This window comes from Medicago sativa, chromosome 1 (genome assembly GCF_051527215.1).
Source record: "Medicago sativa cultivar Bolivia chromosome 1, Bolivia_mono, whole genome shotgun sequence".
Lineage (NCBI taxonomy): Eukaryota > Viridiplantae > Streptophyta > Magnoliopsida > Fabales > Fabaceae > Medicago > Medicago sativa.
The window spans coordinates 11,857,159-12,000,954 of NC_140749.1; the positions used below are offsets into that span (position 1 = coordinate 11,857,159).

General features: G+C 33.0%; 12 protein-coding genes, 2 long non-coding RNA genes, 6 other non-coding genes and 8 pseudogenes across 24 annotated transcripts; 17 read left to right on the top strand and 11 right to left on the bottom strand.

The window, feature by feature from the left end:
* Positions 1–787: 787 nt before the first annotated feature.
* LOC146952683 (uncharacterized) lies at positions 788–3,581 on the bottom strand. Its single transcript, XM_085704682.1, has 5 exons — positions 3,422–3,581; positions 3,242–3,331; positions 1,491–1,561; positions 1,346–1,408; positions 788–1,221 (listed from the first exon to the last, which is right to left on the bottom strand). The coding sequence occupies exons 1-5, from the start codon at positions 3,483–3,485 to the stop codon at positions 910–912; spliced, it is 600 nt and encodes a 199-aa protein (XP_085560808.1). The 5' UTR covers positions 3,486–3,581; the 3' UTR covers positions 788–909.
* A 2,077-nt stretch (positions 3,582–5,658) lies between these two features.
* On the bottom strand, positions 5,659–8,844 carry LOC146952684 (Zinc finger protein 622). Its single transcript, XM_085704669.1, has 5 exons — positions 8,627–8,844; positions 6,778–7,359; positions 6,532–6,701; positions 6,195–6,410; positions 5,659–6,075 (listed from the first exon to the last, which is right to left on the bottom strand). The coding sequence occupies exons 1-5, from the start codon at positions 8,729–8,731 to the stop codon at positions 5,916–5,918; spliced, it is 1,233 nt and encodes a 410-aa protein (XP_085560795.1). The 5' UTR covers positions 8,732–8,844; the 3' UTR covers positions 5,659–5,915.
* Positions 8,845–14,070: 5,226 nt separating this feature from the next.
* On the top strand, positions 14,071–22,871 carry LOC146952685 (plasma membrane ATPase 4-like). Its single transcript, XM_085704589.1, has 14 exons — positions 14,071–14,231; positions 18,278–18,634; positions 18,778–19,539; positions 19,719–19,841; positions 19,917–20,021; positions 20,121–20,265; positions 20,359–20,523; positions 20,647–20,885; positions 20,976–21,008; positions 21,116–21,197; positions 21,283–21,443; positions 21,531–21,704; positions 21,820–22,002; positions 22,270–22,871. The coding sequence occupies exons 1-14, from the start codon at positions 14,184–14,186 to the stop codon at positions 22,546–22,548; spliced, it is 2,856 nt and encodes a 951-aa protein (XP_085560715.1). The 5' UTR covers positions 14,071–14,183; the 3' UTR covers positions 22,549–22,871.
* On the bottom strand, positions 21,530–24,848 carry LOC146952686 (peroxidase 45-like). The gene is made up of 4 exons (XM_085704599.1): positions 24,398–24,848; positions 24,081–24,278; positions 23,486–23,651; positions 21,530–23,352 (listed from the first exon to the last, which is right to left on the bottom strand). The coding sequence occupies exons 1-4, from the start codon at positions 24,611–24,613 to the stop codon at positions 22,946–22,948; spliced, it is 987 nt and encodes a 328-aa protein (XP_085560725.1). The 5' UTR covers positions 24,614–24,848; the 3' UTR covers positions 21,530–22,945.
* Positions 24,849–28,867: 4,019 nt separating this feature from the next.
* Positions 28,868–29,914, bottom strand: LOC146952687 (U4/U6 small nuclear ribonucleoprotein Prp31 homolog pseudogene; annotated as a pseudogene). The gene has a single exon (XR_015024697.1). The product of XR_015024697.1 is annotated as a U4/U6 small nuclear ribonucleoprotein Prp31 homolog pseudogene (transcript).
* Positions 29,915–44,938: 15,024 nt separating this feature from the next.
* LOC146952688 (uncharacterized) lies at positions 44,939–53,660 on the top strand. Its single transcript, XR_015007283.1, has 2 exons — positions 44,939–45,293; positions 53,249–53,660. It is a non-coding gene; the product is annotated as an uncharacterized LOC146952688 (long non-coding RNA).
* On the top strand, positions 45,898–45,979 carry LOC146952689 (small nucleolar RNA R160; annotated as a pseudogene).
* Positions 47,525–47,604, top strand: LOC146952690 (small nucleolar RNA R160). Its single transcript, XR_015025280.1, has one exon. It is a non-coding gene; the product is annotated as a small nucleolar RNA R160 (small nucleolar RNA).
* On the top strand, positions 47,808–47,884 carry LOC146952691 (small nucleolar RNA R160). Its single transcript, XR_015025278.1, has one exon. It is a non-coding gene; the product is annotated as a small nucleolar RNA R160 (small nucleolar RNA).
* Positions 48,356–48,437, top strand: LOC146952692 (small nucleolar RNA R160; annotated as a pseudogene).
* LOC146952693 (small nucleolar RNA R160) lies at positions 49,689–49,774 on the top strand (annotated as a pseudogene).
* LOC146952694 (small nucleolar RNA R160) lies at positions 49,945–50,022 on the top strand. Its single transcript, XR_015025276.1, has one exon. It is a non-coding gene; the product is annotated as a small nucleolar RNA R160 (small nucleolar RNA).
* LOC146952695 (small nucleolar RNA R160) lies at positions 50,665–50,746 on the top strand (annotated as a pseudogene).
* LOC146952696 (small nucleolar RNA R160) lies at positions 51,080–51,163 on the top strand (annotated as a pseudogene).
* On the top strand, positions 51,472–51,553 carry LOC146952697 (small nucleolar RNA R160; annotated as a pseudogene).
* On the top strand, positions 52,020–52,103 carry LOC146952698 (small nucleolar RNA R160; annotated as a pseudogene).
* On the top strand, positions 52,277–52,354 carry LOC146952699 (small nucleolar RNA R160). Its single transcript, XR_015025277.1, has one exon. It is a non-coding gene; the product is annotated as a small nucleolar RNA R160 (small nucleolar RNA).
* LOC146952700 (small nucleolar RNA R160) lies at positions 52,524–52,601 on the top strand. Its single transcript, XR_015025275.1, has one exon. It is a non-coding gene; the product is annotated as a small nucleolar RNA R160 (small nucleolar RNA).
* A 518-nt stretch (positions 53,661–54,178) lies between the features above and the next one.
* LOC146952701 (U1 spliceosomal RNA) lies at positions 54,179–54,339 on the bottom strand. Its single transcript, XR_015025110.1, has one exon. It is a non-coding gene; the product is annotated as a U1 spliceosomal RNA (small nuclear RNA).
* Positions 54,340–55,442: 1,103 nt separating this feature from the next.
* LOC146952702 (plasma membrane ATPase 4-like) lies at positions 55,443–62,715 on the bottom strand. 2 transcript variants are annotated; one of them, XM_085704615.1, is made up of 15 exons: positions 62,571–62,715; positions 61,272–61,628; positions 59,510–60,271; positions 59,100–59,222; positions 58,818–58,922; positions 58,581–58,725; positions 58,188–58,352; positions 57,704–57,942; positions 57,585–57,617; positions 57,388–57,469; positions 57,123–57,283; positions 56,854–57,027; positions 56,474–56,656; positions 56,064–56,242; positions 55,443–55,872 (listed from the first exon to the last, which is right to left on the bottom strand). In XM_085704615.1, exons 1-15 carry the CDS (start codon positions 62,616–62,618, stop codon positions 55,776–55,778), a joined length of 2,853 nt encoding a protein of 950 aa, XP_085560741.1. In that variant the 5' UTR covers positions 62,619–62,715; the 3' UTR covers positions 55,443–55,775. The 2 variants fall into 2 exon arrangements, with proteins under 2 accessions (XP_085560741.1, XP_085560750.1); XM_085704624.1 differs by having other exon boundaries at positions 55,685–55,872; positions 58,089–58,352; positions 62,571–62,618.
* An 11,516-nt stretch (positions 62,716–74,231) lies between these two features.
* Positions 74,232–77,111, bottom strand: LOC146952703 (uncharacterized). Of its 2 annotated transcripts, XR_015007298.1 has the most exons (3): positions 76,917–77,111; positions 74,877–76,756; positions 74,232–74,843 (listed from the first exon to the last, which is right to left on the bottom strand). XR_015007298.1 is itself a non-coding variant. In XM_085704691.1 (2 exons), the coding sequence occupies exon 2, from the start codon at positions 76,231–76,233 to the stop codon at positions 74,971–74,973; it is 1,263 nt and encodes a 420-aa protein (XP_085560817.1). In that variant the 5' UTR covers positions 76,234–76,756; positions 76,917–77,111; the 3' UTR covers positions 74,232–74,970. The 2 variants fall into 2 exon arrangements, 1 of the variants encoding a protein (XP_085560817.1); XM_085704691.1 differs by having other exon boundaries at positions 74,232–76,756.
* An 8,141-nt stretch (positions 77,112–85,252) lies between these two features.
* Positions 85,253–87,459, top strand: LOC146952704 (uncharacterized). The gene is made up of 2 exons (XR_015025378.1): positions 85,253–86,208; positions 87,160–87,459. It is a non-coding gene; the product is annotated as an uncharacterized LOC146952704 (long non-coding RNA).
* Positions 87,460–92,578: 5,119 nt separating this feature from the next.
* LOC146952705 (uncharacterized) lies at positions 92,579–95,284 on the top strand. The gene is made up of 2 exons (XM_085704716.1): positions 92,579–92,772; positions 92,908–95,284. Exon 2 carries the CDS (start codon positions 93,340–93,342, stop codon positions 94,600–94,602), a length of 1,263 nt encoding a protein of 420 aa, XP_085560842.1. The 5' UTR covers positions 92,579–92,772; positions 92,908–93,339; the 3' UTR covers positions 94,603–95,284.
* A 2,189-nt stretch (positions 95,285–97,473) lies between these two features.
* On the bottom strand, positions 97,474–102,245 carry LOC146952706 (uncharacterized). The gene is made up of 6 exons (XM_085704707.1): positions 102,039–102,245; positions 98,993–99,995; positions 98,849–98,899; positions 98,666–98,764; positions 98,215–98,379; positions 97,474–98,066 (listed from the first exon to the last, which is right to left on the bottom strand). Exons 2-6 carry the CDS (start codon positions 99,971–99,973, stop codon positions 97,917–97,919), a joined length of 1,446 nt encoding a protein of 481 aa, XP_085560833.1. The 5' UTR covers positions 99,974–99,995; positions 102,039–102,245; the 3' UTR covers positions 97,474–97,916.
* Positions 102,246–107,147: 4,902 nt separating this feature from the next.
* LOC146952707 (uncharacterized) lies at positions 107,148–110,818 on the top strand. 2 transcript variants are annotated; one of them, XM_085704737.1, is made up of 2 exons: positions 107,148–107,480; positions 108,935–110,818. In XM_085704737.1, the coding sequence occupies exon 2, from the start codon at positions 108,982–108,984 to the stop codon at positions 110,419–110,421; it is 1,440 nt and encodes a 479-aa protein (XP_085560863.1). In that variant the 5' UTR covers positions 107,148–107,480; positions 108,935–108,981; the 3' UTR covers positions 110,422–110,818. The 2 variants fall into 2 exon arrangements, with proteins under 2 accessions (XP_085560863.1, XP_085560870.1); XM_085704744.1 differs by having other exon boundaries at positions 107,215–107,480; positions 108,942–110,818.
* A 192-nt stretch (positions 110,819–111,010) lies between these two features.
* Positions 111,011–117,165, bottom strand: LOC146952708 (pentatricopeptide (PPR) repeat-containing protein / CBS domain-containing protein). Its single transcript, XM_085704727.1, has 11 exons — positions 116,700–117,165; positions 115,895–116,027; positions 115,436–115,533; positions 115,150–115,311; positions 114,995–115,063; positions 114,538–114,673; positions 113,648–113,880; positions 113,481–113,558; positions 113,006–113,074; positions 112,544–112,720; positions 111,011–112,232 (listed from the first exon to the last, which is right to left on the bottom strand). Exons 1-11 carry the CDS (start codon positions 117,051–117,053, stop codon positions 111,981–111,983), a joined length of 1,761 nt encoding a protein of 586 aa, XP_085560853.1. The 5' UTR covers positions 117,054–117,165; the 3' UTR covers positions 111,011–111,980.
* A 5,489-nt stretch (positions 117,166–122,654) lies between these two features.
* Positions 122,655–124,091, bottom strand: LOC146952709 (KID-containing protein 1-like). Its single transcript, XM_085704750.1, has 2 exons — positions 123,672–124,091; positions 122,655–123,342 (listed from the first exon to the last, which is right to left on the bottom strand). The coding sequence occupies exons 1-2, from the start codon at positions 123,941–123,943 to the stop codon at positions 122,862–122,864; spliced, it is 753 nt and encodes a 250-aa protein (XP_085560876.1). The 5' UTR covers positions 123,944–124,091; the 3' UTR covers positions 122,655–122,861.
* A 15,777-nt stretch (positions 124,092–139,868) lies between these two features.
* On the bottom strand, positions 139,869–142,934 carry EXO70G1 (exocyst subunit exo70 family protein G1). The gene has a single exon (XM_085704762.1). It carries the CDS (start codon positions 142,348–142,350, stop codon positions 140,281–140,283), a length of 2,070 nt encoding a protein of 689 aa, XP_085560888.1. The 5' UTR covers positions 142,351–142,934; the 3' UTR covers positions 139,869–140,280.
* Between the last annotated feature and the right edge of the window lie 862 nt (positions 142,935–143,796).

A 143,796-nucleotide genomic window follows, 5' to 3' on the forward strand; every position in this document is an offset into this window, starting at 1 on the left:
CTACTCTAATTACTACTATCCAAGGAAAAAAATGAAGTACTGAAATTCATCATTGATTCTTATGAGTTCATACAATGCTCTTATATAAGTAAACTTATATTCACAATAAGACAAATGCACCTTAACATACTCAACACTACTCTAGGAGCAATATGTATATTAGGTCCTTTTAGATTAAGGGGAATCATACTTGATTCAATAACTAGCTGAATCACCACATGTCTGCTCCTTATTTTAAGTATCCTCTCAGGATTTTGATATAGAGAATTGGATCATCATATAGAGAATTGTATCATCAAATAAGCATTTTAGAACGCTAAGAGAGAGATAATTTAGCACAAAATAATCCACAGGAAATAGTACAAGAGAAGAACTGATACTGGTATTTTCTATTATGAACTATTGCATGCTTGGAATAAACTGGAGAAAAATAGTTTCGATCTGCTCCAGTTCTAGTTTCCTCCAGTTTTGGTACAAGAAAAGGGGACAACTTTGTTTTGGTACAAGAAAAGGGGACAACTTTTAATGTTATAGAACCCACTTTGAATTATGCTTTAAGAAATGAAATGGACATTATGTGTGAGCTAATCCCAGACATTGATACAAAATGGACAGAATGAGAATTTTACAAGCAGAAGGATTCATAATGAACTCCACCACAGACCAAGTAGGGAGGCTTGTTGCTTCACCAAGTGCTTCCAACATAGATGTCATACATACATTAGCAGATTCGAAAATTTCCGGTGTATTATCTTAATTTATATTCACAACATAGTTAAAGTCATAGTAAATTCGAACTCCAAATGTATAAATGTTGTGATTCTGGTTGCATACATCTCAGTATATTGATTGCCACAATGATTTCATACAAAACAGGAATCTAATCTAACTCTCATTACCATATTGGCTTCATGGTAGCTCAACTATCGCTGGACGTTTTTTGGAACGACGATTTCCCTTCTGTTTTTCAGGGATATTATCTTTACCAGAAGTAGGTTTTTGATCAATGGACATAGGTTTTTTACCATCGTTTCCATTATCACAGTCATCAAGATTGCTGTCGATTTCACCACCATCATCGTCAGTGCTACTTTCTTCTTCTGAATCTGTTTCACTATCATCAGCAGCCAATGAAATCACAGGCTGAGAATTGGAAATAGCTGACTCTGCAGCAGCTACAGCCTCAGGTGTATTAAGATCGGCAACACCAAGCATCAAATCCTGCCAGAAAACGTAATCGAAAAAATATAATTTAATATTCCACTATTTGCAAGCAAGTAATATGACATAAACACACAAGTAGAAGGATTATTGATATGCAAAGAAAGATAAATCATCGACTGACCATTTCAATAACTTCAGATTCATTTCCAGTTAGCCCTTCAATGTCATATTTCTCTGGATGTTCCTACATTTTTTTTTAATTGGAGATATAAAAAAATAGGGAATACAGTAAAAATTATATCTTCAATGAGAAATCAAGTTTTAACCTTTGCATCATGTTCCAGCTGCTTATTTGCTTCTGACATCACTCCTAAGAAGTCTTTAACCTTCCCTAATACTGCATCAATAAACAAAGTATTGTCAGGTCAGGGTAAAAAAAATTGTTATTCATATTTTTAACTGTCTTTACAGAATTTGCTATATTCAAATGATGATTACTTCATTTCATGTCACTAAAATATAATCTGATAGTTATACACCCAGTACAGTGAAATCTTGGGGAAAAAGGTAACATTATCGCATTTTTATTGATTACATTTGAACTGTTGTTTCTCTTTAACCATAATTTACGAAGTTCAACAGTCATATATATCTATAATTATAAAACAAAGACAAAAATGCATGAGAGAGGGTAGAGAAAACACAACAAAACTCATCATACACAAGTCAAGGGTTTGAGTATATAATGGATTACCAATATGATACACAATCTCGAACTTCGATTTCACCTAATTTGCTTGTACGAATAGTCTCTAACATGCAGCCAACTGGGGCAGCATGTAAGACAAGATGCAGAATGCACCACAGAACTACGTGAACCAGGAATAAGTTGAAGACCACATAAAACTCAGAACCTTTTTGAGGACTCCATGGCAAGGTAGAAATGGTTCCGATCATGATCAAAATTCAAGGCGGCAGTGGTTAACTTAATGATAAATCAACAATAAAGCACTATGGTCGGTCTCATACAGTAGCAGGGGGCCTAATTTGATGGTAAGTTGCATGGGTTTGAGTATGAGTAGCTTAAACTATATAGCTTACATGAATAGCCTAACATACAACTTGGGCAGCACGTGAAACAAGGTGCGGAAAGCACTATGACATTACATGATACAAACCACAAATAAATTGAAGAGCACATAAAGTTCAAAGAACATTTTCGAGGATTCCATGGCAGGAAATAAATGGTTCAGATTGAGATCCAAATCCAAGGCTGCAGAGGTTTAACTTAATTACTATAAAGCACTATCGTTTCATATTGGTCTCTTACACTAGCAGAGGACATAATTTGATGGGTAAGTTTCATAGATCCGAGTATGAGTATCAGTACAGTGCATGTATGGGGTATTACTCAAAACTAGAGTACAGATACAACATATTACGGTATAGTTATATAAAAACATCAAAAGTACAATGATTAAAATATAAGATAAATACGATTTTTATAATGTTTTAACTCAAGCAAGCAAAAGTTGCAATTTGAGTGATGTATATATCCTAAGCATTATTAAGAACATTTGTAAAAAACATCATAGGCCATTGATCAGCAATGACATTGGATTCTTAAAGGTCAGAAAATTAACCTAAGCAAACCAGAGCAGTAGTCATTTCAATCGCATATCACTGAAAATAATAGTTGGTTCAAATTCCACTACGCTACAGAGCTAAAGTGCTGCTATTTGACAACACTTTATACTAAAGTATCACAGAATAATAGCAATTTGTTTAAATTCTGCTACGCTATAGTGATAGTGCTATGACACTGCTATTTGACAACCCTGGTCAATTCCCTCACATAGGTAAGTTTGGTTCTACGGTGACAAGAATTGACTTTGAGGGAATTGATTGTGACCTAAAAGTGAGCTTGAACTATAAATTTGTGTGTAAAAATCAAAAGCTACAAATCCTAGCTTCATGTAGAATCAATTCAACACCTCCATAATCAAATCAAGTTTGGCCACACACAATAAATAAATATATAAATGAAAAATAAAGAATGAATTTGTAGAAGTAGTACATTGGCTAGGAGGAAGTGGGGCAGTGGGGAATCTCTTTGTAAGATTGTTTGATTCTTTTTTGTTATTATCACAAACAAGAAGAGCTGTTTCTGCAAACATGAAAGAAAATTCATCAAATAACTAGAAACCCCAAAAAAACAAAACAAAAATGGATTGGAGAAAGAAGATAGAAGAGATACCTAATGAAGAAAAAGGTGTTCCTTTGTGCTCTAATTGAAGTAGCTCTTTGCTTCTCTCAGCCATGTCTGCTTCCGATAGCTTTTAGATATTCACGCACGGAGCTGGTTGTTGTGAGTTTCAGTTGTTCTTCTAAGGAGGGTTTTATGCGTTTAGTTTTAACTTATGTAAAAACTCACTCTTAACTTATGTAAACTCAGTTTACGTAGTGTATGTAAACTCAGTTTACTTAACTCATGTAAACTGAATTTACATAAACTACGTAAACTGAATTTACATACACTACGTAAACTGAGTTTACATACACTACGTAAACTGAGTTTACATACACTATGTAAACTGAATTTACGTATACATAATTAATGTGCAGTAAACATGAATAAAAGGTATATTAGTAACTTTGGGGTGTAACTTGGATTATTTGGGGTGTGGGTAGTATCTGTCAATATGTTTTTGATCCTTATACATATACCAACTTGTCGTTTTAATTCCTCTATAATTTTTTATCGACTTTTAGTTCTTATAAAATTTTTAATTACCACTTTTGATCCTTATTTTGAAGTTAACTCATGTGTAGTTTTTGTATTTTTTAATGAAATTGTGCAGAAATGTATATAATATTGTAAAAACCTCTTATAAAAAAAATATAATTTTTTAACGAAACATGAACTTTAACCGTAAAAAATATAAAAATTCATGTTTAATTCATGTTTTGTTAGAAAATTCTATTTTTTTTTTGGGAGAGATTGTTATGATATTATAAATTATTCTGAAAATTTTTGTTCAAAAATATAAATTTTACATAAGGGTTTACTTAAAAGAAGGACCAAAAGTGAAGATGAAAAACTCTTAGGGACTAAAAGTAGAAGAAAATTTTTTAGAGACTAAAATGAAAAGTTGGTGTATTTATAAAGATAAAAAAAATATATTTAACCATTTAAATACTAAAATAAATATTTCCCTCAACAAAAATAAATAACAATAATAATAAACTTGTATAAAACATATTTACTTTTCTGGATATGTTGTTTCCTGCATTGTTTTAGGTTCATTGGTGGGAAAAGTGAGTCTCTTGGAAACATACTATGTTTTTCTCTTATGTAATTTTATTTTTTGAATGACATTTATGTATATTTTTTTCGGTGAATACATTTATGTATAATTTTAAACAAAATATTATGAATGAATTTTTAACTTATTATAGGGTCCTTGTCAAAAAAAAAAACTTATTATAGGGCCTCTTAGAAATAATTTGCACATATATTTGGGTGTTTGGATGAATGAGAAGAAAGAGCTAATGTGATATTATTCCACAAACAGAACCTTGATTTTGTGGAGAAGATTAATAATTATTGTTGTGAGAGGATTCGTAGTGAATTTAGTGATAGTTACATCCAGTAATGAACAATTTCGACTGTTTTTTTGTTGGACATTCCGTTAATGAAATTGCAAATTAATTTTAATTCTTTTTTGTCATATTATGGTTTAGTAACTACGGATTTGGTTTCAAAGTTGAGTTCACAAGAGAATTACAATATGAGTGTCGAGCACATATGTTTCAAAAACCATTGACCTGTCAATCATAAAAAGCACATTTATTTTGTATATACTTGCCTTATCAATTGTTTCCTTAATGCATTCTCTTTGACAGTAAGCATTTGTAATTCAGCTCCCTTCATTCAATACAAGATAGTACTTCATACACCAAGTTGAAAATGGACTCTAGTAAAATGTTTATTTTCTGCTATGACTTTTCATCACTTGTATCTAAATCTTTCATGCCACCTTCAAGTTAATAATAAAAAAGAGAAAAAGGCTAAATTAACTGAAACAATTAACTGAGCTTGCAAAGATTTCTCATCATCGTGCTCTATTCCCCATTCATTTCAGAGCACGCAAATAACAATGATTCGGTAATACAATCTCAAAAACTTCAAATTCAACACCATGTTTAAGGCTAAGATATTCAAAAGCAAATTCATAACAATAAAATGTAAAATATTAAAGTATAACACTATAACATATAAAGTTAAGATATATCGGACAAAACGACTAAATACTTTCCACTTGATGCCATCATTATCACGGTATCATCAATAACTTGAATATGTTTACCAGTGAAATTTCATGGTAATTATATCTACCCACAGTTGCATCAACCAAAAACATAGTATCATAAGATAACTTGTATATGTTTTCCAGTGTAATTATAGTATATGATAAACATATCACCGCAAAATTGCATCAACCAAACACGTTATATCATCCATCCCGATGCTGTTGATACCACAATCAAAAACAAAGAAACAAGTAACCAATCCAAATACCTCAATGGGAATATACCATGTCATTCCATTGAACACAAACGGTACCTTTGGATGCTTATGACAGAAAAGTAAAACAACTTAAGAAAATAAAGCTTGTAGCTTAAAAACGTTACATAGCACCCCTTGAAATGTAAACAGCGAGCAAGACACGATAAAGAGAGAATGAGGACTAATATGTGACATTGTTTGGCAGGTTCCGGATCACATTACTCTTCATCCCCATCTTGCTACGCATATGCTCCACACCTGATCTGTTCATCTGCTTCAACACTTTCAATCTCACAATTTGCTGCCTTGATTGGACAGTGGCCAGACCCATGCTCCTGTACCTGAAAAATTAAGATATTCATCCATATTACCAGGTGACAATGATTTGCTGAAGTGGTACTTTACATGTTTCCCCACAGCATTAAACAGAAAATAGAGTGCGGGTTTTAAAATGACAAACCTTGCAGCCAATTCCGCAGTAACGGCAATGTTATTTGCTGCTGATGGGCGTGGTTTCTGACGATAATATCGCAAGTATTCACGGGAACCTAGAGTTCTAGTTGATTTTTTGTCACCAGACATCTTAGTGATTACGAGCTCAGACCCATCACTAAGTTCTATATTATTATCAGCATCACCTGATACAACTAGCTGCTTCCCTTGCTCATCAACATAACTGATAAAAAGAATATTAGGAATACGAATATTTTATATCCAATGTATCAATAGGCCTTACAGATTCTATAGGGGTAATTTTAAAAGGAAAATTTGAATGATATAAAATGAATCGAACAAACCTGCTGGTATAATCATAGAATTCTTCCAACTCAACTTCCTCCTCATCGTCATCATCACCATAATGCACCTTGCAGTGATTTTTCGCTACCATGTGTTTCCTGACTGCTTCCAAGCTGCTGAAAGGATGACACCGATCGTTGCAGTACAGACACAAGTAGTCTCTTTTGACCTACAAATTGGGAAGATATTAGTATTTTTTCAGACCAAATCAAACATATTCTTTTTTTGGGAGAGGGTCGTTATACCTTCAGCCCAAGATAAGTGAGGAGTCCTTTCGGATCTTTCAAATACTCAACATCTGGAATGAAGAATCCATGATGCTTGTGCATATGAACCATGCAGTTTTCTATTGTTTTGTGCTTATGATCACACATAAAACAACACGATGGATCTAAGTCCACACCATCATCATCATCCTCATCCATGTCATCATTTTCAGCATTCTCGTCCATGTTCATATCTGTCAAGGACTTTGCAGCATCATCAACCAGATCATCATCAGAATCAACCTCCACCCATTCATCTTCGCTGTCATCATCTTCAGCAGAGTTATCAACCACTCTTTTAGGAGGAGGCTTGTTCACAACGCGTTGTGGAAGTGGCTTAATTATAGCCTTCCCATCTGACTGGCTATCTCCTTCAGAGGCCCGCATCATATGAGTTCTGGACTTAAGATGCTCGGCATGAGCCTTTTCACTTTTGTATCCCTTGCCACATAGGCCACAGCTATAGAGCATAGGGCTTTCATTAGATTTATCCCTCTCTTGAGCAAGTGCAGCTTGTCGAGCTAGAAACAATGCTTCTGTCACTCCAGGAACCCCAGCCACCTATTTATTTTTCAAAAGTGAAGCAAAAATTAACACTGCCTCTATATTTTCAGAATATAAAACAAGTTCAAGCAAGATATTCATTAGTTACCAAATCCTCCTTCACAACTACAAAACTAAGGGCCTGTTTGGATAAACAGCTTATTTGTAGCTTATAGCACAAGCACTTATCAAGATAAGCACTTATATATAAGCTTGCATAAGCTATTTTTAAAACAAGAGATAAATAACGTACAATTGTTTTTGTATAGGTTATAAGTTGTCTACTGGAGAACTTACGAAAATAAGTTGAATAAAAACTGATGAAAATTGCCATAAGCTACTTCCAACAGTTCTACCAAACATTATCACAAAACTTATGCTGATAGATAAACTCGAATAAGCCAATCCAAACGGGCCCTAATCCTACAAAAATTCTCCCTCTACTAGCAACACCTCCCACCATACCGGCATAGAACCTGGTAACCTCCCACCACACTATGGCCATTTTGGATAAACAACTTAATTTGTAGCTTACAACGAAAGCTATTTCAATTACAAAAGGCGCAATAAAGTTAAATTGTTTTTGCATAAGCTATAAACTGTTTTCATAACCTATTTTGGAGAACTTATGAAAATAAGCTGAAAACAGCTAATGAACATGTCATAAGTTTTTTGAAACAGTCACAAGTGCTTATGTCAGTAAATAAACCAATCCAAACAGGCCCTATGAGCCCTTTTAGATTGGCTTATTGAGCTTTTCTATCTATCAGCATGAGTTTATGATGCTGTTTGGTAGAACTTTTGGAAACAGCTTATGGCAATTTTCATAAGCTTTTTTCAGCTTATTTTCATCAGTTCTCCAATAGACCTTATAAAAACAACTTATAACCTATACAATAACAATACAACGTTACTTATCTTTTGCTATAAAAATAGCTTATGCAAGCTTACATATAAGCACTTATCATGACATGTAAGTGCTTGTGCAATAAGCTAAAATTAAGCTGTTTATCCAAACATGCCCTATACATAATCATACCCGAATCAATATTATGATACATCCTACCCATAACAAATTTACCCTCCCCATCAACAAAGGTATATAACAAAAGACTATTTCACAGATATCAACAAAAATGGCACTTTAATTCACACTTTAACCTAATTTCAAAGACTTGTACGCAAAACAACAAAAACAACTTATTCATTTTGCGATTAAAAGCCAAATCCAACTTATAAATAAATTATCAAAAAATTCGGTGAAAAAAAAAAAGAAGAAACGAACCTTGCGTTTGAGATTGTAGCGATGCCATTCAGATTTGTAATGAAGCTTTTGATCAGCGTCATGTGTGAATTCTGTGTTGCAAGAATTGCATGTTAATCCTGACATTGTTTTTTTGATTGCTTGGTTTAGAGAAGAGAAAATGAAAATGAAGAGAATTAGGGATTATATATAGTTGGCTATAGGCAAAAGAAATGAATTATTTTTGTTTGTTTGTCGGCGAAACGGTGAAGATTGAACGAACGAAGGTTTTGCAATCAGCGCTTGCGTAAGGTCGCATGTGTTGTGGACCGGTTCGTTTCTTTGACCCGACTCATGTTCTTCTTGGGCCTACATTTTTTTCCAACTTTTTCTGAGAATTGCTCTTTATACACCTTAGATTGCTCACAAGTACCTGAAACTTTAAAAAAATAACCCCACTTGGACTTGCGAATTAGGAGAAGTTTCAAACTAAGAGTACACATACCATAGATGAAGGGAAAAATATATCGACATTGTTAAGTTGGACACCATGAACAAGGTTTGAAATCTAGCTCCTTTACTCGTGTGTGTGTGTGTGTGTGTGAGTTCTCAAATGTTTATTGTCATTTCGTCTGTCTAAAAAAAGTTTCTAACTAGGAGTAAAAACATCAAATAAAATACACTAAAAATCTCAACAAGAGTTCTCGAGATTTGATAGTAGGCCAACCACTAATTAGTCGCACGATACACATGACAGTCTGAGATGTTGTGGGGGGGCAGAGGTATCACCTCTTGAGGAAAAAGTTAGATGGATGTATTTGAAGAAGATTTGAAATTGACCATATTAACCACGGCTAAAGAATCCATCTCCAAAATAATGTATCGTTAAACTGATTTGTCGTTTATATTTCAATGTGAAGAGTTTAGAGTTATGCCGACACAGTAGAGTAGGAATTGATCCTACGGTAGAAACCACAAATGAACTTGTCATGAGTCTCAAATCAAACATCCACAAGTAGAAACCCTGAGGACACCCATCAACATTAACCTATAATCATCGTGTGGTGGAGGAATCCAAGAAATCTATATGTTGTGTCTCAACGGTTAAGACTAAGAACCCACATGGATGTGATGAAATTGGTTTGGTTTGTTACCATGGTTCATTACTAGACGAATAAGTTGATCGCCAATTAAAGACTTCCTATTAAACATGTGACTATTTCTATTTTTTTCGAAGTTCATAAACAACAAATCCAAAGAAGATTTATCAATTGTTATGTGTTGAACCAACATTAGGAGTTGTGATGTCCCACTTCCAACCAAGCACCATTGATATAACCTAAAAAATTACTCCAAACATCTAGGATATAGGATTAATCGAGGACATTTTTACCTCTTCAGAGTCTCTTAAAACATGCATAACCATCTTAAAGATAGTCGTCACGACTAGGAGATAATTTAGAATACTTTATTAATTATGGTCCACTTTCATTTTTCCTTTATAAATAAAAAATATGAGAGGGTTTTTTTTTGGTATTTCTCTATGATTTTTAAAAAACGGCGTCCTTCTAAAATTAATCAAGTGTACTTTTAGACATAAGAAAAATGATTAGAAAAATACGAGAAAATAATGTGAAAGACCTAGACCATTTAAATACAAAGAGGATGAAGTTTTGTAGTTTGTAAAAAAGAAAGGGAGAGATATTCACATTTTGTTATGGGATCCATTTACAGAAAATCTATGAGAAAGGTAAAATATGAAAATGTTCAAATATCATTGAAAGGGATATTCATATTTTGTGTCTATCAGGTCTCAAATATGATCTAACTTTAGTGGAGAAAATCTACATGGAATAAAAAAAAACATAAATGAATTATAAAAGTTTTTCTACAAGGGTCGTATCTACTTGGAGTATTATTCTATTTGGCAAAGTTGTGACATATGATTCAAATATATGATTCATTGAAGCACTAACTATGCTTTATAGTTTATTAGTATCTTTTAACTAATAACAGACAACCATAATTGTAGATTTGCTTAAATCTCTACAAGTGTACCTATGTTTACAAATCCCGTTTCACTTATTGCGATCACATTGTTATTTTTATTTTGCATGATGTTGAGATCATTTAGATGGCAATGATAGAGGCCTTTAAGAAGATGTACCGTACTATATATTTCTTCACCATCATATCCCACTAAGTGAAATAGTACATGCCAAATCATCACCTTATTATTTTTAATATCTTGAGTGGCATTTCTAGGCCGTAGTGGGTTTTTGTGGATTGTCACAAAATTATGAATCTCTCAAACATCAATACCACTAAACCAACATGCCTAAGATGTAGATTCTTGTAACGTATAAAAGGAAACATTTTCATATGCAAAAATGGTCCACATTTTAATGGTGCAGGACCTGTTTTATGTAACTCTAAATAGTACTAACTGTGATACCCCCGATCACATGGGTCTTAATTAACTCATGTCCACGAGACTTTATCCTTTCATTTTCGAAATATCTATAATCTATGAATATAGATCATGGTTCATGGAAGGTTAAATTTTTATCATACAATACAACACCATCAAATGTTTTTTTTTCTTTCACTTTGTCACAAGTGTTATTTGTCTCGTGTCTTCTTGTGACTACTCACGAACTTCACCACATCTAAATTTCTTTTTGGGCTTTTATGATATATAAAAGAAAGTCTTAATCACTTTTTGTGATAAATCTAACTTTACTTTCAAGAACTTGAGTGCTAATCACGGGTAAGCTGCTCACTAGGTGAAAAAAAGAATTCTAAAAGTAATAATTATAAGAAGATTTATATATCTTTAAGAATTGAATCATTTTAATTACTTACTATATAGTTATTTGACTATGGTGGTAGTTAGCTTTCATCACATACTAACTATGGTGGAGTAGCAATACTAAAGCACTAAGATCAAAGCTAACTTCTTCGATAACTTGTTACATAAGTTATATCTATGGAAACTACACAGAGTAGTAACTTTGTCCTCACGGTGCAGTAAAAAAATTAAAAAGCTCTTTGAATCAATGTGTATGATTTCAGATGCAGTCAACATCAACCAACATTAACCAACATTGAAAATCATTTTACGGTGTTAATTTTTTAGAACGGTCAATAGAATTCAAACCTCCATTTTTTATTTTATTTTTGTATTTTCTAGTACATCCATTTTCAACCATACTTTTCCAAACTTCTATATTATTCATTTCTACTATAAAATTTAGTCTCGAACCTTCAAAAATATAAAATTTCATCTGATAAAATAGACTCAAATTCTACTATTTTTTAAACTAAAATTAATATTTAGCTAATATTGTTTCAATCCTTTCAACAACAAAAACCCTTCAATCAAAATCCTCTAGAAAGAAAAACTAATTAAATCAATTGATTTTACAATATTAACCAAAATCAAATAAACTAATTTATTAAATGATTCTTACCATTAACCTAAAAATAAGGTAACATACCAGAAAGCTACCTGTTGACGGATATATAAATTGGAAAATGCTAGTATTAGCGAAGCGGTGTTCGGGAATGAATTCACGAGTGACTTGGCAACTTTACATCCTTTGGATTTTACAATTATTTGAGACACCGCTTTATCAAAAAAAAAAAAAAATCAAAGCAGGACCCCGTGATTTGTGGAAAGGAACAAGTTTAATTGGTTGAATGTTGTGTCGGGACAGTTTCGTGAGTTTTTTCCTCGAGAGATATAGCAAAACTCATATAAATTTCATGACATTAATCATTGATCATCACATGTTGTACCTATAGCATGCAATTCAAACGCTAGAACATGGAAAATACCCAAACATATATCCTAGTAGGCTTTCCTTTCAAAAAAAAAATATATATATCCTAGTAGGCAAGAAGCCAAATTTGTGTCATCAGTAACAACAGAAAAGAATAGATGTTTCGCACTGAATCTAGATATTTGATGACATGTTGGATTTTTTTTAAGCTAACAAAAAGAAAATTTATTGATAAAAAGAGAACAACAAAAACAAAAAAGACCACAAAAAACAAAAATAAGAGGATAAAACTAACACTCATTCTAAACAAATTCAAGACTAATTTGGAAATTGTTCTCCTTGTATTGAATCTTTTTTAATTAATGATATCATTTAAGTTTGCTTTGGTAAAAAAAAAAAAGACTAATTTGGACGTTCCATTTTTATGATTTTAGATAGAGACAGATTCAGAAACCAATCGAACGGAGGGTTAGAATTTTTTTTACATAAAATATAATAAGTGTAGTTATATTTTGAATTTTTTTTTTTACATAATACTCTCCATGAGATATATTATGGAAAATGCTAACAAGTGCCCTAAGGGCATTGTTTAAGCATCTAAAAGTAGCAACTTTTGCATTGGAAATTGTACGGTTATGACTGTAACATGTGTTTGACTTGTATTTTCAAGACATAATTTCTTTTTATGGGTTCCTTAAACAATGCCCTTAGGGCACTTGTTAGCAAGACTCATATATTATATGGAACGTACATTGCCTCAAGATTTCCCACGAAGCAAAAAAACATGTGTGATGGAAATAAAGGTATGTATGATATGGCTCTGGCCCTAAACCAAGAGTTGTGACTCTTGCAGGATTGTAGGAGTGGGTAAGAAAAGGGAAATAGCATTAGTTTTCCCATACTTTAGAAAAGAGAAATTATACGGTCTCCCTTAAAAAGAGAAATTATACGGTCTAATGTACGGAACGGTGCAGTTTTGTTAAACAACAATATATAAATTTGTATTTTCTTAAAAGTAAAGCAAAGATAGATTAATGTTTCCAAAAATAGTGTTATAACCATTTAACCTTATAAACCAAGCAATTGAGCTGGTCATTAAATGACAAATTGTTTAGGAGAATTTTGTTCAAAAGGATCTGAGTTCGATTCGTGAAATGAATATACAAATTAAGTCCACACTATTTTTGCTAAAAAATATATTATACTTTTTGATACGACATTGATAGTTTATGAACTAAATTAAATCGAGATGATTCAGCTCAATTCCGAAATCGTTTATATACATTCATCTCATTTCAATTTTTTTGTTGCAATTCGTTAAGTGGTTCGGTTGGTTTTTATGATTTTTTTTAACAACCCTACACATAAGTGTAGATGGTTCTCTACGTACAACTCATATTATAAAAGACTAGACATGTGATAAGTTATGGATAGACATGTTCAAACCGACTTTATATCTTCTCTTTATGTTTAATGTGTGTAAGTTTTATCGCCGTATTCTTTCAAAAGACAATATAAATGTAAACACTAGACAAGACACCTAAACTAAAAAAGTTAGACACGTAGAGTAGTTCACGGTTTCACTTCAAAAAATCATATACATCACACAACACAACTCAAGAGCCTAACCTCAAACCTTACTCTTTTTTCCATCTTCTTCCTCTTTATATATTATCTCTACCTAGCTGCATTTATTTTCTTGTGTACTTTTTCACTAACCCCATGACTCAACACTTTTCTATTTAATCCAACCCTCTTTTCTCATTCATTTCTCTCGTATAATTCATTTATCTTTCACGTTTCCTTCTTCAAACATGGGAGGTATCAGCCTCGAAGAGATTAAAAATGAAAGCGTCGATCTTGTATGTATTCTATGCTACTTTCCCCTTATCTTTTCTTTTCTTTTTCATACCTTTTTTTTCCCTACTCACCATTTTTCTTCATGAGTAGGATTACTTAACAGCAACAATTTTATTTTCTTTTGGTGTTTCTCTTAACATTATATATATATAGATAGATAGATAGATAAATAGATAGATAGATAGATAGTTGTAACCTATGAAGTTTTTATGTTTTATTACGGTAGACTGATTGATTATTTGTTTGAGAAGAGGCCATTTTGCCGTTGTTGTCGTGGCAACTTTGTATGAAAAATATTAGTAGTCACTCCCTCCCTCGGGTCTGAAAAATAAGAGAGGATTGTTTTTTCATTTTCATTGAATTAATGATATATTTTTTTAATATAGATTAGATACATCATTTATTCATTTGAAAAAAAGAAGTTTCTCTTATTTTCTTTTTTTTTTGTGGTGGTCGGGATTTGAACCCCGGACCTTGCATATTTTATGCATTGTCCATACCAACTGAGTTAAGCTCACGAGGACATTTCTCTTATTTTCTAAACCGGCGAGAGTAATTGTTACCTTATTACTATTTTCTCACCCAAATATGTTGTTATTAGAATACATAGGTTTGACACTAACACAGTGACATTGTATTGTTCTAACCATGAACAATAATATTTTCTTTTTGGTCCCTTTTATTATTATTTTTTATATACAGGAGGATTTTTATACGGTGAACAAAAAAAATATTAACCATATTTTTCAACATTAACCACAAACATGTAATTCATTAACAACTTATTTTAAACAGTTTCAAAAAAATATCTTGAAAATTAAAATTGTTCTTTTAAAGTCAAACTTTTTATGAATATTAAAATTGTTTTCTTAAAGATTTACAAGAATATAAATATCTTGAAAATTGTTCAAAGGCGTGAACTCAGCGATAAGAGCTAGACTTTATCCTTCTTTAAAAAAGTTTGACTTTGTCTCCTAAATACATAGTAGAGTTCAAATGTCACCCAAATCCACTTGTAAATTAGTCATTAGTGTTATTTTTAATTAATAATTTTTTTCCCTAAAATCAATCTTGCAAGTTTCAGCAATGCATTAATTACTGATTTTTTCAATTAATGAATAATTTTATTTTGACAAAAAATAACCAATTTTATTGATTATCCAGTTAAAATATTTAGCTATAACTAATAATTTGTTTTGACAAAAGCTATAACTAATAGATAGTTATTTGACTAATTAAATTAAATATCGGAAAAATGTGACTAAGATGTTTTGTCAAAAACAAATACTGACTAAAATTATTTTTCTATGATTATGATTTACGACTTTACTCACTATATAATTGGGTCAAAATACTCTCTATTTCTAAAAAAAATGAAATATTTCATTTAAGAGAAAGATAAATACAAATGAGATATTGTTGCGATCTACTTAAAAATATAATAAAAAAAATTAATCCTACAGACAGTTATTTATGTTTTAATTTTTTGAGAGGACATATATTTTTTTTTTGAAGAAGGATATATCATTTATGTTATCTTTCATAAATGGAATCTATGGAGTAATTTTTATTTATTTTTTGATAGAATCTATCATTTTTTTTTTAGAAATAAAGAAAATCTAAACTCCATAAAGTCAGAGTGTGGTAGCTAAGAACAAGTGACAATTTAATTATATTTTTTATGTTTTACTAAATAAAAGTAACTATAGAAATTCTCACAAGTGTTTTTGTTAAGAAGTGCATTTTTATTTTATCTAGAAATGATGCATTCAAAATTTTAAAACTTTAGTTATATTTTTACATTTTTTTTAGGGACGTTATATTTTTACATAAAACTCGTCACTCATTTTCTTTTTCGACATCTTAATAAATTCTAGTACTCTTAAAACATTAGTTAGCGTGATCCAAATTTACATCAAGACAGACCCGGATACTAGCATCTATTTAAAGTAGGGTAGAATCATTGATATAATTTGTTCACCATAAAATTTATGGGTGTATATAAATTTGATGGTGTGATATTTTTTTTGAACTCCATCCAACTCAAAAAGATAAGCTAAGTATAGTGGGAAAACCTTGTTTGGCCAAAGGAAAATATGTTTAAGTACTGCGAGAAATCCGTAACTTACTTCAGTTGATGTAAGCAAAGTCTAAAAATAGCTTAATTTCCAAACACGGCACGCTTTTTAATTTGTTTATTCTGGTATCTTCATGCATGTGCCTTTATGGTAGCTGAAATGTCATGTATCCTCTTAGATCCTCTTAGATATTGATGAATTGTTCATCCATAATTTAGATCCTCTTAGAAAAGGAAAATATGTTTAAGTACTGCGAGAAATCCGTAACTTACTTCAGTTGATGTAAGCAAAGTCTAAAAATAGCTTAATTTCCAAACACGGCACGCTTTTTAATTTGTTTATTCTGGTATCTTCATGCATGTGCCTTTATGGTAGCTGAAATGTCATGTATCCTCTTAGATCCTCTTAGATATTGATTTGTTCATCCATAATTTAGATCCTCTTAGATATTGATGAATTGTTCATCCATAATTTTATTTTATTTTTATATTTCTTAGAAATGGTGGTTGGGCCTAACACAACCCCACAAAACCGGCTTGTGAGGTGAGGATTGCCCCCACTTATAAACAAATTGTCAGGCCAACTCCTAACCGATGTGGGACTCTTAACACACCCCCTCACGCTCAGGATTGCACATCGCGTGAACATTTGTTTATTCTGGTATCTTCATGCATGTGCCTTTATGGTAGCTGAAATGTCTGAAATGTCATGTATCCTCTTAGATCCTATCCTCTTAGATCCTCTTAGATATTGATGAATTGTTCATCCATAATTTTATTTTATTTTTATATTTCTTAGAAATGGTGGTTGGGCCTAACACAACCCCACAAAACCGGCTTGTGAGGTGAGGATTGCCCCCACTTATAAACAAATTGTCAGGCCAACTCCTAACCGATGTGGGACTCTTAACACACCCCCTCACGCTCAGGATTGCACATCGCGTGAACATTTGTTTATTCTGGTATCTTCATGCATGTGCCTTTATGGTAGCTGAAATGTCTGAAATGTCATGTATCCTCTTAGATCCTATCCTCTTAGATCCTCTTAGATATTGATGAATTGTTCATCCATAATTTTATTTTATTTTTTATTTTATTTTTATATTTCTTAGAAATGGTGGTTGGGCCTAACACAACCCCACAAAACCGGCTTGTGAGGTGAGGATTGCCCCCACTTATAAACAAATTGTCAGGCCAACTCCTAACCGATGTGGGACTCTTAACACACCCCCTCACGCTCAGGATTGCACATCGCGTGAACATAAATGACGGGTGGCCCAATAACGGAAACCTGACAACAGGTGGCCCATAATCGTGAAGAGGCTCTGATACCATCTTAGAAATGGTGGTTGGGCCTAACACAACCCCACAAAACCGGCTTGTGAGGTGAGGATTGCCCCCACTTATAAACAAATTGTCAGGCCAACTCCTAACCGATGTGGGACTCTTAACAATATTAGTTTTGAAATCTTACTAGTTTTATTAAATTATACTAACTCCGTTTAAAAAAAAAAAATTTAATGTTTAGTTTATCCATGTTAAATAGTTAAGTTTTTCTTCTTTCTTTTTTTGACATGGGATTTTTCTTTCATTAAATATGACGGACATAGCCAAAATGAGTTGATTTCAATATGTACCAATGTCTGAATGGAACTTGAGATTATTAGAGCCCTTTCTCATGCAAACAAGCTGAGACTAAAGATAGAAAAATCCTATGGAAACAAAACCTTAATATTTTTATTGAAATGTTCATTACTTAAAATCAAGTCATGTTGGTCTTTCCTTCACGAAGTTACATTGATTTCATCATAAAAAGTTTATAGCATATTAGTCCTTTAAATTAATGCAGTATTCTTAAAAACCTTTGAACAACATGCAACATATAAGATACAGTTTCTGCATTATGTTATCCAACATTTGGAAAATTGTAACAAGCATTGAAATGAAACATTGTTAATGTTGTTTCTGTAGGAACGGATTCCAATAGACGAGGTGTTTGAGCAGTTAAAATGCTCAAGACAAGGTCTGACATCAGAGGAAGGAGCCAACAGGCTTCAAGTCTTTGGACCAAACAAATTGGAAGAGAAAAAAGAGAGCAAGTTTTTGAAGTTTTTGGGTTTTATGTGGAATCCTTTATCATGGGTTATGGAAGCTGCTGCTATCATGGCCATTGCTTTGGCTAATGGTGATGGAAGGCCCCCTGATTGGCAAGACTTTGTTGGAATCATTGCTTTATTAGTCATCAACTCCACTATCAGTTTCATTGAAGAAAACAATGCTGGCAATGCCGCCGCTGCTCTCATGGCTGGTTTAGCTCCCAAGACCAAGGTTTTGTTTTACATCTATTCACTAACTGGTCATCATATACTAGTTTGCTTATGCATGTTGCACCATGTAACAGTGCCTCCATTTATATACTAGTTCGATTATTTATACGTTTGTTTAACTTTTAGGGTGACAAAATATTTTAGGTACTAAGAGATGCTAGATGGAGTGAACAAGATGCTGCAATTTTAGTACCAGGAGACATAATCAGCATCAAGTTAGGAGATATTGTTCCAGCTGATGCGCGTCTTCTCGAGGGAGATCCTTTGAGCATTGATCAGTCTGCTTTAACAGGAGAATCACTTCCTGTAACAAAGAGTTCCTCGGACGAAGTGTTTTCAGGTTCGACTGTTAAGAAGGGTGAGATTGAAGCAGTTGTTATTGCTACTGGTGTGCACACCTTTTTCGGTAAAGCGGCTCATTTAGTTGATAGTACAAACCAAGTTGGACACTTTCAGAAAGTGCTTACAGCAATTGGAAACTTCTGCATTTGTTCAATCGCTATTGGAATATTGGTTGAGCTTATAGTGATGTATCCGATACAACACCGCAAGTATAGAGATGGAATCGACAATCTTTTGGTGCTCTTGATTGGTGGAATTCCCATTGCCATGCCAACTGTTTTGTCTGTCACTATGGCTATTGGTTCTCATAGGCTTGCACAGCAAGGTGCAATTACAAAGAGAATGACCGCTATTGAGGAAATGGCTGGAATGGATGTTCTTTGCAGTGATAAAACTGGAACTCTCACTCTGAATAAGCTTAGTGTTGATAGAAACTTGATCGAAGTGTTTGCCAAGGGTATTGAGAAGGAATATGTGATGCTTTTAGCAGCAAGAGCTTCTAGGACTGAAAATCAAGATGCCATAGATGCTGCAATAGTTGGAATGCTTGCTGATCCTAAAGAGGTAAATATGTCAAAACTTGCGTCTTTTTTAAACAAGTACAATGAAAGGAAAAAAATAAGTTGAATTTTGGATATGGATAAAATTTTGTTTGAACAGTAACCCTGGTTCAAAAGAAAACATATACGAAAAATATGAATTGAGTATGAATAACATTTAATTTTTATGTTCTTAATGACTAGGCAAGAGCTGGTATCAGGGAGGTGCATTTTCTTCCATTCAATCCTGTAGACAAGAGGACTGCTCTTACATATATTGATTCCGATGGAAAATGGCATCGAGCGAGCAAAGGAGCTCCTGAGCAGGTCAATATCGGTTTCATTATCATGATTTTCTGATGTTATAGAAGATAACTTGGCCATGTTTTTCTCATGTTTTAGATTATAAACCTGTGCAACTGCAAAGAAGATGTCAGGAAAAAGGTTCATGCAGTGATTGATAAGTTTGCGGAGCGTGGACTTCGGTCTTTAGGTGTTGCACGACAGGTCTGTAAAAAACGATATCAATTATCAATATTTCTAATTTTGTACTTAATTTAATTAAATTGTTTTATAATTGCTTGTATTATACGATTTCTGTAACAGGAGGTACCTGAGAGAACGAAAGATAGTCCTGGTGGACCATGGCAATTTGTCGGTCTGCTACCGTTGTTTGATCCTCCAAGGCATGATAGTGCTGAAACAATTAGAAGAGCACTTAACCTTGGTGTGAATGTTAAGATGATTACTGGTAAGGGTTTAGGCCACATTTTGTTATAGCATACACCACAACTCAAAGTTTTCTGTAGCTTTGAAATCGCTTGCGGTGTCTGTTGTTCACTAGGGGATCAGCTTGCCATTGGAAAGGAAACTGGCAGACGGCTTGGAATGGGAACAAACATGTATCCATCGTCTGCTTTGCTTGGTCAAGACAAAGATTCTTCTATTTCGGCTCTTCCAGTTGACGAGTTGATCGAGAAGGCTGATGGATTTGCAGGAGTATTTCCAGGTATGCCACTTTTGAAGAACACACGCTTCTCCAAAGTGCCATGTCAGACACGTTTTGTTCAAATTGTCCAACACTTTGAAGTTTTTACATTTTAGTCCCTTTTATCTTTGTTTGATATGGTAGAGCACAAATACGAAATCGTCAAGAGGCTGCAAGAGAAGAAGCATATATGTGGAATGACAGGAGATGGTGTAAACGATGCTCCTGCATTAAAGAAAGCCGATATCGGAATAGCTGTTGCCGATGCTACAGATGCTGCTAGAAGTGCTTCTGATATTGTCCTCACTGAACCTGGTCTTAGTGTCATTATTAGCGCCGTGCTCACCAGCCGAGCAATTTTTCAAAGGATGAAGAATTATACTGTTAGTTTCCTTGCATATCTAATTCAATAGTTTGAATTTACTCAAAAAAAATTTAGTTGAGTAATCGCAAAAAGTTTGATTGTCGAACAGATTTATGCTGTATCGATCACCATCCGTATTGTGGTAAGTGTTGAAATTTGTTTGATGCAAAAAACATGTCAACTTTTTTTTCTTTTCTATATACTTCATTCAAACTATATACTTATTTGATTTACTTTTCATTTTGTTAGTTCGGTTTTATGTTTATTGCGTTGATCTGGAAGTTTGATTTTGCACCCTTCATGGTTTTGATTATTGCCATACTAAATGATGGTAAGTGAACATTTGCTTGACCTTCAAGTCATTCTCTTGGCAATTTTCTTAAACTCATTTCCTTACACTGTCTCCATACATGTAGGTACCATTATGACAATATCAAAGGATAGAGTGAAACCGTCTCCACTACCTGATAGTTGGAAACTGAGGGAGATATTTGCAACTGGTGTTGTGCTAGGAAGTTACATGGCACTAATGACAGTAGTATTTTTCTGGGCAATGAAAGATTCCAACTTTTTTTCGGTAAATTAATTTATATTTCCTTTTTAACTCACTATTATCACCAACTAGCTGAAATAGTAAGCACTGATAGCTTTAAATATGTTACAGAACAAGTTTGGCGTGAGGCCTATAAGGCATAACCCTGATGAGATGATGGCGGCTTTATATCTACAAGTTAGTATAATAAGCCAAGCACTAATTTTTGTAACTAGATCACGCAGTTGGTCTTTCGCCGAAAGACCTGGTCTTCTCCTACTTGGTGCTTTTCTAATTGCTCAACTGGTAAGCTTGAATCTCTTATTCTTCAATCAACAATGCTATATATAAGTAGCATGTGTTAGTTTCCTAACATATCAGAAGTATTGAGACCATTTTATTTTGTTCTGTTATTTGACAGATTGCAACATTTATAGCAGTGTATGCTAATTGGGGATTTGCAAGAATAAAGGGAATGGGATGGGGTTGGGCTGGTGTGATTTGGTTGTATAGCTTGGTAACTTATATCCCTCTTGATTTACTCAAATTCGCAATCCGCTATTTTCTTAGTGGCAAGGCTTGGGATAATCTTCTGGAAAATAAGGCAAGCTCTTTTTTTATTGTTTGTTTATCATTGTGTTGAGTTGTTGACGTGGAAGAGCTTTGGCACAACGGGTAGGTTGTTGCCTTGTTTTGTGACTTGAATGAAGGTCACATGTTTTCAAATATCGGAAGCCTATCTGCTTTGTAGGGATAGGCCGCGTACATCTTATTTCTCCAAACTCTACTTGGTGGGAGCCTTGTGCACTGAGCCGTTCTATTCGTTGCATTGCATTGTTGATCTAACTGTGTTCATGCTTTCTTATCACAGACTGCCTTCACTACAAAGAAAGACTATGGAAAAGAAGAGAGGGAAGCACAATGGGCGGCTGCGCAGAGAACACTTCACGGTCTTCAGCCTCCGGAAGCCTCCAACGTTTTCAATGAAAAGAATAGCTATAGAGAACTTTCGGAGATTGCGGAGCAAGCCAAGAGACGTGCTGAAGTTGCAAGGCTTAGGGAGGTTCATACCCTCAAGGGACATGTAGAATCGGTGGTGAAGCTGAAGGGACTAGACATTGATACAATTCAGCAGCACTATACAGTTTAAGAAGCTTCAACAATTTTCAAGAAGTATTGGTTCAGTGTTTTTCTCTGCGAACAGCATTGCATCTAATGACGAAGAAATACTCGAAGATATTAGTCAATCTATCTTTTAAGTTACAAAAAAAGGAGTCTTGAAAAAATTTGGATGGTTAATCCTTTTACTATCTATGCTAGGAGGAGATACTATTCTCAAGTATCAAATAACATCACTGATAGTTTTTTTTTTTTTTAACATTAGCATTGTTAATGCCACACTTAAAGCTCAATACATTGGTATTGATACTGTTGCTTTTATCTCAATATATTGATATTGGTACCTTTTCTCAACACATTCATAACAACAGAAAGAAAAAACTAGAAGAAATATTTGATAATAATGATCTCAAAACAAGGTGAATGGCTCAGTTAATCATCGAGCAATCGCGTCTGATTTCGCCCTGTCTTCCTGTTTTGACACCGATTCGACCAAGCTTTGTTATAGCAATGACAAAGGATCTTTCAAAGGCTGTGTTATCTGATGCAAACAAGTTCACTAGGTTTCTTGAACTTTTATGAGTAAACAAAGATTGATCTGAAGAGAGTAGTCCAATTCCTTGCTGAAGATTCTTGTAGTACTGGTTATCAAATGTCCTAGGTGTAATAGGATCCATGTCAATGGCAAGTCTAGGGTCAACATCTTTTGGACACACATTTTGGAGCTGTTTTGCATATCCACGATTAAGTGATGGATCAATTACCTTCCCACTTTTGAAGTTGTAAATTCGTTTCGAAAATTGGCTGCAGTGAGAGAATCCAATAGTATGCGCTCCTGCAACCATTCATTTCAGTTTAAATTATTGAATATCAAAATCATTTTTTTTAATCTGCAATAAACGAGTCCTAAATAACGAGTCTCATATTCTCGAGCGAACAAGTTTTGCTCATAATTATGAATAAACTACCTGATAGAGCAATTAGATCAGTAAGAGTGAGGCCATGCGAAGCAAACATTTTGGTTAGCTTTGCTAGTTTAAATTCTGGATGAGGTAAATGGTTTGTCACACTTGCTTTTGTAGATGTTCTCCCATCGAGCCGTCCCAACTCTACTGCATAAGATGGCCCTCCTGTCTGAAAAAGCAATTATTTTTTGTATTCAGCTAATAACAATGTTACAATTATCTACATGGCCAAAGTTATTCAATAATGTTATAAATATCAGCCATAAGAAGAATGATATTTTATAAATTTGCTTATAAATGGGAGTAGCCTCCCGATCAAGGTTTTAATCGGTTCAGGAAGGAAAACTGGAACCGAACCGTTATAATAGTTTAGTAAAACTGAACAGAATTTTTAATGGTTTGTCGTGAATCAAACCAAACTGGTATAAGGTTCGGTACACCAGTTTCATGTTTCCAGTCCAATCGAACACACTAGAACTATCTTTACAGAAAACTGAACTATACCTTTTCGAACCGAACTTTACTAAATTGCAATGATTAACTTATATTAGGATTGTTAAAAAAACAAAATTTTATATTATGATTGTTGCTTATTTACCAATGCTATGACATCCCTAGTTGCCAATGCCAAAATGTCAGCACATGAAACCTTGTTTTGGCAGCCAGGTACACTATCAACTGCAGCCTTTGCTTTGATTACTGTGTCAAATCCATCACCAGCTAGTGAAAGATTAATAGGATTATCTTTTTCTGAAGTGCTGTTTCTTGTAGCTAACATCACAGAAGCATCACATCCCTGTACATACATACACAAATACATCATTATAAAGTTTAACAGCAACTAATGTAAAACACAGACTCCGACACAGACACTAGACACGACACAAATACATGCCAAAAACATAGAACACTGACCTGAACAAAACAATCATGGAAAAAGAGCCTAAGTGTAGCAGGTGCTGTAACAAATGTTTGCTGAAGTTTCATCTCAACTGCATTTTTGACTATTGATTCAACATTTGGACATGTGTTTCTGTAATAGTCAACTCTAAGTTTTGTTGCATTACAAGTAGTCATGAGCTGCAAAAGAAACAGGTTAACAAGGAAGGTGAGGAAGCTGAGAGAACCCATTTCTTGGTTTTTTTTTTTTTTTTTTGTTCTATAGTGTTGAAATATTAGGCTTAGTTTGGTGATTGCATGCTTAGTATTTAAATATACACAGGAAACAATAGAAGGAAAATAACTACTCTCCACTACAAGCCAAAATGCTGATTGAAAAAGTGTTGTGAACTTTGAGAATATCTGACATAGCACTCACTGTGATGGTCACATTAATTAATTTGTGTGATGAGTTTGAAGTGGAAGCTCTTGAAGTGTGGTGATACTACTTCTTTATTAAAAGTGCATATTAAATTTATGTTATACATAGAAACCTAGTATGGTCCCACACATAGTGTAAGGTCCTTTTTCTATATATATAACTTGGTATAGTGAGATAGTAGCTGTATACACAAACTTCAATTGCCACTTCAATTCTTATCATATGATAGCCACTTTGTATACTACTTTATGGTTCGTATTTACTGTTCTGGTAATTCCTATTAAAAATAAGTGAATGGAAGAATGACACATTGCACTAAGCCATGTGTGCTCCTCTTTTCTTTTCTTTTTGTTCTCTTTCCCTTTTGCCCCTCTTTTATCATGCGAATTTTTTTTTTTATCGATTTGTCTATTTATAAATATGAAATTGGTGGTGTTTTACTAAACTTTATGAACATTCATACGAGAGTTAGACAAAATTTGTCATGAGAAACTTGCATTATGATCTAAGAATCATGTGAAATCCAGACCATGAAAAGATAAAAGGATGGGAGAGTTCTATAATTTATTTTACCACCCATGCCATCATAAGATACCGTAAGAAATGAAGATGGAGGAAACGTTTCCTTTCTTTTCTTTACTAACGTTAACTTAACAATGTTTAGTAAGATCAGTAGCCATTAAGGGATTGTGTCCATTAGTTTTTCTTGTGGATCTAACCCATCTATTGAAAATTCATTTGTAGAGTTCATTTAGTATCAATTAAGTGATTGAACTCAAGTGGTTAATGAGTTTCAGTTAGTGAGAAATCGTTCAGGATGACCTGAGTTTGAATCTTGACTAAAACAATTTTTTGTCACACTTACTTAACTTCTGACTGAATTTTGGATAAATAGGACACCTTCCTCTAGAAATCAAGAGTTAAGTCAAAAAGCTATGAGTTGATTTAATATCCCGGTTTGAATGAATGAAATGGATCTTCAAAATCATGAGTGGTAGCAAAGATGAGCTAATTATAACGTTGATTTTTGGTTTTGATAGGGAATCTATTAAGAGGATGGAGCAATTCGACAATCAAAACTCCTGTTAAAATCCATCAGCCTTCTCAATCAACTCATCATTGTGGACCAAGCATCCTTCTCTTGACCAAAAAAATTGCTAGGGGATCCGCTTGCCATTGGAAAAGAAACAAAAAGAGGGCTTGGAGTGGGAACAAACATGTATCTATCATTTGCATTGCTTCTACTGATGATGTTCCTATTGATGAGTTGATTGAGAAAGCAGATGAATTCATAGGAGTATTTCCAGGCATATACTTAATTTATCAAGTAAATATTTGTCACTGCTGTTGTCCATAGATCTCCACTTCTGGACAGTTGGAAACTGAGGGAGGCACAGATCTCCACTTTGCCACAGTTGAGTTGAGCCTAGCTCCACTTTGCCACAGTTGTAAATATTTGCCACAGTCCGAATCAATGGGTATAGACATAAAGTTCTCATATAAAAAGTTTCAAACTGCAACTTCCTCACCTTTAATTTTTTTTTAAGTTCTAGTAATCAATGAAAACTACAATCTTAGGAAAATAGTACAAATCAAATATGAATTATTAACAGAAAATATACAGAACCTAAATCAGAGATATTATGTTTAGAGTTAGTGAGTGTTGGTTAGACTTATAACAAAATTTGATATAGATAGGCTATAAAGAGATATGAATAGGAGATAAGGGGTATCATGTGTAGCTTAAGATCGATTTTTGGAGGGAAACCTTATGCCCTTAACATCAAGGAGCTCCTATCCGTTCTTTTTCTTATCAACTTGGGTTCATCACTAATTTGGGCTAAAGAGATCTAAATTGGTTCAGATGTCAGACCAAGAAATACCATGATCAGAAGTCGAAGTTTTTACGTGGACGATTCTTGTATAATAGATAGAAGTCTAATCTTTTACAACTTTAGGAGAGATTACAGAATATTGTCCAAAAGCTAACCTAGTATTTCATTTTCCTATCAGTTGTAGGCTAAAATCTTGTCTGACGTTAACTATGACAGCACCTGAAAGTGGCAGCCACAATGTCACATTTAAATTATTTACAAATCCATCCCTTCATCATCCCAGTTTGATCTTTCCATCAATTGCATTTAATAATCTGTAACAAAACAGTTGATGTGGTTCATTCACCACATGTGTAACATTAAGCCATTGAAGTTGCCTTCATCACTGTCACATTAAGCAATAACTTTGGTTATAAGTAACTCACTAACTCATAAGAAATATGTTAAGACTTGGGAAATGGACACCCGCCAAAATATTCATAACAATTAATGCTAGTATTTTGAAAAGATAAAATGACACTTATCTTTACAAACATGATGACCCTCGGTTCTTAGCCACTTTTGCAGCAAGTTTGCATTGACCTACTGAAACACGAAGCCTGCCACTGCCAGCCTGACCAAGCATTCCATAACCCGATTGGCTTTGGTTAACTTCCTCTTGTCTGCCATTGTATACTTCTCCTTCATCATCCTTGTTGGAGTAGGCCCTAATAGCCAATCTATATTGAGGGTTTGGCTTTGTATCATGATATTGATATAAATATATATATATATATATATATATATATATATATATATATATATATATATATATATATATATAGTGAAAATATAAATTATAAGGCATTTCTTTATTGATTTTGTTTTGTTTCAAAATAATAAAGTCCCTAGAATAGTTAGTCCGTTTAATGGAACATTAAGTATAACTTAATTGTGAGACCCCGTTAAACATAAGGAAACTATTCTAAAAGTATCCGTAGTCAAGCTTTATTGAGAAGTGGGATATCATTAAAGCATAAAGACTATTATGTGGGTAGACTGATGATCACATCTCACAGATCATGGATAAAGAGTTATCAAGTCTTCACATAGATATAAATATTAGGAGTAATATTTATATTGGATTGACCCGCCGTGAGAATACTACATAGTAAGTTATGCAATTGTCATAAGATATTCTCACAATGATAATAGTGTATATCGCTCTTAGACCTAAAACCACTGTGATCCCTAGATGTGGACTCAAGTGCTTTGTTGCCATTCTAACGTTGTCTGTAAAAGGATAACCATAACGTTGGTTGATGGGTACTTGATGAAGCATGCTGAGGGACATGAGTGTCCTAGATGGGATTTGTCCCTCCTCATAAACAGGAGATATATCTTTAGGCCTCTTGATGAAATATGACTGTAAAACTGCATGGCCATGCCGAACTAAGTCAATATAAGATATTGGACTTATTCGTTATTCAGTATATTTTGGAATCAAGGAATATAAACATTGATCTATACAAGGGTGACAATATCTATGCCTTGGGATCAATAAAGATATCGAGACAAAGGAGTAATTGTACACATAAGTATTATCATGGAAAGGTTTCGTCAGATCACTTGACATTCTTGTCACTTGGGTAGCAATGATGTGTTGCTAGATACCGCTCATTGTTTATAATATTAAATATTAGATTTAATATTATTGCCAACGTGACTAGAACCTATAGGGTCACACACAAAGAACAGTCAAAAGAGAAATATATAAGTATGACTTATATAAGGGGTGCGTTTAGTAAATAACGCTAATTAGTTAGCAAAATTACTAAACTCGTTGTTGGGCTCACTGAAGCCCAATAGTGACTTATGACTTGCAGAGCACACTAGAAGTTCTATAAATAGAACTCTGGTGCTGAAGTTTTTGGTTACACGTTTTGAAGCAACCCCTTTCTTCTCTGCACTTCCAATTCATTGGCTAGCACCGAGTTTTGGAGGAGCATTGTTCGTGTGGACTTGCTAGAGGCTTTGCTACCTGCTGCTTGCTTGGCTGTGATCGAGATTCCAGTTTCCAGTTCCAGCTTTCAGATTCCACAGTTCAAGGTAACAATCGAATCACTGATTCATGTTTGAATTTCGTAATGATCCAAGGAATGAAAATCGAAAATTTTCCGCTGCTTCTACTCCATTCTTCTATTCGATTTTCCTTCAATCCTAAGTCTACGACCACCTCTTTTCTTCTTTTTAGGGTCGGAAATCAGGCACTGGTTTGGGTCGCTTAGCAGGAGGGGGTTCTTGCCACTTGTCAATTTTAGTGAGGATCTCATCTTTAAGAGTTGTTCCAATTTTCCCGGACGGGTCCCCATGTATTAAGTCTACTCGTGAAGCAAGGGTAGATTTTGCGGCTAAGAGTCTGTAAGCTTGCATCCTTAGAGGTGGAGGTGTAGTCTGAATAAGTTGAGTTTGCTCTAGGTAACCAACATGGAATTGCGATGATGCAGAAGAGAAGCCAGCAGGATTTATTTGTTTGGATCCGAGAAGTTGAACATTGCAGGCAGGCATGTTTACAAGAGAAGATAAGCCACCAGCTGTTACAATGAGTTTAGCTGCTACTATAGAGCCAACAACAGCAAAAAGATTAGGGGCAACGTAACTAATTCTACTTTCTACCAAATCAACAATTTTGTTCTTCAGTGAATCAAGAGCAATGGCTAGATCGCAAGCATCGATTATGTTGTTAAGTACTTCGTTTGGAAGTGGCTTCCCCGATGTAGTTGAAGATGTAACTGACACGACCATTATAATGGATGAGGGCAAGAGCCCTTGTAAATCAAAGAGAGTTGGATCGATTTGATTTCCTATCTTCTTAACGACACGAGCATAATCAACAGGATGATGTACTATCGACTCAAGTTCTGGAAATTTCAAGCAATATTTGTTGCGAATAAAATTGTGCACGATAACAATTTCATTCTCAATTTCAGTTGACAAAAGATTACACTCCATAATTAATTTGTATCCTTCGACTCCGACATCTGAATCAGCTTCCTCAGCTTTCTGTAGTTTTAGTAGGATATCAGTATATCGCTGGCGGCTTCTGAACAAATCAGCAACGTTAGAGTTTAGGTCACCAACAAAATCAAAATCCACATCATCATCATCAAGTTCAAGTGAGTTGAGGTCGGTAAAGAATGTGTAATCGGGTGTAGCCATATGAGTAGAGTAGAACGGATGGGATCAAACGGAAGAAAACGAGTGAAAAGGATGTGTAGCAATCGATAAATAACAGAAATTTGCTTTGTTTCTTTTTGAAAGACTTGTTTGATTTATTTGTCCTTTTTATACCACTATTGGGCTTCTTTTTTTTATTAGTTTATTGCGTTTTTTCTTTGAACCAATCACTTACAATTCCAATTTTGTCCTTTTTATTATTTAACTTTTTCACCCATACTTATTCTATTTTCTTTTGATATTTCCAACAATCTGAAAGCAAATTTGGTCCCTCCATGCCCTCATTAAATTGGATGGTTGTATGAGAGTTCAAAATTTGCCTTGAATATTTGGGGAACAAAATTTGACCCATGGTTGGACACTTGGACGCACACTTGGGAAAAAATTGTGATTTTACGTGTTTCGATCGAAAAATCAAAAATAAATCGAGGTTTAGCTAGAATGCTACGAAACTTTGCAAATCCTCTATATATGTATTTTTATAGAGGTGTCTGCAAAAAAACAGCTCAAAATTCAATTTCTAGGTAGATGTTTTGGTTTTTAGAATTTTTTCCTCGTTAAAAATTCATATTTAATCCATCACTTTTTGTAAAATTCTAATTTGTTGTAATAGATGTTTTTTTGTCCTAAACATGCCTATAAAAAATCGTGAAAAAATTCAACCTCTTGCTCACTTTTCCTAACTACAATTGGGGGTAAAACCGTATTTTCCATGTTTTTTTAACAACTTTTATGGGAAAAGCAATTTTCTTTTATCAAATGTCGGCCTTTTTATAAACATTTACTTGAGGTTATTAGGGTTTGATTTATAGATGAATTGTCCAAGTCTTTTACTTCGCGAGAATGCCTATTATTTTGTCAATGTCATTATTTAGTCGATGAATTATGATTATGAATGATGACGAGAAAGAGTTGGAGCAACACATTTTGGAAGGAAAAAAATATTTAACCTCAATTGTGAAGGTTTGGACATATATATCGATGCAAGACAAGTTTCGTAAAACGATAGTAAATCAGATCAAGCTATTTCAAACTGTAGTTTATTATGACGAAACATTACGGTTTTGTTCGATGCATCTAGCTTATCCCAACTAGTGGGATAAGACTAATCGTCGCTCTTTTATTTCCATGCAAACAAAGTACTATAACAATAGTTTCTCCAATTAAGAAATCGGCATCATTGTTTTGACTAGAGTTTATGGGTATGTTCAAAATCCACCATAATTTGGTTATACCTCTTCCATGTTGGTTAGGGAAAATGGACCATTCTTGCAATGGAGAGACAGAAAACATCAATAAAACTTGAGAAAAATTGTTTAGTTTTCTCCTACTAAAGTAAAACTTAAAAGAGCATAACATGAACTTCTCTAAGTATTGTAATAACAATCGTCAGGTATCTTTTTTAACCATGAAACATCATTCACTTCTGACATATATGTATTCTTCCAAATTGCCTTTGAAACTAGGGTATGTTCCGCCTGATGCTGCATTGTGGGCACTTGTATTGCTTTATGCTCTCAGCCTTTGCAGGGTGATCTTCACACATTTCCCATGGTACCACCTCTCACATATATCACATATATTCAAACTTAAAATTACAACTTACAATGTTTTTAAATACAATAGTCCGCTTGACAAGGTTGAGCTCAAACGACGTGTCTACTTATCAATAAACTACCAAGCTTAACTCAATTGAACTCTATAAAACTGGTGTGTGACAATTGTCGGCTACTAATTTGTGTGTCGCTTGTCTTGTGAAGAATTTGAAAATATTTGACCAAAAGCACTTAAATTTGTGTGATAGGTTGAAGTGGAAGCCCATGGAGTGGTGATACTAGCTACTTCTATATTAAATGTTGTTGAAGCGACTCAAAATTGATATTGGAAGTTCTAGACAATCGTGGCACAATTGGAGGCAACGTGACACAATTTGGTGATGCTGGGAGCATGTTTTGGTTAGTCAAAAATTGCGAAACGATTTGTTAAAATCGTGGCACGATTGGGACATGATTGGTTGAAATTTTGGTGAGATTGAGTTGATGATAGCATCAATATTGTGTATGAAACTGAAAATCGCAACACGATCCAGGCAAACCGTGGCAAGATTTACTCGGGATTCAGATACTATATAAGCATTACTTAACCCACTTGCATGTTGGGTAATTTCATGAAACTAAAGGAGGGGACTTTTAGGGAACTTAGAGGTTAAGAGTTGAGTGTCTATGTGTGAGATTCTTGTGTTTGGGAAACACTTGGAAACACATTGGGTGAGTGAAAATCATTGAGTATCTTGGTCACGGAAAGAAATTCGGGTAAAAATGTATAAATTAGGATTTCTCTTGGAGTGTTTGTTGAAGATAATTTCTTGCAACCCTTTTGTATCTCTTTGTAAAGAAACTATTTGATAGTGAAGTGGAGAAACCTCTCTCCTCCAGACGTAGACCATTGTTGGGCTGAACTGGGTGAACAAATCTTTGTTTGTTTGTTTCTCTTCTCTCTTTATCTTTATGTTTTAGTTTTGCTTGTGGTATGTGCTTCAAACTTGGTTACTAGATAAGATATAGGTTTTTTGTTGTTGTTGTTGTTGCTGCTTAAAGTTTTGGTTACTTTGATTATTGGTTACTACTTCCTCTAACGTCACACATCTAAGTTTTTTTTTTTTATATATGTGAGATTTGAGTCTGAATTCACAACGAACGTACGTCTTAAATTTATATTTTATATTGCTCTTTTATTACAGCTCTAAATATTCTTATTTCCCTTGTGTCCCCACTTTTTCTTATTAAAAAAATGACACATTTCACTTGCCATGTGTGCCCTTCTTAACCTTCTTCTCCCCTGTCATGTGAAAAATTCTGTCAATTTATTTATCTCAATAAAAAGAAATAGGTGGAGTTTTATTAAACTTTATGAACTGAACATTCATAAAGTAAATTAGTCAAAATTCGACACGAAAACATGCATTACGATCTAGGAATTATGTGAAATCTAAACCATTAAAAGATAAAAGGATGGGAGAGTTTTATGATTATATTTTTTTACTATCCACGCCAAAATATTTTAAAAAAAAATGTTAAAGAAGTTTTATCCAATATACTTATACAATATTTATACTTTAACTATACGTTAGGCAAATTGTATCTATGGTTCCTTAACTTAATGATTTTATATTTTATCTTTTATCTTTTTTTGCATGCCATTTTTTTTTATGTCATTTTGGACCTTTTGGTTCGGATGTATATGAATTTTCAAGTTTCAAATCCAAAATTTGTATACAAATACGGGTGAAGGACCATAAATTTAAAAGTTGGGCATTCACTTGAAAATAAAATCATTTATTTGAAACTTGAAAATTCATATGTAAATGGACAAAAAGGAGTAAGATGGCGTGGAAAAAGTCAAAGGACTAAATTGTTACCTGAAATTATGTTAAGGGACCACAAGAATAATTTTTCCTATACTTTATTCGTATTAAAAAAACTAAAAACATACTTTTGATATTTGAAAAGTATGTTTCTTTGCAATTTCTGAAACTGTAACTTTTAATTATTTCTTAATTAATGGATTTTAAAAAAAATGATGTGGCAACGTGTGATAGGATATGATTACGTGAAATTCATAAAATGAAAAGTTCTTAATGGATTTACAAAAAAATTGACGTGAATTTTTTTTGATGATGTGGCAACGTGTAATAGGATACGATTACGTGGAATTCATAAAATGAAAACTATAAAAATGGTCAAAATTAGGGTAATTCACCACAACTTTATGTCTCTTTTCGAGAACTCGTTCTATTCATTTCTTCTTTTCTGATCTTCTATACCTTTAAAAATATCAACAAGTATAGTTTGATCTTTGAGTGGGACATCGAGGAAAAACAAGTTTCCTTTGTGTGGATGTAGAGTATGTATGAGGATGTACCACCATTGAAATATGAAACGCAAATTCTCGAGATGTATTATCTGGAGGGTGGGTATCATGTGTCTTTTCTTATACTATTATTTATGTATTTGGTTGTTCATATTATGTTAATTATGTTTTTCTTTTTGTAGAAGATAGTGAAATGTAAGTTGTTCATACCAGATGATGAATTTGACGCATAAACAACACCCACAATGGATGTTTCATACACAATGGAATATTCAACAGTAAAATAACAAGAAGTTTAGATGGTATCCCAGTCAACCTTAAATTGCAATTTTGCTGGTACATCAATTACACCCGCATCTTAAAGCATCTACAGTGGAGCACCGACTATGCCTTAAAGTGAAACTCAGGTAGACACATAATTATTTTACATTCTCTTAATATGAATATATAAAAAAAACTTGGGATGGTAGGAGAATCTGTACCGACAGATAAAATCCATCACGATTGTGAGGCATATAGTTTAATGGATATCCACAAGTAAAATAAACAGATATTTCAACTATCTGTTAGTTGGTGGATTCATATTTGAATTTAATGGTACACGTGTCTGCGGGTATCTAAAACCATTAATAAATTAATAAAATTACTTAAATAATCCATATTTAATATAAAGAGGTTTGCCTAAATAAAACTTTTGTAACGGTTGATGAAAAACTATTTATATTTATTTTGATTTTCATGGGAACTATCATTATTATTTTTTATTCGATGAAAACTATTATCCGGTAAAAAAGGGAAGGAAATGAATGTAATGCATTTTGCTTTGATTATAAATTTTATGTTAAATTAAGAGTGAAAAGCATGGATATTTTTGTGTTAATCTTTTTTTTTCGGCCTTCAAAAGAGGGTAAAGAAATTCTAGGTAATTAAAAAAAAACTATTTTTTAAAAATATATTATCCAAGGATATCTACAAATGTCCATGGAGATATCAGAATTTGGAAATTATCCATTTAACAGATACCCACACATATATCATATTTATCCAACAAAACAGGCTTGTGTATCTACTATCTATACCCACATATACCAATTGTCATCCATATAACCATTGTTCAAGTGATTTATGATTTGATTTTTAATTTTTTAATAAAATTTTTGTGGTTGGTAGAGTGTTGCAAGTTCATCCTTGTAATATATTTTTGTTAATTTCGATTTGAGCCACCGATAGTCATATATTTTAATCTCATAGTTTGTCCGTACTAAACTATCAAGCAAAAAACCCAAAATTAGGAGGGGTGAAATTAAAATTGTTTCTCGAAAATTTCTTTTTAATCTTTTTTAATTTTCCATTAACTTTTTTAATTGTTATTTATTGCAAGTTGTCTTACTTTAGAGGTCTCAACATGTAGTGTTAGCGTTGTGTCTATGATTGCGCTTATTGAAAGGGCATTCCACATTTCCAACAAATAAAGGTATATGTTAATTCATCTCCTCATTATGAAACTTACAAAGGCTTGACTCATTTATATGTTTATCATTGTTGATATTGACTTATGTGAAAAATGTGAAGATGGAGGAAAGTTGGAGAATACATTTGCCACTCCTGTTGCGCTAGGAAGTTAAGTGGCAATGACGACACTGGTACTTTTATGGGCAATGAATGATATAAACTTTTTTTTTGGTAAATCAATTTATATTTTTTTCCATCATCATCACCAACTAAGAGAAATCATAAGCATTGTTAGTTTTAAATATGTTGCGGAACAAATTTGGTGTGAGGTTTTTGAGACACATTATTTGACTAGGGAAAACCAATAACTAGTTCTTCAAACAATCTACAAGGTTGTTTGAAGGACAAAGTGAAATTTGACAAAAACGATCCATGCAATTATAAAATATGAAGAAGAAAGAGTAATTTCAACAATGAATGTCATGCTGAATGGTGAACCAATAACACCTTACTCATTGAATTAATTACCCGAGACAACATTAGGTTGACTTTTTTCATCATAAATACAACATTATGATCATCCACAAAGAAGATATCCTGTAGAAATAGGCATTCATCCACCATGGTGGCCATCAGAAAAAGAATCATGTTGGAATGAAATGAAATTTACCAAAGATCTCCGCCCACCACCATACATGAAACAACATGATTTGAAGAAAGGTTTGGATGTTTGTGTTTTAACTGATGTTATTAAACATGTGTCTCTTAATATTCAGAAAATTAGGAATATTGTTAGACATTTAGGAAATTTGCAAGATAAAGTCAATGCTAAACAAACAACTATTTGGGTTTTTTTGTTATTAATTATGAGTTAAGAATTGATAGAAGAATGCATCATGAATTGTTCTTAAATAAGAAAAATTTAAGAACAATTCAGGATACATTCTTCTATCAATTCTTTCCTCTTAATTAATAACACCAACCCAAATAGTTGTTTCTTAAGTGAGTATCTTGCAAACTCGTTAAATGTCTAACCATATTCCTAATTTTTTGAATTTAGGAGACATATGTCTGATAACAACCGTCAAAACATAAACTTTCCAGACCTTTCTTCAAATCATGTGACTTTCTGTAAGGTGGTGGGACAAAATCTTCACTATATTCTATTTCATTCCACCATGATTCTTTTTCTGATGGCCACCATGGTGGAGGAATGTCTCTTTCTAAAGGATCTCTCATTTGTGGTGGATCACAATGTTGCATTCATGATGATAAAAGTGAACCTAAGGTTGTGTCAGGAAGTTCATTCAATGAGTAAGGTGTTACTGGTTCACCATTCAACATGTCATTCATTGTCGAAATTCGTCTTTAATCTTCATGATTTGCAATTGCAACTGCACTGTTTGTTTTTGCCAAATTTTACTTTTTCTTTCGACCAACCTCCGTAGTTTGTCTAAAGAACCAGTCATTGGTTTGCCTTGTCAGGTACTATGTCTCAAAGACCTCCTACCAAACTTGTCCTTCAACATATTTAAAGGTAACGGTGCTTAGGATATCTCCTAGTTGAAGATGACATTGAAAAAAATATATAAATTGATTTACTAAAGTCGGTATCGTTCATCACCCATAAAAATAACATTGTTTTCAATGTCATTTAACAGCCAAACATAATACTGGTTGCAAATATCTCCTTCATTTTCCAACTATCACTTAGTGGAGATTAGATGGTTTAATTATATCCTTTGATATTGTCGTAATGGTATATACATGTATATAGTAGTTTTTGGACATTTAAAGATATTACTAGTCGAAATTTTTTAAAAATAACATGAAAGTGTTATCTTACCATCATTCAGTATTGCAATGATCAAAACCATGAAGGGTGCAAAATCAAATTTCAAGAACAAAGCAATAAAATAATGCAAAAAGTTTGATTGTTGAACAAATTTATATTGTGTCAATCACCATTTGTATCGTTGTAAGTTCTGAAATTAGTTTTTAGCGAAAATGCGTCAATATTTAAAGTTTAAACGCTCGAATTATATACTTTATTTGATTGGCTTTTCATTTTCGTAGTTTGATTTTTTATTTATTACGTTGATCTGCAAGTTCGATTTTTGCATTGTTCATCATGAACTTGGTTATTTTCATATTAAACGATGGTAAGTTAATGTTTACTTGATCTATAAATTATTTTCTTTCTAATATGTTAAAACTCTTTTCCTTATGCTATCATACACATTTAGGTATCATTACGACTATATCAAAGGATAGAGTTAAACCATCTCCAATACCAGACAGTTGGAAATTAACTGAGATACTTGCAACTGGTGTTGTGCCAGGAAGTTACATGGCACACGACAATAATATTTTTCTGGGCAATGAAAGATAAATACCTTTTTTATGGTAAATTAATTTACATTCCTTATTTTACTCAATATCATCACCATATAGCAAAAATTCTAAGTGTGAATCGCTTTCAATATGTTGGAGACCAAGTTTGGTTTAAGGTCTTTGACATATAACCCTGATGAAACGATGGTGGTTTTATACCTACTGGTCAGTATAAAAATCGAAACACGAATTTCTGTAACTAGGTCTCATAGTAGGCCTTTTTCCGAAAAACTCGGCCTTTTCCTACTAGGGGCTTTATAACTATCATAATATTTTTTTTTGAAAGAAATAGAAAGTTTAGACAAAATCGCGGGTATTAAGAGAAGTTTATACAAAATTTGTCATTAAATATGATTTTTCCGTAAGTAAAAGTTTGGAATATACGATGTAACAGTCAATTATGCATTGTTTATAGCTAGATATCTATTTGTTTGTATGATAAAGTTATGTTTGAAACATTGCTCGTACATTTATCTATAACTTAGATGTCTGTCACTATAAGTATTGTTGAATTTTATTTCAATACGTACTTTTTAAATAGATTAAAAAAAGTAATAAATATATCTAAAGAGGTATGAGATCTAAGATTCAAAGAGGATAAAGATATTAAATTAGTTAATATGAATTCCCCAAATTGACCCTATGATATTGGTAGGTACCAACAAATATGTAAATAAACTGAAATTGTTATAAATATATTATAGTGGATGTCCACCCACTATACTTACCATGCTCTTCTATTTTCCCTATAAATAGGGTACTTTGTAATAGAAACAGAAAAGAGAAAATAATACAACTTCTCTCACTTCTCTCTCTTTCTCTTCATTAATCTATATTTTATAACACGTTATCAGCACGATTGTTTCTAACCGGGAGTTTACACTACTGCTACGTATGTTACCTATACTCATCACTTTAATATCACTACTTAATATTGCTATGTATATCATTTATCTTTATCATCTTAATATTATTATTATCTGCCCCGGTTATAGAAAACCGGCAATTCGTCAAGTGATTTATAACTAGAGTGGCTATTATTGTTATTATTACTTTACTTCTTATTATAGAAAACTGGCAACTCGTCAAGTGATCTATAATAAGTATGGATATTATTATTTAAAGTGGTGGTCTAAAACCCCATATATACTATATTATCACGAAAGATAATTTCGAGTAGTGATACTAACTTTTATATTTAATGGAGGTCTAAAACCCCATATATACTATATTATCACGAAAGATAATTTCGAGTAGTGATACTAACCAAAGTTATGCGATCCTTTCATACCAAAGTCATGTCCTTAATGTGTGAAAACTATATTTTATGTCATGTTTTCAAACTGCTCCACCGCAAGCTATGTGTGTTCTCTGCAACAATCTATACATAGCTGAACTATTTCAAAGGAAAAACTAAGCCATGCATTTAATGCACTATATAGAAAACTTGACAATTGTTTGTTGCAATTTTCTTTTTGACTGGAGCATGCACCATGTGATGTTGCAATTTTCCTTATTGAAAAACTCATGTGTTACTTCTTTTCTTTTGTCCGCGTGAAGTTTTTTTTTTAGCATTTGACTGGACTAAAAAAATGGTATTGCAGACCATTTGAAAAATCATGTCCTAACTTAGATGATATTTAACGCTTAAAATATTTTTCTCATTATTCAACGGTTATGAACAGTGATTTCAACAGTCATGAACAGTAATTTCAACGGTCATGAACGGTGATTTAACGGCTATGAACAGTGAATTTAACGGTAACAATAACGGTCATTTTTTATAAAATTCACTCTATAAATACCTCACCTTCATTCATATTTTTTTACATCTCAAAATATTTACCCATACTTACAAAATGGCTAAAATCCTTTTTCTATGCATCACTCTATTTGTGGTTATTGTGTTCTTCTTCTTTTTCACTCATATTGAAGAATTAGGAGAAGATTTTGTACTATTAGCAATAATTTTCGTTTTACCATTATTAGTCTTTGCTTGTATTATTACTTTTTATTTTCGTGGAGGATTAGATTAAAATATTATATTATCATGTTTTGTAATCATTGCTATTAAATAAAATGGTATTTTTTTTTTCGTCATAATATATATATATATATATATATATATATATATATATGTATATTTAATGATGATTATGCTCTTCTGTATTATAGATTGAATCATGTCGAACCTTGCAAAACTTGATTTTGAGGCTCTTAATATTTCTGGAAATAATTATCTGGCTTGGGCTCTAGATGCCAAAATTCATTTAAATGCCGAAGGGCATGGAGATACAATTAAAGAAGGAAACAAAACAACTGAACAACAAAAGGCTAAGGCCATGATATTCCTTCGTCACCACCTTCATAAGGATCTAAAAAATGAATACCTTACTATAGAAGATCCAAAAGATCTTTGGGACAATTTAAAAGAAAGGTTTGACCATCAGAAAACTGTCATCCTTCCTAATGCTCGTAATGAATGGTTATATTTGCGTTTACAGGACTTTAAGTCTGTAATCGAATATAACTCGGCTGTATTTAAGATTACTTCTCTATTAACACTGTGTGGAGAAAAGGTGACTGATGCGCAGATGTTAGAAAAAACATTCTCCACTTTTCATGCATCTAATGTAATCCTGCAGCAACAATACCGTGAAAAGGGTTTTAAAAGGTATTGTGACTTAATATCATGCCTGCTTGTGGCAGAACAAAATAACGAGCTTTTGATGAAAAATCACTCGGCTCGTCCCACTGGTAGTGCTCCATTCCCAGAAGTGAATGTAGCAACACATGATCACTATGGACAAAATCGTGGTCGTGGCCGTGGTCATGGTCGTGGACGTGGACGTGGACGTGGTCGTGGTTATGGAAGGGGACGTGGTTTTGGTTTTAATCGTAATCACGATGGAGATTACAAGAACACATACTCTCACCAAAACAAAAACACATTTTCTCACCAGAAGATGAAAAATGTTGTAAAGAATGATATTGGTCAAAGCAGCAAAAGTAATGAGAGTATTTGCTATCGTTGTGGAGGAAAAGGTCATTGGAGTCGTACCTGTCGTACGCCAAAACATCTTGTTGATCTTTACCAACAATCACTTCAAAATAAGGATAAAAGGGCTGAAACGCACTTTGCATGCGAAAATGATGAAGATGATTATGGTAATATGGAAAGTATCCACTTAGATGCTGCTGATTTCTTTGTTGATCCTGATGAAAAGATTGACCATCTCATTAGAGATGAAAATATCCAGGAATATAACCCCACCTATAAAATGTTTAAGAGTACCTTTTATTTTCTTATAATAAAAGTGTTGTATGATATGTTTTTATCTAATGATAATAAAAGTTTTACAGTCTTATGTTGTATCTATTTGTTTTATGTTATGTTTTATCTGATAATAATAAATGTTTTTATAGTAATTCTTATATTCATACTTATCTCTTATTTGTTCATTTTTAGATAGAATGAGTATTAACATTAACCCCAATAATGGAGATATGTGTCTCGCTGATAGTGGAACAACTCATACAATTTTCAAGGATAAAAAATATTTCTCTTCTTTTCTAAAGCAACAAACCGGTGTTAGTACCATATCTGGAAGTTCAAAAATAATTGAAGGCTCCGGAAGAGCTAATGTAATATTGTGTGGAGGAACAAATTTAAACATTGAGAATGCATTATATTCTCCCAAGTCTCATAGGAATTTATTAAGTTTCAAGGATATTCGTCTAAATGGATATCATATTGAAACAAGAAATGAAGGAAATATTGAATATCTTTATATAACGAGACATCATTTGGATAAAATAAGTGTAGTGGAAAAGTTACCTTCCTTTTCCTCTGGTTTGTACTACACTTATATAAGTGCAATTGAAGCACATGTGATTGTAAACCAGAAGATTACAAATCATAATAAATTTGTTGCTTGGCATGACCGGTTGGGACATCCCGGGTATATAATGATGCGAAAAATAATTGATAATTCTTGTGGTCATCAATTGAAGAACCAGGAGATTCTTCAATCTAATAAATTCTCATGTACCTCTTGTTCACAAGGGAAATTGATAATCAGGCCATCACCAACAAAAGTTGGAAGTGAATCTCTAAATTTTTTAGAGCGAATACATGGTGATATTTGTGGGCCAATACACCCACCATGTGGACCATTTAGATACTTTATGGTTTTAATTGATGCATCAACTAGATGGTCACATGTTTGTTTATTATCAACTCGCAACCAGGCGTTTGCGAGATTGCTAGCTCAACTAATTCGAATAAGAGCTCATTTCCCTGATTATCCTGTCAAGAAAATACGACTTGATAATGCCGCTGAGTTCTCATCTCAATCATTTAATGAATATTGTATGTCCATTGGAATTGACATTGAACATCCCGTAGCACATGTTCATACACAAAATGGACTTGCGGAATCATTTATCAAGCGTATACAGTTAATTGCAAGACCACTTCTCATGAGATGCAAATTACCCATTTCCACTTGGGGACATGCAATTTTGCATGCTGCATCATTGATTCGCATCAGGCCAACAAGTTATCATAACTCCTCCCCTTTAGAAATGGTTCTTGGTCGAGAACCTAATATTTCCCATCTAAGAATTTTTGGATGTGCGGTGTATGTTCCAATTCCTTCACCACAACGCACTAAGATGGGTCCTCAACGAAGGTTGGGAATATATGTTGGATATGAATCTTCATCCATTATAAAGTATCTCGAACCAACAACAGGAGATTTATTTACAGCTCGATTTGCTGATTGTCATTTTGATGAATCAAATTTCCCAATATTAGGGGGGGAGAAAATGCAGCTAAAAAGGGAGATCAGTTGGAATGAATCTTCATTATCTCATCTTGATTCTCGAACTAAACAATGTGAACTCGAAGTTCAAAAGATAATTCATTTGCAAAGTTTATCAAATCAATTACCAAATGCATTCACTGATCCAAAAAGTGTGACTAAATCACATATACCAGCTGCTAATGCTCCAATAAAAATGGATGTCCCTGTTGGACAATCTAAAATTGCAAATGAGTCTGAACCACGCTTGAAGCGTGGTAGACCAATCGGTTCCAAAGATAAAAATCCTCGAGCAAGAAAAGGAGCAAAAAGGGAAGATGACCCAAAAGAGGATATAGAAACTCTAAAAGAGTCTTCTGACATAATCAATATTTCAGTTCCAGAAGAACCTAATCAGATATCTGAAATACCTGAAAATCAAGAGATCTCAATAAATTATGTCACCAATGGAATACAATGGAACCGAGATGAAGTCAACCTTGATGATGCTTTTGCATATCATATAGCGTTAAATGTGATAAATGATAATGATGATCAAGAACCAAGGTCTATTAAGGAATGTAGACAAGGCAAAAATTGGCCAAAATGGAAAGATGCAATTGAAGCAGAATTAAATTCTCTTAATAAGAGAAAAGTTTTTGGACCTGTTGTCCGAACACCTAAAGATGCGAAGCCAGTTGGATATAAATGGGTGTTTGTCCGAAAACGCAATGAGAATGGTGAAATTGCAAGATACAAAGCAAGACTTGTTGCTCAAGGGTTTTCCCAAAGACCCGGAATTGATTTTGATGAGACATACTCACCTGTAGTTGATGCAACTACTTTTAGATACTTAATGAGCCTTATAGCTCATGAAGGGCTCAATTTGCACATGTTGGATGTTATTACAGCCTACTTGTATGGCTCACTTGACAGTGACATTTACATGAAACTCCCTGAAGGATTTAATTTGCCTGAAACAAATAATTCAGGATCTAGGGATGACTACTCCATAAAATTATATAAGTCTCTCTATGGGCTAAAACAATCAGGACGCATGTGGTACAATCGCCTCAGTGAATATTTGCTGAAGGAAGGATATAAAAATGATTCCATTTGTCCATGTATTTTTATGAAAAGATCTGGAAAAGAATTTGCTATAATTGCTGTCTATGTTGATGACATAAACATTATCGGAACTCCTGAAGAGCTTCCAAAAGCCATAGATTGCTTAAAGAAAGAATTCGAGATGAAAGACTTAGGAAAGACAAAGTTTTGTCTTGGATTACAAATTGAGTACCTAAATGGCGGGATTCTTGTGCATCAAGAAGCTTACACAACAAGAGTGTTAAAGCGATTTTACATGGAAAAATCTCATCCATTATCTACTCCAATGATTGTTAGATCACTGGATGTAAAGAAAGATCCTTTCAGACCTCAAGAAGAAGATGAAGAAATACTTGGTCCTGAAGTACCATATCTCAGTGCAATAGGTGCATTGATGTATCTTGCTAATAATACACGTCCCGATATATCATTTTCTGTCAATCTATTAGCAAGATATAGTTCTTCACCTACACAAAGACATTGGAATGGGATTAAGCATGTACTTCGTTACCTTCGAGGTACAATGGATATGGGATTGTTTTATCCTAAAGTACCCAAACTAGAATTAATTGGTTATGCAGATGTAGGTTATTTGTCAGATCCTCACCATGGTAGATCACAAACAGGTTATTTGTTTACAAGTGGAGATACAGCAATTTCATGGAGATCTGTGAAACAGACAATAACAGCAACATCATCAAATCATGCGGAACTTTTAGCATTACATGAGGCAAGTAGAGAATGTGTTTGGTTAAGATCCATGATTAAGCACATCCAAAAGAATTGTGGTTTATCCTCTGGAAGAATGGATGCAACAATAATTTACGAAGATAATACAGCATGCATCGCTCAGTTGAAAGAAGGATACATTAAAGGAGACCGAACAAAACATATTTCTCCAAAATTCTTTTTCACTCATGATCTTCAAAAGAATGGTGAGGTCAACATTCAACAAATTCGTTCGTGTGATAATCTTGCAGATGTTTTTACAAAGTCACTCCCAAGTAAAGTTTTTGAGAAACTTGTACTAAAAGTTGGTCTTCGTCGTCTAAGAGATATTTGTCTTCATGAGGGGGAGAAATAAATGTATTCTGCACTCTTTTTTCCTTCACCTAGGTTTTATCCCATTGGGTTTTCCTGGTAAGGTTTTTAATGAGGCAGTTCACACTTAAAAGGATATTGTACTCTTTTTCTTTCACTAGAATTTTTTTCCACTAGGTTTTTATTTTAGTAAGGTTTTAATGAGACATATCTTCGGTGGACATCCAAGGGGGAGTGTTATAAATATATTATAGTGGATGTCCACCCACTATACTTACCATGCTCTTCTATTTTCCCTATAAATAGGGTACTTTGTAATAGAAACAGAAAAGAGAAAATAATACAACTTCTCTCACTTCTCTCTCTTTCTCTTCATTAATCTATATTTTATATCAGAAATGAAAATCTCCTCCTTAAATTAACCACCGCTCCCTCATCCTCCTTAGCCACCGTGAGTCATCTTCACACCGCCGCAATCGATGCCTGTTGGTTTTGAAATCAACACCATTAGATGTCTCTCATCTTCATCTTCAAAAACCACCCATTTCTTTTCCAGATGGGTGAGATTTGAAAAACCCTAATCACCACATTCCATCTTAAATTTTTGCCAATATGAACCTCATTTTGAGAAACGAAATTGATAATCCTTTTCCTCATTATGTCCGCAACAAAACCCCTAACTCTATTTCCTGATTTGAGCACTTTCACAAATAATCACCGCGCCGGAAATCATCTCTGCTGCGTTAGAAAACGTGAACAGAAAGAGATATGTGAGTAGCTTATTTACTTAATGACAATTTTATTTAAATAATTTTTTTTTGCTAAATGATGAAGTAATTTTTATTGGGTCTGAAATTGATGTAGATCTCTTGTTTCATACGCACCTTCAAAGGTTCATCTTTGTTGATTTGAATTTGATGTATCAATATGCAATGGTTTGGGTTGTGATATGTAAGATAAATACAGGATCGAGTTTTTTTAAAAATAATTGTAGGCACCAAATTTCTTGCATTAATCTGTCAGATTATACGAGCATGGTGCAACATAAAATTTGCTCTAGTTTTATCATATGCTTTATTTGTGTTTATAAAGTGAAAAGTGAAATAAAGCTGGGCATGACATTTGGGATTATAATCCTACTTTTCTAGAGAGGGATATTCTTTAAAGGCTTTGTCTAACACGCACAATTAAGTCGGTCTTGCACCATGTACAAGTTAAAACCGATCAATTTGGTCATAACTTATGTAAGTTAACACAACTTAGTCACTTAATTTATTAATATATACTATTATACTTGTTTCTTAAGTACTAAGCTGAGCGATCAAATTGCATTAACACACACTATTACGTACTTGAAAAGTTTTCAATCAGCAAAGCGAAATGGTGAAGCGAATTGTTGTCTGAAACTGATGTAGATCTCTTGTTTCATACATGCCTTCAAAGTTCTCTGATTGCTTTGCTTTTATATTTACATATATTGTTCAATTCGACATTCCCAGGTTTTCCTCTCTTTCGTTAATATAGGTTTTCAAGTTTTGTTTTCTTAATTAAATCGTTAGTTCTTTTCACCCTTTACTACAATCTGTTGGTTCAGTAAGCACAGGCATGAAGCTTTAGAAACTTGTTTTATGTCAAGACCTTTATTTCCTTTTATTTCCTCCTAGTAGTTATTTGATAGTTTGCTTTGTGATCCTATATCTGAATGTCATGTGGATTCTGAATTTAATGTTCTTCAAAGTTCTCTGATTGCTTTGCCGGTTTTGTTATTAGCAATTGTAATTTACCCTTTTTTTTCAACTTCTTTTAGGCTCTTGAGCCTGAAAATTTAAAATTATATTACCGGTTCAATTCAATTAGACACTTTACATCAAGTTAATTTGATGCAACTCGAGACCTTATGGTTTTCCTAGTTAATTTGATGCAACCGGAGACCGAATGGTCTTCCATATTGAAAAAGTTAAAAGAATGTTATCAAGTGTTAAAAATAGAACCCACATAAGTTGTCCTGGTGTTATTGGCTTGGGACCTGGGAGTGTGCTCCTCCTCGAGGTCTTAGGTTCGATTCTCTCCAGTGTCAATTTAAGTGGGCTAATTTAGCTTCTTAAAAAAAAAAAAAAGGTGTTAAAAATAGATTCGATTGAGGGGTAACCTTGGCGCAACTGGTAAAGTTGTTGTCATGTGACTGTAAGGTCACGGGTTCAAGTCCGGAAACAACCTCTTGTGTAAAAACAGGGTAAGGCTGCGTACAATACACCAAATGGTGGGACCCCTTCCCGGACCCTGCGTATGCGGGAGCTTCAGTGCACCGGGTTGCCCTTTTTTTTTACCACATGGTTCATGGATTTCTAGGATGGTTGCACTAAAATATACTTGATTTATTGAGGACTGTCAGACTAATTTTTCTTCTTTTTGACAATCGATCATATATTATTTTTTGCTGTGGAAGAGATGTAGAATTCTTGTAGAAATTGAGTTTTTCTTTCTCTGCCATCACTTAAACTTGTGTGTCTGACCTAATTGATGTGTTTCACATCGAGTCCCTTTTGAGTGGTTAATTGGTTCCTACTAATGTGGATGCTAATCTTTTTTTTTTGAATCAGATGTGGATGCTAATCTAAACTCTAATTTTAAGATTCAGGTTTGATTTTTTTTTTTTTTTTTTTTTTTTTTGTATAGACCTGTGAAACCATTCCCGTAGGTTTTTTTTTGGTCCTTTGCAACCTCTGGTAGAATTTTCATTCATTGTTTTCAATCATGATGCACCACGTAGCCCCTTGCATTTTAAAGTTTTGTTGCAAGGAAATTACGAGAAGGTTTTATAGGTGCTATATTTAGTAATGGCAATTTAATTTCATGCTTTTGGGTGTAGATCTGAGTTTTTTTTATGACCCATTATGCATATATATATATTTTTTTTTTAAATTGCCAAATTATCTCGGTGAATTTGTTATATGGTACAATGGTTTTTGCAGGTAAATGATTATTACATTTCAACTAGAAAAGTTAAATGAAGTAATTTTTTGGTCTGAAATTGTTGTAGATCTCTTGTTTCATACATACCTTCAAAGTTCTATGATTGTTTTGCTTGGTTTTATATATTTTGATTGTTTAATTCAACCTTTTATTTGTGTCCCCCCTTCAAAGATCTCTTGTTTCAGCTCGTTTTGTTTTTTTAGTTATATTGGTTTGTGACATTGTCTTGTTCAAATATGTATATCTGTTATTTTAGTTGATGTTAAGTATTCATAAAATGTGTCGTGTCTTTTGTTTTTTGTTGAAAGCAGAGCAAAATGATGAGTTTTAAGATCTGAATATCATGTGGATTCCTTATTGAAATGGTCTTCAAAGTTCTCTGATTGCTTTGCTGGTTTTCTATTAGCAACTGTTTGGGTTCTGATATGTAAGATAAAGCAAAGGATCGAGTTGTTTTAAAAATGAATGTAGGCACCAAATTTCTTAGTCTGATGTGCATTAATCTGTCAGATTATACGAGCATGGTGCATCAAAAAATTTGCTCTAGTTTTATCATGCTTTATTTGTATTTATAAAGTGACAAGTGAAGTAAAACTGGGCATGATATATGGGATTATAATCCTACTTTTCTAGTGAGGGTTATTCTTTACAGGCTTTGTCTAACACGCACAGTTAAGTCGGTCTTGCACCATGTACAAGTTAAAACCGATCAATTTGGTCATAACTTATGTAAGTTAACATAACTTGGTCACTTAATTTATTAATATATACTATTATACTTGTTTCTTAAGGACTAAGCTGAGCGATCAAATTGCATCAACACACACTATTACGTACTTGAAAAGTTTTCAATCAGCAAAGCGAAATGATGAAGCGAATTGTTGTCTGAAACTGATGTAGATCTCTTGTTTCATACATGCCTTCAAAGTTCTCTGATTGCTTTGCTTTTATATTTACATATATTGTTTAATTCAACATTCCCAGGTTTTCCCCTCTTTTGTTAATATAGGTTTTCAAGTTTTGCTTTCTTAATTAAATCGTTAGTTCTTTTCACCCTTTACTACAATTTGTTGGTTCAGTAAGCACAGGCATGAAGCTTTAGAAACTTGTTTTATGTTAAGACTTTTATTACCTCTTATTTCCTCCTAGTAGTTATTTGATAGTTTGCTTTGTGATCTTATATCTAAATGTCACATGGATTCTAAATTTAATGTTCTTCAAAGTTCTCTGATTGCTTTGCCGGTTTTGTTATTAGCAATTGTAATTTACCCTCTTTTTTCAACTTCTTTTAGGCTCTTGAGTCTGAAAATTTAAAATTATGTTACATGTTCAATTCAACTTAGACACTTTACATCAAGTTAATTTCATGCAACTCGAGACCTTATGGTTTTTCAAGTTAATTTGATGCAACTGGAGACCTATTGGTCATCCATATTGAAAAAGTTAAAGAATGCTATTAAGTGTTAAAAATAGATGCCATTACACCACATGGATCGTGGATGTCTAGGATAGTTGCACATAAATATACTTGATCTATTGAGTACTGTCAGACTATTTTTTTCTTCTTTTTGACAATCATTTATTATTTTTGTTGTGGAAGAGATGTAGAATTATTGTAGAAATTGAGTTTTTCTTCCTCTGCCATAACTTTAAATTCCGTGTCTGACCTAATTGATGTGTTTCACACTGAGTCCCTTTTGAGTGGTTAATTGGTTCCTACTAATATGGATGCTAATCTAAATTCTAATTTTAAGATTTAGGTTTGATTTTTTTTTTTTTTTTTTTTTTTGCGTAGACCTGGTAAACCATGATGCACCATAGGTTTAAATTCCCATAGGTTTTTTATGGTCCTTTGCAACCTCTGGTAGAATTTTAATTCATTGTTTTCAATCATGATGCACCATGTAGCCCCTTGCATCTTAAAGTTTAGTTGCAAGGAAATTACGAGAAGGTTTTATAGGTGCAATATTTAGTCATGGCAATTTAATTTCATGCTTATGGGTGTAGATCTGAGTTTTTTTTTATAACCCATTACGCATTTTTTTTTCCTTTCAAAAATTGCCAAGTTATCTGTGTGAATTTGTTATATAGTATAATGGTTTTTGCAGATAAATGGTTATTTTGTCTCGGTGAATTTGTTATATAGTACAATGGTTTTTGCAGATAAATGATTATTACATTTCAACTAGCAAAGCTAAATGATGAAGTAATTTTTTTTTTGTCTGAACTTGATGTAGATCTCTTGTTTCATACATACCTTCAAAGTTCTCTGATTGCTTTGCTCAGTTTTATATATTTTGATTGTTTAATTCAACCTTTTATTTGTGTCTATAGTTATATTGGTTTGTGACATTGTCTTGTTCAAATATGTATACCTGTTATTTTAGTTGATGTTAAGTTTTCATCAAATGTGTCGTGTCGTGTATTTTGTTTTTTTGTTGAAAGCAGAGTAAAATGATGAGGTTTTAAGATCTGAATATCATGTGGATTCCTTATTGAAATGGTCTTCAAAGTTCTCTGATTGCTTTGCTGGTTTTCTATTAGCAGCTGTAATTTACCACTTTTTGAGTTCTTTTACGAACTGTTTGAGCTTTTTGGGAAAATTTAATTATGTTTACATGTTAAACTAATCAAAGGTTTCATCCTTGTTATTATTTGTTAGAATTTAGTTATTGTCACATAACATTTACCAAGTTGATTTGAATTTGATGTATTATGCAAGGGTTTGGGTTATGATATTTAAGATAAAGTAAAGGATCGAGTTGTTTTAAAAATGAATGAAGGCACCAAATTTCTTAGTCTGATGTGCATTAATCTGTCAGATTATACGAGCATGATGCAACAAAAAATTTGCTCTAGTTTTATCATGCTTTATTTGTATTTATAAAGTGACAAGTGAAGTAAAACTGGGCATGACATTTGGGATTATAATCCTACTTTTCTAGTGAGGGATATTCTTTACAGGCTTTGTCTAACACACACAATTAAGTTGGTCTTGCACCATGTATTAAAACCGATCAATTTTTATCATAACTTGTGTAAGTTGACACAACTTAGTCTCTTAATTTATGAATAAATAGACTATTATCCATTTCTTAAGGACTAAGTTGAGCGATCAAGTTGCCTTAACGCACACTATTAGGTGCCTGAAAAGTTTTAAATTAGCAAAGCGAAATGATGAAGCAAATTTTTGTCTGAAACTGATGTAGATCTCTTGTTTCAAGCATGCCTTCAAAGTTCTCTGATTGCTCTGCTTTTGTGTATAGACCTGTGAAACCATTCCCATCGTTGTTTTGATACTTTGCAACCTCTGGTAGTATTTTCATTCATTGTTTTCAATCATGATGGACCACTTAGCCCCTTGCATCTTAAAGTTTAGTGTCAAGGAAATTACAAGAAGGATTTATAGGTGCAATATTTACTCATGGCAATTTAATTTCATGCTTTTGGGTGTAGATCTGAGTTTTTTTTATAACCCATTATGCATATTTTTTCGAAAAAATGCCAAATTATCTCGGTGTATTTGTTATATAGGTACAATGGTTTTTGCAGATAAATGATTATATTTCATTCCAACTGGCAAAGCTAAATGATGGAGTAAATTTTTTTGTCTGAAATTGATGTGGATCTCTTGTTTCATACAAACCTTCAAAGTTCTCTGATTGCTTTGCTTAGTTTTATATATTTTGATTGTTTAATTCAACCTTTTATTTGCGTCTATAGTTATATTGGTAATCCTACTTTTCTAGCCAGGGATATTCTTTACAGGCTTTGTCTAACACACACTATTAAGTTGGTCTTCCACCATGTACAAGTTAATACCGATTAATTTGATCATAATGTGTGTAAGTTGACACAACTTAGTCTCTTAATTTATGAATAAATATACTATTATCCATTTCTTAAGGACTAAGTTGAGCGATCAAGTTGCCTTAACGCACACTATTGGGTGCCTGAAAAGTTTTAAATTAGCAAAGCAAAATGATGAAGCAAATTTTTGTCTGAAACTGATGTAGATCTCTTGTTTCAAACATGCCTTCAAAGTTCTCTGATTGCTTTGCTTATATATATATATATATATATATATATATATATATATATATATATATATTGTTTAATTCAACATTCCCAAGTTTTCCTACTAATGTGGATGCTACTCTAAACTCTAATTTTAAGATTTAGGTTTGAAATTTTTTTGTATAGACCTGTGAAACCATTCCCATAGTTGTTTTTGATCCTTGGCAACCTCTGGTAGTATTTTCATTCATTGTTTTCAATCAGGATGCACCACGAAGCCCCTTGCATCTTAAAGTTTAGTGTCAAGGAAATTACGAGAAGGATTTATAGGTGCAATATTTAGTCATGGCAATTTAATTTCATGCTTTAGGGTGTAGATCTGAGTTTTTTTTTTATAACCCATTATGCATATTTTTTCAAACAAATGCCAAATTATCTCGGTGAATTTGTTATATAGGTACAATGGTTTTTGCAGATAAATGATTATATTACATTTCAACTGGCAAAGCTAAATGATGGAGTAATTTTTTTTGTCTGTAATTGATGTGGATCTCTTGTTTCATACATACCTTCAAAGTTCTGTGATTGCTTTGCTTAGTTTTATATATTTTTATTGATTCATTGATTCAACCTTTTATTTGTGTCTATAGTTATATTGGTTTGTGACATTGTCTGGTTCAAATATGTATACCTGGTATTTTAGTTGATGTTAAGTTTTCATAAAATGTGTCGTGTTGTGTCTTGTGTTTTTTGTTGAAAGCAGAGTAAAATGATGAGGTTTTAAGATCTGAATATCATGTGGATTCCTTATTGAAATGGTCTTCAAAGTTCTCTGATTGCTTTGCTGGTTTTCTATTAGCAACTGTAATTTACCACGTTTTGAGTTCTTTTATGAACTGCTTGAGCTTTTTGGGAAAGTTTAATAATGTTTACATGTTTAACCAATCGAAGGTTTCATCCTTGTTATTATTTGTTAGAATTTACAACGTTTTGTTTTTTGTTAAAAGCAGAGCAAAATGACGAGGTTTTAGGATCTGAATATCATGTGGATTCCTTATTGAAATGGTCTTCAAAGTTCTCTGATTGCTTTGCTGGTTTTCTATTGGCAACTGTAATTTACCATGTTTTGAGTTCTTTTATGAACTGCTTGAGCTTTTTGGGAAAGTTTAATTATGTTTACATGTTTAACTAACTAATCAAAGGTTTCATCCTTGTTATTTGTTAGAATTTAGCTATTTTCACATAACATTTACCAAGTTGATTTGAATTTGATTAGAATTTAGCTATATATGTTGTATGTATCAAATGTGAGGACATTTAAAATGAGATGATTTCATTTTAGTGACTCACCCTGCTGAAAACCACCATCACTAATTCAACGACGCTGTTGACCCCTTTATGAATCTTTTCTTGTATGCGATTTTGTAACAATTTTTTAAGATTAGCTCATCAATTCATTCTGTATGATGATCCTTGTTCTGGTTCTTGGGGAGAGGATGCCATCGGTTTGAAGATGCCACATCTAGTTTCTGATGATAGTGAATCGGCAGCCATAGTGAACAATGCAGGATGGGTTTTGAATGTTCTGAATGATTTTGAACTCTATTCTTTTTCTTTCCGTTTTCTGGAGAGTTGGGATATTGGATCTGATTTTGATTCAATTTATTTTATTTTATTAATAACCAAGTCTCGATTTTAACTAATGATCTAATCTTTATGAAGAATTTTTTTGCAGTGGTTGTATTGTACATACAAATTTTGCAAATTCTGCAGCTGATGTGTTTGTAATATGAACTTGCTATTGATAGTACACTAAAGAAGCAAAGTGGAGAAGAAGCACAATGGGATAGGATATTTTGAGTTTGATTACTATTACCAATTTTAAAGTAGCAAACAAAGTGAAGAAGAAATGCATTTCAACTAGAATAGTTATACTTCGTAGAATTTATGATTTGATTCACAACATTATATTGTAATCAAGTTCATTGGGATTGTATTCTGTGTTGTGACAGTTTGTATTGTGATATTGGTTATACCTACTATTGACTAAGATCATCAGCCAACTCTGAAAACCATGAGTTTCGATGACTTTTATATACCTATTATTGGTTATATGTAATTGAGAGCAAACTCTTCCTTTATGTTAAGCCATTGGAGTGTAATTTTCTTCATTGTTATTATACATGACCGCAGAAGTACATTGCTCAAACTCTTGATAAATACCAAGAAAGATTCTGCAATAACAAAAATTCTGCAGAATGGTATTTGGAACACAAAATTTCGCATTAACAAAATTCTGCAGTGTTATTTGACACATAAAATTCTGCTATATAAAAAATAGTCAAATAACTTAACTCATACATTAAATCAATCATTAGTACGTATAATGACTAATGGCTTCTTCAAAAGTTTCAAATACTGGTGCCTCCTTAACAAATTATTGCCAAAGTTTGACAAAAAAGGAAATTGCTATGTAAAGCGAAATATTATCCCAAAATCATCCCGATCTGTGTATAACTACATATCACCATTCCGCCTTTATTTTGTCTGAAATTGAAAATTAAACCACAGAAATTTCAATCAATGGCAATGACAATTTTAATCTCGCCTGCCTGCATCGACAGGGTGCCACAATACTAACTGCAAAAAATTTAAACTAAAATTGAAGGGGGCCGCGCGAACGCAGGCCCCCACAGCAACAAATTATGATGTAGGCTCCACCACTTGGGTAGACCTTAGAAAGGCACCCCTCCTAAGTGCAATGGAGGTCACCTTTCTAGGCCATGGGCCTTCTTGATCACCCATTGACCCCATCCAGGTAAGTATGTAATCCATTGCCATACCCTTTCTTTATATATCCCACTTTCCTCACCGCTCTGTTTGATATTGTCGATGTGGGACTTATTGTTTCACATACATTTGCACACGCTACTATTGTTTCTGCTTTCAATATTCTTTCTAAACAATTGGATATCCATTTGTAATGGCTGCAACATCATTTTGAAAATCTAAACTAGGACAAATTTGTCTCCAAGATTTAATGCACGAGTTGTATGTCTCAACCAAGACTTTCAATCACAGAATATAATATAATATACTTGAAACACATATTTGTCACTTCCATTGGGATACAAATTTTACCATAGCAGCCGTGGAAACTGGTATTTTTAGTTGAACTGGTGATTTCTTTGCATCCAAAAGCTAAGAGAAAATAGCTAAGATATGAATTTTTGTAAAGTTTGTTTGTAGTTTGGGATAAAATAAACCTAGCGAGTTTGTATTATTTTAAAACTTAAAACAACAGGCAGAGGAAAAATGTCACAATTTCGCATCTCTCCGGTCAAAGAAAATATTAGTGGAATAGGATTTCATATTAATTAAGAAAACTGATTTAATCACATAAGATATACATAATTTTTATCCCGTATTCAATCAATAACACTCAGTTGTATTCATATATTTGGGTTGTGAGTCATGCGAAGAGACCACAAACAAACTTAAAATTTCTCTTTTAAAAATGACCGGAATGAGTATTTTACTAATATTTTTTCAATAATATTTTATAAAAATTTCTCTTATAAAAATGACCGGAATGAGTATTTTACTAATATTACATGCATTTCTGTCCAAACAAAATTTGCATGTGGAGTATCGTGGTTTTACACATTCAGGATAATCGTGATTGTTAGGTCAAGATCGAGCAGTTTTTATTTCATGTTAAGTATTTTTTTTATTGTTTTTAAGGAAAAAAATGTTTTGAAATATAGACCATCCGACTGTTCAACAACGTTATCCTAGATGCGTGAATTCGTTAACAACGTTATCCCATTTTGTATTGTTGTGACAAAAAAATAGTAAAGATGCTAGAAGAAAATAAAGAAATATGTTGAGTAATTATCTAAGAGAGAAAGAAAAGGGATGGAAAGACATGAAAAAACAAGGTTTGATATAGAAAATCTAAAATGTAAAGATCTTATGTTAACAACTTAATCTTATTAATTTTCAATATAAAAACGAAAAGCTAATCTAAAAAAGGAAATAACTAACACCTATTAGAAAAAGTAACAAAAAATAACAAACTATGTATTCAAAATAAAAAAAGAATCAAAATCCTTGTTAGATACTAATATCTTATCTAAGCTTAGATGAGAAAGAGAAAAAACCAATAAAATAGCTTAGGTCTTTGAGTCTTTCTTCGTCATTATTAATATTTTTCCTTAGAAAAATATTGAACCAATTCTTCAAGATTGTTCAGGCTTTTCCTAAATTGAATAATTAGTATTAAGTGTGTCAATGTCGAGGCCCTTCAGCTTCACTACCGACTCAACACGACCCTTAAGAGTATTCCGCTCCATAAGCCTGAAACACGTCCATTCATTAACAATGAATCAGTCGGAAATAAACATTACATACGACATTAACACGTAGACTCTGATAATCATTTAAAAAAAAAAAAAGTGATTGATTGTAATTATGTGTCGGTGTAGGATACAGACACACTTTCACTCTTGGTGTTTATGCCACATAATTCATTACTCTTCGAGGCTTACCTTGCAATTTCAGCACGTTTCCTGGCTTGCTCTGCAATCTCTGAAAGCTCCTCATAGCTACTATACTCATTGAAAGTGTTGGAGGTAGGAGGCTGAAGACCATGGCGTGATCTTTGTGCCGATGCCCATTGTGCTTCCCTATTTTCTCTACCATAGTCTTTCTTTGATGTGAAGGCAGTCTGTAACGAGAAAATATGAAACAATTAGATAAAAGAAAAAAAAATGCAAGTACACGAGGCTATCAGCAAGCGGAATTTGGACAAGGTAGATATGTACGCGGCCTTATCCCTGCAAACAGATAGGTTATTTCCAATATTTGAACATAAGGCGAGACAACCTTACAGTTGCGCAAAGGCTCGTCCTTATCAACAATGTGACGAAATGATAAAGCGAAAATAAAAATAACCTACCTTGTTTTCCAAAATATTGTTCCATGCCTTTCCACTCAGAATATAGCGGATTGCAATTTTCAGTAAATCAAGAGGGATGTAGGTCACCAAACTGTACAACCAGATGACGCCGGCCCAACCCCATCCCATTCCCTTAATTCTTGCAAATTCCCAATCTGCATACACTGCTATGACTGTTGCAACCTGTCACAAAACAAACTATTGTTACCATAACAGAAAGAATAGGAGTGCTCAGGATTATATCCTTGCAGAAATAATAGCAAGAGTATTAGCGGAAAGAATGGCACGTCAGTGTGTGTTCGTCCGCTTCTATCAATAAAAATAATAGAAGTGGTAAAATTTTATGCAATTATTATTTTTAATAAGAGGTTCAGGCTTACCAGCTGAGCGAGGACAAAAGCGCCTAGTAGGAGAAGACCAGGTCTATCGGTGAAAGACCAATTGCGAGACCTAGTTACAAAAATTAGCGCTTGGCTTATTATACTGACTTGCAGGTATAGAGCTGCCATCATCTCAGCAGGATTATTTCTCAAAGACCTCACACCAAACTTGTCCTGCAACATGTTTAAAGCTAATAGTGCTTAGGACTTCTCCTAGTTGGTGATGATATTGAAAGGAAAAACTATAGGCATATATAAATTTAATTTACCGAGAAAAAGTTGGTATCGTGCACGGCCCAGAAAAATATGACCGTCATTAGGGCCATGTAACTGCCAAGCACAATACCAGTAGCAAATATTTCCTTTAGTTTCCAGCTATCAGGTAGTGGAGATGGTTTAACTCTATCCTTTGATATTGTCATAATGGTACCTACATGTATATGGCAGTGTTAGGACATTAAGTTAAATATTTTACATTAGTTAGAAAATATTAAAATAAAATGAAAGTCGTGAATCGTGATAATGTTATCTTACCATCATTCAGTATTGCAATGATCAAAACCATGAATGGTGCAAAATCAAATTTCCAAATCAAAGCAATTAACATGAAACCAAACTGCCAAAATAATAAATTAAAAAATCAGTGATCGTTAAGTATATTTATGATTTGAATGTTCAAGTACGTAAAGAAAAAAGTAACAATATTTTGTAAAGCCGACTTCAACACATACCACAATACGGATGGTGATTGACACAGCATAAATCTGTTCACAACCAAACATTTTGTGATTAGAAAACTAAAAATTTAAGTAAAGTCAAAAGATTGAATTAGATACGCATGGAAACTTACGGTATAATTCTTCATTCTCTGGAAAATGGACCTGCTGGTGAGCACAGCACTGATAATGACACTGAGACCAGGTTCAGTGAGGACAATATCAGAAGCACTTCTAGCAGCATCCGTAGCATCAGCAACAGCAATTCCAATATCTGCTTTCTTTAGCGCCGGGGCGTCATTTACACCATCTCCAGTCATTCCACAAATATGCTTCCTCTCTTGAAGCCTCTTGACAATTTCATATTTGTGTTCTATAATATCATACAAAGAGAAAAGAGGTTAAATATTTTTTTATTGGACTTCATTAAGAGGTGTCTGACATGTGTCCAAAGTGTGTCTAAGAAGTGTCGGTGTCCAAAACAACTTAAATATGTTAAATATATAAATGATTGTCGACGTTGATTTTTGGTTTTGACAGAGAATCTATCTAAATGATGGAGCAATTTGACAATCAAAACTCCGGCCAAAACCCAAATCAACATCAACAAGGACATACCTGGAAAAACTCCGGCAAATCCATCAGCCTTCTCAATCAACTCATCAATAGGAACATCTAAAGTAGAAGCATCCCTGTCTTGACCAAGCAGAGCAGATGATGGATACATATTTGTTCCCATTCCAAGCCTTCTACCTGTTTCTTTACCAATGGCCAGCTGATCCCCTAGAGAAAAACAGAATCCACGATTATTTCCAAACTTCAAAGCTATAATAAACTTTGATTTATGGTATGAGCTACAAATGGTTCTAAATTAAAGTCGGTGGCCGCGGTTTCATTTTCGCTGAATTACGTTTGTGGAGACCTCTAAAACTTTATATTGCAATCACAATTGCAGTTACACACTGCAATTTAGAACGATGTAATATAGTAAAGTATGATCTCATATCTTACCAGTAATCATCTTGACATTCACACCAAGTTCAAGAGCTCTTTTAATCGTTTCAGCGCTATCATGTCTAGGAGGATCAAACAATGGTAACAAACCAACAAATTGCCATGGTGCACCAGGACTATCTTTTGTTCTCTCAGGTACTTCCTGTTACACAAATCATACAATAAAAGCAGAAATAAAACAAGGGAATTCGTTCAAGTCGAAAAATAAACATAGCTGATATCATCTTTACTTACCTGATAAGCAACACCTAAAGATCGAAGTCCACGCTCAGCAAACCTATCAATCACTGCATGAGCCCTTTTTCTCACATTCTCTTTGCAGTTACAAAGCTCCAATATCTGAAATAACGTAACATCATGTCTTAGTTAGTCATCTTATTAAACATGACAAAGATAACACCAGAGTCTAGCGTAAGTGGTTGATGCTCAGGGTGTGTGAGCGTTGTAAACCTTGGAATACATAGTTCAATTCCTACGGATAAAGAAAACACATAACAAGTTGAAACTCATATTTACCTGTTCAGGAGCCCCTTTGCTAGATCGATGCCAATTTCCATCAGAATCAATATAGGTAAGAGCAGTCCTCTTGTCTACAGGATTGAATGGTAGAAAATGCACCTCATTGATGCCAGCTCTAGCCTGATCAACATTCCAAATTCAATAAAAAATATATTCATATTTTGCTTTCTAGTCCAAAGAAAGAGACTGAGTAAATCAGCATTTCGATCCTCAAAATCGGAGGCGTCGAGCAATTTGGTCCCTCAAATTTATGCAATAGAAAAAAAAAATATATGACTCAATTTAAGAGACTAAATTGCTATTTTGTAAATTTGAGAGACTAATTTGACCGACTCTTACATGTTCAAGGACTAAAATGTTGATTTACTCGAAAGAGATTTATTTTGATTTTAATTTGACATGCTTACCTCTACTGGATCAGGAAGCATTCCAACAATTGCAGTATCTATAGCATCCTGATTTTCAACCCTAGAAGCTCTTGCAGCCAGAAGTATCACAAAGTCCTTATCCATACCCCTAGAAAACACCTCAATCAAGTTTGTATCAACACTAAGCTTATTCAAAGTGAGAGTTCCAGTTTTATCACTGCAGAGAACATCCATTCCAGCCATTTCCTCAATAGCTGTCATTCTTTTTGTAATTGCACCTTGCTGTGAAAGCCTATGAGAACCAATAGCCATAGTGACAGACAAAACAGTTGGCATTGCAATGGGAATTCCACCAATCAAGAGCACCAAAAGATTGTCGATTCCATCCCTATACTTGCGGTGTTGTATCGGATACATCACAATAATCTCAATGAGTATTCCAACAGCAATTGAACAAATGCAGAAATTTCCAATTGCTGTAAGCACTTGTTGAAAGTGTCCAACTTGGTTTGTACTGTCAACCAAATGAGCTGCTTTTCCGAAAAAGGTGTGGACACCGGTTGCATACACAATTGCTTCAATCTCACCCTTCTTGACAGTTGATCCTGAAAACACTTCTTGTGTGGCATACTTCGTCACAGGAAGTGATTCTCCTGTTAAAGCAGACTGATCGACGCTTAAAGCATCGCCCTCGAGTAGACGCGCATCAGCTGGGATGATGTCTCCTAACTTAATGCTGATTATGTCTCCTGGTACTAAAACTGCAGCATCTTGTTCACTCCATTTGCCATCTCTTAGTACCTAAATTTTTTGGTGGCCACAAAAATTGAACAAATGTTAATAATAAACTAGATTCACACATAGTGTGCGTGCACATGCATATATAATTTTTTGTCATAAACACTACTTTAAACATTAAAATTAAAACTAAAAATAAGAGTATAAAAAACAAAGCTAAGTTGTTTGTTGATTATTGTTATTGTTTAGTTTAAAAGATTTTATTCTTGTTGATAGAATGATAAAATTTGTCCTCGCGAGCTTAGCTCGGTTGGTAAGGACAATGCATAATATATGCAAGGTCTGAGGTTCGAACCCCAGCCACCACCAAAAAAAAGAATGATAAAATTTGAGTTCATTAATAATCAAATAGATAAAATTATCAAATGTCTTTTATTTGATTTAAAAAACTTCTCAGTTACTTTTGAAAAGTTGTTTATATATTCTATACATAAAAACAATGTTGTCAATTGTGAATCGCGGAGAATAATGGTTTATTAAAACTCCATGACGCAACAGTTCTATGGCATTGTTATAGCCACTATTAAAATTCCATGACGCAGAATTTTATGGGACGATAGCAATTTGTTCAAATTTTGCAATGCAATAGCGTTGCTATATACCCGTTGTTTAACAACATTGCATAGAATATAATCTCTTGTTTTTAATCAAGATCATTCTAAAAATACAATTTTGTGTAACTTCTTGATACGTCAAAAATAAGTTAGGTCAAACAGAGCTTATATACGCAAATGGAACATGATAACAACACGAATGTGAAAAAAATCAACTAGTATGAAAGTTTGTTTTTATACATATATAATAAACAATTAAAAAATAGATAGAGACGCTATCACATAACACAACGTGGATAAGAAAATTGCGTTTTCTTAATATAAAGTAGTAACGGTATTTCTAATATTAAATAAATAAATAAATAAATAATCGCATAACGTAAGATAGATAAGTGAACTGTGATTTATTTACAATGATGAGTTAGTAAAGAGAAGTAAAATTTTCAAACCTTAGCCTTGGGAGCTAAACCGGCCATGAGAGCGGCGGCAGCGTTGCCGGCATTGTTTTCTTCAATGAAACTGATGGTGGAGTTGATGACTAACAAAGCAATGATTCCAACAAAGTCTTGCCAATCAGGGGGCCTTCCATCACCATTAGCCAAAGCAATGGCCATGATAGCAGCAGCTTCCATAACCCATGACAAAGGGTTCCACATAAAACCCAAAAACTTCAAAAACTTGTTCTCAGTTTTCTCTTCCAGTTTGTTTGGTCCAAAAACTTGAAGCCTGCTGGCTCCTTCCTCTGATGTCAGACCTTGTCTTGAACATTTCAGATGATCAAACACTTCTTCTATTGGAATCCGTTCCTAGTAACAAACAACAAAATCAACAAGGTTTCATTTGTCTCATGTCATGCAATATGCATAGATTATTATATAGCTAGTAAAAACCCTTCAAAATTATAATTAACATTCTCACATAAAGGACTATGGTGGTCTACAGGTACGATATCCGGCTAGAATACGGTATTTTTTATTTTTTTTTAAATTAAAGTAGGAGCATATCAATAAAATCATGAGTTTTGTTATACAATATAATACGAAAGAGCTAAATTATAAGTCAGATATTTTTTTAAAAAGCCAAATATTAAAGTTGGTTATATAACAACAACAAAAGAAATCTCATATGCATATAATATTATATTATCGTATTAATATATTAATATATAAGAGAAAACTACAATTTTCATTCATGAACAAAAACGGAATGTCACCGGTATCTTCAGGAACCTCCACCCGTACCTGGTATGGATAAGTACCCGGAACGGGTACTTCACCTTTTTATAAAAGAGTGATAATCGACATATAAATAATTTTTCATGCATATTAAAAATATATTTTTTAGTAATTTTGAAAAGATGAAAGATCAGCTGTCATTGGTAAACCCTAAAATCTCCTGTTACCACTACCAATTAAAAAACAAACAAACATAAACCCTAAGAGTTCTTAGTATGACTTTCATATAGTTTGGTCATCGGTGACAAAAGAAACAAAACGTGCGTGACGGCGGCATGTTTAAAGCATCATTCATGATTTATCAACAAAAAAAAAAAAAAAAATCATTGATGACTGTAAATTTTTCATATATATAGATCTCTATGAAATCAAACATTAATAATATTTGATTTGATGGAAATATCATCGTAATAAATAACATGACCAATATTTTTTGAGGCATAAACATGAACAAATTCTTATGGAGCTAAAAAAAAAACAGAGAGAGAGATGGAGAGAAGAGAAGTATTATACCAAATTGACATCCTCGTTTTTCATCTGCTCAAGGTTGATGCTACCCATGGTGGGAGATCGAGCTTAAAAATGAGACACCAAATAATATGTGAATTATTAGAGTGGTTTAAATAGAGGGTAGAGAGTCATAGAATGAGTGAAAAAGGTTAAAGATGAAGATGAGAAGGAATTTAAAAGATAGAGGCTTGAATATAGGGTTTTCTGTTATGTTAGGGCATACGTAATGTGAAGTGAAGCCGTCAAACCCACTCTTAAATTCTATTTCATACAAAATACCCAATTTAACCCTATATTGTTTGTTGAAATCGACTTCAATGCATCAGAACTCTCCACTCAATTCTATTTTTCAGCTAATTATTTGCAGTGCAAAAGACTGAGACATCCCCTCACATGAATTATTATTTATCTTTTATCTATAATAGAAATCAATATCACACTCGGTGTCAGGTTTATATAGCAAAATTTCATTGCATCAATGTACCTAGATTAGTAGTAAAATTGATTTTCAGCCAGTATAATTCACAATTGCACATACTTAGTACCTTAAATACTATTATTACACATGTTTATAAAGTCATACTAGTCATATAAGAATTTCTAAACTCAGCCATCTCATGTTATTTCTTTTCATTGAGATCCATTTTTCTTTCTATCCTTCTTTTTTTTTTTTTTTGAAAATGAGCAACAATTTTTATTAAATTTCATCAAATAAATTGAACCAAAAAAAATACCTTAAATTACCATAGATTTGTAGCTTTTACTATCGCCACCACTCTCTCTTGTGAATCTCCCTCTAGTGTGCAAGCCTCTTGTTCATGTAAAAAGAAACAAGAATTTTTTTTAAAGATGATAGTGTGTGCCTTTTTTCAAACTGCAATTGAAATTTAAAGAGAAAGATGAAGAAGTGAAAGGCCGACAAAATAAATAAAATAAAATAGTGGCTTAGAATAAAATAAAATAAAATAGATGGAGAAGGTTAAAGATATAAAAAGAAGTTGCCAGAGAACGAAAATAAGTGGTGTTTTCATAGACAACAATTTTTGAAGAGGTTAAACAATGAAGAGAGGTAAGTGGGAGAAAGTGTGTGTATTAGAGACTTAGAATTTTCGTTCATGGATATAGCAAATAGACGGGAGTCTGATCTTAATGCAATTAGTATAGATATTGATTGAATTTGTGATTATAAATTGAATATGGCAAGACAATGCAATGCATTGATAATGGCAAAATATGAAAATTAGCATCCTTCATTTTTATATAAGGCTTGACTACAATTTTACCCCCTTTATTTTGGCTTAATTTGAATTACCCACACCCCCTCATACGCGCACGCGTAACATTTAAGCTCATTTTCCGCTGATGTGGAATAAATTATATTATTTCATTATCCACCTAATTTGTATTTGGTGATATGAATATTATTTATTTTTGAAATTAAAAATATTTTGCATAATAAAAAAACACATGAAAATTCAAAATAAAATATCAGCAAAGTAGTTTAAAATAACAGAAAATTACTTGTGAAAAAGAGTAAAATGCTGAAAAAAATCAAAAACAAGAAAACTAGTATAAAACAGAAAAAATCAATAAACAATCAGAAAAAAAAACCATAAAATCAATAAAGAAAATAGATTATAAAGAAAAAAACAAAAATGAGCAGAAAAAGTATAAAAGTATAGAAAAAATACTAGAGAAACAAGAAAAATACTAAAATAAAGCACCATTATAAATACAAGAAAAACCAGCATTCGCATGTAAATATTTGGATAATTATTTTTTTTTGGTAAATAGAGATAACTTTCATTAACCAAAACAGTTATTACAAACTACATGGAATCAGGAACCAACAAAACCAAGAAACAAGAGCTAAGCTCAAACAAACAAAAAGAACCATTAACCTCGCACCCGAATCATCAGAGTTCGCACCTTCTTGAATTGCAATCCTCTAATGTAAGCATCCATTTTGATTTGGTTAAGGAGTTGTTGAACAGATCGGTAACAATTCTGAAATCTTCTATCATTCCTCTCCTTCCAGATCATATACAGGGTCACACTCAACACCATTCTATGAGCTTGATGCATACCATTGTTACTGTTACAATGAGACTGAATATATTGCAAAATAGATTGCCAATTGCTAGTATTGACAGTCATATTCATCCATCTTATAACACCTTTCCACACAGCATCAACATAATCACAAGAAGAAAAAAAAGGTGAGAATGAGTTTCATTCTCCTTTGTACACAAAATGCAAACTTGATCACATTGGATACCTACTTTAAGCATCCTATCACAAGTTGGCAATCTAGCATGAATAGTCAACCAAGTAACAAACAAACATTTTGGAGGGGCTGGATTATTACATATCATTTTCCTCCACCCAACCTTTGCAAAGTCACCTCTTAAAGCATTATATATTCTTTTAATCGAGAAATTAGCTTGTTGAAAAATACTGCCATTAACACTTGAAATAGTCTTTGCTGCACCAATGACTTTTTTATTACCCATGAAGATTGTGCAGACACATCCACCATAGTTATATTTTTATATTTCAACGACTTTTTTTTTTCAAGATAAAAATATAACTATGTTGATTATCCAAATAATTACAGGTACATAGTCATTTTACCATGTATTTATAATGCTGTTTTTTTATGTATTTTTTTTTGTTGGTAAATGGAGATAACTTTCATTAACCAAAAACAATTATTACAAACTACATGGCAACAAGAACCACAACAACAAAGAAACAAGAGCTAAGCTCGTACAAATCCAAGAAAAGGTCAGAGCCTCACAATCATAACACTAGGCTCATCATCTGATTACTTTTCAAACCTTTAATGTAGACAATCTCTTTGGTTTGGCGAAGGAGCTCCTGAGCTTACAAATGATTTTCCTAAAATATGCTGGCATTCTTTTCTTTCCAAATCATATATTGGGTTACACTCAACATCATTCTACTCAATTGATGTGTAATGTTGTTCCTGTTGCGCACATTGCGTTTGAATATATTGCATCACTTCCTGCCAATTACTAGTATCAATGTTCATGTTACTACATTGCGTTGCACCTTTCCAAATAATCTTAGAATACTCACAAGTGAAGAAAAGATGAGGATGAGTTTCATTCTCTTTTTTGCACAAAGTGCACAATTAGGCACATTGTATTTCGAATTTTCTTGTTTTCTCTAGTATTTTCCGTAAAAAAATTTGTTGCATTTTTCTGCATTATTTTGTCTTTTATTGTTGATTTTCTAGTTTTCTCCATTTTTATGCACTTTTCTTGTTTTTTTTTACTGATTTTTTTGTTTTTTCTGAATACTTTCAGGTTATTTCTTGTGTTTTTTCCTGATTTTTTTTCCATCATTTTAATTATTTTACAAGTAATTCTCTATTATTGTAAACAATTTTAGTGATTTTTATTTATTTTTTATTTCAAATTTTCATGTATGTTTTTTATCATGCAAAGTATTTTAATTTTAAAAAATAAATAAAATCAACATTAGTAAAGAAAAATTAGGTGCATAATAAAATAATATAATATATTTCATATCAGCAGTGTCATATCAGCGAAAATGAGCTCAAATGTGGTGGGAACAAAATCCTGAAAAATATAAAATATGGGGTAAAATATTGAGATTAAAATAGGATTTCAAATCTAATTTAAGTAAAAATAGAAGGGGTAAAACTACGTTTAAGCCTGTATAAAATATATAGATATCATATAGTTTTTTTAGGGGAGATAGATATCATTAGGGTTGAGCGTGTCATCCGAAACGGCCCAAAAACTGAAAATCCAAGTAAACTACGGGTTATACGAGGCTAGTTAAAACGGATCTCGGGTGGGAAAATGAGCAAATTTGGGTCTATGTGGGTTGCAATGATCGGGTCTGGATTTAAAATTCACAACCCACGGAAAGCCACACCCAACCATATATATGACAAACCGACCGTTATCCTTATTTATTAATTTTGTTAAGTCTACAACAACTAAACCTAATATTTTCCCTCCTAATACTAACCCTAATTTTTTTAGGTTTTGTTATTTTTACGTTTTGTTACATCCCTCAAATATTTTAACAAGCAACAAATTTTACTACTAGGAAGGGATTTACAATTTATGCAAATTTGTTTCTGTCATATCTAATTGTTTTGGATTTTTTCGTTCTTCTATTCTTATATAGTTTATGTATAAGTTATTCAACTTACCATCAATCTAATTTATTCGGCCATAATTATGTTAGTTGTTTTGGGAGTTAAACATATTACTATAACAAGCAGTGGTAGGATGATTTACAGTAGGATAGTTGACGTATGATAATTTACAAGGAAAATTATCATTAAAACTAAGTGCACAATATAAATGACATAAATATAGAATCATAACAGATATTTTAAACTTACATACAGAACTGATAGGAATCAAAATACATTTGCTTTGTTTCAGTAATTTATAATTTGTGTGGTGTTTTTGCCAAAATCTCTTTCGTTAAAAAATTATGGATTGCTGCTCAATGTCGCTAAAAATATTTTGAATCAATTGCACAATCTGCTTTTATAGTTCTATTTAAAATTATGACATTAAAATTATAAGTTGGGATTGTACTATAAAATTTTGCTTTTGTCTACTACATTTATAATGTCCTAAAAATATTATTAACAGATGACAATGAGAACTGTATTAACACCACTTCAAATGTAGTGTATAAGGAGATTTTCCAAAATGTTGAACAACCATTGTCTGTTCTTAATTCTTTTATTATCTATGTAATGGATCATATCATAATATATTAACTTCTCCATTTTTTATGACCCGGGCGGTAGCACGGATAAAAGTTCTAGTATTGAATTAAAACAATATTTTTTATATCAAACCCTAAATCACTCATTAAACCCACACCCGTCTAGTAACTCATTAAACTCTTTTCTCTCAAATTCAAATCCAAGCCTAAATCACTCACAATCACAACAACCAACTCCACTCCATCATCTCTCTTTGGTTCTCTCTCTTTATCAACTCATGAAGTCACTCAATCACTCAAATCTCTAATCTCAATTGATCTTCTACTCTCTCAAACTCAGATCAACTCGTTTTCTTCTCTCTTCATACTACTATGGTAACAAAAAACTATAAATATCGTTCTCTTATGTTCTCTTTTTTGGAAGAGGTTTGTTTTTTATTGTATTTTTGTTGTTTTTAGTGGGGGGTGTGTTTTTCATGTCTACTGTTTCATTGCTTCCTCTTCCCTTTTTCTCTTTTATTACTCCTTGTTGAGGCGCACAACCGACTCAACCCACCTGTAGGACCCGTCCAACCGTCTAACCTGAGACGCGTTGAAACCGAGACAAGACACAGTCAAAATTGGGTCTTGATTTAGTGTCTTCGATTTTACTCCCTCCGTTTCAAAATGAGTGTCGTTTTAGCCAATTGCACACAGATTAAGGAATGAAATGAAATAATCATTAGACATAACACTTTTACTAAACTATCCTTACTTTATAAGAAAAAGACAAACTTAAAGTTGCATTGAAAATTGTGTGAGAGAATAGTTGGAGAGGGTAAACTTGGAAGAAAAAAAATAAAGTTGTATTGAAAATGTAAAGTGACATTCATTTTGAAACAAATTTTTTTGGCTAAAGTGACACTCATTTTGAAACGGAGGGAGTATTTAGTATGACCTTTTCGAGCTAGGTATTCGTGTCTGAAACTTGATACTCAACCCTAGATATCATATAGTTTTTGAGGGGAGATACATATCATAGTTATCAATATAAAAATTTATACAATAATTTTAAATAACAATTAAATAATATTAAAAATAATTTAAAAAATCCTTTAAATTATATCACCGCAGCAACAATCGTACTATCACTAAAGTATATACCTAAAAAATTGTCACACTACATTTATTTAAGAAAAAACAGCAATAGAAAAATAATACGTTCATTCTTTATTAAAAAAAATATGTTCTATATTAAAACTGAGAAGCTTTTCGTTGATAATATTAATATGTACCAAACAAGTTGTCATTTTTGCTTGTCAAAAAAAAAAAAGTTGTCGTTTTTGCATTATTTTTTTTGAATATTTTAATTGTTAAATCAAAGGCTCAAAGTAATTGGACCACGGAGAGGAAGTATACTTATAGGACCATTCTAACCATCATCTAAGTAGAATAGTAGGGGTGGCAAAACGGGCTTGACCCGCCGGGCCGGCCTGTTTGGCTCGTTATTTTTGGTGGGCTGAGTCAAAGTTTTGAACTCGCTTTTTATAGGGAAATTATACCCTACACCCAACATTTATACCCTCACCCCAACATTTTAGCCAAACCACCCATTTTACCCTCTTATATAAAATTAAACCCCATCTTTTTCACATACCTTTCCGATTCACATGAGGAGACATAGAGAGAGTACTTTCTCAAACCTTTTGACTGGAAAACAATTTTACTGTATTAACCTTGTTTCTGATAACGTGTGGTTCTGTTTTTTTGGTTTGGATGAGCTTTCTGGACAACTTATGTGATTTTTTTTGGGGTTAGTTATCTGACCAGAAAAGTAGTGTGAAGCGATCAGGTTTGGATATTCATCTGGATAATTCACGAGAAGTGTTCCGGTTTGTTTTATCTTCCAAAAAACCAAACCTGGTGTTTGCAGTTTCTTAGATCTTGGAAAACCTCATCGATGTTGACTTCTCCTTGGATTTTTGAAATTGATTGTGTTGTTGGGGTTGGGATTATACAAAACTGGATTTAGTTACACAGATTGTTGTATCTTTGATTAGGAAAATTGCGCTCCAATTTAATAGATTCTATTGTGTTGTCATATTGTTTGATCATGTCCATGTTGTGTTGACGAAGCATGATGTTGGGATTTTACCCTATTTCATCAAATACCTTGGTCCTGCTCTTCCTACCCTCATTGGCTTATAAGATATACAATAGAAAATCAGTTTATTATTATGTTAAACTAATAGTTTTAATTGTTGCAATACGATGTTTTCAGAAATGTTAATTTACGGTTTTACTAACAAATTGGTAATCTACTTTTTAAGTTTTTCCCCAAAAGAAAAATCTAGAACCGGAAAAGTTAGTTTGAGTTTTCCGGGCATGTAGGGGTGAACTCATTCTATACTCATCACTATTGAAAGTGAGGGTGAAAAATGAATGTGTAACATTAAATGTCAAAAAGGATAAAATTGGAATTATTTAATTTTTGTAGGGTGAAGGTATAAATGTTGGGGTATGAGGTACAATATCCTTTTTATAGTTGGCTCGGCTCGTTGAATTACGGGGCGGGCACGGGGCGGGGCGGCCCGCTTAACTCGTTGAAAACAATTATGTTATGACCACAACAGGAGGAGGAGGAGGAGGAGGAGGAGGAGGAGGAGGAGGAGGAGGAGGTGCATATATTCATAAGTATAACTTAGATGATGATTGACTCGGAGTTGATTGACTTAATAAAAAAATTATGTTGCTGCTGCGATTATTTTGAGACTTGTTTTATGCTTTTGGATTTATCTTGGTTGTTTAGTTTATTTTGAGACTTATTTTATGCTTTTGGATTTATTTTGGTTGTTGGATTTATTTTGGAACTTATTTTATGTTTTTTGATTTATCTTGGTTGTTGAGTTTATTTATTTAGAGACTTATTTTATCCTTTTGGATTTAATTTGGTTGTTGGATTTATTTTATGATTTGTTTTATGTTGCGCATTTGCCTTATTTTTCTAATAATTATAATGTTGAATTCAATAATTTGTTATTTATCTTGTTTTTCACAAATTTATTTTCTACCTATTCTTTTATATTTTTTTATTATAAAAGCAACATAGTTTTTTTTGTAACAATTAAGTTGTAAAAAAAAATCAAAAAAGTTTTTTGTTTGGCGGGCCGGCCCGCCAGCTCGCAAGTCCACCACTATACGGGGCGGGGTGAGATTTTGGACTCGGTCCCTAATTTAGACTCGGCTCGTCTCGTCTCGTTTTTAGCGGGCTTAGACGGGGCAGACCTAAACGGGGCGGGCCGGCCCGCTTTGCCATCCCTATAGAATAGATTTGCCTAAGTGTCATCTCCATTTATTTTTAATTGTCGTTTGATTATAGATTTACCGATTTTTTTTTAAATAATATTTACCGATTCTATTTAACTATCGTTTAAATAATTTAATTGTATAATTTGTCAATTATACTCTTTTTCAATAAAACTAATTAAAATTATCTATTTAGAAAACTCAAGTTTGTTTTTTTTTTTTAAACAAAGTTTTTTTAACAAAGTTCATTTTTTGTTACCTATAATAATAGTCAGTGAAAAATTAAATTCTATAAATAAGATGAATAATCAATAGTATATATATAAAGTAAGGTTTTTTATGTCACGTGTCACTTCCACATTCATTCTCAATATTTTTATTATTTTTTCTATTTTTAAAAACCAATATTTTATTGGGTTAATTAAGATCAACAACATTTTGATCTTATCTGCTCAATATTTTCTTTAAATTTTTATTGAATTTCTAATATTTTATGTAGCGGAAATATCTCAACAAACTACACATAATACTTTCAACAAAGTTTACATATACGATCTTATTTTATGATTAAAAGACTCCAATTTGTTTATTTGTTTTTTTGAAAAGAAGCTTCAATTAGTTATTACTAATCTTTTAGCACTATATCATTCAATTTTTTTTTTTTTTGAAAAAGACAGCACTACATCATTCAATTAGTTTTTATGTTTGAGGGAAAAAAATGTTCGATTAGTTTTTTTTTTGATAAAAAAAGGTTCGATTAGTTATTATGTTATCTTTTAGCAGCATATTCTAATGCAAATGTTAACTATAAATAAATAAATTTTCGTTAATCACATATTTACATATTTTGAGCACAAGCAGAATCCCCAAACCTTCTTTTCATCTAACATTTTTCCTTCTTCAGGTTTACCAAACACCACTTTTATTATTTCTCATACATATACTTTGATATATATATATATATATATATATATATATATATATATATATATATATATTTCGACCACTTTCTTCCTTTTCAATCGATTTTTCTCTCTCATACGCATGGGTCACGAAACAAACTCATGACCACATGTTTAAAGGGACCCAAAACTCTTACCACTTGGACTAAATTATTATTGATTTTGTTACACTTTTTATTCTTGCATTGGACATTCATCTCATCATTTATATTTATTTTTATGATATTATTATAATTGTAAATTTAAATAAATTCAATCTAATATATTGACACGTGTATTCGTGCACACAAACTTATAAAACTTTTTTAATATCTAACCCGGGCAACGCCGGGTCTCTAAACTAGTATTGTTAAAAGAACAATTATTAAAAAAAGTTAGAATAAATTTTATTTTGCTTTTATAATTATTAAAAATGATGTATACAATATTTAGACTATTGACTATTGTTTGTTATGGAATAGAGATAAATTGTGTGCAAAATAAAAAGGAATTTGTTGGAGAGGGGAGAGTAACTAACAATTGTTTGTTGTGAGAGAAAGATAACTTATTAAATTTATTGGAAAGAGAATATATTAAGAATACTGAATATATAAAGAGGATATACCATTTTGAGTTACATTTTTTCTTCCATCTTTACCCTTCATTTAAACTATTTTATCATTTTATTTAAATTATCAATAATAATATTAAATAAATCCCATTAAAATAAATACAAACAACAATAAAAGAACCTTATTTTGACCTTATATAAAAAAAATATTGTGCTTTGATATAACATTTTTTTCATTCAATCTTATCACTCACTTAATTGTTTTTTACCATTTTATCGTTTTTTACCAATAAGAGCAGAAGTTAGTGTCTGTTTTGACACTAGTGTTACAGATAACAATATATAAAAGGGATTTGAACCCTAATTTCTCATTTGTAAGTTTCCAACGACTACGGTAATTATGTCGATCTACCCAAAAGAAATAGGATTTCTTATGTGGCATGCTTATTTTATTTTTAAGTATCATATGAGAGGAGCCAAATATCATATGAGACACCATTGAGAGAAGCTTGCCTGTGGACTCAAACATTGTGATTGTAGTAATTATCATTTATTTAATTAATTCTTGTGTGTTAGAAGATCATTACCGTACTACATTGTCTCCAATTATTATGTATGTTTCACACATTTAATTGTCAACAAATGAGTTCAACACCAAAAAAATGAGTTCAACTTCCTTTCAAAAAAAAAAAAAAGAGTTCAACTTTAACTGGATCAAATTCAATAGAATTTAAATGAATCCAGCCAGATTCAAATTAGGATCAAATTCAATAGAATTTAAATGAATCCAGCCAGATTCAAATTAGTTGAGTCTTAATATCCATGAATTTGATAATGCTACACATATGTAAGTAATCAGTAATAATCACAAAGCTGTACCACTAATCAGCTAGTACTTTTGAACAGTGTCCTTTATAGCCATTTTAATGTTTAAACATTTCAATTAATTCAGTAATCAATACTATATCAAAGTACCAAATTTAGCACATTTGCAGAAAAATTTCAGACTTCTGAACTATCTAGACATTTGCAAGGAATAGCCACTATAGATGGCAGCAGCAGAACTTTTGACTTTTACAGCAGTTACTGCACAAAACCAATTCTTTGCTCCAATAAAGTAGTCTCATGCTCATGCCTTCAAAACTTCTATTTGATACCTAAAATTGGATGTGCCTGCTGATAGATGTCAGCATAAAAGCCACTCAGATACGGACATGGCATGGCCTTGGAAGTATATACTATTAAAATGAATATATTCAACATTTGGTTCAGACCATGTCCTTGCAGGTACAATGTGTAAATGTGAAATCTGAATGTTCAGACAATGGTTCAGTCACCTTGCTTTCCCTATATTTCATATTTTCAAAATTTGTGAAAGAAATAATCAAAATATCAAAATAATAGCATGAAAATAATGTTTCATTTTTATAACTTTATAATAGCATGTAAGCATGGCACATAGCAGTTCTTATTTTAATGTCTCTCACTATGTTTTATACAATTATACTACAGTCTACAGTATAGCATCTCTTCCATAGCATCTCTCAGATAACCTTTCAGTGATCAATTTATAACAGATAAATGTATCACAAAACCTCATGATTGATTGGTTGATGATTGCCTGATCATTTCCTTCCATAATGACTCTCAGCAATAAGTTCAAAATACCAGACTACTACTGTATTACTAACTTGTTAGCCATATTCTCAACAATACTGTGTTTTTTTACTTTATCTTGAATTCTGAGTCAACAGTATATACTTACAGCAAGCATATCAAGTCAGAGAGTGAAAGAAGCTATTAACGAACATTCAATGTTACATGAATGGTATGAATTGATTTTAAATTGATTTAATCTTGACCAACTATAAATGGTCAAAATTTCAAAAATAACTGTTTACCTCATTCTCTGGCTTGATACATATCAGGTGTGTGTGCATGATATTTTCTAATTAGTCCTTAGAATTGAATATAAGCATCAAATCAAAAGTTTCAAAAGTACTTACTCTTGCCATAATTCCAAAAGCAGTAAAAAAATTTCCCTGATAACAGACGCCACAAGTGATAAAACTAATGAAATCTCAAACAATAAGATATCACAATATTCACTTGCCAGAAACAAAAAAATAAAGACTGCATATTGTATATTAAATTGATACCAAAATTTAATGGTACAATATATGACAAGAAATTCATTTATTGTCACCAAAGCTATTTGAACTAGAAGAGACATTAACTTACAGATCTACATTATGAATAAAGTAAAAAAAAAAAACTACAGATATTGTTCTAACTTGGGGCCATGGAATTCAACCATAAAACTGATATCAATATCATCAAGGATTCAATAGATCTTGACTTGTTATTAATATCGAATTTCAATTAATCATCATATTCTAAAATTACATACAGAGCAACCCTTCAGCTCTTATACATGCCACAGTCCCTTGATCCCAGCTACACAATAGTATCCCTGCAAAACTTTTTCTATGTCTGGTCATTGGCAGTAATGCAAACAAAAGCCTTGAGATCTTTTGCAATAGCAACAATACAGCCAATATCAATGCTAAACATACAACAATGCAACCAATCCTGGGCTTCATTTGATAATACCCTTGGTTGCAGTTAAAATATATATCGGTTACATCCAAGATCTGCATATCACGGATGTAAAACATTTGAAAGCTCGAAACCAGATTTGATCCTGGAAGGGCTAGAAATTCCCGTTTGGGAGTCATCTGGTTCGTCCTCATAACAAGATCAGAGTCAAGTACACAGATAATCATCAAGTACTGGTGAGCCATCAGATCCAGATCCATCTTTGCTTATGAAAAAGAAAAAAAAAATCTTAACTGATCTGTTATTTCTCAAAAGATTGCATCGAAATTTTCTCCAATTGCAGTGGCCAATCTTCTCCAAGTTGCTTTGGATTTAGCTCCATCGCAACTTTAAAATCATGCAAAGATACCGAGAACTGAGATCTGTGTTCGGGTTCAGATTCAGCCAACCTACCAGCACTCTGCACATGTAAATGATGATTTGGCAACATGCCATTGATGAGTTTCCCCGGAATTTGCGGCTTTGAGACTGGGAACTTTGTTGTTGTCGGCTCATTTGCAGATCTAGCTCCCGCTAAATCAACACTAGACTTGATCAATCGTTTCAAGTATACATCCAACACGTTATTCAACACACTTGCACATTCTGGAGAAACACCTCCAAGACCCTGTACCATTGCAATCTGCTCCATGCGCCTTCTCAGCGTATCTGTATCAGATAATCTACCACTGTCACTACAACTAACAAAATCACCAGTGCTATTCACCGGCAATGCTTTGCGGGCCCCACCCACACTTGCAGAGCAGTAAGGAATCCCCAGTGGTGCTATCAATGGATTTCTGGCGAAATTGAGGCGGTTTAATTGCTCGGCCTCCTCTCCATCTTCCACGGTTGATCTTTCAGTCAGCCCTTTGCCACGTATTCTTTGATTTTCTGCAATACCCTGCATACCATCACCCATAACAATCTCAGCTAGCTCAGAAACTACTTGAAGATGCTGAGTTGGTCGCTGATAATCACATGGAGTAAGAGTTCCGTTCTCCATGTCAACCTTACTACCGCTGTCTTCTGTCGCTGTATATTGATGAGCAACAGAATCAACTTTACCATTTGGTCCAAGTGGACTCGGTCTGTCTTTAAGCTTGCGTTCACGCATTCCAGAACGTAACTTGCGTGGGGACACAGGCAAAACTCCATTGGTCCAAATGGAAGCGTTATGATTTTGAAAGCTGGCAGCACTCTGTTCATGCCCATCTTCTCCACCAGGCGACAAATTAGTAACACGTGCTCCTGATTTGGACGAATCCGACGGATGAACTGTTGGTGGGGTCTTGGCTTGCAAGGCATTCTTCAAAATCGACTTTATAAAATGATTGTGTAACGGAAGATTCTCCCTCCCGAGTACCCGAAAACATAACTTATCAAACTCACTCTTACTCAACTTCTGACTCAAAAACCTGTTAAGGTAATAAAAGTATCGCTTCGACTTATCCGGTCCAATCTTCTTTACAATCTGTACTTTCAACTCGCCCAAATCAATTCTCGAGCTCTGTTGGGGTTGCATTTCTCATACAAATTCCAACAAAATCAAAAAACAACCCACTTACCAAAAACCTCAATTTATTCCAATTACACTTCCAAATAACCCAAAAATTACCCTCTCCTACATGACTGAAAACAAATCAACCACCATAAACTCTGCAAATACAAATTACCACAATACACACAAATCATTCTAATAACAGTAACCCAACCTAAAGAACCAATTTTGAACATGAATAAAGCCACCCTTTTTCCCCAATTTCAAACACAATGCAACACGAAATCTCAATTTCCCCCAAACCACAAAACCCTAAAAATCAAACCCCAAAAAAATCACACTGACCCAGATCACAAAACCCCTCAATTCAAACCCAATTCAACAAATTACACACCAAATCAAAACCCTAAGTTCGAAAAATCAAACCAAAGCTTCAAAAAATCCAAGCTTGCGTTTCAGCGAACATTACATCACTTGCACCAATTTCAAAAACCTCGTTGCTTCGTGAAACCCCAAAAGCTCCAAACTTTGAATAATTCCGAGATCACTGAATTCAACAAAATTGAGCAAAAAAAAAAATAAAAAAATAGAAAAAAAAAATCATTTTTTTTTCTTCAGAAAAAAAGGGGAAATTACGAAATTATGCAATTTCAATGAAATGAAGCAAAATTGAAGAGTATAAAGTATACATTGAATTGAACACTAACCTTAGCGAAGTTCAGAAAAATTGAATTGAAATCTCGAACTTCTTCACTTGCTGATTTCGAATCTTCGAAGCTTCTTCGATTTTTTTCTCTCTCTCTCTCTATTTTCTTTTTTTTTATTTAATTTTTATTTTCTGCTAAATTTTTTGTATGAAAATTTTGGTCTTTGCTTCTTCGTGTATAAGCTCGATCTCTGCTAAGAGTGTTTCTTTCTTGTTCCTTTCTTTTGTTTCTTATTTTTTTTGTTTTTTTTTTTATTACACTTTTTTTTTTTTTTTTTTACATTCATAGGTCTTCTCTTTCTTATTAAAAAATTTCAGTTTTCCCTCTTTCTCTTTTTATTTTTTGTAATTTGTTCAATTGAATTTGATAAGTTTGTGTTATATTTTTATAGAAAAATTAATTTACTATGTTAGAGTTGAATGCATATTATTATGTTGAATAATATAATAATTACGGTCTTTGACACTCTTCGATTGGTTCGTACAAATTCATGTCATTTGATTAATTATGAGATGAATCTTGACTCGATGCTTATGTCGTAGTTTAATGTTTCATGTTTTTATTAAGAGTGTGTATATTAGGTTCGATTCGTGAATCATGATCCTTCTTGCATGACCAGGACCGATATTGCTTACTTAATCGGATCACAGATGAATCTCGACTCGATGTTCATGTCGTAGTTTAATGTCTCGTGTTTTTGTTAAGAGTGTGTATATTAGGTATTGATTTGTGAATCATGGTCCTTCTTGTATGACCAAGATCAATATTGCTTATCGGGTCGCGCTTTTCTGATATATTTGAATAGAATAGTATATTAAAGATTAAATTTAAAATTAAAATTGCATTAATGCCATGCAAGCTTCAAATTTCAAGAGAAACAAGCACTTAAGCTTGAGAACATTCAATCATGTTGTTGTGAAATTGTAATTCAAACTGGGAAAACTTGTTTGTTTGATGTAAGAGAGTCATGCAAAAATTAGCCAAGTGTGGATTGTACAAAGTCAAAGATTGTACCAAGAAGAGTAGGAAATGTGAACAAGAAGGGTGGATTGTACAATCACTGATGCGAAAGTTATTTAGTTTGAAACCATAAACCAAGGCGAGTACAATATACTTTGTTCAATGATAGTTGCCAATAAGGCAATAACGGTTATTTGGGAATCATATCCAACAAGACACATGCATGTTCTATGGTTAGTTAATTATAAATTATGTACATGCCAATACATTAGCTTAGCATTTCACTGTTAAGGCCTAAATTGAAATTGATTGTTGAAAAATAATAGTTACCAGAGTTTGATTGTTGTAAAAATGGTTACATTTTCATATACTTAAGTGTCCGATAATAGTTTGTTATGTCACTAGAGTTCATTGCAATTGAAAAATAAGTGTCCGATAATAGTTTGTTATGTCACTAGAGTTCATTGCAATTGAAAAATAATTTTTGAGTATGGAAATGATGATATCTTGTTAATCAATTTCAATTCAATTACTTTATGTTCACCAATGCATTGTCCTCCTCATATTTATAGTTTCTAATTTCTTTATTAAATTACATTTGTAATCTCTTAACTTAGTTTCAGACAATTATTTAGTCTTTTAACTTATTTTTTCCCTTAATTTGATCTTGTATGGTATAAAATGTTAACGATGTTATCCTTTTTTCGTATAAAAAACACATATCTTCATTGAAATAAACTCAAATCTTCATCCCAAGAACTCATTTCTTTATCGAAAAAACCAAAAAACTCTTCCTGTCACACAACCACAACCCACCAAACATTTATATTCGTTGAAAATGAGCAAGATAAAATAGAACTAGATGTTTAAAAGGATGGAACAAAAAAAAATCGGAATGAAAGGTTGTTTATATGGAGAAATAGATGGATGTAGGAAACATGTTTAACATATCTAAGTAAATCATTATAAGACCTAAACGAATCACAACTCAATTGAAACGAAGAGACTTTCGTTCAACCCACGCACCAACGAATTAACCTCAAATCTCCAAGGAGCGATCTGATTAAGAGAATATTCAACGAATTGACGAGTGTGATGTTGATTTAAAACAAATTCAATGAATTCAATGTCATGAAGGAGAAATGAGATTGTGGATTGGTGTTTGTGATTTAGAGAAATTTGGTCTTTTCTGGATTTTTGAATGAGTTTTCTAGGTTTTTGTTGAATCTGAAGATGATTGTGATGAATTTTTTAGTTTTTTTTTAATGAATGTGTACGAAAATATGTAAAAAAATGTAATAACAAATAACGATGTTAGCATTTTATAACATAAGAAGGTAAATCGTAAAAAACATTAAAGAATTGAATCATCCCACTTTGAAAATTTAAATCTTTTTATACACTCATTCTTTATGACCTAAATTGTAGGTTCTTCGTAGGCCATCGAATTTTCAAAAACGACGCATGAAACCTGTTAAAGTTTCTATTTGTATTGCTTGATCTTGTTTTAAAATCTGCAAAGAGGTTATAGTTAACTAAGATAGTAAGATTAAACGTTTTGTCACTAAACAAATTAGGATTAGGACTATATACATATCATTAGAGAAAATTCGGCAACAATTCAGTGAAAAAATTCAATAACTAAGATCAGATTAATAGCCAAGAGTTAGAATCTTTGAAAGATTCATTGTTGATTCTTCTCTCATGTTATAAATTTTAGTTAATTTTTACTGTCACTATTCCGTGATAAAAAAAAAAAATCAAAAACCTTTTTGTTCTATTTGATAGTTCAAAATGGTTAATATTATAACAAAATTATTAAATTCAACACTCATTAACAATAAAGTACACTTGTTGAACAATTGTGCGTAAGACCACATGGGTCCTTGTACAATCTTATAGGACTTGTCCATAATACAACAAACAATTTCATCATATTATTATTCCCTTAGCATAGTTATCCAAATTTACCAAAATTTTATCATATTATTATTCCCTTAGCATAATTATCCAAATTTACAAAAAAAAAAAAAAATCAATTTGATTTTCTCATGAATCTTTACCTTCACACTCAACACATATTAGCACAAAACATCGGGAAAAAAAGGTCATTGAAGTTTAACAAATTTCTATTTGTTTTATTGTTAGTTAAAAGATTTTTTGATAGTATAAAAACTCTTTTTTAATACTCTCTTTAACACTCACTCTCTCATTTGATTCATCAATGTAGTCTCACCACTCTAAGTGAGACTGATTTATAAAGTGTGAGACCTACCTTGATTTAAGTCAATAAGTAAGTGATTGTTAGAGACAATGATGAAAAGAGAGTGTTGCTAACACTAATCTAAACCATATTTAGCTTTTAAGATGTGCTCCTAAACTTAATTTCACGAATCGATGAACTTATATTTTAGTCTTCTAATTCTTATCCTTTGATCGATTTATTTCTCTAAGATAATTTAATCATCCACAATTTTCTTCAAAGAACTTTAGCAGAAACAGTAAAAAGTGTTGTAGAAAATAAAAACTAAAACATCAAACAGACTGAAGTAAAGGCTCAATAATATAGATCATTGAAATTTAACAAGTCTTTAACTATATTAAGACTAATCACATGCTTAAACACTTTCTACTTTTAAAGAGTGTCTTTGGGGTACTCATTAGCATTTTCCATAAATGATTTAGTTTTTAACCATCCAGATTTGAATTTGAACTTAAATTAAAAACTAGTTCAATATTCTTTTCTTCCATTAATGTCTCTTTGAGTTAGGGGTGAAAGAACGGGTCTGATCCGCTTGACTGACCTGTTTAACATGCAATTTTAGGTGGATTGGGCTGAGATTTTGAGCACACTCCCTATAGTTGGCCTTCCCCGTTTAACCCCTAAAAAAGCGGGTTGTGGCTTGCAGGCTCATTAAATAATATTTATTTAACTTTTATTATAATAATAAATTATAAGTGACCCAATTTTTAAGAATTTTCCCCTAAAAATAATTGGACAATTCTTTAAGGCACGAAACAATTGAACAATTCATTATTAGACAACTGTTTTTCTCTTTAAATGAGATTAGAATGGAAATAAAATGATTATGAGAAAATAAAAATTGCTTTTAATAACGGTATTATATTTTTTTTGGGTTAATTATATTTGTAGTCCAAACAAAATTATAAGTTTTTAAGTTTAGTCTCTAAAATAATTTATTCATTTTTAGTCCCTATTTATATTTCACCGGAACTATCTTAGAGGACAAAAAATATCCATTTTTTTGTAAAAAAAAACAAGTATTAAAAATATGGACTATTCTTAAAAACTACAATATTACGGAGGACTAAAATTACTATTAAAATTTTATAGGCACTAAACTTGAAAACTCATGATTTTTCAAGGACTAAAAGCATATTTAAACCTTTCTTTAAATAACATTTATCACAAAAAAATAGGAACTTGAAAAAAAAAGTTGTTAGACAGGACAACCCGCTAATCTGCCTCTTGGCGGGGTGGGTGTGGGTTTGAGCCCACCGCCTTAAGTTGGTCCGCCACACCCTCCATGTTTTTGGCAGGCTGATAGCAGACCGAGTCTAAAAAGGATGGGTTGGCCCATATTGTCGTCCCAACTTAGAGCTAAGAGTGTATTAAAATAATTGATGAAGAGTTTTTATGCCACTACTCAAAATATCATTGAAGAGTGATGCCACACAAGAGTAAAAATAAGTGAAAATGAACACAAAACAGTTTAGAAAATATTTTTGAAACATTTTAAATAAAATATTTTAAAAGAAAGGTTTAATATTGCATTATTTTAACATAAAAGGCATGAACAAAGAAACAAAAGTTTTTAAAAAATGAATGAACTAATGTGTCTCGACATCGTGCATATTCATAATTTTCCTCCATAAGCCTTTTCTTCCACTAAAAGCTTCATAGTCTTCTTAACAACCACCGGCACTATTGATAATGCATGAAATGGTTTGTTATTTACCACTACTAAGCTTGATTTAGTGCCCCCTTTAGTCTTGAATTTGTTATGTTTTAGTGTTGTTTTTGCAATTTAGTATATTATGTTGTTTTAGAAGTAAAAGTAATAAATTAAGTGTTTTTTTGAAGGAATTATGTGTGGTCAGTTGATTGCTTGTAGTTGTAAAAAAAAAAATTAATCGGAAAATATTATTATGTTGTTTTAGAAGTAAAAGTAATAATTAAGTGTTTTTTGAAGGAATTATGTGTGGTCAGTTGATTGCTTGTAGTTGTAGAAAAAAAATTTAATTGGCAAATATTATTAAGTTAGGCTAGTACAAGATGCACAAAGCCTGCATAGGAGGAAAAATAGTACATTTAAAGAGAGCCTTATAACAATCGGCACCTCTCCACCAAGCAACAACTCAAATTGTTACAGTTCAATTAGGAAAATATGAGAAATTTGCTACAGAAAATGCTGCACAAATTGTTATAGTAACTTGTGAGACAAAAAACTGCACATCTTATAATGGGTTCAACACATGACAACCTTATCCTAAGAGCACATGTAACATTAACACTTCACTACACAAGGGCGCCTAAAAGGAATATTCTATATGTCAACCTTATCTTAAGAGCACATGGGACACCTCGCTTTTCCCCGCTATTTCTTAGTTAAAGGACAAAATGTGACACAAAGAGGAGAGAGAAAAGGTCCAAAAGGTACAAATTAAGGACAACTTCTTCACTACGCAAGATGAAGCTTATTTTGGACTTAATTTGCATGCTTCTACCTCCACCCCCTACTTTCCATGGATCTAACTTAATCGCGTTTGACCACCTTTTTTGAACCATAACATCTGACTGAGAGAACCTAACCACACACTTGTTCTCGTTATGCCCTAGTACAAGTGGTGGAGCCAGAAATTTTATAGAGCCATGGGCAAAAAATTTATCGTAAATTCACATGTGACATAATATATAAATAGTCATAAATTGAAATAAAAAAATCTCGTCATATTATCAACAAAAGTACAATTTGAAATAAGAGAGATGAAATATAACCTGCCAATAGTGTGATAAATAAAATTAAGAGGTAAATGCCATTTCTAAAACCTATTAGCGGTGAATGTTCGAATAATATCAACATCATCAAGTGACTTGAATATCTCCCGCTATGGCTTTTGATGTGCGCATGTGTGAAAAATATTAGAGTTTGCCCAAATTTTATTTTTTTAAGTGGGTTAATGGGTTGGACCTGTAACAGCCCGATTTTTCGATTCGATTTATTTTTATTATTCTTAATTATGTTATATGTGATCGTGTGTGATTATTTGCCTCTGTGTGTATTTTTGGTTGGGAATTGTAGAATTCGGTGTTAGAAGGGTATTTTAGTCATTTTGAACTTAGGGGCATTTTGGTCATTTTGAGAGCAGGGGTAATTTTGTAATTTTGCTGAAGGTTATTTTTAGTGCTTAGTCAGAGTTCTTATTTTACTAAGTTTTGGAGAGTGGGGTAATTATTTAGTTTACCGTTAAGTGACCGTTAGTGTTATATTTTACCGTTAAGTGAGTAGTAACATTTTTGAGGTTAGAATAGAAATGGGTTAGACCCATTAAGGTTTGTGAGATGAGCCCAATTAAGTGAGCCTATATAAACTAATGTTAGTAAAGAGTTAGGGTTTTTCACCAACATTTTTCATTTGAGAAGAGATAGAGATAGAGAAGAGATAAGAAGTGAAGAGGAAGGCTAGAGCTAGAAGAGGAATTCATCATCTAGGAGCTAAATTGAAGCTTGGGTTAGAGATTCTTGCTGCTAGAGGTAAGAGGGTTAGAATTCAACCATAATTCATAACTTTTCATTTCTACCCATTTTGTGAAATTGATGAATTGAACCTAATTAATTGTAACTTCGTGCTTATGTTTTGATGCAATGTTTGGGTATGCAAATTGAATGTTAATTGAGTTTTTGATGATGAAACTACATGCTTAAGTTGTGGTTATATGCGTGCTTTGCATTTTTGTCCAAAAATGATGATATGAGGTGTTGTTGTTGATGAATTATTGATGAATTCATGATGGTTAGTTGTTGTTGTTGTTGATGATTAAAACCTTGGGTAATCATAATTGTGGAGTTTGCTATGACCTTGTGTTGTTTTTGAAGTTTTAATGAAAAATGGGTCAAATGGTGATTCTTGTTAAGAGAATGTTTTGTGGCAAATTTTATATGGAATCGAGTGTCTTTTCATGTTTGGAAATGTTTAAACAAACTTTGGGATCGAATTTGAGCTTTGGGATGTCAAAATTGGGGTTTTGGGGTGAAAATGAGGTTTTTCCCGAGACTGAACTGTCATAACTCGCCTCGCGAATAAACTTACTCGCAACGGCGAGTAACTGATCACTCGCCTCGCGGGTGGACCTGCTCGCAACGGCGAGCTGCACAGGTCAGTACTCCCTGTTTTGCGTTTTTGTGCCTTTATCCCTCGTTTTTGTTTTGAACTGGCTTTTGGTTTAAACATGAAAATTGTAGATAATATTTTTAGCTTTCTAGAGGCTTTGGTTTGACTTGGATATGGTTTTTGGTTTTCAAGTTATGGGGAAAATACTCTTGAAAAGTTTTAACGAAAAATCCAGCATAACTAGTTCTAAGTCGACCCAAACCTTGTGGACTGTTTATAATCTTTGAAACTTGATTTTTATGAGTTCAACTAAGGTATTTAAACTATGATGTGGTGAATCTAACTTGTTTTTCTTTGAAAATGGAAATTTTGTGGAAAATGATAAAGTGAGACGAACTTTGGGTTTTTATGAATTTCGTCACACTTGGCCGGTGAAACGCCAAGGCATCCTCTACTGCGCTCATATGTGGCCTAGGGGTATGTTTAGTTGAGGCATTGGAACTAATTTACTTGGTTTTGGCTTAAAGGTTCGATTAGTTTTAAGTTGCGATCTAAGAGATGAACTTTGTTGAAAATGGCTTTAAGAATCCTTTGTCTTGTGAATTCTTGTGGATATTTGATATAAATTATGTGGAGATGATTGGTGGTGAATGTGTGTGACAACTACATGTGGATTGAATTATGAATGTTGTCGGTGATTGTATATATGTTATGTGATGGTGAATTGTTGTTGATTACATACATATCAAATGTTGGTGATGTTGAGGTGATTTGTATGTGTGAACATATGCATTGTAGTCGAGTCATATGTTCATGCATTCATGACTAATGGTGGTGGATTTTATATCCAATTGAGGTGATTACGATGTTTTTGTTGCATCGAAGGTGACGACCTTGAGGTGATATGGTACCGCATGCATCTAGATGAGTCTAGAGCTATTGCATACATTGTTGGTGAATTGAATTACATTTGAATTGCACTTGATGTTTGAACTTGTTAATTGTTAATTGACATGGTGATAACATGCAAAACACAATATTTAAATAGTTTAATTTTTATTTATTTTAGGGTCGTTTCTTGTGTTTTGCATGTCTTCTGGCTAGTATTTTGTTATGTTTCAGGTAAGGAGGGTGTCAAAAGTAAAAGAATCAAGAAGGAGGTGAAAAGAGCAACTTGAGCTAGTAATGACATCATGCTGATGTCGCACCCAATTGAGAATGGTCGCGTTCAGCAACAAAAGCTTCCTAAAAAATTGAGATTTTATCTCAATCCATTCCCACATCTTTTGGCACAAGTATGAGGAATCCAGTTGCAGATTGAATGATATAAAAGAGGCTCAGCTGATGAGAAGAAGGCGGTCACGTTTTTTTAGCTATAGTTTTACCATTCACTTCTAGTTTTCAGTATTTAGAAACCTTTTGTCTATCGTACAATTTCATGTTTTCAGAAACCTTAGCTGCCGTAACTAGTTTCAGAACCCTTCTTCCATTTTGAATTCATGTTAGCCACCACATAGCTGCTACTTTGTTTCGATTCACTTATTGATGCCTTTTTCTATTTTAATTCCAATATTCAATTCCAATTCGTATTATTCTCTTTTTATTGCAGCTACTATATATTATATAATTCCATAACCAAATTATATATTTCCATTACCGTTGTTGCCATTCCCTTTATTTACAAGTTACTGTTACGAAATCAATTTCTTGATTGCTGCACTACTTTGATTGTTAATTACTATTGTTACTTTTAATTGCCGTGTTCCTCATATATACATATATATAAATTGCTGCGTGGCTTTACTGTTCTCAATATCAAATTGCTTTGAATTGTTTCTGGCAGCAGCTGCTTCTTTTTGCTTCTTGTTTTCGTTATCATGTCAATATTTACTTAAGTTTTGCAGTACGGTTCCTTACATAGCAGTTTGCATCGAAAAGGATGGGATTTATACTCAATTAAAGTGGCCAGATTTTAACAGGTATTATTCATTCCCTTTCAGCATGAATCAATTAACATTTTGTATGCTTAATATCATTATGCGTGAGTAGTTTCATTTGAGTCCAAAACGAGGTTCCGTCGTACCGATGGAACTCATGTAAATTACGCGCGTCTTTTAGTGTAACGAGAATTTAAACAATTGTTTTGAAAAATTCTGTTTTGAAATTGTTAAAAGTCTACTACGAAAGTAGAGACACAGAGATATCGTTTACGCATCGAAAGAGCGAAAACGATATCCGACATAGAAAAATATCAAGTTTTTAATCGAAAAGGTTAAAGCGAAAGCATTTCTTTTCCTTTAATTAAGAGTTTATTGAATTTAGAAAAAAGAATTTTTAGGCCTGTAATTATACGCTACGAAAGTAGGTGTTTTACGCGTCTAAAAATTCCGTCAACGTGTTGCGAAAGCAAACGTTGTCTCTTGTTCGAAAAATTCTACAAGAAGTTTTAATTCTCTCGTTACCATTTAATTGGCGCAACAATTTACTTGAGTGACGGAAGTTGACGGTAACCGTCGTTTTGGTCTCTACTTGTCCATAAATTAATTAAAACCTATTTTATTCCGTGCAAATTCCAAAATATTTTGATTTCGCCTTAGATAAACACAGTAACAACGAACTTCGATAGTTGTTAAATTGGTCTCTGTGGATACGATACTTTTTATACTAAAACCGATATTTCCGTGCACTTGCGGACCTATCACATGGTTGAAATTGTGAGATGTGTATGATACACTTGTTGATACAAACTTGGAATGATGATATTGAATGATGTGTGTGTTGTGAATACTTGTGAATACATGTATGACTTGTTATCCTTCGTTCTTGAATATATCTTCATTTCAATGTTCTTGTTAAATCTTATATGGATTATGATGATGTAATGCTAACCCTCAGTGGTTTACCACCTACCTTTCCGTATGGACGGGTAGATAGAGTGCAGGATGCTTAGACTATATGCTTGATGTTGCCGAGGAGCGGAGTTCCTCTTTTTACGTGCAAGTGTCTAGATTAGGGCTCTGATCTAGGGTAGTTCTTGCATGTTGGATTTTGTTGTCTATGTAGTTGGAATTGAGATATTATTGTATCTGAGATCGGAGGATGTATTTTTGTATCTTTATTTTGAGATTTGTGGTTGTTTATGGATTATATACGTGATCCGCTGCTATGAGATGTAACATGATAATTATGCATGTATGTTTGGTTTGATGACATAACATCTATTTCTAGAATATGTTCGTATATTCGCGCGTTTTACCGCTTAATAGAAGTAGGGTGTTACAGGACCTAGTATAAACAAAGTATCGATTGATCTCGGGCGAGTGTCTGGGGTCTCCCGATGGTGTCTCTACCACTACCTAGCACCCCACACACAAAACAGAAGCTTCCTAACTTCTCGTACTTGAAATTCACCACACACCATTCTCCCCCATTTGTCTTGATTTTATTCCCTATCTTACAATGATTGTCTGATATCAAACCTCACCTTCAACCTCATATACTCACACCAAAAGCTATAATTGTTATTGCCATCATACTACAAAAACTCTCCAATATAGTTCCCTAACCCCATTCTGACTTTCTCCTTCATCATACTAGTTGGCAAATTGTAAACCCTAACCTAGAGATTCATGTAATTCAACTGTATATCCTTCAATGATACCTCTATTCGCAGCTTTTCCAAAATCAATGAGTGATTGTCATATGTTCATGGACTGTCCTTCAGTACCTCCTACATATCCAGTTTGTGAAAGAATTGGAACAGGAATAGCCCTGGTTGCGCTTGCTTCACCGCCATCCCCTTCACCAGTCGCCACACCTCATACATCCGTATTTTCATCTCCTTAAGCCGAATAGGAAAGTTGACAAGAAAACGTCCGACCAAACATAAGTAAGGATTATGTTCATAACTCCCTTCCTCCTCAATGTCGAAACTCAGTCCCTCGTCATCATTAAGTGATAAGTCTTTTAAATTCACCTTTGTCATTGTACCCACACTAGAAAGAATAACATCACCACAAACTCTTACAAGAAGAGAAACACAAAAGCTCTCATAATGATGGAGAGAATACCTTCAGCAATCGGAAGCCCTAGCCGAGCGATTTAGAAACCCGGGATTGAATCGCAGTCGCAATCGTATGTGAATCGCAATCGCAGGAAGAAAAGTGAACCACAACCTGCAATATGTAAGCTTGTTTCTTACTGCAATCGCATAACTGACAGAGACAGAAACATGCTCATCCTAAATAATTTTCTTTAGAAAATTCTAACTAATTACACTTGGAATCGACACTTGTTGAAGAACGTATCACAATCGCGTTAATCAACAAAAGTATCGCATTCACATTATTATTGGCAGGCTTAAGGTTTTATCAACCGTTTATCGTAGTAACATATTAATCTTAAAAACTACAGCATTATGGAGGACTATTAAAATTTTATAGGGACTAAACTTGAAAACTCGTGATTTTTCAGGAACTAAAAAAACATATTTAAACCTTTTTTTTAATAACATTTATCATGAAAAATAGGAACTTGAAAAAAAAGTTGTTAGACGGGCCAACCCGCTAATCTGCCTCTTGGCGGGGTGTGGGTTTGATCCCACTGTTTTAAGTTGGCTCGCCCTCCATGTTTTTAGCGGGCTGAAAGCGGACCGATTCTAAACGGGGTGGTTGGCCCATGTTGTCGTCACTATAAAATTTTCAATCATTGGTTCTTATTTTTAAGTCAAGTTTTGTATATTTTTAATAAAATTATGCAGAAATGTGTAGAATACTGTAAAAATCACTCCATTTTTTTTTAGAATTTTTTAACAAAACATAAATTAAATATGAATTTTTAACCGCAAAAAATATAAAAATTCATATTTAATTCATGTTTTGTTAAAAAATTCTAATTTTTTTTTAGAGAATTCTTATAATATTATAAATTTTTCTACAAAATTTTATTCAAAAATATGAATTCTACATACGAGTTTACACTAAAGGAGGGACCAAAAGTGAAGATGAAAAACTTTTGAAGGACTAAAAGTTGAAGAATTTTTTTAGAGGGATTAAAACAAAAAGTTGACATATTTATAGGAATAAAAAATATATTTGACCCAAAGTAAAAAAAAAAGTGAAGATGAACACAAAACACTTCAAAAAATATTTTGAAAACATTTTAAATAAAATCTTTTAAAAGAAAGGTTTAATATTGCATGATTTTAATATAAAAGATACAAACAAAGAAACAAAAGTTTTTCAAAATTGGAATGAACTAATGTGTCTTGAGAGACATTGTGCATATTCATAATTTTCCTCCAGCCTTTCTTCCACTAAAAGCTTCATAGTTTTCTTAACAATTACTAACACTGTTGATAATGCCGGATATGGTGTGTTATTTACCACTACTAAGCTTGATTTAGTGCCCCCTATAGTCTTGAATTTGTTATGTTTTAGAGTTATTTTGGTAATTCAGTATATTATGTTGTTTTAGAAGTAAAAGTAGCAATTAGGTGTTTTTGGAAGGAATTATGTGTGGTCAGTTGATTGTTTGTAGTTGTAAATATTCAATTAGGAAAATATGGGAAATTTGCTACAAAAAATGTCGCACAAATTGTTATAGTAACTTGTGAGATAACAAACTACACGTCTTATAATGAGTTAAATGTATGACAACTTTATCCTAAGAGCGCATGTAACACTAACACATCTTTACACAAGGACACCTAAAAGGAATATTCTATTTGTCAACCTTATCCTAAGACATGGGACACCTCGCTTTTTCCGGCTATTTCTTTGTTAGTTAAAGGACAAAATATGACACAAAGAGGATTGAGAAAAGGTCTAAAAGGTACCAATTAAGGACAACTTCTTGACTACACAAGAGGAAGCTTATTTTGCTTCTACCTCCACCCCCTACCAGATACTCTCTCCCCATCCCATTTTCTTCCATTGGAGACCAATGAAGCATATATTTGGGGGAAAAAAAACACCAGCAGCTCGTGACAACTCTGCATCATTCTGAATATGTTTGTAATCTTTATTATTTTATATTTGATTTTGTTTTCTTGTTTGAACTGTAATATCGACATGTTCTTACCATACTTGTGTGTTACCATGTTTTTGTTGAAGCTCACTATGAGCTAAACACCTTTTTGATTTGGAAATAAAATGTTATTTTAAGTGTAATATTGAATCATTGCTATGTTGTTGTGAGAGTAATCTTAGCCCAAGTTGCTTCAATGTTATCCCAAGTGAGTAAGGTAATTAACTATTCACTTTATCAATTTTTAATTATATTGAAAGAGACAATAAAAGGGTAATTTGAGTGATATGAACATAGTTAATAATAGACATATTAATTATAGTTAAGTGTTTAGACATAAACATCTAGGTTCATAGTGTCAATAGATTGGTTTTAATGAAATATAATTGTAAATAATAGGAACTTAAACATAGTGTTACTTTAATGAAAACCATAATGAATGTGTTCAAATGCATCTCAAATTTTATGTGACTCGGATTTAATGTAACAATTTTGTGACAAATACAACCAAGAATTTGGCTTAAAGTGGATTTGAATTTCTAGCAAGTTGTCCTTAACTCTTTTATTTTTAATTTAAACAATATTGAAACCCCAAAATGATATTTTTTTGGCTTAAACGCACTTTTCACCCCTTAACTTTGCAAAAGTTGCAATTTTGGCCCCCTATTAAAAAAAATGGCAAAAGTGACCCCTATGTTTAGGGAAATATGCTCTTTTGAACCTCTAACATAAGGGAAATATGTTTTTTGACCCCTTATCTTCAAAAAAAGTTGCAATTATGGCCCCTTTTTTGGGACACGTGGGCTCTTCTCAGCAGTTTTTGGACGAAGGGGGCCAAAAATGCAATTTTTTTAATAGGGGGCCAAAATTGCAACTTTTGCAAAGTTAGGGGTGAATACAAGAGAAGAATCTTTTTTTAGGTTCATTGAATAATTAATGTATTTAGATTATAATGTAGATTAAATACATCATTTATTCAATGAACTTTAAAAAAGAATCTTCTTTTATATCAAGGCCCGGAGGGAGCATCAGGTAGTTGAATCTTATAACTAGTTTTCAATCCTCATGCGATTGCTATTTTACTTACTCGGTATTACTTATTTACGATTTTGTATACTTGCATACTATTTTACACATCATATGTCTTGTTTAGGAATTGAGTGCTTAATTGTCTCTCCATAATGTTCTTTTTCATAAAGGAGTTGCCACTACAGCGAGTTACAATGGTCAAGTCTATATCTAAGGTGATACAAAGCTTATATATGAGTTTCAATCTAACAACGATGATATGAGTTTCAATCTAACAAAGATGATATGAGTTTCAAATACTATATCAATTTCAAGTGTATAAAACATCATTATTTACGTATATAATGATCTACTAACTCACAAATGAAAGGTATGCTTAACCATTGAGAATGGTTAAGTCATTAGAGAACATTGAGGAATGACAACTGAGAATGTAGTCATTAGAGATTTTTGCGGAACATGGTTAAGTCGGGAAATACTTGGGTGCCATTAATGGCACCGTGCCATTACATCCTGACCATTGATGACACCCAAACATTGTGGATGTGTGTGTGTGATGTGTGTGTGTGTGGTGGAGATCTAATGGCATGGAATAACACCAAAGTGCCACCCGGTTAAGTCATACACCTAGTTGTTGAGAACAGTATTACCCAAATACTTTACAAGAAGTGTTCGTAGATATAAGATAACATAGAGATATAACTTTAGATCATGATCGATTAACAACATAAAAAGTCACCACTCTTGACAATATATATGAATTAAACTCATGTAAATAACTTTAGATTTAATTCATGTTTAAACAAAAAAATAAGAGCACATGCATTATCAATGTTAACTAACTTTAGGGATTAAAAAAAAAATGTAAATTGTAAACTAACTTTATATAGATTTTTTTTTTGTGTGGTGGTGGCCAAGGTTTGAACCCCGGACCTTTGCATATTTTATGCATTGTCCAACCAACTGAGCTAAGCTCACGAAATAAAGTATTTGATAATTATTTTTAGTTGATAGTAGACAAATATTTTTAAAGGAATGTTTTTATTTAACCATCAACAAAAGATGAATAGAATTTTTGTCAAAAAAAAGAAGATGAATACATCGTTATAAATCTATAATATAAATTTACAATATAATTAGTTCCTATTTAAAGTAAAGCTATTTTACATCCTCAGAAATAATAATAAAATAAAAAAGACAAAGTTGGCTAATTTGTCAAACTACATGAAAAGAGAAAGAGGGAAAACTGAAATTTTTTCAATAAAAAGGAGGGGAAGACCTTTGATAAGAGTCAATAAATAATAAATAAATATATAAACAAAATAAAAAATTAAAACAAAAAAGAAAAAAGAAAGAAAGAAAGAAGAAGAAGAAGAAGAACACTGTTAGCAGAGATCGAGCTTACTCATGAAGAAGCAAAGACCAAACTGAGTTTCCAGATTTCTATCCAAATTCTTCAACTTCACTCTCTTCTTACTTCAATCAATGTATACTTCTAACTCTTCATTTTTTCTTCTTCATTTCATTGAATTTTCAAAGTTTTCTTATTTTTATTTTTCTTAAAAATTTGATTTTTTTTTAATATATGTATGTTTTTGTTTGCTTGATTTTGTTGAATTCAGTGATCTCTTCATTATTCAAAGTTTGAAGCTTTTGGGGTTTCATGAAGCAATGAGGTTTTTCAGATTGGTGCAAGTGATGTAATTAGCGCAAGCATGGTTTTTCAGGCCCTTTTGTTTGGTTTTTCAAACTTAGGGTTTTGATTTACCGTAAAGTTTGTTGAATTGGGTTTGATTTAAGTAATTTGGGCTTCTGGGTCAGTGTGATTTTTCAGTGGTTTGATCTTTAGGGTTTTGGGTTTGGGAAAATTGAGATTTGGTTTGTTGATTTGTGAATTTTGGGCAAAAGGGTAACTTACTTCATGTTCAAAATTGGTTCTTTAAATGATGTGTGAAGATAGATATAACTGTAATTTGGCTCAAATTGAGGTAACTGGTGGTGGGTGGGTTGTTTTCTGATATTGTTGGATGGTGTATGAATCTGTTTGTTGAGAAATGTTACCTCAACAGAGCTCAAGAATCAATTTGGTTGAGTTGAAAGTACAGATTGTAAAGAGGATTGGAGTGGAGAAGTCGAAGCGGTACTTTTATTACCTGAATAGGTTTTTGAGTCATAAGTTGAGTAAGAATGAGTTTGATAAGTTATGTTTTCGGGTTCTCGGGAGGGAGAATCTTCTGTTGCACAATCATTTTATAAAGTCGATTTTCAAGAATGCCTGTCAAGCCAAGACTCCGCCACTAGTCCAGCCGTCGGGTCCTTCAAAATCAGGAGCACGGGTTACTAATTTCTCTCCTAGTGTGGAAGATGGACATGAACGGAGTGTTGCTAATGGAAACTTCCAAAATCATAATGTTTCTGTTTGGTCAAATGGGGTGTTGCCGGTGTCCCCGCGTAAGTTACGGTCTGGAATACGTGATCGGAAGCTTAAAGATAGACCGAGTCCTCTTGGACCAAACGGGAAAGTTGATTCAGTTGCTCATCATTCCATGGCTTCAGAAGACAGTGGTAGTAAGGTTGACATGGAGAATGGAACTCTTACTCCGTGTGATTATCAGCGACGGACACAGCATCTACAAGCAGTTGCTGGGCTACCTAAGAATGCTATGGGGGATGCTATTCTGGGATTAGCCGAAAAACCAAGGACACATGTCAACGGGCTGACTCAAATATCCACTGTGGAAGATGGAGAGGAGGTGGAGCAACTAAACCGCCTCGGTTTTAATAGAAATCCTCTAATAGCACCACTTGGGATCCCTTACTGCTCTGCAAGTGTGGGTGGGGCCCGCAAAGCATTGCCGGTGAATAGCACGGGTGATTTTGTTAGTTGTTGTGATAGTGGTGGGTTATCTGATACAGATACGTTAAGAAGGCGCATGGAGCAGATTGCAATGGTACAGGGTCTTGAAGGTGTTTCTCCAGAATGTGCAAGTGTGTTGAATAGCGTGTTGGATGTATACTTGAAACGGTTGATCAAGTCTAGTGTTGATTTAGTGGGAACTAGATCTACAAATGAGCCGACAAAGCTCCCTATCTCAAAGCAGCAGGTTCAGGGGAAGCTCATAAATGGCATGTTGCCAAATAATCATTTACATGTGCATAATACTGGTAGGATGGCTGAACCTGAGCTTGAACACAGACCCCAGTTTTCAGTATCTTTGCATGATTTTAAAGTTGCGATGGAGCTAAATCCACAGCAACTTGGAGAAGACTGGCCGCTACAGCTGGAGAAAGTTTCTATGCAATCCTTTGAGGAATAACACATCAATAAAGATTTTTTTTTCTTCTTTTACTTAAGCAAATGTTGGGTCAGGTTCTTCTGGTTCTGATAGCTCGGCGATAGTTGTGGTGATTATTGCTGTACTTTGCACTGTTTATATTGCCATGATGAACCAGAAGACTCCCCAATGGGGATTTTTAGCCCTTCCAGGATCAAATGCTGGTTTCGAGCTTCAAAATGTTTTATCTCTGCTATGTGGAGAAGCTAAAATGGATCGGCAATATATTTGACTGCAACCAAGGGAGTTATTGATATGAAGCCCAGGATTGGTTGCACTGTTGTATGTTTAGCATTGATACTGGTTGTATTTGCCATTGCAAAAGATCTGATAACTTTTGATTGCTTTACAGCCAATTAGGAGACTTGGAAAAAGTTTTGCAGGAATGGGGTCAAGGAACTGTGACATGTATGAGATCTGAAGGGTTGCTCTGTATGTAATTTTAGAGTATGATGATTGATTGAAATTCAATATTAATAACATGTCAAGATCTAATAAAGTTCCCTTGATGATTTCAGTTTTATAGTTGAACTTTGTGGTGCCAAATTTGACCAATATCTGAATTAGATTTTTATTTTCTACTTTACTCATCATGTAGATCTGTAAGTTACATGTCTCTTTCAGTTCATATCACTTTTGGTGACAATAAATTAATTTCTGATTATATGCTGTACTTTTAAATTTCAACATCAATGAATATTGCAATATCTTACTTTTTCAGATTTCATTTGGTTTATAACTTGTGGTATATGTTGTCATCGGGAAAAACTTTACTGCTTTTAAAACAAGAGTAAGATTAATGTGGAAATTTTAATATGACAACTTGGAGGGGACTTTTGATGCCTATATCCAATTTGGTTCCTACAAGTATAGTATATACTGTTTGATTCTGACATAAATCTTAAGATATGTAAATCAACAGTATTCCTGTGAATATGGTGAACTGGTAAGTTACTTATAACAGTAGCCTGATATTTTGGACTTGTTATATAGAGTCATCATACAAAGAAAAGATCAAGCAATCATCGATCAATCACGAGGCTCTTTCAGACAATAGTTTCATGTCTGTTTTGATTTTTTAACCTTGATTTTACCATTTGTCTTGGTTTTTTACTGTGGTTACAACATACAACAAAGCCAGTCTGCAATTTACAGAGATATATGGAGATATTCTTAAAGTGTATGTTTCCAGATTGATGGATATACAAAAGCTCAACATGTTAGAGCTGCAGCATATAAAAGGGATGAAAGTTAAGATGGTGAATTGTTACAACTATTGAAATGGAATTAAAATTGAAGTTTTGAAGGTTCTTTAAGTAAGGAATAGAAGTTTTGAAGGAGTACTCATGGTGGAAGCTGGTTATATGAGTTTTTTATTCTTTAATTGAAGTGTGTGATATATTTGGTACTTGAAAATAAGAAAAATACTTTTTGATAATTTTTTTTTCTTTCTCTTCTCATTCTGATTGGTCACAAATATCTGACGTAAGCTTGATAGATTAGATTCCACGTTGACATAGTCTGTTTGTTGGGAAACAGGTTTTGTTAGTTAGTTGCAGAATTGGTTGCACATCTTCCCAAAGCTTGATTCATGTGCCTGCCTACAAATGTGCTTTTCTTGTCTTGTGTTTAAAAGATGTATCAATTGTTCTCTTAGAATATATGCACCACTCAGAGGACATATTACTTTCTCAAAAGTCAAAATGTGTCTTTTATGACCTTGAAATAGCCATTTAGTCCTCATCACCAACAACCACTCAATTCTACAATTATTTTTCCAACTCAAGCTCACAACCCTTTTTTTTTTTTTTTAATTGAGTTTAACTCATTTACAAAATCGGTTTGTTAGCTAAAAGGTGTCACATGTGTTAATTATTTTCACGTCTTATTTCTTTTCAACGTAGAACTTGGATTTTTTTTTTTTCTTTCTGATCCACTCTTTCACATCTAGTGTTATTGAGCTTGGTGCATGGATAATATGGTGAATAACTCAATAAATAGACTTTGATACCATTTTGGGTATTTATATTGGACCTAACTCATCTAGTCATCTTTACTACAATCGTGCATTTCAAAACCATAACTTTCTTACATTATGGATAAATCATTCTATAACCAAGCTAGAAAGGGTACACGCTGACAGCAAGCCATGAAAGGTGGGATATGGAACTTATTTGTTTATGTTCCACCAATTGTTGTCCCCATTGGAAGCAAATAGGATTGTACAATGATACAAAGTGGGGCTTGTTGCAAAGTGGGGGGTTTGAATCTCTTTGGAACATTTACAATGCCTTAGACTTCACACCATCTAATTTTGAACACATTTCACATAAAAAATTGGAAGTGGCTCATTATAGTCATGGCAGTTCACTTTGTCAAAACAGTACTATCTTGACATTGCTCCCTTGTACTTGTGTAACTACTACACGTGCTCACATTAGTCCTTCACTTTACACATTGTCAAATTAATCCCAGAAAATGAGATTCGCTATCAAATTAATTTCTAAAACATTCAAGAACATCTATAATTTCAATTAGTGCAGGATTATTGTGATTAATACTGCATTTTAAAAGACTAATTTGATTTGTTACTCATCCAAATCAAAGTGTTTGGAATCAAGTACACACCCCTTTGGGACACTTGCTGCTGAACCAGGAGTGAAACACCTTCAACTTACTCAATGCATCTTTTGCTGGTACTTATAAAACCAACTTTTTTAATAATGAAAAACTTAAAAGTTTATCCTAATCGATCGATTTGTTAATCATTTTCAGTAAAAATAATAAGACTATTTCATCCGCAAGAAAATAATCAAATCCTAACTCCAAAAAAAAAAAAAAAATCTACAGTCATAGAAAAATAAAGTCATGCAAATCACTTGATTTTTTTGTTTTTCAGTAAAACAAAAAAGAAAAGAGCTGAGACTACTTCCATCCACAAACAATGAATCCCTAATCAAAAAGTGGAAAGAGATTCTCTACTGTCACAAAAAAACACGGTTATTGATCGAATCCATTAGACGGCTCACATTTTGAGTTCCTGTTTTGAATTTGATTTGAAAGGTAGAATGTGAGCCGTCTAATATTCATCCAACAATTCCAATTTGGTGACTGTAGAGAATCTAGATCCCACCGAAGTCCGTCAAACCACGGTTTAGCTCATTGTTAGATGGGATGAAGTCATTTGTTATGTACATAGGACCAATTAGAAGAGACGATAAGCAACTGTATTTTGTGCAGAGGGAAAAAAAAAAGGCAAAGAAAGAATTTTGTACAGAAGGAAAAGAACAATGCAATCAAGGAGATGAAGATGAATTGGACAGTGCTGCTGACTCTTTACAAAAAGGGCACCAGTTCTTCAGCCTCAACCAGTCCTCTATACAAATCACATGAAATTTATGCGCGCATTGCAGTCTTCCAACTTCATCTCCAGCAACATACTCTTCCTGCAAATTATGTAAATTTATCTAAATCAAATCTTGTAACAAAATAATTAAATTTTGTCAAATTCAACATGCTGGATCTTAGTAACACATAGCTAATCATCAGCTATATAATATAACATTAAAGCTTCGTTAAATGTTATAACTATACCTGGCAAATGCAGCATTTGGTATCATCCTTATCCTCATTAACACAGTCAGCTGCATCATCTGAAGGCGCAGACTGATAGATACTTCTTTTAAGACTATCTGAAAGTGCTTCCTCTGTTAGAGCTGTGCTCACAGTACCCATCCTCTCTTCGAGAGCTAAGAGTTCCTGCAATTAATAAGTATAATATAAATATTCTGAGATGGAAATAGATAAACATAAAATTTAAAGGAAAATCCAAAGATTTTTAATTCAAAGCATGACATATCATCAAGGATAGTAATCCCTTTCAAGTCAACTCTCTCAACAGTTACTTCTCCTCTCTCATTTACCATTCTACCAATAAACAGCAACTGGGCCCAAGTCATATACCCAATATTGCTTTTAAAAACATGCATGCTTACTAACATTTTTATCCAAACCACTGATTCTGAAACTTACAACATTAACATACCTCATATGACATGTTGTCAATATCCAACCGCATGTCTCTATGATGATCATATATGTTAAGTTCACTAAGATTCAAGTTGGTCTCTAGTAAATGAATTTGCTGCAAAGATTAAAATGGAAGAATTAAATAACTAGCAAAGTAAGTCAAGTTAACTTTTTTTTCTTTTTTTTAATCTACAATTACCTCTTGGGTTAACTCTTCACCTTGTTCAAGTCTCTCAAGTGCCAATAATACCTACATACAATTATAAATAGTACTTAACATTTTAAGCTCATTAAAAATCAAAATAATAAATATGCACTTGCATGTTTTTACATCAAAAGTTACCTCTGACATATCATCCACATTGCAGCGCCGAGAGCCATCCTGTATTATTAGAGAATGTGGGATGTCATATTCTTCAGGAGAATTAGGCATCATATCATATAACTCCTCAGTGACAGGAGAATTAAGATCAATAGAACGAGACGAAATAGGGGATATGACAGGGGACTTATTGGTCACCCTGGGGTTTTCGTTTCCTTGGCGAGAAAATCTCCCCCTGGCATAACCACTAACTGATCTTACAGTTCCAACTGATGCTCTGCTATTGTCCCTATGAGGAGGAATATTTCTAGATCCTCTTGTATCAGATATAGATATGCCCTTTCTGGAGCCAAAATTCAATCCTTCTGATGAAGGCGCAGTCATCTTCTTCCCTTTACCAGTGGAGCTACTTCCCCCTTCAGAGATTCTCTTTTTTATCACAGTAGTCTTCCTTGTATTAACCGTAGAATCTGATGATGAGCAAGAAGGGATGAGATCAGATACAGTGTTGCATCTGAGGTTCTTCAATCCATACTTGCTAGAAGCAGTTTGTGTCACTGGACCAATGCTTTCGTTTTCTCGTTGACGCAATACAGGTCTTTGATTAAAATTCCTTTGAGGTCTTAAATTTGATACTCCACTAGATTTTCCTACTTCCATCAAATTCGCTTTAGTAGACTCTGTCCCTTCCTTTTCAGCTTGAATCCCACTTGAATTTAATGTTCTCCGAGGCTTTGTAAGTGGTTTTGCTGGGTTAGTAGCTGTTCTACGGGAACTACCAATTACCTCCTTGCCACTTGAAGTTGACGATCCTGATGGCCTTAACGATTTACCTTTTTCAACATATCTGACTTGAGCAACCTTAGAAGGGTTGGCTGTACTACTGCAACCCGCTCGTCTGCGAGTTTGATCGTTTCGATCTCTGGTATTTGCAGTATCTCTGGTATTGGAAGTATCTCTGGAATTACCATTAATGCCTCTTTTGCTAGAACGTTCATCCATTAATTGTTTATTACCTCCAAATCTGCATTACATCAAGCATAAACAATTACAAAATCGAACTTAAAGGGGGACAAGTAAAGAAATTTGGCAAAATAAAAAAATTACAAAAGAGGACCCATGAAAAAGAATAGCCAAATAGTAGTTTGAAAAAGAAAAAATAAAACAATTGAACATAAGGCATTAAAATAGTGTCAATAACTATAACAGAAATTATAACATGCTCATTCGACGGGCTTGCGGTAGTTTCCTTGCTTGTTAATTGTAATGAACTATGTAATACAAGAAATAACAACCCATCTCAAATAGCATTTAGAGATAATTTCACTACAAAATCAAGCGAAGTACAATAGTGTTGTAACAATTTATAACTTCGAAGTTACTTCACAAATTATTTCCGCTTTCATCCAAGAGGGCTTCTTATGAAGTAGGGAATTTGAGATATACCAAATCACTTTTATTTAAAAAATTATATGACACCAAGGTTAGAAAACAGAAAACTTGGAAAAACACGTTTAGTTTAATAATCCATGTGATAAAATAAATTATAAACTCAAATCATCAAAATGTTAAGAAGATCAGCAAACCGAGAAGCATTGACTAAACAGTCAAAAGGTTGACACTGAATTGACTTTCTGCATTTTCCTAACAACCTGACAGAAATCATGCAACCAGTTTCCAAAGTTTAAAGCACAAATTTATGAAGATACGCCTAGTTCGGAAGCTAGAACAATCCAATGAAATCCTTGTAGCAACAGCCATGATCGTGCTTACATATTTATACTGCAATTCTCAACTCGAAGGGAAGACTACCAGAATTTTATTTCATATGAATATGATAGTAAAAAAGAGGTTAATGGAGTCTGGCAATATCTGCATTATGCATAACATATATAGTTCTTAAGCAGAGACCTCCTTGTTTAACTCCTCTGAACCAACACAGTCATATTCAATTACAATAAGTACAATGCTGCCGGATTACATTAAATCTAACAATAGCCATATTTACACATCATAATATCCTTATAAGCTAATAAAGCTTATTTAAGTACATATTCAATAAGAAAATATCATATACTTTCTAAAATCAAAGAGGGAATGAAAGTAAACAGTGTCTAAACTAAAATCAACTTATGGATATATCATGGTGTTTGGACTTTGGATTGGCCTATTTGAGCATATCTACGGACATAAGTTTTATGAGATTGTTTGGGAGAACTTATGAAAATAGTATGGCATTGTTCATACGACGATTTTAGCTTACTTTCATAAGTTCTCCAAGATAGCTTATGAAAACAACTTATAGCTTATACAAAAACAATTCAACTCTATTTTATCTTTTACTATAGAAATAGCTTATACATATGTGCTTATGCTATAAGCCACAGATAAGATATTTATCCAAACAGGGCCCGTATCATAACAAACACGTGTACAACTGTCGTAAGATAAGACCTAATAAACCCTTCCAAAATCCAAACGCCCCATTAACCGGATTGCTAGTACTAGTAACGGACCAATATACGCGATCACATTAATAATATTCAGCTGGAACAATTCAAAACAAGAAAACGGGAAAGTATAAAAAACTAATGCATGCCATGATAAGATGATAGCGATGATGATGATGAGCATGAACAGCAACACAAAAACACAACATGATGATGCAAACAACAAAAAGCAACACATATATATCATCATAGAAACCCAATGATCACATCAGAAAACAACTCAAAACTGAAATAACAGTACCAACAACAATAACAAACAAACAAACAAAAAGGAGGCATTTTTTATTCCCAAGGGTTAAAAACAACATGATCATAAAATAAAAACGAAACCTTTAGCATAAAAATCGATAGCTGGAAACAAATAAAAACAAAACTTCAATAAAGTTTTTTCAATAATCGATGTGTTCGATATGAGAGTATGATCAATATGCATGGATTGATCATCGGAATAGTACGTACATATATAATCAGAATCGATTGTAACGCGATTGATTAAAGGATTGTAGAAAGAGGTAATAAAAAAAAGTGGATAGCTTGATGAAAAGGAAGAAACTCACCTTGTGGTGGTGGTGGTGGTGATGGTGGTGGTTAGTTATTGTTCTCCGCCGTAAACAGAGGAGAGATTGTTGGTGAAGTGTGAAAGAAGAAGAGAGTGAATTGAGAAAAAGAGAATGAATTTATAGAGAATGAAAGGAGAAGAATGAAAGTGTAAAATAAAAACGTGGATTGATTGAAACAAAGCTGAGGGCCCAAATCACATTCGTAACCCATTGTAACAACACATCTTTTTCTTTTCTTTTCTTTTCATAAATTATTATTCTACATATATCTTTTTCTTATATTAAATTACATTTTCGTTATAGCCGTATGAACATTTGATATGTTGTTGAGACTAGGATGTCAAAGTATATATGTAAACGACAATCCTCGTGCGTATATTGCTTTAATTGGGAATATGCGAGCATAGAATTTTTCCCGCGAAAATGAGGATGAGTGAGAGATTCCCACGGAGGTAGTGCGAAATTAGGTAATAAATTCTCTTATGTGAAACTATTCACATGAGAGAGTATAGTGTCTATACCCGCTTTTCGTTATTTCTTTATAATAATTAAAATTATAATTGGTAAAAAAAGATGAGTGGATGAGATTCCCCTTGATGAAAATGTCATTGGAGAGAATCTCCTCCCGCAAAATTGCTTTGTGGGACCAATAATTCACAAAAATATATTTTATTTTTTATATATATAAGTATTTTATATGATATATCTATTTCTCTTTTCACATAATGTGTACAATTTTTTTTTTTTTTGACAAAATGTACAAATTTCTTTTGTAGGTGATGTTTACAACAATGTCTTAATATTATATTTGTTTTATCGTTAAATTATAATCATTTTTACCAACTATTTGACTAAAATAATAGAAATTTAGTGTTTTTTTTAATGGTGATGGGGGCTTCGCAGGGACTATGGGGATTCCCGGGGATGGGAAAGCTCCATGTGGCAGGAATGGGGACGAGGACGGGGATGGGAGGACAATTTGAGTGACAGGGTGGGGAGCGAAGAAGTATTTTTCGTCCTTGCCTTGTCTGCCCCATTGACATCCCTAGTTAGATCGTAGATTCAACTCACAATTTCTCGCTTCTCCACACTTCATGTATTTTTTTATTGGGTCCACAATTAGTGGATGATGAAATTGGTCTCCCGAATTAGTCGATTATTGAACCAGAAAGCGAGTTAAAAAAACAGTGTAATATTTTCACTAGAGTATTTGACCAGGAAATTTTATATATGTTTTCTTTACGAGATTTTTTTTACCACGATAATAAATTATATTTCAATAGTAAATTACTCTATTCATTTTCAATTAAACTTAATTGTGATTATGGTCACATATTTTTATCTGCTCACATAAATATAGGTGTTAGGAAGTAGAAAAAGACGTTATGATGCCCAATAAATATAAGTGCTAGCAATAGCGAGTAAAGAGTGAAGTGATCATACTTGGTGGCGAAACCCATAGTTATATTTTTTTGAAGAGGGAAACCCATAGTTATATTGATGCAATATGATGATACATTTCATTTTGTTGATGTCCTTGCTCTTACGATTTGGTTCAATATGTTACAGTTTCAGGCTTGCCTGTTTAGAGCAATCAATTCTGAGATAGGCGAGGGCGCCTATCCGATTTGAATGAGCTTCTTGTTCGCGGGAACAACTCATTAACTGTGTGATAGTTTGTTGGTGCCTATGTTGGTGAAGCACTTTTGTGTTTGGCTTATACATATGTTAGAACGAGTTGGTTTCTGAGATGATGCATAAGGTATTGCCTTGTGTTTATGTCGAGTGCGAGGCGTGATATCTCGGGAGATGGTGCAGGAGACATGATCCTATGTTGCATTATGCTATAAGCCGAGATGGACACCTCATATGGACTTGGGTCTATTCACAACACAAAAGATAATAAGGTATTGTTATCCCTTATTTCTTTGGATTAGTTCAAAGAAGCAATGTTTTCAATGAAGGCAAATAAATGTTCAGGCCCGAATGGTTTCAAGCTTGGATTTTACCAATATTTTTTGACAATTCGCGGACATGTGTTGTTCATAGCTAGAAAATGACAATTTTCCTTCTAAAACGTAGTATTTTTACAATTGTGAAATCTCGAGTTCAAACTTAAATGAAGGTGTTCAATTCATAGATATCAATATTATGAGTTGAACGATGTTATTACAGACTTAATAAATCTCTTAAAAAACTGAAAAACAAAAATGTAAATATATCGATGAATATATTTTTATTTATCATATATTTAACTTTTACTATTTGAAAAAAAAAAAAAAAGATAAACAGAAACGTTGGTGGTGCCGTCTTTAGTCCTAGGCCTAGCCCACGTATGGAATATTAGAATCCTGCTCTTTACCCAAACGGAGTTGCTCATTCCTAAAATAAATGACGGATATACCCCTACGCAAGTTAACTCACGTAGTGTGCCGAGACCTGTCTACCAGGATATTCTTGTTGACCAGGACTGGGTCAGACATCCTCCCGATCCATTGCAGGTCATTACCAGCATGCGAGGCAGAGTGGAGCATGCGATGCAGATTCCGGAGGTGGTTTCAAATCCACTCTTCTTCGGCATTTTGGAGGGCCTCCGTACCGATTATAGCGTGTTTGAGCAGCAGCCGGTTCCGGGAGGAGGTCTAGGAGTCCACAGGAGGAGCAGTAGTGTAGTGTCTTATTTTAGGACTTGTTTTTTATGACTTTTTTTGCTATTTGTAGTATTTTTCTTCGACATTTTGGTTGTATGATATTTACATTTGCTCGGTTGCGCCTCTTTATGACATTTGACTTAATGTCCGTTAAATTATTATTGAATGAATGCATGTTCTCTAAATTATGAGTTCTGGTTGAATCAATGAATGATTGTACCTATATTATGATTGAATGAATGCATAAAAGATTGTTACATGGAATGAAGGAACAAGGCAGTAGCTACTACCACTGCTAGTCTGATCTGGTGCTGTTATAGCCCCAGCGTGAGTTAACTCACGCCAATCATTGTCTGTTTTGAACCAGTGTTAACGCTAGCGTGACTTAAGTCACGCAAGTCATGTTGCGTTTTGTACTAGCACATATTAAGTCACGTAAGGGTAAAAATGTCATTTACTTTGGGAATGAGCAAAACTGTTTGGGTAAAGAGCAGGATTCAGAATTTTAACGTAGTTTAATTAAAAGATAAAGTGCTTATAGCATTAATTAATCATTACTTCACACACATTGAGTCAAGTGGCCTTAATATTCTTTGCCTTTGAAAAAAAGAAGTGGCCCTTAATTCCCTGTAATTGTATCTTCTTCTATAATCTACTTTATATTGCAGCAGGATGTAGCCGTTAAATTAAGTCAGAAAATAAAGTTAAACACTATCTAAAACCTGAAAAAGTAAATTGAATTACCTCATTTTTGTCCCGGCATGCAGTGGCCTACTACTGCCATAGTCATCACAAATGAATCATAACAATATTTGTTATACTAACTTCATAATCCGAAGTCTAAAATAGTTATATATTTTTATAAGCGAAGGTTAACTCGTACTTCACATGAGTTACTTTACTTGTGTTGAATATGGCCCGTTTGTTTTGAAATTTTAGAAATTATTTTTAACTTTTTAGTTATGTTTGTGTTTTTTCAAAATACTTTATTTTTATCGAGTATCATCCCTACGTAACTAGAAAGAGTAATCTTTTAAGTTGAGTAGGACTATAATAAGTAACAAATCTATCCCTTTAAAGATTTAACACTGATGCATTCTCAAAATTGAATTCAAACTCATGATATCTGATTAAGTTGAAAAGATCTATTATGATTAAAATTCAAGTACTCTTGGGTTTCTTAATATCATTTGTTAAAAAATGATTTTATATTGAAAATGAAAACAAACATAACTTTTATATTTGAAGAAAAAAAAGCAATAATATTGTTTACGTTTTTTTCAATCACATTAATGAAAAACTATTTTAACATACATACTTCCAACTTGAATGATTTTTTATTTATGTTTTTCTTAAAAATCTATAAGCAATAATATTCAAATTATTTATATCAAAACTATATTTGGAGGAAAATTTCATCATGTTTCTCACAATCAATAATTTATCAAGTACTAGTACTATTCTCATCCTTTATGGATTTGGTAAGGTTTGCCATATGTCACCAAATAGAGTGCAATGTCTTCTAGATACTCTTGTCAACCCCACGTACTAGATGTGCTAGTCAACTAACACTGTTTTTGCGCCAAATGTATTGGTCAACTGATTGCACTTTGTCAATTACTAGTTTTAGTAAAGTAATGACTCAGCCAAATCTCTCTTGATGACTTTGTGAAGTTTCCATGATGTGGTGGCTTGGATTGTGTTATGCAGTTGTGCTCATCCATGAAGTTAGCTCAGGGTGAATCTCTATGGTTATGCATTTGAAGATAAACATTGAACTTTATAATTATTATTTTTTTAAATAGGGAAATGCTAACCGGTGCCTCCGGAGCACTGGTTAATGATATGAAAAAGGAAATTATATAGTAGTTAATGCATTGAAATTGGATATTTAATTTATAATAAAGTCAAAAACAGTTTCCTTTTATGGTAATAATTCTCTTTTATGATATGCTTAACCAGTGTCCGGGGGCACAGGTTAGCATGACCCTTTTAAATAAAGTTTAGCATATTGTCACATCATTTAATAAATTTACAAATTCATTATGTATCGCGTCATGATACGAATTAAATGACATAATAATCAACAATGATTAGATCTAGTAAAAGAGGTCCGACTATCATAAAGTTTTTTTATAAGAGGATCAACTTATGAATGTAAAATTTAAATTTTGACTAAGATGTATCTACATTTAATATTTGACAGTGTTTCGAATAATTTCCTATTAGCGAAAACTTATGATAAAAAATATTTTTTTTGAATGAATGATAAAAAACATATGACATGACAACATATCATTAGATTTTTTAAAAATAAAATAAAATATCATTAAATGTATGTGACCAATGATTCCATAAAAATTTTCTATATGTTTTTTTACAGAAATATATTATTTTTTTACTAATGAAAAATATATTATATGCTATTTATAGAAAATTAAAATAACTATTACGTGTAGAAATGAAAGAGAAAAGGTCAACTATGCTTCACATATTCTCCCAAATGTATCGTTGTTATTCACAGCTCGTTTGATAAAAATGTAAACAAATCATTTAATTTGTGATTTCATGCCTGCAATACAGCTCCTTTGAGTTGTGCATGATTTGTGATTTCCTTATTTTGATGTTTTAGTTAAATTACCTCAACACAATTTCTGTATTTTCTCTTCCAATCAATTCTCTTTCTTTTTCAACTTCAAGCAATAACTCATATTTTCTCCTTCTTAAGCAATTTCATTTGCTTTGTTCCCACAAATTCACTCTTCCATTAGCTTTATTTTATCACAAGGTATGTTATCAAACTATTTGTTTTTTCTTTTCTTTTTCATGTAAATGTAGTTTGCCTTCTATTTTGCTTGTTTCAGCAATTTTTATTTGTATCATGTTCCTTTATTCCTTTTAAAAAAAACAAAGGAACATAATTTTTTGTTTTTAAAATTAAAGTACACTTAAAAGGTTATGATCATAATCATTTGACAAGCACTTGAAGTGTACTTTTTAATTTTACTTTTTCCTTACAACTCATTCAGACACAAATTTGTGATGAATCTGGATTTGGATGTTTCCTAATATATGAGCTTACATTCCCCCAAAGTGTAACTTTTTTTTATCTTTGGATGCTTTCTTTTGTTTCTTTTGTTTTTTCATGGAGTTGGTAATGTATAGTGGCCTTTCTTTTCAACAAACCATTCATAGCAATTTCTTTTTCTCTTTTGGTTACATATTCATCACCACTTCTTTTCAAGAACTAATTATAAGGACATGTGGGTCATATATGAGAAGAAATAAAGTAAAAGAGGAAATTATTGACTTTGGCTCTAAATTTGTAGGGATTTGATAATGTGATCAATAACATTAATGATTGTTTAAAATGATTTCTTAAATTCAACATAATTGCCACATTAGTTTTAGAGAGTAAATTTATTGCAAGTTAAATTATTTTTATGGGAGTAAGTGCTCTTTATTACATTAGAAAGTTTCTTCTTGCTAGTGTCATAGAAGTTAGTACTCGTTTGATTTCTATCTAATTTCTCTTCATTAGGCTTAAGTCGTCTTTTATGAAAAAGAAAAAAGAAAAAGAAATTTTGAAAAGAGTAATTATTTTAAAATTTTGTTGTAGATCAAAACTAGGAGTGTGACACACAAGATACGTATTTTTTTTATGAATACAAGACACATATATTTGTATACTTCAGAAAAGTGATTATAAATTCCCTATTCAAGCAAGATCAGTTCTTCTAAATGTATTTCTTGAATGCCATTCACAAATATAAGTCAATTTTATTTCTCAATGTCAAATTGATTCAATATCCAAACCTACTAAATTCTGAAAGAAACATCATATATAGATATATCTTTTGAAATCGAGTATATAACAAAATATTGGATGTTTCCTCCAAGAAATTAAAGTAAAGGAATTAGTCTCAATTGTTATTAAATATATATCCATGATTTAACATTTATATACAAAAAAATATCAATAGTTGATTTTCTCATCAATAACAATAAGTGATTTTCTCATCCAACATTTTGTGTTTAACTTTAAAGTAAGGTCAACTCTATAGTGCATAAAATGAGATAGATCTTGCACATAAGTTTGTTTTCAGCATTTTGTTTTCACCATCAAATCAAATGAGATATGACTTGACATATCGATCCAATAGTAGAAAACAAGTTTGTGCATGGCTTAAGACTAATTCAGATGGTTAAGCTTAAGTACTATTTTTTTTTTTTTTTTTACAGTGTGCAGATTCTTTCAAGAATTTCCTAGCTTAAATAACTAATCATATATGGCAACAAAAGCTAAAGAAAGTAGTACACTTGTTGGGAATGAGAGGAAGAAGACACCAGCTTCTATCACAACTACCAAAAGGACCACAAAACCATCCACACCAACAACTACCTCCACAACCAACAAGAGTAACTCAACCAACCCATCAGAGAAAAACATCCCAAACTATCTAAAGCCCACAACAAGTTTCAAACAGCTTAAAACTGAGACTCCAATTAAGCCTTCTCCATTAAGAAGAAGATCATTAGACAAACCACTTTCATCTTCAAACTTAACAGCACCAAAACAAAAAGAAACCTCTCTTTCAAGACTACACAAAGCCCTTGTTTCCCCTGGCCCTAGAGAAAGATCTGCTTCACTAACTAATAGGTCTTCTAATGTTCCAGTTAAAAGTACCAACCCTTCAAAACCTATTTCAAATAAGACACCAAGTGATGCAAAAAATAAGCTAGTTGGGAAAAAGGTTACAAATAAGAGTACTCTCAGTAGAAACAATTCTACTTCTAAAACCTCCAAGAAGATAGCTAATGATCATGCTTCTGATATTCCTGCAAAGATCAAAGCTGTGACTATAGATTCTGACTCATCAAGTGTTGAAACTGAGGATGTTAAAGAGGTTACAAACCAAGAAGTTGAAGTGATAAAAGTGGAGAATGAAGAATATGTATCTCATGAGATTTCACCTGATGTCATCTCTGAATTATTACATGAGCAGGAACATGATCAAATTCTTGAGGATTCTGACATACCTTATGAGAAAGTCATTTCAACAGTTTCAGACCAAGAAGTAGAAGAAAAGGAGTCACAAGAAGAGGAACATGAAGAGAAAGAGAACAATAATGAGAATCAGACAAAAGAAGTTGATCGTTCGGAGGTTGAAAGCGAAGTTTCTGTGATCCAAAAGGAAGAAAATGAAAGTGGGAATCAGATAGAAGAAGCTGATCATTCTGAGGTTGAAAGTGAAGTTGCTATGAATGAAAAGAAAGAAAATGAAAGTGGGAATCAGACAGAAGAAGTTGATCGTTCCGAGGTTGAAAGCGAAGTTTCTGTGATTGAAAAGGAAGAAAATGAAAGTGGGAATCAGACAGAAGAAGTTGACCGTTCCGAGGTTGAAAGCCAAGTTGCAGTGAATGAAAAGGAAGAAAATGAAAGTGGGAATGTAATAGAAGATCAGAAAAGTGAGAACAACAATGAAGAAGAACAAGGAGGGGAAGAGAAGGAAGCTGTTGAAGGAGGGGTTAGTGAAGAAGTTGAAGAAGTTAAGGTTGAAATAGCACAACCAAAGCAACAACAATTAGCAGTAAAAGGGAAGAATGATTTATCTCAAGTATCTAATGGTATGATTGAGGAAACTGCAAGCAAGCTATTGGGGAGGAAGAACAAGGTTCTTGCATTGGCTGGAGCATTTCAAACTGTCATTGATCATCAAATCAAATGAACCATGCATGCATGCCACACTTGTATTATTTTATGTGAGACTATACTTTGCTGACACTCATTTTGGAATTGAAGGAAACAGTGTGAGAGAAGTGAGAATTATACTCATGATTGAAAAATCAACTTTTGAGATTTAAACAAATTCTTTGTTATATATGTGTGTGTATGCAATTGCAATTGCAATTGCAATTTCAACTATTGATTTTCCAAGAAATGATTATAGCTCCTCATTTTTCCTTCTAACTTTCTCAATTCAGAGGACAAAATCTCAGGAGTAGAAAGAAAGAAAAAACAAGAACAAAACAAAATAGTTGAAGAATTTATTCTGATGTATAAGTACTATACCATTGTAAACTACGTAAATTATTCAGTCTATTGTCAATTTGACAGTTCTCTTCCTTTTGTTCTTCAAAAACTGCAGTAACTCAAAAGCTTGTGTTTGATTCACAGAGAAGATATTAGTTGATATGATTTGATGATTATGATTGATATTCTGGACTAAGAATATATTTGATTTTTTATTGTAACACTTGTGAAAATTTTAACCTATATATATTTTGGTATAGATTGATTTTAGTTTGTACATCTCATTTATTGAAAAAGCCTTCTATTAAACTTTTTCATAATTATTTAAAAGTTTACAACAACTTTTTCCTAGGTGAATGTCCCCGTGAGCTTAACTCAATTGGTAGACAATGCATAATAATTATATGCAAGGTCGGGGGTTCGAACCCCTGACACCACCAAAAAAGTTTTTCCTAGGTGAAGTTTAACTAAATAAAAAAGAAACTACCTTCCCTTCTTGTTCCTTAAATCTGCCATGAGACGGCTGAAATTGACTTATTGTTACTTCATCTTCACTATCAAACAATAAAAGGTCCAAAATTCTTCCCTCATCCATTGCCATTATTTATTTCTTCTTGCTGAAAAACTTCTTGAGCAGGGGACAAATACCCTTTACGTACCCAGACTTCTTATATCACAGCAAACAATCTGATTCTTATATCACAGCAAACTTCTCGTGTCCCTTCTTGAGCAGGGGGAAAATACCCTTTAGTCTATTGGGACTCCTACTAAAACGGCTGATTCCTCCTTTGTCTTCCCTTCTTCTACATGGTTTAGATTTTGGAGATATAGGACAACTCACCATCCTCAAAATATTCATCAAATAGTTCAACCTCATTTGACAATTCCTTAGCTTGAGCAGCTATGAGGAGCTTCTTGTCTTGAGCTTCTTTTGGCTCAATTAGGCAATAAACTTGCCCTTTTCTACTAGACTAGACTCTTCTCGTGAACTTGTCCTTAGAACAAGAATTTGGTTTGTAAAGTACTCAACACCTATTTGCCTATTCAAGAATGGATTTTGCTGCATACATGAATCCCTTAAATCATTTGATAAAAATATTTGCATCAACTCCTAGGCAAGGCACTCGGGGCGAAACATTAAGTGACAGTTAAGTTGAAACACCATGGAAACTATTGGTTTTTTTGTGCTAATGCATTTTCTAATACCACTAAATAAAATTTTACATTTTGGTACCAACTAAACATGTTATATTACTATGGTCTGCAGAGTGAAAGGTCTGTCTCTTTCACTTCAGATGCAGGTTTGATGAGCCTATTCAATTGTTCTAATGTAAAAACTCCAACTGCTCTACAGCCGTATGAAGTAGCATACGAGTCAGTGCAATTTACAATGATAACCATTGGGTAACCCTTCTCCAAAATTAAATCAATTACATGACCAACAGATGTTGAAGCTGTAACACTGGGAGGAGGACTTCTCATCATTGTTGAAAGTGGAGCATCCAACTGCAGAATGAATTCATCATAGTATTAGATGGTTAGAGGCCGAATCAGAAATTGACAATACGTCGAATGAAGAATTATTTTTTAATTTGTATCGATGTCTATGTATTGTTCTAAATCATATTAAAACATTTTTGTAATTAAAAAAATGTTGATTTCTTTGACAAAGCATGAACAAACGGGTCTGCAATAGCCCAAGACAGAAAGTACATGCATTAGTGTTAGCTTCTCTCCATGTCTGACTTAAAGACTATAGAATGCATATCTTTATAGTAGAACACTATTTCATCAAACGGCAATCTCGCAAAACATACCTGATTGCAGTCTTCACGGTGTAACAGCCCTGTACAACTGCCCCACTCATCTACAATAGGAACTACTGCATCATTAAAGAAACGCGACACCACATCCTTCAGCTTTATGGTACCTTGTAGTGGCCGTGTTGCTTTAAATGGCATCATGAAACCCTCAACCGGTTCAGAAGGTGAAACCTGAACCATGAGGTTGCATAATAAGACTATATACAAATTCTCAAAGAAGAAAGAAGAAACTACCAAAAATGCAATGCAGAAAAAACAGCCAAAGGCTGGAGTCAGAGGGTCTGTGAATTATGAATATATAAATAAAAGCATGAAAGCCTGCAAGACAGTAGTTTTAGACAAACTAGGTTAAAATGCATTTACAAACAAATAGAGCATACTTGTTATTTAGCTTAATATAGCTCAATGCCACCTAGAGAAAAGGATGTCAGTGAATATATTATATATGTTAAGTACCTGAGGAAGTAAGAAAGGATTGAATACAGATGCTGAGAATCCCAATAAGGCCTCAATACGAGAAGCAACCTAAATTACAGAAGCACAGGCAAATGATTAAGAACCTGACTTGCTGCCAGCCTTAGCATTTTAAGGGAAATGAAACAATTAAATGCCTAACAGCTTGTTCAGAAACTTACTACTGGACAATATTTGGCAACAGTATTAAATGTAATCCACGGTAATATTATACTTAGAATTAGAAAAGAAACACCAAGTCAAAAAAATAAAAAAATAAATCAAGCTAACAACCGATTCTCTGCAAAGGAATCTTTGCATTGTAAAAAGGACACCAAAAATATCAACTGAAGTACCAGTTGATCCTAAAAATTAATGTGATAAGAAACGAACCAGATATATAAATCAATGCTAATACTTAAAAGTCTACTAAATGGATGTATATAAAACAACATTCATGAAAAAACTAACTACACACCATGCCTCCATGACTCGTCCAAGATATGCCCTTCCATCTTGAAACAATATACATAAGAGTTTTAGTAGCGACATCAACCTGGGATAAAATGTCAAGAGCAAGTGAATTATTAGCTTCCCCGTCCCAATCAAAATGTTGAAAATTAGAAACAGAAATATTAATAATACCTGGCCAGCGTTCAGGGCTGCTTCCATTAGAAGGTGGTCAGCTTCTTCTTGGGAAACTGGTAAGATTGTTCCTGAAGTATCTGGCAAAATCCGCTTATGCAAGTTTTTAACCAGATCATAATCTCCTCTAGAAGCAAAGGCACGCATCATGGAAAGATAGAGATGAGGCTTCGGTCTCAACTCTGGATTCCAACCAACCTGTTTCTGTATTTCTCCAAAAATACACAGAGCACCTATATACCCCAAGATAATTCAATTATATGATGAACAAAATACAAATTCATCAATTACTTAATGAAACAAAAGGATTGTCTGAAAGCACTAATAGAGTGATTATTAAAGAAGAATACTAATAGTATCCATTCAAGCTTCATTAGAAAATGAACTAGTAATTGAAACTCATAACAGTAGATTTCCATTCCTTTACTATGTTTAATTGAGTATAGTTCTCTTTGTGCCACACCCACAAATTTAAAGTTTTAACTTGGTACTTGGTTCAACTGGCCACTTAACTGAAAGTTTTATCAGTCCTTATGAGACATAACCTTTCAGCAAACACGGCCAAAAGTTAAACTATTATCCATTTCTAACTAAATAATTGGTGAAATTTATAATAAAATACGACATTCATAATCTTCACTCAACTTAGAAGAATGTAAAATGCAAATCAGCATTATAATAATGTTTCACCCTTCAATTCAAGAGACAGGTAGAACTCGTTAATCTCATACATATTTTGATTATTAGCACTTGTTAGGAATATCTTACTCCACCCATCCAAAAAAAAAGTGGAATATCTCATTCCAACTACCATAAACATTTATCCTTTTAATTATTCCTGAAACTATCTCCAAGCAACTAAAGAAAACCGGAATCAAATGAAAGCATACCTTTAACTGAGCCACATTTTAGTAAAGCATCAACTATTGCTGTGTAAGCAGTTCTATCAATGTATAACTCAGAACATGATTTCATCTCCAGCACTATTTGCATAACTGAAACGAGATCCTTTGCCTGCCCCAAACCCTGCAAATAAAGAGAAAAACTGAGAGATGCTGCCACATATCCCTCCTAAACCCCTGATAAAATTATAATAGAGGACATAACTAAATTTGTTTAAAATAAATGTTAAAGGCATGCCATTTTCATACATGACTGCTTAAACTATGAGAACTTAAATAATCATTAAAATAAAAGCAATTTCAAGAAAACTGAAATGAGTGAACATAACTCCGGACTCCAACAATCAAAACGTTATACAGAATAAAACAAAACTTGATTTAAATTTTAATGGTTTCGTACTACAACAAACTAATATTACAAGTGAGTAAATTTGAGAAATCTGACCTTGAGCAATGTTGTGTATGTAACGATATCTGGAAACAGATCATCATGGATGAATTCCTGCGCTTTTTCCTATAATATAAAGGTTGGAATTTAGAAGGTCCAGATTTATCTACCACAAAACTATTAAAAGTTATATTTCAAATAAAAGTTATTACCTTCATTTCCCCAAATAATTGCATGGCAACATCCAACTTTTCACTCTGAACACATGCTAAAATTAGTGTGTTATATGTGAGCCTGTCAGGCATTATTCCTTGATGTAAAATTTCATTGAGCATGTTTATTGCAGTATGAGGACAGCCTGAGTTTATATGCCCCTAAATTAGTGGGAAAAAAAATAACCATTCAAATTATTGCTCGGATCAGACAAATATTTACAATCTCTACTACTGAAATATGCTATTCATAATGAAATTTTCTCCCTAAGGTTCAGAAGTAAACCTTTATTAGAAGGTTGTATACTGAGACTGAAAAATGTTCGCCTTCACGAAGCACGGAACCATAACAGGCAAGGAGGCCATTTGCACGACGCAGGTCTCCTGCACTATAGCATTGCAAGTAAAACATCACCAGTCAACATGACTTTTTAATGAATTTTATCATAGACTAAAACCAGAACATACATCTAACACCTTAAACATTGAAAGCAAACAAAATATCAATCACACAAAAACTTCTTATATCTTCAGCTAACATATACATTTTTACATGTCTGACCATGCAATGCAAAAACAAAAATGGATCAGGAAAAAAAAAGATCATAACAAAATAAAAAGTAATGTACACTTAGCAAGGCCAGAAATTCCCAGAAATGAAAAACATTTAAAACAATAGATGATGAGACAAACAGCAAAGATCCGACAGGGATAGGTATCAGGGAGACTGAAATATCCAACTCACCTGCTTCTGCTAAGGCATTTAGTAAACCAAAGACCAATGGTGCTGACAACTTTGGACTTCCCACGGCAGTACCATTTTCAACAGATTCAAGCAATCGAAAAGCTTCATCAAATCTATGCGCCTTGCCTAAACCCTTTATAAATTTAAATAAAATCCAATCAAGCTTAAATAGAACATATAATTAAAAACCATACCAGAATGAATTATTATTAGATAAAAAGTAATCTGTAAGATTATTATGGTATGTCTGGATGGAGGGACTTGTGGCTAAAGGAAAGGGACTGTTAATATTTTTCATTTTAATTATGAAATTTCTAAAATGATTATAATGAAATGATTAATAATGGGTAATTGAAAGTTTCGAGGTTAACTTTTAATATTTCCTTTCAATAACCCAAAAATAAAATCTTGTTCCACTAAATCAAGCTAGCTAGCTACTTGAATCAAACAACATTAGCGTATCCTAACATAAATCATGAATAATGATAGACTATTTAATCTAAGTCATTATTAATGATTAGCCTACAATTTTCCTTGGTTTCTCGGTAACTCTACCTATTGCACAATCACTAATCCATTATAACATTGTCATACTCACAACATATAATCTCACACAACAACACTTATCACTTATCAGTAAAATTAGTTTCAATAGCACATTATGATCACAAAAAAGTTACACTTTAATCATTTATCCATTTCATTACAAATAATCTCTCTATAATTCCCTATTTAAAATGAAAAATCTACTCTATCTAAACATACCTTATTAATCATTCAATAATTTCTATAATCAGAATAATACCTTCAAAAGCGTGGCATAGGTGACAGTATCAACACCACAAGCTTCAGGATTCTTCATCTCATCAAAAATGTTGAGAGCTGAATCGATATCACCGCAACGAACACAAGCTTCCATAACCGCATTCATCACAATCGTATTCAATTTTCCAAAACGTTTCTTAGCAACTTCAATTTCATTCAGAATCTGGTGAAGCTGTTTTCGGCGAGTGAGTTGAAGTATGCGTGTAGTGAGGTGTTTCAGATTCGTTTTGCGAGGAGTGGTAAATAAACGACGTCGTATTGGAGAAGATGAAGAACACGAAGAAATGGGAATGTATGAAGAATGATGGAGAGGGAAAGCGTGAGTTAGAAGCATTTTTTTATGGTGAGGTTATTGTATTCTATCCATTCGCCATTGAACTTGATTACACAAAATCTCACTCTATGTATCAGCACTCTGTAATATCTACTCTATCTGCAATATGTAAGTCCTTAAAAGAAAGTTGAACAATTCTTTTAACATTAAAGACTATTTTGAAATTTTGATACATAACTAATGTGGTTATTCATTAGAGGAGTGATATTTTGACAACCAAAATCAAACAACTTTAATGACAACCTTTTTTTCTCTCTTCTTATTGGACAATAACAATAGAGAGAGAGAAAAAGGAAGAGAGAGAATAAAAGTATAATGTGAGTATGAGAGAGAAAGTTGTCACAAAAGTTGTTTAAAAGTGGTTGTCAAAATATCATTTCTCTATTTATTATATATTTAAAGACCAAAATAATTATTGCCTCAATTTTGTCTATATGTTTGTCTCTACAGTCAATTGATTTTGAATAAAATGGTCATGTAAAATTGATTCCAGGTAAAAATGAGTTGATTTTGTAAAAGTAGATTTAATGATAAATATTTAATGATAAATGGGTTAAAAATTCATATTAAATTTATGTTTTGTTAAAAAATTCTATTTTTTTTTGGTAAATATTTTTACAATATTCTACACATTTCTGCACAATTTCATTAAAAAAATACTAAAATTAACTTAAAAATAGGGACCAAAAGTTGTGATTGAAAATTTTATAAGGACTAAAAGTTGAAGGAAAATTTTAGAGGGACTAAAACGAAAAGTTGATACATTTATAGAGATCAAAAACATATTTAACCCTTCTTTAAATAATCATGCAACATGATACAATCAATTGTACAATCTTAAGAAACATTTTTTACCCTCCAAAATTGAAACCAAATATATGCTACGTTCATTTTGATATTGGGTTGAGTTTCTTGTTGGAACAGTGGATCATGTGTGATTTGGGTGGGAGAGTACCGAAAATAGAGTAGTGGGAACTGCTCAATAGGCTCCCTTAATTGCTCACGATCTCCGCAAAATGTCCTTGTTTTAAATCGATCACATCAAAGATGATTTCTGATGGATATAAAAAAGAAAAGAAAAAACAAAGATTGGAAGGGATCTTTGAATGTGTGTAACTTTCAGGTACATCATAACTTCCAATGCTTATGAACCCTAAGACGTATGCATCAGAAGATAATTTTTGATGCAACCAGAAGATAATTTCTAATTAGCCTGAACTGGTTTTGACAAAATTAAAATTTGGCACATAGGCATAATTCATTTTTTGCCTGGAAACATAAACATAATTCAACTTTGAAAACAGTTTTGGTATACCATTTCATACACAAGGGCACATTGACTAATGATGACAATATTTTATGTTCATTAACAAAATGAAAATAAAATCATATATGATAAACATTTCGATTGCTAGAGCATCTGCTTAGGCAATAGTTTGTGTAGGGATGTTCTAAACATGCCCATATTGTCTGAGCACGCGCTCTAGCAAGTGAGAAAAAACCATACGACGACCGCACATGATACACTTAGAGAACCAACATATGTCCTATAATAGGCATGTTTGACTATGATCATCATAGGGAGAAAAGATATGGTCATCCACCATTGTCCGATCCAAGAATGTCTTGTGCATATCTGGTGTCTTATGATCCTTTTCAGGGATTAAACGACATGCACATGTTTTGAATGTAAAGAAATTAATGTTTTGATGTTTTAAATCAAGTGTCACACATATCAAAATGAGGTTCATGTTCTGGTATTATTCTTAAATAGATTGTAACATATCTTTCAATACCTAGTGATCGAAAGATATCTTCTGATCCCATCTGATTGTTATGTAAATGGCGATTTTGGAATTTTGAGGGGTTTGTGACCAAGTAGAGGCTCGGAGCAATTTCTCATAGTAACGAACCCATAACTCGTTATTTTCTCTTATCTCAAATGAAGAAAAATACACTAACTTTTTGTGTATTTTATACGGTGATGTCAAATACAATATCAATTTTGTGTGTCAAAATGATATATCTTGTTTTCATATGATAAAAGTTTAGATGAGGGAAATTGCTCTTTGTACTTGATCAAGGAAAACAATAAAATTTATGTATAAATTTAGTTATGTGGTGGTGAGAGTTGATACCTTTAAATTTATGTGTATATTTTGTTCAGTTAACAAATATTTGAATTTATTGCCAATGATCCATCGTTTCTATTTCTCTCTCTCTCTCTCTCTACACACACACACCACCACCACCACCACCACCACCAACAACAACAAATATTTGAATTTTCTGTGTTTCCTAATCTCTATTTTGAGGCCAGAAACAAGGTACCCATCGACGTCGTTGAACATTTTCTACAACCTCTTCAACTGAACCATTTCCTCAAAACAAAACCTCTCACCTCTCCACGTGTCTCCCAAATCATTAACTCTTCCACACTACCTTAACCACGAAATCAAACCTTGCCTCCTTTGGTTGCCGATTTCTTATCACCTCTCTCGTTGCTCCCTTCGTCACCCGAAAGGTGAAAATATGTCGAAGAGGGAGTAAAAAACAAACCAAGTTCAAGTAAAAACAACAATACAATAACACTTTGGCAGAAAAACTGATGGCGTATTTCGCAAGTGTACGAAATCGTTCAAGTAGTAAATTTAAATCGGTAATACCGAGTGTCGAACTCGAGGATCGCGTTATGCTATTGAATTGTATTTAGAACTTAATCGAACAAAAGGTTAATCTTTTGGTTTTTAAACAATAGTTAAAATAACGGAAAATAAAGTGATTAAGATTAATGGGAGAAAGATGCTAGGGATGAGTTTCGCTAGATGACCATGAAAAGCTAATAACTTAGTCTCAACTATTGAATCGACTCGTATGATTGTTACCGAATTATCTAATTTATTCTTGCCCTAATTCCTTAGTTACAAAAACTTTAAACCTAAAATAAAGACCTAATTCCTTAGTGAATTTGAAGATTAGGGTTAAGCATTAACGAACAAGAATTCTCTTAATGATTCCAAGGGTTTGTATCTATTCCTAGATTACAAGGCAAGGATCTCTTATTTCAAAGCGTTTATCAATTCCACTTCCATATCACAAAATAAACCGTAAATCAATTTAAAGGCGGCCGACACAATAAAAAGCATTAAGAACTGAAATAAGAGAAACAATCATATGAATTTCAATCAATAATATAAACTAGGTCATAACAAACATGTTCATCTAGGTCTACTCATCCCCAACAAAGGAGGGTTTAGTTACACATAATCAAGCAATAAACAATAAAAGAAGAATTACAACGTGAATTCATGAATAAACCTTGTTAAAACTCCTTCAATGATGTTCCAAGTCGCTCCAAATCGCTCTCCTATGTGTTTCTATGCCTTTTTTTTCTCCAAAAACGTCAACCCCTATTCTGAAATCGCAGCTTTCTTATATAGACATGTGAAAAATCGGGCCCCGAAGTGTAAAATTCGGTGCCCGAACTTTTAAAACAACGATCCAAAAGCCCATGATTCCGAGAATTCGGCGCCCGAACCCTCCTGTTCGGCGCCCGAAAAATGTCGAGAGCAGGGCTTCTTTCTGCAGCTTCAGAAGTCGGCGCCCGAACTCACCAGTTCGGCGCCCGATAAATGTCGATCCAAATTCCCAACTTCAACCTCCAAAATCGGCGCCCGAACTAGCTGTCTCGGGGCCCGATTAATCACGCAAGCAGATGGTGTCCCAGTGGCTTGGAATTCGGTGCCCGAATGAGATAATTTGGCGCCCGAATTGTAATGTTGCTGGAGCCTTGAAATTTCGGTTTCTTGTGCTTTCAACACCTGTTTTCTTGATGAATATCCCCTAGAATTACATGAAAAGTGTCTACAAAACTAGTAATGACAGAGTGTCATCAAAAACAAAAATAATATTACGTAAAGAAGTTCAAGTTAAAACAAACTAAAGAAAAGGTAACCGGATATTTAGGAAACTTGAGAAGATAAATATGCATAATTAATTCACGTTTGATGTGAATCAATTACGCATATTTATCTAATTCCATCTTAATTATTCATAAAAAAATGTTGAGGAAATCTTAATTATTCATTAATTGAATCGCTATTTTCTAAGAATTTCTTGATGTTAAATTTAGTATTCATGGTACAAAATTAGAAATCCTTCCTAATTTCCGCAGATGGTGTAATCTGTAAGTGAGTCTATAGAGCATCCAAAGCAGCAATTGATTGATAAAACCTCCAAAAGGCCTGCGAATTATATCTTCATCTAAAATCTTAAGGTATTATAGGAATCGCATCTTTGCTAGTCAATGTTAGACCGACAGCTCTCATTTAATTTCCAACCATTTAAATAAGTTACTCTTAGATAATGTTTGGTGTATAATTGGTGAATCGTTTTATAGCTATAAAGCATGATTGAATTGGCAAATCGGACTCTTTATATCAATTGTTTCAGATACACATCGATATAAGGACCAATAATTTCATACACTTTATGATAGAGGATATAATAGATCAATGGCCCACAGCTATAATTGCATGAATTTGAATGGACAGTATTCTATTATACACCCTCCGGTCACTATTATAAGCAAAAAACTATATTTTAGATTCATTCATTAAATGATGTATGTGGTCTTTATTATAAACCACATACATTATTTAATGAATGAATCTAAAATGTGGTTTTTTTGCTTATAATAGTGACTGGAGGGTGTAGGTGTTTTTATGTGAATGGGATTCATGAAAAGTTAGCATGACCCACGTCATCCAGTTATAGCCAAAACCAATAGGAGAATGAGTTGGAAGTCAAGTAACAAACAAACCACAACAAACCAAACACAAATGAGATGCGTGAGTAGAACAATGCTCCACACTTCAAATTCGATTCTTGTTCCCCTTTGACCAAGGTTGCAACTAGCAGCCCATGGTATTTTAATAAGATTGTTCAACAATTTATGTGTTTGTATTTTTTTTCTTTGATACATGGACGTCCACTTTTTGCACACCAACATAGTGCTGATTAATTCAATTCACGAATGAAAAAAATTATGATTAATTCAACTACATGAATTAACCATTATTTTTAACATAGTTTGAATTAACAATCTACTCAACTAAGTGAGTGTTTGGTTTGAAGTTTGCTACCCTAGAATCACGTTTTTCACGGTTTTCAATGTGCTTTTGCCGCAATTTTAAGAAGCTCCAAATGGTAGCTTCTGAGTTGACGCGAAAAATTGCTATGTTTTGGTTCAATGTAACACTTTATCAAACACATGCTAAATTGACCATGTTTTTGTGCGTTAATGTAATTAACGAGATTTTGTGAATGTGATATTCAGACATGCACTTTATAAACAAATTCTAATGTAGTTTACCTTAATCCACTACTCGAAAATTGCTCAAAACTTTCGATGGCAATCGACATCTCCCTTTAACGATTAAAGTTAAAGGTCACGGTGTCAATTTGATGAAGAAAAAAAATGAAAACAATTATGAATTGCATTTTGAAGCATGTCTTTTTGTTTTTTCTTGCTTTTATCAAATTGACACCGATCAAATCACTATCTTGCACGTTGCAACAAAGAGGGTTGTAAACTTCCACTTCCAAAGGCCAACATTAGTCACCATTAGAGTTTCAAACTATTTTCACAAACGGAACCACCATCACCATAGAACATGCCTACTTTATATCCTTATAAAGTAAAAGATCCCTCTATGATACCAACAAAAATTAAAAAAGTTAAAAGCTCATCTATACAAAAAATGAAATTAAAAGTTCAATACTAATTACACACACACTTGTGTACTTTTAATCCAAATGTTCATCATTGTCCTCATCATCATCTTCATCCACCTCATCATGTTCTTCTAGATCTGCAAGAGAAAAGCTCCTAGACTTAAAGCTCCCTAATCTAAGCCTCATATGATTAGCATAAGATTGAGGCATTCTATGATTAAACTGTCTCATCATCACTTCTTCTTGTGGATTCTTCTTTTCCTCCATTGAAGAAGATGAAGATGATGGTGATCCTTTTGTTGTGACTTCTTTCTCTCCTCCTTGATCTTCATCTTCATCATCATCATCCTCATCCTCATTCACAGACAAAAGAGGCATTGATTTTGGATTGAAACAAGAATAAAATGACTTTCTTGATAACTTTGATGCAATCAAAAGCCTTCTCCTCTTGTTGAATGGATTCTCTTGCTTCTTTAGTTCAGTCACAGTTGATACTTGAGATAGATCCGAAAATGACTTTGATTTTCCTATAAAATGATTCGATAATCCCTTCCTGATTCGCTTATATTAAAAAAAATCACTATCCCTTATCAGAAAATTCATAATCATCATCCACAAAAATTTAACAAATAAAAATTCTAATAATCAATCATCAAACCAACACACACATAAAAACATAAAAAGAAATTAAAAATTAAAAACACAAAATTGAATAAATACAAATCAAATACATAAAATAAAATTGAAATAAAAACACATGCACCACAAAAAATCCAATTAGAAAAAAATTAAAAAAATCACCATTTCAGATTGAAAGAGAAAACAGATAATTAAGGAAAATTAACTAAATTAATCAAGAAATTAAGAAAAAGAGGAACTAACTTGATGGAAAGAGAGTCTTCTAAGGAATCAAGAGAATCCAAACCCTTAAACTTGCTTTGAACTTCTTCATCATCGTCATCTTCATCACGGTTTCTCTTCGGTGAAACATTATCGTTTTCGATGTCACTATCATCCGGTGTTCCAATCGATGAAGAACTTTCCGGTGAATCGCCGGAGAAAAACACTTTCCCGGTCGGACGGTTTCCGGCTCCCGCGAACGGCGGTGATGAAGGAACGTCGATGGAGAAAGTGGGTCCCACCATAACATCCATAAAAATGAGAACAAAAAACACAAACAAAGGAATTCACGAGGAACACAGACAGACAGACAGAGAGAAAGAGAGTACGAGGAACCGAACGAGTTTCACGCTACCTATGATGTTTTTTTTTTTTGTGAGAGAGAAAATGAGAAATGATAATGTTTTTTTTTTTTTTTGCCGGCGGAGAAATAAGAACTAGATTGAAGAAGTTTATGCTGACGTGGAATAGATAGTGACAAAAAATCACGTTTTAATAAATTAATTATGATTAATTATTGTGAGAGAAAATGGAATGGAAATATGAATCCTTATCTACAACTTTTAATGGCATGAAAGGATAACAACAACGTTTTAGGGGATTATGTTCAATTATCCTTGTCTAAATTTGCGGTTTTTATCTTATTCTTAAATTGAAAGAATTTTATATATTTATACATTTGACTCTTGGAAAAATATGTACTTATTTAAAGTATAAAAAATATCTCAAAGACTAATTTGACTATTGATGTGAAAAATTAAATAATATTTTTTATAAAAAAGAAATATATTAAATTAAATAAAAATAAAAAGATACAGAGACAAAAGATTTGACTCTTGAATATTTTATTATATCATCTTTATCATATACTCCCTTCGTTTCAAAATGAGTGTCGTTTTAGGTGTTTACACACATATTAACAAATGCAATGATTAAAAGAAAAAGAATGGTTATTTTACCAAATTATCATTATTAACTATTGGTTAGTTTTAAAAGTAATATTTTGGAATTAGTGTGCAGAGTATTAATTGGAGGGTACAATTGAAAAGAAAAAGTTATTATTGCATTGGAAACTGAAAGTGACATTCATTTTGAAATAATTTTTTTTGGCTAAAGTGACACTCATTTTGAAACGAATGGAATATTGATTTATGTAATATTATGATAATTAGAAATTATAAGATATTGAATTTATGTTGTATATGAATAATTAATTAAATTAATAAAATTGTGTACAATATAAAAAATATAGAATTAAATCACCTTGAAAATTAAAAAGGACCTAATTGATCGTGATTTCTAAATACTTCCATGCACTTGTTGAGCCTAGGCAAGACAATGGGATGGGGTAGAGACATGTGTTATCTTCTTCGTTCCTGTACCATATTCTCTCATACTTATTCGTTAACCTACCCATACTCAACGAAGATGAGAAATCGAATTGCTTTCTCGTCTCCGACGGGTTCTGGTATCCCCCCCATCCCTATCCTCGTAGTGAATTTTTTTTTAAATAAAAATAAAAGTATTTGTCAGACTCGAGCGCAATGTTGTAATGCATTATCCAATAAAGAGATGATGGTGATCGATAACTATGGTGATATAGAAGAGAGAGGTCGAGAGTGTGAGATATGGAAGGAAAAAAAAGAGAACTACGATAAGCGAGTGTCATCTAAAAGACTATCGCCAAAATAATACAAAAAAATAGATCCGAATACCCCTCCTCCTCTCAAAAAAACAAAAATGGGTTTCTAAAATTCTTTTTTTTTGATGTGTGTGTATCTTAAATTCCGTTTTCTTTAATCCCCTTTTTCTATTGAAAACAAATGTATACCTATACCTTTCAGTCACAAAAGAAAAGTCAAAATTTCAGCACAAATAGCAACCGTTAACTACAAATTCCTGAAAAATTCTTGAATTTTAATCTATTCTTTATCTTTATTAATGAGAAAAAAAATAGAAGACTCTGATTGTGTGAGTGAAATGATTTAGAGTTTGGATTTTTATTTATATGAAGGGGTAATAAATTGATTTTCTATATTCAGAGCAGGTTTGGTTATTAGTTCGGGGTGAGTACGTATATCCCTGTTACCCGCCCCGTACCTGTGTTTTGAAATCGGAAAAAACCTAAACACATACCCAAACTCGGTCAAAACGGAGAAAACCCGTCAAATTGAATATGGTTCGGGCGGGTACCCGCATATATGAGTTTTGTTGCCATCCCTAGTTGAGCCTTGGGACTTGTTCGGACTCTATTGAGCCTTCGAGTTTCCACTCATCTAAAAAAAATTCTCATAAAAAATAATTAAATTAAAAATATCACTTTGTCCCATATTATATGATACACTTGACTCTGTCACGTATGTCTTGCATAGTTTTGACTTTAAATATATTTAATAATCTATTAGAAAAAATTATAATAATTTGATATTTTGAAAATATTTATTGAGACAAATCAAACAACATATCATATGATACCATTTTTCTTTGTATATTGGTAGAAAAATATGGCCAAAGTATGTTATTATGTTAATAATGCACATTTTCAAGTTAGATAATTTAAAATGAGATGGAGGGAGTATTTATTTTGAAACAAAAACTTTTTTTGCAAATTTCCCACCAAAATAATAATTTTGCAAGTAAGTCAGCTATTATTTTTTCAGTTAAATTACACCAAAGGTCCTTTAAGTTTGAGGTTTGTAACATATTGATCCTTTAAGTTATTTTTGTCACACATAAGTCCTTTAAGTTTGAGGTTTGTAACAGATTGGTCCTTTAAGATATTTTGGTCACACATAAATCCTTTAAGTTTGTAAACGTTTTCAATTTAGTCCTTCTGTTAACCAAAACGAAGATGTGCCAGAAGGACTAAATTGAAAACGATTACAAACTTAAAGGACTTATGTGTGACCAAAATAACTTAAAGGACCAATCTGTTACAAACTTCAAACTTAAAGGACTTATGTGTGACAAAAATAACTTAAAGGACCAATCTGTTACAAACTTCAAACTTAAAGGAGTCATAGTGTAATTTAACCTATTTTTTATTTTTATTATTATAAAAGAAGGAACAAAAAAAGAAACTAAGGAATAATTTAGGGATATTACATCTCATTACATTAAAACATAGTTTTAAAACTCAGCTCGGTCATCGACTCGGCAGAGGAACTGAGTCACTGAGTCGATGGTCGAACCATCGGGTCATTGGTTGAACCGCAAGACTCGGTTAGATAACCCAGTGTTCAGATTAAATTTGTATAGGTATTTAATCATATTAAATCGGATTGAACCGGTGACTCGATTACTCCAAAAACTAAAATAATAACATATATAAAATAAAAACAAATATCCAACAAACATAATTTCATAGACTAATTATTCATGTGATAAAAAAAAGCGAAGAGTAATTATTCATGAGCTTTAAATAAAATATATGAGCTTTATAATTATATTTTTTTTCAGTGAAGCTTTATCATTATATATGTCTATGTTTCTGTCTGTTAATATTGTGAGTTATTTTTATAAAAAATAAAATAAAAATGATAGGTATTTGCTTTGTAAAGTATTAAACGTTAATTTTGTGAGGAATTTTTACGAACTAAAAATAATAATTAATGGGTATCTGCTTTGTACAGTATTCAATATTTCGATAGTTATAATCTTATCCAAAAATTTGTTTAATATATTCTTATTAAAAGCAAATCAAAAACAAAATGAACAAGCGCTTTAGTGGTTAGGAAGTTGTTTCTGAATGGGAGGGTTACGAGTTCAACTCCCATATATTCTCTGCCATTTTTTGTAACATGATTTAAGTTAAAAGCAGCAAAAAAATGAAGAAAAGAACCGGTTCGACCCATAACTCGGCTGAGTCACCGGTATTTACCGATTCTCGCCGAACCATGTTTCTGAAGGTATGCTCGAACCGGTCTACCCACCGGTTTTCGATTTGATCGGTCTGACCGACCGGTTCGAGTTGAGTTTCAAAACTGTGCAAATGTGACTTAAGACTAAAAGAGTGAGTACGAGAATTAACAATGTATGCAATGAAAAAATCCATGATGTCCAAAATTTGTTAGATGATCCACTAGATTTATTATTATCTATACCAGCAGATCACTCTTTTTATTGTGTTAACGTTTGTAAATTATAAACAGTATTTTTTTCTGAAATTTTGATTTTGATTAAAAATATCAATATAGATGTTTGTGACTTTCAAAATATAACAAATCCAACAAATCTTGTTAATCTATTCCAATGACATCAACAATATACCAAATACAATATAAATTATCATTTTTTTTAGTGACATCAACAATAAATAATACTATTGAAAATTTTATTCAAACATATAATTGGATTAATAAAAAAAGTCAGCCCAAAATTCCCTATTGCATTTATATGTAGTTCCTGTAAAAAAAAACTATTAAAAAAAAAATTATAGTTGAAATCTGTATTTTATGTGTTCCAACTTGTCTCTATATACAAAACCCAAATGCAAATGAGTGTCTCATCTATCATGCATTTGCATGTATGATTGTGTAAAATTATAAACTTCATATATTTATTTTCTACGTTTGCGGTTTTTTTCTTAAGCTATTAAATATTTTTTCCCACGGTTAAGCTTAAATATAAGTTTCTTTACATCCCTTTAGAAAATAATCTTTATATACCTTAAAGAAATATTTGATTTTAAAGAAATATATTTGACTCTTAAAGAAATACAATGTATTTAAAGTATAAAATAATCTCGATGACTGTTGACTAAAGATGTGAAAAATCAAATGAGGATATATATAAAGAATTTCATCATTTATTATATATATATATTGATATTCCTTGCTTTTATATGTGTTTATCCTTTTATATGTCTATCATAGATACATGCAATGCATGTATGTATGATTAAGCAAAAACAGGCTTAAATTTTTTTATTTAAGAATATTATTTAATAAAAAATATATAAATATACATTTGTTTAAAATATAAATTTTAAAATGCTGTTAATTAATCTTTCAAAAAAAAAAATATCATTCTTTTACAAATGATTATTTATATTTATCAGTTGTTACAACCTCGTGATTCGATTTGTGAGGATGTTTTATGTAGGACTACAAGTTCGAACACAGGTCACCATATTTTCATTGTATGTTTCTTTATTTGAGTATGTATTAGCTATTGGGTCAAGAGCAAAATATTTTTTTTATATATAACTGAAAAGTTAAGGAAAATTACAATTAATTAAAATGGTATATCAAAAACTAAAATCATCCAAACTATGACAAAAATCTAGAATTGATTGTGCATTGCTTGTATATCATCCATACATTTAGGATCTCAATTCTTTTAACTTGAGTGTCCAACTTTGACATATACCCTACGTGAAGAAAAAATCAGAGTGCTGATTAGTTGGATGTTTCTCATCAGAATGTGTTTAATTTAATGCGGTTCAGTACTTTTTTGTTTGTTTGGCAACTTTTTCCTTTAATAATATAATCTTATTCCATGTTTATTGTTAGCATAACCATAACCATGGAGTACATTTGAAGAAGATTTCCATTTTGAGAACAAGTATGCGAAAAATCGATTTTGCACGTTTAAACAAACGCGTTGGTGACTTGAATTTGCTCTTGCGTGCAAGTTTATAGATGCAATCTGCAACCACTCCTATAAATCTTCAACATATATAATAGCCTCTAGTTTAAAGCACCTAAATTAAAATAGGCTCGTGGGTTGCAATTAAATCCACTTTTTTCAAATCAAAGGATCTCCTAATACGAGTTTCTATAAAAACTAAAGTTACAAGCTCAAAAAGAAAACATCTATTTTCACTCCTTTCAATTTTTATGTATCTTTTTGTACAATTTTTTTCCATCACATATTCCATTTTTTTCTTTCTTCTTTTTGAGGCATGCACGATCGCAAATTCAATCCTCCTAAACCACTATGTTAGAAGAATAATTATATGTTGATAATTTGCAAAACGTGACAGTTATGAAAAAGTTCATTTGTCCAAAATATGAAGCAATACCACCAAATGCGCAAACTTGATCAATGGCACAATTCATCCTGGTTTAATAAAAATTCTTATATTTTTAAGAGAGGAGAAATTGGCCTACAACTCAAAATGGATTATCAACTTAGCGTTGGGAGAGTTGGTAAAATGACTTTTTCTCAAGAAAAGAATGTGTGTTCGATATTATCTGAGTTCAACTCAATTTAAAAAAAGATGCGTTGCCGTCAACTTGATGATTAGTCTTATAGCGAGTAAAAAAGGCAAACTAAGGATATCTTAAAAAGTTTACTAGGGAAAATACCCTAATTATTATACTGAGGGAAAATAACTCAGACAAGGATTTGACGTTGACCACATACATCATTTATTGAATGAATATAAAAAAGTGAATTTTTGCTTATAATAGTAACCGGATGAAGTATGTACAAACTTTCATGATTCATACAATATAAAAATATTTCTTTTAAAGTTACGAATTGATAAGTGGAGGTTTTCTCTATTGATTTACTATGTTAATAGTTAGTACTTAACCATTTTGTCCATTATTTGATGTGAAAATGTGTTGAATTAGGTTAAGACTTTACCTTTTCTTTCTTTACAAGGCTAGGCTTTACCAACCTTTGGAATATAATAAATGTTAGATAAAAAATACTTAATAAGTAAATCGGTTTATCTGATCTTGAGTAGAATAAACATGGTTCAAAGTTTATAGGTCTCACCTAATTACTTAATCAAATCAAATAAGTTCTTTTTTTTTTTTGGTACAAAAATCAAATAAGTTCTAATTTGAGTGTTTGGAAACTTTTTTTTTTCTGGGGAAGTAGTTATTCGTTTTCAGAATGTTTTTTTTAAAGAAGCCCCAAATCATTTAAAAAAAAAGTAAGCACTTTTAATTTATTTTTTGTTTAAATAACTTAAAAACGTTAATTTACCTATTACACTTTTATCCCACAAATTATTCCCTTTTCATTCCAAACGTCCAAAAATGTCAAAAGTAGGTAAATTAACTCCTCATAGGTTGTGTGATTATGCCCTATTACACCTATTATTTCCATCTAAATGAACTCCACAATAATGGTACGTAGCAATATGAAAGTATTGAACTTTTGGAATAAAAAGGGAATAATTTGTGGGATTCCAGCATCACTTATGGATGTCATCTAGGTTAAATGCACATAAATTAGCAAAAGACAACTTTAACTTATCGACATTGGCAGGGTGTTACAAAAGGTTGCAGTGGAAAATGTATTGGAATATTGAGCTTTTGATTGTAAATGCTTTTAATGCATTGATAAAGTTTCAAGTGCACCCATCAAGAGGACCCCAAAAGGTATAACGCAAAAACATGTGCACAAAGTTGTAAGAATACATGACTTGAGACAACAAGCAATAATGGTGTGGTTACAATTTTTTCTATACCAGTTTAAGCTTAATGCATAAGGATATCTTTTATAGGAAACTTTAAAGGAGTTGCTAAACTTATAAGCACAAAAACTTTAAAGATCACCTGCAATCCAATAATGCAATCTATAATGGAGAAATTCGTGCATGTTTGAATTGACTATAACTTTGAAGAACCAAGATATTCTATTGTGATTTTGCAACTTAAACAAAAATACAATGTCATTGTTATTTCACTAAATTTACTATCAATCCCAACATACATTTTATGGAGGTATGGATGACAATTGGACCCAAACCTAAATATCATCTACAAGAAATACCCATGATGGACAAGTAAATATCCACGTTGTTGAGTCTAGGTCAGAACCTGGATAATTACCTGCAAATTTGAACGGGTATGAGTGCGGGTACGGGAACTCTAATGTTCAGCCCACCCCACGCTTGCACATTATATATACTATAACTATAATTTTATGTAATATTAAAATTAGTTAATTAATCATGAATCTTTGATATTTATTGTAATATGCACTTTGTTTGATCACATTGTAATATGCACTTATTTTTTAATATTGTAGATCATTTTTATTTGACTAATTACGATATATAGTATTTTATAATTTGATTTAAGAGATTCTAGATCATATTTTAATTAAGATGTGATAATTTTTGTTATTTTTGTCTTTTTGTTGTTAAAGTGCGGGTAATAGGAGCTTAGGTGCCCTTAGGGTACGGGGACGTACACCAAATTTGTTGCCCACGAAGGTATGAGCTCAGGTACGAGGACTTTTCATAAATGCGGGTATGGAGGTGGACTCATTGCCATACCTACATACCCAAAAAGTACCCATTGCCATCCCTACATGGGGAGAAAATGTCATATCACTTGGAAGCAATTTTCTTCTTTCTTTCTTTCTTCAATAATGTAAAAATATTCACTTAGACACAAAATGTTGGACAACAATTCGAATATGTGTGGTGTCAGAGAATCGTAGAGAGAGAAAAATTAATATAATTAATATAATACTCAGAAATCATATATACATATGGTGCTGATATCAAATTTTGTGTCCGATAATATTTTCAATCATTAAGAACTCAGATTCCACAGAATTGCCTCAAAATTATGGAGTGCTACCTTGGATAGTTGCTTGAGCATGTTCCCGTCCTTGTGACACATTGTCTTGTTGGCACACTCAAATGGTGAACTTCGTCAACAAACAACTATATCAATTTAAAGACATGCTAATATGCTATGATTAACTGTTGGAGGCTTGGAGCTATGTTACGTACCCACCATCTAATAGTAAAACCATCCTTTTTTAATTTGATATTTTTTTAATTTTTCTTCTTATATTATGCACCATTTGATGTAACAACTGTATTCATCTCATTGAGGGGCAAAATCTTCACCTTAGACGTGAACCAATGTTTTCAAAACCGGAACGGACTTGTAAAATGTTGGTAAAAAACATTGGAAGTAAAATATACATTTAAAAACTATATTTTCTTTAAATTTTTTGTAATTAATTAATTAATTGTCCGGTTAAACCAAGAACCGGAGATGTTCGATCCCCGGTTCAGTTTTCAAAACATTGATGTGAACCTTAACGACGCTACTCTCCGTGATCTGAAGGTCGCGATCCAATACATCTTCTGATCAACAATATTCAAGAAGTTTTGAGACTTCCCCATTTGCATATTCATTGATCAAGGCCAAAACATAATTTTAGGGTTACGCATGAGCATTCCATTTACAAAACAAGAAAAGATTGTTATTACCATTTGAAAACATCTATTCATTTTTTCCTTTCAAGAAAGATACATTCACATTGTAACAGAAAAAAGATACATTCAAATCTAACGCACCATAATAGAAATGGTATTCATTGTGCTACCCAACGGTAAAAGCTTTGCCTTAGACGTAAACCCTAACACCACCACTCTCCATCACCTAAAGGCCGCGATCGAAGAGCACCACGGAACACCTGCTTTGAATCAGTGTCTTTTCCTTTCTCATAGTCTTGGAGGAAATGATTCTGATCTCATCTCTAACCTCGGAATTGGACCCTTCTCAACCTTAACCCTACACGTCCCCTCTTATGGCAGCACTACCACGCCATCTGCCACCCTGTCAGCTATCAGATCAGCCCACACAATCTCCGCTGCCGTGAAGGATGGAGGGAAAGGAGTCGAGGAGGCTGAAGAGAAGGTGGAAGATAAGGAGGTAAAAGAGAAGGTCAAAAAGAATTTCTGGGATATTATCCAAGGTGCCGAAAGCCGGCGAAAGGGAAAAGATTGAAAGGCAGGAAGAAGCTTTTTGGAAAAGTCATAGGGAGGGCTTACAGTTTGAAAGGGAAAAAATATTAAAGGCCAGGTCTGATGAAAAGCATGCCTCTCATCTGAATATGATAATGGAAAAATTGAAGAAGGAGATTGAAGAAAAGAAGAAGAAGACGAAGATTGAAGAGTAGAAGAAGATGGAAGAATTGAGGAAGAAAGCTCAGCATTCTGTTCATCTGAGGATTGTTAAGAGCTTTCCCAAAATACCACCAAGGATTTATAACCAATTTGCATTCAATAATTTTCTAGTTTTTACCATGCTTTACATGCTTAATGTTGTGTGATTTTTGCTACATAATAGTGCAATTATAGCTAAGAGGGTCTCCGTCTCATGACTCTTCGAGTACAATTTATATATGAAGTGACTTGGATGGAGGACTCTGAGGTTTTTTGTTTATACATTGATAATATAATATTGATTGCTATAGAGCTGATGTAGACATACTGTATCATTTGGTTAATTTTGAATTGGCTTTATAGGTATACACTTGTTTAGTTGTTTGAAAAGCTTATATGCAATGTGGTATGGATTTAGTTGCAGATGATTAACTCATCCATCGACTCTGCGCTACGTACCAATTTTAATCTGCAGCAATTTCATGATGGATTTTTATTCCCTCGCCCCTTGTTTTCACCATTCATGACAATTCATGGAAAGTCTTCTGTAAGTTGGGGAAAAACATACCTCTCCCTATCTCTCGGTCTTACCTTTTGTCCACATTGTGAACTCTAGGCAGGCGGCTCAACCATCGTATCTGAGAATGATTGGAAATGATTTTGCAAAGAATGGGGTTCTATTGAGACCAAAGGAATACTTGCAAAGATTGAGAATACTAATGATATGTTGAATATGCTAGAGAAGAGATGGCGTCATGTGATGATCAGTAGGCCGATTGGGATGATGTTAATAAAGAAATGTAAAATGGTCGAATTTTGGTCAAGACTTGTCCCGAGGTAATCTTTTTTATTTTTTGATAAGCAAATGTTGGTTGTTAGTATATTGTCCGGAGGTAATCTAAATCACTACCATCATTCTCTTGGATATGCTATTTCGTGCCCCAGCGTTGATTTTCTTATGCCTACGTCTTTTTGGAAGCCAAGTCTTTCAGAAATCAGAATTACATATATTAGAAAACTAATCCTATATGGCTTATCCTCTTAATTTATATGAAGATAAACGTCGGTGCTCATGTTCTAGTTTTACTTGAAAAATAATGTCCTTGATTTTCCTGAAAAATAACTGTAATATTGTAGTGCATGTTTCGGAACTAAATCAATCATGTCCTTAAAAAGCTGCTTCCAGATGTGCGCATGTAACTTGGCTAAAAAACGTTGTACTACACGATAACTTAATCGAAGTCTGAAAACATTTTATGTTTGTACCTTTATGTTGCTGAATCTACATTGTTATCCATTCCCTTAAATTCTCCCACATACGTTCCATAACCAACTTATCTTAGTTATATTTTAAATTTGTTATAAATCTCTGTTATTCTGGAACTAAATTTACTGGAACTTATGACCAAGTCACTAATGCACAGTCAAAAAAAATTGAGAGAATCTTCTCTCCTCTTAAGTGGTGATGGAAGTTTTGTACCACATCACGGTAAAAAAACCAGGAAACGAGAGTGACATACAACCAGAATTTTATGATCAGAAGGGTTGGTCAAGTTCATAAGTTTATCCTAAGTTATTATTGCTCCCACAGTAAAAATAAATTGTAGGATTGTATAACAGTAATGGTTTACTTGCACTCTTGATACAAATTCATCCAATATTTGTAAATTTTCTCATTCAACAAATGCAAACAGAACTAGAAAAATGGCATTACTGTGACAGCATATAGATAATCCAATTCTGTAGCGCAGTAGTTATACACTATAGTGAAACAGTGACGACAAATTGAACAAGGATTCTACGGCTCAATTATTGTATAATTCAATAGGACCCATTGAACACAATTACAGAAATTAGTAAAAGGGTTCAAGAAAGTACAGGTAAACAACCATATAAGGTGAACGTGCGATGCATTAGGCTGAAAGGGATGAATATTCCATTACAAATATGTAATAGCAACTAGCATTTGTAACTTTCACGAGGATTTCACTAATGATGATTAAAGCCTCCGTCTAAAAATAGAAGCTTATGGTCCTTTCCATCTTCACGACTGAACCGATGACCTAACCAGTATCAATTTTACAAAAATAAGAAGAAAAAACAAATATGAGTTGGGTTTTGAGGTAGTAAATGGGTGTATAAGATCAAACATAAAGCAAATGGGAGCATTGAAAGATACAAAGCAATACTAGTTGCAAAGGGATGTAATCAGATTGAAGATCTTGACTTTGATACCTTTTCTCATATTGCCAAGTTAACTACAGTCAATATATTGCTTTCTCTTGCTTCCACATAAAACTGGCACTTGCATTGATTAGATGTCAACAATGCTTCCTTGCATGGAGAATTACAGGAAAATGTCTATATGACAGTTCCAGAAGGACTGTCTAGTGCACCAAACAAAGTTTGTGAATTACAGAAGAGTCTATATGGTCTCGAGAAGACAAGTAGAAAATGGTATGCGAAACTCACTTCACTCTTACTCAATGAAGGCTACATGCAATCAACTTCGGATTATTCTCTCCTCATATACAAACAAGGCACTGATTTCATAGCTCTATTAGTGTATGTTGATTATTATTTTAGTTGGCACATCTATCATTGTGTTAAATAGAATCAAATCCATTTTAGATTATAACTTCAAGATCAAGGATTTAGGTGTTTTGAAGTGTTTCTTTGGCTTAAAAGGTGCACGTTCCAAAGAAGGAATCACTTTATCAAAGATAAAGCATTGTTTGGATTTATTGGAATCCTTTGGTCTTCTAGGTTCCAAACCTGCAAACACACCTATGGATACTTCTATCAAATTGCATCAAGACAATAGTAAACCTTTTGTTGACGTGTCTTTCTATAAGAGGCTCATTGGGAGGATTCTTTATCTCAATACCACAAGACCATATATAACTCTAGCAACTCAACATTTAAGCTAATTCTTACATGACCCTACGATTTCACACTATAAAGCTACCTGCAGAGTGATTAGATATCTCAAGCACAATCCTGGTCATGGCTTATTGTTTCATAGAAAGTCTAGAATTGCAAATTCTAGGATATGTAGATGAAGACTGGGAATGATGTGTTGACTCGGGAAGATCAGAAACAAGCTTCTGTTTCTTTCTAGGATCATACCTCATCTCATGGTGTGTAAAGAAACAACAAACCACGTTTACAAGACCATCTTCTGAAGCTGAATATAAATCCCCTTTTTACTGCAACATGCGAATTACAATGGTTATTGTATATCCTAAAGGATTTACACATGCTTGCATCAGACAACCAATTTTATATTGTGATATTAAAGTTCTATACATATTGCCTCTAATCATGTGTTCAATGAAAGAACCAAAAATTTGGAAATAGGTTGTCACTTGGTAAGAGAAAAAGTGCTAAATGATGTTTTAAGATTGTTTCCTATTTCTAATGAAGAACAACTGGTAGATTTCCTTACAAAAAGCATTGTCACCTCCAAAGTTCAATTCTTTCATTTCCAAACTTGGCATGATGAACATATACATGTTCCAGCTTGTGGGAGGCTTATTGAAAAATGCTAATAGATTAAACTTGTATCATAAGCTATAGCTAGTACCTTGTATCATAACTAACTTCTTGATTTATAAGAGGAGCCTAGTTATGATCCTATGCATTAGAGTATAACTTAGCCTATAGTATTCCATCATCTACTTTGGAAAACTAATACAATTGTCCTATGGTTTTTCTCCCTTTCTTCTCAATTTTCCCTATTATCTTGTAATGTTTACTTCTCTCACCACTCACTAATTGTGGGTTTGGAGACATTTTTTTGGGGGAAGTAGTTATTATTTTTCAGAATGTTTTTTTTTTTTAAAGAAGCTCTTAATCATTTTCCCAAAATAAATAAACACTCAGTTTAATTTTTTGTTTTGTTTAAATAAGCTTTAAAAGTCAAAAATAGGTAAATTATGCGTTCTTCATAGGCTGTGTGACCGTGCCCTATTAGACCTATTATTTCCATCTAAATATTTTTTTTGACAAGTATTTCCATCTAAATTAACTCCAAAAATAATGGTAGCAATATGAATGTATTGAACTTTTGGAATAAAAAGGGAATAATTTGTGGGATTCCAGCATCACTTAGGTCATCTAGGTTAAGTGCACATAAATTAGCAAACGACAACTTTAACTTATCAACTTTGGCAGGGTGTTACAAAAGGTTGCAGTGGAAAATTTATTGGAATATTGAGCTTTTGATTGTTAATGCTTTTAGTGCTTTGATAAAGTTTCAAGTGCACCCATCAAAAGGCCCCCAAAAGGTACAAGGTAAAAGCATGTGCACGAGGTTGTAAGAATACATGACTTGAGAGTTGAGACAACAAACAAGAATGGTGTGGTTACAATTTTTCTATACCAGTTTAAGCTTAAGGGAAATGTTAACAAGACCCTAATCTTAATGCATAAGGTCATTTTTTATAGGAAAGTTTAAAGGAGTTGTTAAACTTATAAACACAAAAACTGTAAAGAGCACCTCCACTAATGCAATCTATAATGGAGAACTTCGCGAATGTTTGAATTGATTGTACCTTTGAGGAACAAGGTATGCTATTGTGATTTTGCAACTTGAACAAAAATACAACGTCATTGTTATTTCACTAAATTTACTATCAATACAAACATACTTTTCATGGGGTCAAAATATCACATCACTTAGAAGCAATTTATTTCTTTCTTTCTTTCTTCAACGATGTAAAAATATTTAACAATGTGTGTGATATCAAAATCGAAGAGAGAAAAATCAATATAAAACTCATAAATCGTGTATACACATGTGTTGATATCAAATTTTGTGTCTGATAATATTTTCAATCTTTAAGAACTCAGATTCCACAAAATTGCCTCAAAATTATGGAGGATAGTTGCTTGAGCATGTTCCCGTTCTTATTGACACATTGTCTTGTTGGCAAACTCAAATGGTGAACTTAGTCAACAACCAACTATGTGACTTTAAAGACATGCTATGATCAACTGTTGGATGGTGTAGATGAAAGCTTATAGATACATGGTCAAAATTGTTTAAAAAAAAAAAAGAAGACACGTGATCAAAGTAAGCATTGGTGCTTTACACATTGAGATATTGATGGGTCAAAGTGTAATTAATGTGGACCAGAGTATGATTAATGAATATTATGCTGATAAAAAATGTCGTTATTAGTGAAATTCATCCAGTAAATTTCACAAAGATGGGTTGTACCACAAAAAGTAATCAATAATAACTCAAACAATCCAAGGCAACAGTGAAAAAGTGATGACAAATTGAGCAAGGATTCAATGGCACAATTCTTGTACAAGTCAATAGCATAAATAGGAAACAACACAAGCTACTAAAAGGGTTGAAGAAAGTACAGGTAAAACAACCATATAGAGTAAAAGTGAACGTGCAATGATGCAACTGAAAGGGATGAATATTCCATTACAAATATGTAACAGTAACCGACATTTGTAACTTTTACAAGGCAAGTTGTATAGTGGTCCACGTACCTGAACATTATTTAATTAAAATACCTACAAAGTTTGATACTGCCTTCTAGAAATAAAAGCACACGGACCTCTTTGTCCTCACAACTAAGGCGGTGACCTAATTGATATTGGTTTAACAAAAACGATGAAAAATAAATGACTTAATTGATATCGGTTTAACAAAAACGATGAAAAACAAATATGATTTGAGGCACCCATATTGTTTTACTAAACTAATAGATCTGATCACTATCTCAGACATTCCAACAAGGATCATGGACTTCTATTATCGAGGGCCAATGTCAATCATTGTTGTAATTTTGTCCAATTTTCAAGCAGTCTGGAAAACTTGCCTTTTCATAAAGCTAACCTAGTATAGAAGTTTTAGTTATAGAAATGTAAAACCTAGACGTCCATATTCTACGGCCTGCAATCTGCATTGTATGACTCATGAGTTCGATTGATGATCAAGTCGTGCGGCTCCTAATCATAAATGATAGATCTCTAGAGTTTTGGAGAGAATAACTAAACAAAGTCAACAAGTAATCAAGGAAGCACAGATCATCAAAAATAACAAATTCTTATGAGTCTCTCCCATCAATTCATTGTCAGGAAAACACATCTTACTGCATTTTGAAAAAGACGCCTTGATGCTATAGGGAGGAGATACGTTGGAGTATTTTCCACCATAAGACCACACACACTCTTATTTTGCAAAAGACACCCTTAGAAAATATGTGAAACAAGCAATTCAGAAGGGTTGCCCCCTACGATACTGATGACCGAACATTCTGTTAATCTAAGCTTATAAATCCATACTAAAAAAAATTGTACATTAAATCTGCATATTACAACGATCCTGCTACAAACTGAATAATTAATGATGAAAATGGAAAAAATAATTAATTACCTTAGCAAGGAGTATGACCAAAGGACCTCATTGGAAGGTCCATACTTATTGACCAAGGATCATAACCTATGGTACACTTATAGATTGCACATCTTTTACATAAACCCCTGTTAGAGGGTGATACAAAACTTCATTTTCATGGAAATACATCAGATATTTGAATAGAACTACTCAGAAACTTCCTCCTCAGAATCTAAGCAAAACCTATCTCATGCACCGCAAAGCTCCAATGAAAAATTATATACAGTAGCTATCCATCTGATGAAGGGAATCGATTATCGTTGCTGTTTGACATTTATAAATATAGGATAAGGAAACTACACAACTGCTGAAGCCGTACGACGAAGATCAGGCATTCCATTTCCATACTTTCCACTAAGCTGCGGACTTTTCATGCTGCCGTGTCTTGCAGGCTTCGGCCGGTAAAGACACAAAAGCATTTCTTCCAGCTTCTGTACTGTGTATTTTGCATATTTATTGGAGCTGTTATCTTGCTCAACCAAGGGACCATAATTCTGCATGTAACTCCGGTAAACAGGCACCACAGCCTGCACTATAAGCTGGCACGTCTTCTCTCTCAGATCTCGTTCTACCATGATCCAACCTGACTGCTTGGAAAACATCTCATCAAAAACCTCGTTGAATTTTTTCAATCTTTTCTTGACCAGATCACGAGCAGTGGCACGCCCTCCGGAGAAAAGAATCAGCCCTTCCCTACTCAAATGTCCAGGGAGCTTCCCCCAGCTATCACGCAAGAATATTGTGGAGTAATAGTCTTTATACTGTTCGTGTTCTTTTAACCAAGAATCCCCTAAAAGATCCCCAAGCTTTGTCCCTTTCAAATGTTTGAACAGATGCCAGTGATTGTTCATTGCAAAAAAGTTGGACAACATAGGATCATCATAAGCCTTGATCCACGTCTCCAAATTTAACTCAACGGCTTTCAATATGTTCAAAATCTCATTAACGAGGAGCCTCTCCTGAAAGCTTTGACGTTTCCAACTTCGGTGAATGATCAGGACTTGGGTCAGTATAGGCTTATAGTCGTCCCCCAAGAGTTTATTGCAGTAATCAGTGATAAAGCTCACCAATCTTGGGACACTTCCATCTGGAGGAGGAGGGTTTGGCCTCTGTAACTCTACCTGAACCAGAAGTTCCCAGAAAATTTCTGCTGCCCCATCAATCACACTCTTGATAAGTTCCCTTGTCAAATTTTGGATTTCGACGCACGCATCTCCCCCGAAAAGACGGTTGAAATCCAGTCTCAATTTGTTCAACGACGCAAAAATATCCAACAACTTCAAAAGCTTAATGGGATCTTTCTTACTCTCTGTAACAGTCTTACCGAATTGAAGAAATGCAAGTATACCTGCCTGTGCAGCTATCTTTGAGAAGCAACCCATCCACACATCGCGTCCAAGCCTCTCAAACACATCGTTACAAAGCTTATACTCAGCCTCAAACAAATGTTTCACCGCAAACTCCAAATGCTTTCCCCACTGAGCTATATACACCTCTATGCTCTGCACATCATTGAACTCGGACACTGAGATCTCAAGGTAATCCAAATTCAGCGCCTGCAAACTCGCCCTCACATTAGAACTTCTAACTTCAACGTAAATCGACACACACTTGTCAAGCCTATCATTAGCTCTCAACCTACCAAGAATAGCCTGCAATTTGTGAACAACAGAAACAGGCAAAGGCGAAGGTGCAATGCAAGCCTGATCACCAAGAGAATCCGACAACATAGGAAGCGGCACACTGTTTTCCGTTAAAAGCAACCTAAACTCATTCTCTAATTTATCCAAAGCAGCATCTAACAAGCCACCATCCAAATCATCATTCTGCGATCCCTTAAGACTCTCTAACTCCTTCTTCAAATTCTTAAGATAAACCTGATCCGCAACCGAATTATCTTCTAAATACTCAACTATATCATCCAACCACTGAATAGCCAACCCACAATTATCTCCCAAAAACCTCAACGCCTCCTCAAGACGCTTCAAAACCGACAAATAACCCGGCAGATCAATCCGCGGATCCGACAATAACGACTTCTCAAGTCCATGAACCGCATCGAAAACCTTCAACACGGCAGCCGCAGGACCTACAGCCCTATTAATATGACCTCCAACCGCCACAAGAGCATCCTTTTCAGCCCGAATCGGTCTCACCGCGGATTCAAGCCAAGGTAACCTTACCCTAATCTCATCTAACCTTGGACCTGCTTTCTCTAATGCTAATCCAACACTCTTTGATTTGTCTAAACTAAGTTTCAATGATTTACTAGCTAAAATCAAATTCTCAATTCTACTATCACTTTTCAAACTAACAGAACCAGAACCAGAACCAGAACCAGAACAACCAGAACTAGAATCAGCCATGAAAAACACTCAAACTAACCAAACAACAACAATTGTTAACTTATTTGAGATGGGTTTTTGTCTTTCTAATTTTCCTTATTTGGGCTATTTTTCATTGGAAACATCGAAAATGTGGTTTTTGTGATCAACCAAGAAAAGGGTATTAAAAAAATTGAATTTTTAACTTACCAATGATAAAAAGATAAGAAATTTGTACTTGGGCTATCACAAAATCAAAAAAAGAAGAAAAGGGTTTTGAGTTAAAGTAGAAAAGAGAGAGAAAGGTGAGTTAACTCACCGAGTTGAGATAATGATGAATGGAGTAGATGAGAATCTGAATCTGTGTAGTGATGAGAGAGAAACCCTAATGGTGTAGAGAGAGAGAGAGAGAGAGAGAGAGAGTTTGTGTTTGTTTTTGGGGTGATGCAAAGTGCATGACAGAAGGGAGAGAAATGGTTTGTTTGTTGCTGTTACTACTTTTTCTGAATATCTATCATAGTTTAATTATTCTTCTCTCTCTTCTTTCTTTGGACAAAACTTTGAATTTGTTTATGCTTCTACTTTTCTCGATGTCTTTTCTTAAATCACATTGGTTTTTTGGGCATCTTTTCATCAACTTTTCATTAATTTGTAATTTTGTTAGGATTAGAATTGGGATAAGAATAAAAGGAAGGGTCTTCCAAAAAATATCTTGTTAACCAATACTATTACACAATTTTATTTTCTCAAAAAAAAAAAATATTGAATATCTATTGTATCCAGGGGCGGATCTGGACTCACAATGTTGGTGAGGCCCAATTTTTTTGTCAAATAATTAAACAAAACTAAATTTAATAAGAAATTATATTAAAAATAGTTGTAGCAAAACGATCATTTATTTGCCCATTAATCATCAATCTTGGTACTTAATTGACTCTTAACATATTCTTCATCCTGATTCAATTTCAATTTCAAACAATATAAAATCAATTTTAGTAGTCAAAACCCAATAATATCTTGACAAACGTACGATGCTAACGATGAAAACTCAATTCTTAGGTATTTTGTAAAGCCATTTTCCAACAAGCAACACAAAATATATAGCTTGATAATCACAAAAACTGATATTACTTATTATTAATATTAAATTAGATAATTAATTTCATTCTCTATTTTTTTATAGAAGTAATTTCATTCTCTATATGTCGAAAAAAATACTTCCAGTAATATATGCATGTGCTTTGTAAAACAGAAATTGATACCAAGTCCCACATCTAATGTATAAGTGAACAATTCCCTTTGTGCTTTATCCAATGCATTGTGGGTCATTGTTAGTATTTGGTTTGAACAATACTCACTAGTTTGAAACCCATAGGGTGAAAAACTTTAGGCTTTTCAAGTACGTGCTGGTACTGGTACATGGGTTCTTTGTTTTCTGCTAATTGTGCAAGAATTCAAGAGTACCAATTCATAAAAAGTTTTTGGCTG

Bases quoted from the DNA above. Each gene is read 5' to 3' on its own strand.
- LOC146952683 (XM_085704682.1), bottom strand. From the start codon at position 3,485: ATGGCTGAGAGAAGCAAAGAGCTACTTCAATTAGAGCACAAAGGAACA. The intron at 1,562-3,241 runs GTACTACTTCTA...TTATTGATGCAG, and splicing joins CCCACTTCCTCCTAGCCAAT to TATTAGGGAAGGTTAAAGAC. The intron at 1,409-1,490 runs GTTAAAACTTGA...AAAAAAATGTAG, and splicing joins AGCTGGAACATGATGCAAAG to GAACATCCAGAGAAATATGA.
- LOC146952684 (XM_085704669.1), bottom strand. From the start codon at position 8,731: ATGTCAGGATTAACATGCAATTCTTGCAACACAGAATTCACACATGAC. The intron at 7,360-8,626 runs GTTCGTTTCTTC...AAAAATAAATAG, and splicing joins GCTACAATCTCAAACGCAAG to GTGGCTGGGGTTCCTGGAGT. The intron at 6,702-6,777 runs GTATAACGACCC...CCCAATTTGTAG, and splicing joins TCACTTATCTTGGGCTGAAG to GTCAAAAGAGACTACTTGTG.
- LOC146952685 (XM_085704589.1), top strand. From the start codon at position 14,184: ATGGGAGGTATCAGCCTCGAAGAGATTAAAAATGAAAGCGTCGATCTT. The intron at 19,540-19,718 runs GTAAATATGTCA...CTTAATGACTAG, and splicing joins TGCTTGCTGATCCTAAAGAG to GCAAGAGCTGGTATCAGGGA. The intron at 20,022-20,120 runs GTCTGTAAAAAA...TTTCTGTAACAG, and splicing joins CTTTAGGTGTTGCACGACAG to GAGGTACCTGAGAGAACGAA.
- LOC146952686 (XM_085704599.1), bottom strand. From the start codon at position 24,613: ATGGGTTCTCTCAGCTTCCTCACCTTCCTTGTTAACCTGTTTCTTTTG. The intron at 24,279-24,397 runs GTCAGTGTTCTA...ATGTATGTACAG, and splicing joins TCCATGATTGTTTTGTTCAG to GGATGTGATGCTTCTGTGAT. The intron at 23,353-23,485 runs GTAGTTTATTCA...GAATGGTTGCAG, and splicing joins TGATCTAATTGCTCTATCAG to GAGCGCATACTATTGGATTC.
- LOC146952702 (XM_085704624.1), bottom strand. From the start codon at position 62,618: ATGGGTAGCATCAACCTTGAGCAGATGAAAAACGAGGATGTCAATTTG. The intron at 57,943-58,088 runs GTCGACAATCAT...ATGATATTATAG, and splicing joins TGTCAAAACCAAAAATCAAC to AACACAAATATGAAATTGTC. The intron at 55,873-56,063 runs GTAAGCCTCGAA...GACGTGTTTCAG, and splicing joins AAACGTGCTGAAATTGCAAG to GCTTATGGAGCGGAATACTC.
- LOC146952703 (XM_085704691.1), bottom strand. From the start codon at position 76,233: ATGCAACCCCAACAGAGCTCGAGAATTGATTTGGGCGAGTTGAAAGTA.
- LOC146952705 (XM_085704716.1), top strand. From the start codon at position 93,340: ATGTTACCTCAACAGAGCTCAAGAATCAATTTGGTTGAGTTGAAAGTA.
- LOC146952706 (XM_085704707.1), bottom strand. From the start codon at position 99,973: ATGGATGAACGTTCTAGCAAAAGAGGCATTAATGGTAATTCCAGAGAT. The intron at 98,900-98,992 runs GTAACTTTTGAT...AATTGTATGTAG, and splicing joins ATGTGGATGATATGTCAGAG to GTATTATTGGCACTTGAGAG. The intron at 98,765-98,848 runs GTAATTGTAGAT...TAATCTTTGCAG, and splicing joins GTGAAGAGTTAACCCAAGAG to CAAATTCATTTACTAGAGAC.
- LOC146952707 (XM_085704737.1), top strand. From the start codon at position 108,982: ATGGCAACAAAAGCTAAAGAAAGTAGTACACTTGTTGGGAATGAGAGG.
- LOC146952708 (XM_085704727.1), bottom strand. From the start codon at position 117,053: ATGCTTCTAACTCACGCTTTCCCTCTCCATCATTCTTCATACATTCCC. The intron at 114,674-114,994 runs GTCAGATTTCTC...CTTTATTTGCAG, and splicing joins CATACACAACATTGCTCAAG to GGTTTGGGGCAGGCAAAGGA. The intron at 113,559-113,647 runs GTATTATTAATA...ATTTTATCCCAG, and splicing joins CAGCCCTGAACGCTGGCCAG to GTTGATGTCGCTACTAAAAC.
- LOC146952709 (XM_085704750.1), bottom strand. From the start codon at position 123,943: ATGGATGTTATGGTGGGACCCACTTTCTCCATCGACGTTCCTTCATCA. The intron at 123,343-123,671 runs GTTAGTTCCTCT...TAAGCGAATCAG, and splicing joins GAAGACTCTCTTTCCATCAA to GAAGGGATTATCGAATCATT.
- EXO70G1 (XM_085704762.1), bottom strand. From the start codon at position 142,350: ATGGCTGATTCTAGTTCTGGTTGTTCTGGTTCTGGTTCTGGTTCTGGT.